At 35.9% G+C, this 144179-nt stretch overlaps 6 protein-coding genes across 10 annotated transcripts in view; 4 read left to right on the forward strand and 2 right to left on the reverse strand.

The window, feature by feature from the left end:
- The first annotated feature begins 31089 nt into the window (after window positions 1–31089).
- Window positions 31090–47989, forward strand: LOC141345940 (beta-galactosidase-1-like protein 2). The gene is made up of 19 exons (XM_073850860.1): window positions 31090–31205; window positions 32674–32840; window positions 32936–33004; window positions 34337–34432; window positions 34539–34647; window positions 34729–34821; window positions 34912–34993; window positions 37156–37220; window positions 37505–37589; window positions 38553–38690; window positions 40020–40100; window positions 40198–40304; window positions 42938–43084; window positions 43192–43263; window positions 43453–43531; window positions 43667–43754; window positions 47425–47533; window positions 47655–47771; window positions 47879–47989. Exons 2-19 carry the CDS (start codon window positions 32677–32679, stop codon window positions 47987–47989), a joined length of 1812 nt encoding a protein of 603 aa, XP_073706961.1. The 5' UTR covers window positions 31090–31205; window positions 32674–32676.
- A 4034-nt stretch (window positions 47990–52023) lies between these two features.
- On the forward strand, window positions 52024–69982 carry ilvbl (ilvB (bacterial acetolactate synthase)-like). Its single transcript, XM_073850460.1, has 16 exons — window positions 52024–52166; window positions 52325–52480; window positions 57502–57703; window positions 57773–57900; window positions 58372–58510; window positions 59961–60072; window positions 60202–60301; window positions 60768–60865; window positions 62358–62494; window positions 62698–62832; window positions 63114–63228; window positions 63374–63543; window positions 65448–65518; window positions 65594–65665; window positions 68188–68293; window positions 68410–69982. The coding sequence occupies exons 2-16, from the start codon at window positions 52379–52381 to the stop codon at window positions 68586–68588; spliced, it is 1866 nt and encodes a 621-aa protein (XP_073706561.1). The 5' UTR covers window positions 52024–52166; window positions 52325–52378; the 3' UTR covers window positions 68589–69982.
- A 3318-nt stretch (window positions 69983–73300) lies between these two features.
- Window positions 73301–90988, forward strand: fam118b (family with sequence similarity 118 member B). 4 transcript variants are annotated; one of them, XM_073850402.1, is made up of 8 exons: window positions 73301–73564; window positions 75912–76001; window positions 76789–77041; window positions 82874–83101; window positions 85644–85772; window positions 87841–88150; window positions 89351–89416; window positions 89529–90988. In XM_073850402.1, exons 1-8 carry the CDS (start codon window positions 73317–73319, stop codon window positions 89555–89557), a joined length of 1353 nt encoding a protein of 450 aa, XP_073706503.1. In that variant the 5' UTR covers window positions 73301–73316; the 3' UTR covers window positions 89558–90988. The 4 variants fall into 4 exon arrangements, with proteins under 4 accessions (XP_073706503.1, XP_073706504.1, XP_073706506.1 ...); XM_073850403.1 differs by having other exon boundaries at window positions 89699–90988; XM_073850405.1 differs by lacking the exon at window positions 73301–73564 and adding an exon at window positions 74668–74727.
- A 6566-nt stretch (window positions 90989–97554) lies between these two features.
- On the reverse strand, window positions 97555–113225 carry srpra (SRP receptor subunit alpha). Its single transcript, XM_073850352.1, has 14 exons — window positions 112926–113225; window positions 110561–110644; window positions 108714–108877; window positions 107811–107980; window positions 107551–107710; window positions 106742–106892; window positions 106455–106576; window positions 106224–106342; window positions 104928–105014; window positions 104617–104789; window positions 102873–103086; window positions 102633–102796; window positions 98732–98830; window positions 97555–98645 (listed from the first exon to the last, which is right to left on the reverse strand). The coding sequence occupies exons 1-14, from the start codon at window positions 113046–113048 to the stop codon at window positions 98517–98519; spliced, it is 1959 nt and encodes a 652-aa protein (XP_073706453.1). The 5' UTR covers window positions 113049–113225; the 3' UTR covers window positions 97555–98516.
- A 1447-nt stretch (window positions 113226–114672) lies between these two features.
- arfgap2 (ADP-ribosylation factor GTPase activating protein 2) lies at window positions 114673–136558 on the forward strand. Of its 2 annotated transcripts, XM_073849956.1 has the most exons (17): window positions 114673–114745; window positions 115874–115992; window positions 116148–116220; window positions 117212–117343; window positions 120148–120228; window positions 120792–120903; window positions 120990–121046; window positions 122522–122566; window positions 127951–128003; window positions 129852–129988; window positions 130188–130319; window positions 130515–130646; window positions 132540–132689; window positions 132784–132910; window positions 133157–133247; window positions 133346–133467; window positions 135463–136558. In XM_073849956.1, exons 1-17 carry the CDS (start codon window positions 114674–114676, stop codon window positions 135481–135483), a joined length of 1656 nt encoding a protein of 551 aa, XP_073706057.1. In that variant the 5' UTR covers window position 114673; the 3' UTR covers window positions 135484–136558. The 2 variants fall into 2 exon arrangements, with proteins under 2 accessions (XP_073706057.1, XP_073706058.1); XM_073849957.1 differs by lacking the exon at window positions 122522–122566.
- A 5416-nt stretch (window positions 136559–141974) lies between these two features.
- Window positions 141975–144179, reverse strand: part of LOC141346030 (para-nitrobenzyl esterase) — a 12112-nt gene continuing 9907 nt past the window's right edge. The window contains exons 7-8 of the mRNA XM_073850949.1: window positions 144079–144179; window positions 141975–142413 (exon numbers count right to left, since the gene is read on the reverse strand). The exon at window positions 144079–144179 is cut by the window's right edge and continues 121 nt beyond it. Coding sequence (XP_073707050.1) covers window positions 142271–142413; window positions 144079–144179 — 244 coding nt within the window. The 3' untranslated portion in view covers window positions 141975–142270. The remainder of the gene's footprint in view (window positions 142414–144078) is intronic.

A 144179-nucleotide genomic window follows, 5' to 3' on the forward strand; every position in this document is an offset into this window, starting at 1 on the left:
AAGAGCAGGTCATTTGTAACTCTAATGAGAGCAGTCTCAGTACTATGATACAGTCTAAATCCTGACGGGAAATCCTCACAGCTACCATTTTTCTTTAAGAAGGAACATAATTGTGAGGATACTACCTTTACCTTTGACAGAAAAAGGAGATTTGAGATCAGTCTGTAATTAATTAATGAATTAATTTGTTTGGGTCAAGTTGTGTTTTTTTAATGAGAGGCTTAATAACAGCCAGTTTGAAGGCTTTTGGGACATATTTTAATGACAATGATGAATTAATAATATTCAGAAGAGGATCTATGACTTCTGGAAGCACCTTTTTTTTTTTTTAGCTTGGATGGAATAAGGGCCCAACATATATGTTGCTGGTTTTGGTGATTTAACAAGATTACACAATTCCTCCTCTCCTATGTGGTATTGTACCTCAGGGGATCTATAGCGCTCAGTATATCTCATGCGATACTGTACCTGATGTCTGCTTGGTTACAATTTTATCTCTGATAGTATTGATCTTTGAAGTAAAGTAGTTTATAAAGTCATTACTGTGCTGTTGGGAAATGTCAATGCCTGTTGATGCTTTATTTTTCATTAATTTAGCCACTGCATTGAATAAATACCTAGGGTTGTGTTTGTTTTCTTTTAAAAGAGACAAAAAGTAATCAGTATAGTAGTTTTAAGGTTTTTCTGTAAGAGAAAGTACTTTCTCACCATGCAATAAGAAATGCCTCTAGTTTTCTTCCAGCTGTGCTCTATTTTCCAGGCTCATTTCTTTATGGCATGAGTGTGCTCATTATATCTAAAGTGTTCTAGAAAAATAGTCCATATCTGTCACATCGTCAAGTTTTTCTGAGCTATTGGATATGCTAAGGAATTGAGACAAATCAGGAAGATTATTTACAAAGCAGTCTTTTGTGGTAGAAGTGATGGCTGTACTGTACAATATTTGTAATTTGTAGGACTTGAATTTTCAGTCGTGGCCAAAAGTTTTGAGAATTACATAAATATTGGAAATTGGAAAAGTTGCTGCTTAAGTTTTTATAATAGCAATTTGCATATACTCCAGAATGTTATGAAGAGTGATCAGATGAATTGCATAGTCCTTCTTTGCCATGAAAATGAACTTAATCCCGAAAAAAACTTTCCACTGCATTTCATTGCTGTCATTTAAGGACCTGTTGAGATCATTTCAGTAATCGTCTTGTTAACTCAGGTGAGAATGTTGACGAGCACAAGGCTGGAGATCATTATGTCAGGCTGATTGGGTTAGAATGGCAGACTTGACATGTTAAAAGGAGGGTGATGCTTGAAATCATTGTTCTTCCATTGTTAACCATGGTGACCTGCAAAGAAATGTGTGCAGTCATCATTGCGTTGCATAAAAATGGCTTCACAGGCAAGGATATTGTGGCTACTAAGATTGCACCTAAATCAACAATGTATAGGATCATCAAGAACTTCAAGGAAAGAGGTTCAATTCTTGTTAAGAAGGCTTCAGGGCGTCCAAGAAAGTCCAGCAAGCGCCAGGATCGTCTCCTAAAGAGGATTCAGCTGCGGGATCGGAGTGCCACCAGTGCAGAGCTTGCTCAGGAATGGCAGCAGGCAGGTGTGAGCGCATCTGAACGCACAGTGAGGCCAAGACTTTTGGAAGATGGCCTGGTGTCAAGAAGGGCAGCAAAGAAGCCACTTCTCTCTGAAAAAAAACATCAGGGACAGATTGATCTTCTGCAAAAAGTATGGCGAATGGACTGCTGAGGACTGGGGCAACGTCGTATTCTCAGATGAAGCCTCTTTCCGATTGTTTGGGGCATCTGGAAAAAGGCTTGTCCGGAGAAGAAAAGGTGAACGCTACCATCAGTCCTGTGTCATGCCAAAAGTAAAGCATCCTGAGACCATTCATGTGTGGGGTTGCTTCTCATCCAAGGGAGTGGGCTCACTCACAATTTAGCTCAAAAACACAGCCATGAATAAAGAATGGTACCAAAACACCCTCCAACAGCAACTTCTTCCAACAATCAAACAACAGTTTGGTGAAGAACAATGCATTTTCCAGCACGATGGAGCACCGTGCCATAAGGCAAAAGTGATAACTAAGTGGCTCGGGAACAAAACGTTGAAATTTTGGGTCCATGGCCTGGAAACTCCCCAGATCTTAATCCCATTGAGAACTTGTGGTCAATCCTCAAGAGGCAGGTGGACAAACAAAAACCCACTAATTCTGACAAACTCCAAGAAGTGATTATGAAAGAATGGGTTGCTATCAGTCAGGATTTGGCCCAGTCGAATTGCAGAGGTCCTGAAAATGAAGGGCCAACACTGCAAATGCTGACTCTTTGCATAAATGTCATGTAATTGTCGATAAAAGCCTTTGAAACGGATGAAGTGCTTGTAATTATATTTCAGTACATCACAGAAACAACTGAAACAAAGATCTAAAAGCAGTTTAGCAGCAAACTTTGTGAAAACTAATATTTGTGTCATTCTCAAAACTTTTGGCCACGATTGTATAGTGAGGGAAAAAAATATTTGATCCCCAGCTGATTTTCTAAGTTTGCCCACTGACAAAGAAATGATCAGTCTATAATTTTAATGGTAGGTTTGTTTAAACAGTGAGAGACAGAATAACAACAACAACAAAAACAAAGAAAAACTCATTTAAAAAAAGTTATAAATTGATTTGCATTTTAATAAGTGAAATAAGTATTTGAAGAATCAGCCCAGAACTACACAGAAGGATCTTGTTAATGATCTCAAGGCAGCTGGGACCATAGTCACCAAGAAAACAATTGGTAACACACTACGCTGTGAAGGACTGAAATCCTGCAGTGCCCGCAAGGGTGAGGGACACAACAGGAAGAACAAAATACAAAGATCCGGATCCAAAATATGTTACATTGTCACTAAATTTGTTACTACTTGTATTGCAGATTAAAAAACATTAGCAAAACATTTGTAATGAGACTACTGCTTCTGACTACTGGGAAATGACTTATGTGGTCCTAGCAGTGTTAGAGTGAAAACATAACTCACACAGGATGTAGTTGGTGTGATTGTGATGAGTGTTGAGTTATTTTGGCTTTGCCTTTGATATTGTGTTGCCCCCAAAATATAAAAACCACACTGCTCGCACTTGCTTTTACACAATGTTACAAATATGATAACTGTAGAGAAAAGAAGCATATTCAACCAAGATTTTGTGAAGATAGTAAAATGGCAGAAAACTACAGCTGCACTGCAAAAAAAGGCTTATTTTACTTAGTATTTTTGTCTTGTTTCTAGTCAAAATATCTAAAAATTCTTAAATTAATATGTATTTACTATATAAGCAAAATGACAAAAGATATTTGTCTTGTTTTAAGCAAACTGCACTTAACTTAGTTTTTTTCCTCCTGGAAACAATATCTTTTGTGATTTTGTTTAGTAAATGCATCTTAACTTAAGAATTTTTAGATATTTTGACTAGAAACAAGACAGTAAAATAAGGCTTTTTTTGCAGTGTGCTTCTGCTAAAATACGAGACCTCCAGCCATAATGTTGCATATGTACATATTGTTAGATAAAGCCTCCATGTCAGAAATATCCACTGTTTTGTCTGGTACACAGTCTTCTATCAGCCAAAAAGTTGATTAAATAAAGCCAGAGAAGAGCAAAATCAAGAGACAAAGTAATGATGATAAAAGAGGAACAGTTTTTAAAATGATCTTAGTTGCATAATTTCAATTCTCAGACTTCATCTTCAGCAAATGAAGAGTAAATGAATATAAAAAAACATGATACAAATATATGGCTGCTCCCTTAAAGCAAAACACACACAGTTTGCATATGAGGATCCTCAGATCCTTCATTATGTAATCTAAATTCTGTCTCGATTATTACGTGCAAAACTTTGTATATAAATATAGCTGCAAGCAGCAATTACGGGGCCAAGCACTCAAAGCGGAAAATGAGGAGCTAAGGATGGCAGGAACAGCAGACCAACTGCAACAATAAGTAAAAAGAAGCCATTTTAGGATGATTTTAGTTAAAACGACAGAAAAATGATGTAGAACGCATACTGATTTGATTTAATGCTTATTAGGTTTTACCAACAGGTGGCGCTGTTATCAAATCAATGTGGTGTGTTTAGTGTGAGGTGACAAACGTGCACACAAAGTTTGGTGTCATTATGTCAAAGTTTTCCAAAGATATAGCCTTAGAGTCATTTTCACATCAAGCCTAAAATTTATAGAGGCGCTGTACGAAAACGGTTTCATCTATCAACATGAAGTCCATAACTTTTTGTCAGCACAGTCTGAAGATGATCTGAATCGATTTTGGTGAAAATCGGACAAACGGTCTAGGACTAGTTCGAAAAAGTAGGTTTTCAACATAAATCAAAATGGCGGACAGGGAGTTTGGCCAACTGTGGCATAATGGGTATCTATGTTGTCGGCATGACCCAAGGAATATTGTGAGACCTGTTTCATTACAATAGGCTAATGCTATCTACAGTTATTAGCATTTTTGTTCATTTTAAAACTAATGGTTAATGAATGCTTTATTACTCTTGACCAATAGGTGGCGCTGCTACCAAATTGATGTGGTGTAATCAGTGTGAGGTGGTAATGCTACATACCAAATTTGGTGCAAATATCTCAAAGCTTTGCAGAGATACAGCTTCCGATGCGCTTTGGCATCTTACCTGCAAATTCATTGATGCGTTAAATGAAAACAGTTTCGAATATCGACACGAAATCCATAACTTTTTGTCAGCATGGTCTGAAGATGATCCGAGTCAAATTTGGTGAAAATCCGACTAAAGGTCTAGGAGGAGTTCGAAAAAGTAGGTTTTCTACATTTATCAAAATGGCGAACAGGAAGTTATGCCAATTTTGGCATAATTGGTATCAATGTTCTCGGCCTGACCCAAGGAATATTTTGAGATCACTTTTATTACAATAAGCCATTTTTTTCATAAGTTATTAGCATTTTTCGAAATTTCGTTATAACTTTTGACCACAAGGTGGCGCTTGCCCCAAAATTTGTATGTACATTCAGGGCATGGTGCCGAACATTTTTGTAATTATTGTCGAAACGATACGTTAATCCGTTCTCAAGATATAGCATTTTAAAGCTTAATTCAAAATGGCCGACACCCAAAATGGCTGACATGGGAAAATTGGATATGGGTCGACTCGGCATGCTCCTCCGAATCTAACAAGACCAGTTTTGAGATTTTTGGTCAAACCACTGAGAAGTTATAAGCAAAAATAGCCATTTTTCATATCTCCTGACCACTAGGTGGCACTGTGACGAAACACTGTAGGTAGCCTCAGGTTATACTTGTTATAACACACACCGAGTTTGGTGTCAATACGACAAACCGTTGCCGAGATATGGCCTCACACCCATTTTTGCGCGCTTTTCGTAAAATTCGTTTGCATGTTATTCGAAAACAATTTGTCCAATCAACTTGAATTCCATAACTTTTTGCCTGCATGGTCTGAAGATGATCTGAGCCAATTTTGGTGAAAATCAGACAAACCGTCTAGGACGAGTTCGAAAAAGTAGGTTTTACAAACAAAAAATTATATAAAAAAAACTAAACCTTACGATTTTTGAAATTTGGCATTCATTCGACTCGGCATGACCCAAGGATTCAGGGAAAATTGGAATTTTGATTTTAGGGCTTACGGTTCAAAAGTTATTAGCAAAAAGAAAGTGAAAGTTTGGACAAGTGGTGGCGCTAGAGAGTTTGAGTTAGAGACTCCAAACTTGCTATGGTTAATGTTGAGTCGGCCCTCTATCAGTGTGCCAAATTATACAACTTTCCCGCAAGCGGTTCTATGGGCTGCCATAGACTTGCGGCGGAAGAGGAAGAATAATAATAACACTAACGGATACAATAGGTGCCATCGCACCTTCGGTGCTTGGCCCCTAATAAGAATTCTAACGGTTTCAATAGGTGCCTTCGCACCTTCGGTGCTTGGCCCCTAATAATAATAATAATAAATATAGCTGCAAGCAGCAATTACGGGGCCAAGCACTCAAAGCGGAAAATGAGGAGCTAAGGATGGCAGGAACAGCAGACCAACTGCAACAATAAGGAAAAGGAAGCAATTTTATGATGATTTTGGTCAAAAATACAGAAAAAAATTATGTACAATGTCTACTGATATGATTTAATGGCTTATTACGTTTGACCAACTGGTGGCGCTATTCTCAAATCCATGTGGTGTGTTTATTGTGAGGTGACAAACGTACACACAAAGTTTGGTGTCGTTATGTCAAAGCTTTGCAGAGATAAAGCCTCAGAGACATTTTTTCATCAAGTCTAAAATTTGTAGAGGCGTTGTACGAAAACGGTTTCATCTATCGACATGAAATCCATAACTTTTTGTCATCACAGTCTGAAGATGATCTGACTCGATTTTGGTGAAAATCGGACGAACGGTCTAGGACTAGTTCGAAAAAGTAGGTTTTCAACATAAATCAAAATGGCGGACAGGAAGTTTGGTCAACTGTGGCCTAATTGGTATCTATGTTGTCGGCATGACCCAAGGAATATTTCAAGACCAGGTTCATTAAAATAGGTTAATGCTATCTACAGTTATTAGCATTTTTGATCATTTTAAAACTAATGGTTAATGAATGCTTCATTACTCTTGACCAATAGGTGGCGCTGCTACCAAATTTATGTGGTGTAATCAGTGTGAGGTGGTAATGCCACATACCAAATTTGGTGCAAATATCTCAAAGCTTTGCAGAGATACAGCTTCCGATGCGCTTTGGCATCTTACCTGCAAATTCGTTGATGCGTTAAATGAAAACGGTTTCGAATATCGACACGAAATCCATAACTTTTTGTCAGCATGGTCTGAAGATGATCCGAGTCAAATTTGGTGAAAATCCGACTAACGGTCTAGGAGGAGTTCGAAAAAGTAGGTTTTCTACATTCATCAAAATGGCGAACAGGAAGTTAGGCCAATTTTGGCATAATTGGTATCAATGTCCTCGGCCTGACCCAAGGAATATTTTGAGATCACTTTTATTACAATAAGCCATTTTTTTCAGAAGTTATTAGCAATTTTCGTAATTTCGTTATAACTTTTGACCACAAGGTGGCGCTGGCCCCAAAATTTTTATGTACATTCAGGGCATGGTGCCGAACATTTTTGTAATTATTGTCAAAACGATACGTTAATCCGTTCTCAAGATACAGCATTTGAAAGCTAAATTCAAAATGGCCGACACCCAAAATGGCTGACATGGGAAAATTGGATATGGTTCGACTCGGCATGCTCCTCCGAATCTAACAAGACCAGTTTTGAGATTTTTGGTCAAACCACTGAGAAGTTATAAGCAAAAATAGCCATTTTTCATATCTCCTGACCACTAGGTGTCACTATGACGAAACACTGCAGGTAGCCTCAGGTCATGCTTGTTACAACACACACCAAGTTTGGTCTCAATAAGACAAACCGTTGCGGAGATATGGCCTCACATCCATTTTTGAACGCTTTTCGTAGAATTAATTAGCGCGTTAATTGGAGAACGGTTTGTCCAATCAACTTGAATTCCATAACTTTTTGCCTGCATGGTCTGAAGATGATCTGAGCCAATTTTGGTGAAAATCAGACAAACCGTCTAGGACGAGTTCGAAAAAGTAGGTTTTATAAACCAAAAATTATAGAAAAAAAACTAAACCTTAGGATTTTTGAAATTTGGTGTTCATTCGACTCGGCATGACCCAAGGATTCAGGGAAAATTGGAATTTTGATTTTGTGGCTTATGGTTCAAAAGTTATTAGCAAAAAGAAAGTGAAAGTTTGGACAAGTGGTGGCGCTAGAGAGTTTGAGTTAGAGACTCCAAACTTGCTATGGTTAAAGTTGAGACTGTCCTCTATTAGTGTGCCAAATTATACAACTTTCCCGCAAGCGGTTCTATGGGCTGCCATAGACTTGCGGCGGAAGAATAATAATAATAAATATAGCTGCAAGCAGCAATTACGGGGCCAAGCACTCAAAGCGGAAAATGAGGAGCTAACGATGGCAGGAACAGCAGACCAACTACAACAATAAGTAAAAAGAAGCCATTTTAGGATGATTTTAGTCAAAACGACAGAAAAATGATGTAGAACGCCTATTGATATGATTTAATGGCTTATTATGTTTGACCAACAGGTGGCGCTGTTATCAAATCGATGTGGTGTGTTTAGTGTGAGATGACAAACGTTCACACAAAGTTTGGTGTCATTATGTCAAAGTTTTGCAAAGATATAGCCTTAGAGTCATTTTCACATCAAGCCTATAATTTATAGAGGTGCTGTACGAAAACGGTTTCAACTATCAACATGAAATCCATAACTATTTGTCAGCACAGTCTGATGATGATCTGACTCGATTTTGGTGAAAATCGGACAAACGGTCTAGGACTAGTTCGAAAAAGTAGGTTTTCAACATAATTCAAAATGGCGGACAGGGAGTTTGGCCAACTGTTGCATAATTGGTATCTATGTTGTCGGCATGACCCAAGGAATATTTTGAGACCAGTTTCATTATAATAGGCTAATACTATCTACAGTTATTAGCATTTTTGTTCATTTTAAAACTAATAGTTAATGAATGCTTCATTACTCTTGACCAATAGGTGGCACTGCTACCAAATTGATGTGGTGTCATCAGTGTGAGGTGTTAATGCCACATACCAAATTTGGTGCAAATATCTCAAAGCTTTGCAGAGATACAGCTTCCGATGCGCTTTGGCATCTTACCTGCAAATTCGTTGATGCGTTAAATGAAAACGGTTTCGAATATCGACACGAAATCCATAACTTTTTGTCAGCATGGTCTGAAGATGATCCGAGTCAAATTTGGTGAAAATCCGACTAACGGTCTAGGAGGAGTTCGAAAAAGTAGGTTTTCTACATTCATCAAGATGGCGAACAGGAAGTTAGGCCAATTTTGGCATAATTGGTATCAATGTTCTCGGCCTGACCCAAGGAATATTTTGAGATCACTTTTATTACAATAAGCCTTTTTTTTCAGAAGTTATTAGCATTTTTCAAAATTTCGTTATAACTTTTGACCACAAGGTGGCGCTGGCTCCAAAATTGGTATGTACATTCAGGGCATGGTGCCGAACATTTTTGTAATTATTGTCGAAACGATACGTTAATCCGTTCTCAAGATACAGCATTTTAAAGCTAAATTCAAAATGGCCGACACCCAAAATGGCTGACATGGGAAAATTGGATATGGGTCGACTCGGCATGCTCCTCCGAATCTAACAAGACTAGTTTTGAGATTTTTGGTCAAACCACTGAGAAGTTATAAGCAAAAATAGCCATTTTTCATATCTCCTGACCACTAGGTGTCACTATGACGAAACACTGCAGGTAGCCTCAGGTCATGCTTGTTACAACAAACACCAAGTTTGGTCTCAATAAGACAAACCGTTGCGGAGATATGGCCTCACATCCGTTTTTGCGCACTTTTTGTAGAATTTATTAGCGCGTTATTCGAGAACGGTTTGTCCAATCAACTTGAATTCCATAACTTTTTGCCTGCATGGTCTGAAGATGATCTGAGCCAATTTTGGTGAAAATCAGACAAACCGTCTAGGACGAGTTCGAAAAAGTAGGTTTTACAAACAAAAAATTATAGAAAAAAAACTAAACCTTAGGATTTTTGAAATTTGGTGTTCATTCGACTCGGCATGACCCAAGGATTCAGGGAAAATTGGAATTTTGATTTTGTGGCTTACGGTTCAAAAGTTATTAGCAAAAAGAAAGTGAAAGTTTGGACAAATGGTGGCGCTAGAGAGTTTGAGTTAGAGACTCCAAACTTGCTATGGTTAATGTTGGGACGGTCCTCTATCAGTGTGCCAAATTATACAACTTTCCCGCAAGCGGTTCTATGGGCTGCCATAGACTTGCGGCGGAAGAATAATAATAATAATAAGAATTCTAACGGTTTCAATAGGTGCCTTCGCACCTTCGGTGCTTGGCCCCTAATAATAAGAATTCTAACGGTTTCAATAGGTGCCTTCGCACCTTCGGTGCTTGGCCCCTAAATATAGCTGCAAGCAGCAATTACGGGGCCAAGCACTTAAAGCGGAAAATGAGGAGCTAAGGATGGCAGGAACAGCAGACCAACTGCAACAATAAGTAAAAAGAAGCCATTTTAGGATGATTTTAGTCAAAACGACAGAAAAATGATGTAGAGCGCCTACTGATATGATTTAATGGCTTATTAGGTTTTACCAACAGGTGGCGCTGTTATCAAATCGATGTGGTGTGTTTAGTGTGAGATGACAAACGTTCACACAAAGTTTGGTGTCATTATGTCAAAGTTTTCCAAAGATATAGCCTTAGAGTCATTTTCACTTCAAGCCTATAATTTATAGAGGCGCTGTACGAAAACGGTTTCAACTATCAACATGAAATCCATAACTTTTTGTCAGCACAGTCTGAAGATGATCTGACTCGATTTTGGTGAAAATCGGACAAACGGTCTAGGACTAGTTCGAAAAAGTAGGTTTTCAACATAAATCAAAATGGCGGACAGGGAGTTTGGCCAACTGTGGCATAATTGGTATCTATGTTGTCGGCATGACCCAAGGAATATTTTGAGACCAGTTTCATTACAATAGGCTAATGCTATCTACAGTTATTAGCATTTTTGTATATTTTAAAACTAATGGTTAATGAATGCTTCATTACTCTTGACCAATAGGTGGCGCTGCTACCAAATTGATGTGGTGTCATCAGTGTGAGGTGATAATGCCACATACCAAATTTGGTGCAAATATCTCAAAGCTTTGCAGAGATACAGCTTCCGATGCGCATTGGCATCTTACCTGCAAATTCGTTGATGCGTTAAATGAAAACGGTTTCGAATATCGACACGAAATCCATAACTTTTTGTCAGCATGGTCTGAAGATGATCCGAGTCAAATTTGGTGAAAATCCGACTAACGGTCTAGGAGGAGTTCGAAAAAGTAGGTTTTCTACATGAATCAAAATGGTGAACAGGAAGTTAGGCCAATTTTGGCGTAATTGGTATCAATGTTCTCGGCCTGACACAAGGAATATTTTGAGATCACTTTTATTACAATAAGCCATTTTTTTTCAGAAGTTATTAGCATTTTTCGAAATTTCGCTATAACTTTTGACCACAAGGTGGCGCTGGCCCCAAAATTTGTATGTACATTCAGGGCATGGTGCCGAACATTTTTGTAATTATTGTCGAAACGATACGTTAATCCGTTCTCAAGATACAGCATTTTAAAGCTAAATTCAAAATGGCCGACACCCAAAATGGCTGACATGGGAAAATTGGATATGGTTCGACTCGGCATGCTCCTCCAAATCTAACAAGACCAGTTTTGAGATTTTTGGTCAAACCACTGAGAAGTTATAAGCAAAAATAGCCATTTTTCATATCTCCTGACCACTAGGTGGCACTGTGATGAAACACTGCAGGTAGCCTCAGGTCATGCTTGTTATAACACACACCAAGTTTGGTCTCAATATTCCAAAGCGTTCCGGAGATATTGCCTCACTTCCATTTTTGAACGCTTTTCGTAGAATTAATTAGCGCGTTAATTGGAGAACGGTTTGTCCAATCAACTTGAATTCCATAACTTTTTGCCTGCATGGTCTGAAGATGATCTGAGCCAATTTTGGTGTAAATCAGACAAACCGTCTAGGACGAGTTCGAAAAAGTAGGTTTTACAAACAATAAATTATAGAAAAAAAACTAATCCTTAGGATTTTTGAAATTTGGTGTTCATTCGACTCGGCATGACCCAAGGATTCAGGGAAAATTGGAATTTTGATTTTGTGGCTTACGGTTCAAAAGTTATTAGCAAAAAGAAAGTGAAAGTTTGGACAAATGGTGGCGCTAGAGAGTTTAAGTTAGAGACTCCAAACTTGCTATGTTTAATGTTGGGACGGTCCTCTATCAGTGTGCCAAATTATACAACTTTCCCGCAAGCGGTTCTATGGGCTGCCATAGACTTGCGGCGGAATAATAATAATAATAAGAATTCTAACGGATACAATAGGTGCCTTCGCACCTTCGGTGCTTGGCCCCTAATTAAAATCAACAGAGAAAGCAGAGAAACCATTAGATTTCATACTTAGTAGTGGCACCTGGTGGCCGAGGGTGGTACTGCACGCTAATGTTAGCTAGCCATCATTTTTTCCCTCTCTTGTGTTGCCTCTTGAAAAGAAAAAATGCTTTTAGAGAGAGAGAGAAAACAGTTTTGTACTACACCGCTTACAATATGAATGAATGCAAAAGTTACCCATTAATATAATAACATTCTTATTAACACTTTAGTTTGGAAACCAATTCTCCCTATTAACTAGCATGCATATTACTAGCATTTTGGTTATTTATTAGTACTTACAAAGCAGATATTTAGATCTCTTAACCCTACGCCATATCTAAACTTAACAACTACCTTACTAACTATTAATAGGCGTGTACTGAGACAAAGTTAGTTAATAGTGAGAATTGGTCACTAAACTGAAGTGTGACCCTTAGTTACATGAAGGGAATTGTATCACATGAAAAAATAAAAATACAGGTAGTTCAGTTAAAATTTTTCATACATCTTGCAGAATCTGCAAAATGTTAATTATTTTACCAAAATAATAGGGATCTGAATCAGTACTGACCTAAATAAGACATTTACACATAGTCCACGACAGAAAATAACAGTTAAACTGCCCGCTGTTCTTCAGAAAAATCCTTCAGGTCCCATAAATTCTTCGGTTTTCCAGCATTTTTGTGTATTTGAACCCTTTCCAACAATGACTGTATGATTTTGAGATCTATCCAGAAGGAAAACAATGCATTAACAGCCAGGGGTAAAAACTTTTTTAATCAAAGATCAGGGAAAAAATTTCTTATTTTGTCTTCTAGGGAACATATACGTTTCTGACTTTAGCAGTTTGCGTAGATGGTTTCGTCTGGGAAATCCTGTCTTTGTGTGTATGTAGGTTTAATGCAGATATCCTCATCATCACATGGCTTTGACTCAAGCTGCTGGCTTTCTGCTGCACTTGCAGACACATTGCCATAAATGTTCTGGTCTTGGTTTGTCTCCTGAAGTACATTGAAAAATGAACTTTTACTCACTCTTTTAGATTTATGATAATTTTCTCAGAACAGACACAAATAAAACATAGTTTTGAAATGAAATTATGTAAAATCAAAGCTTATGTTGTGTAGCTTTTATTCAATGTCTATTTTACATATACACTCCCCTCCAAAAGTATTGAAACAGTGAAGTCTATTCTTTTGTTTTCGCTGTAGACTGAAAACATTTAAGCTTGACATCAAAAGATGAATATGAGACAAGAGATCAACATTTCAGCTTTTATTTTCATGTATTTACATCTGAATCTGATACACGACTTAGCACCTTTTGCTTGAGCAATGGGTGGGTTCCCATTGCTCATGTGACCAAAAGTACTGGAACAGATTAACTGACAGGTGTGTTTTGTTGCCCTGGTGTGTCCTAATACATTGATTAGCAATTGTGAAGCTGAAAGAATATAGAAAATTAATCAGAGCCATTGCATTGGAGTCTGAGTCAAGTCTGAAGTCTTTGTCACTGGAGTCTGAGTCAAGTCTGAAGTCTTTGTCGCTGGAGTCTGAGTCAAGTCTGAAGTCTTTGTCGCTGGAGTCTGAGTCAAGTCTGAAGTCTTTGTCGCTGGAGTCTGAGTCAAGTCTGAAGTCTTTGTCGCTGGAGTCTGAGTCAAGTCTGAAGTCTTTGTCGCTGGAGTCCGAGTCAAGTCTGAATTCGTTGTTTAAGTCAATCTGTTCCAATATTTTTTCATTTAGCAATGGGTGGGTTCAAGCAAAATGTGCTAAATTGTGTATCAGATCCAGTAAATATATGAAAATAAAAGCTGAAATGTTGATCTCTTGTCTCATATTCATCTTTTGATGTCAAACTCAGATGTTTTCAGTCTACAGTCGTGGCCAAAAGTTTTGAGAATTACATAAATATTGGAAATTGTAAAGGTTGCTGCTTAAGTTTTTATAATAGCAATTTGCATATACTCCAGAATGTTATGAAGAGTGATCAGATGAATTGCATAGTCCTTTGCCATGAAAATTAACTTAATCCCGAAAAAAAACTTTCCACTGCATTTCATTGCTGTCATTTAAGGACCTGTTGAGCTCATTTCAGTAATCGTCTTGTTAAGGTGAGAATGTTGACGAGCACAAGGCTGGAGATCATTATGTCAGGCTGATTGGGTTAGAATGGCAGACTTGACATGTTAAAAGGAGGGTGATGCTCTAAATCATTGTTCTTCCATTGTTAACCATGGTGACCTGCAAAGAAATGCGTGCAGTCATCATTGCGTTGCATAAAAATGGCTTCACAGGCAAGGATATTGTGGCTACTAAGATTGCACCTAAATCAACAATTTATAGGATCATCAAGAACTTCAAGGAAAGAGGTTCAATTCTTGTTAAGAAGGCTTCAGGGTGTCCAAAAAAGTCCAGCAAGCGCCAAGATCGTCTCCTAAAGAGGATTCAGCTGCGGGATCGGAGTGCCACCAGTGCAGAGCTTGCTCAGGAATGGCAGCAGGCAGGTGTGAGCGCATCTGAACACACAGTGAGGCCAAGACTTTTGGAAGATGGCCTGGTGTCAAGAAGGGCAGCAAAGAAGCCACTTCTCTCCAAAAAAAAAACATCAGGGACAGATTGATCTTCTGCAAAAAGTATGGCGAATGGACTGCTGAGGACTGGGGCAACGTCGTATTCTCAGATGAAGCCTCTTTCCGATTGTTTGGGGCATCTGGAAAAAGGCTTGTCCGGAGAAGAAAAGGTAAAGGTAAGTAAAGCATCCTGAGACCATTCATGTGTGGGGTTGCTTCTCATCCAAGGGAGTGGGCTCACTCACAATTTTGCCCAAAAACACAGCCATGAATAAAGAATGGTACCAAAACACCCTCCAACAGCAACTTCTTCCAACAATCCAACAACAGTTTGGTGAAGAACAATGCATTTTCCAGCACGATGGAGCACCGTGCCATAAGGCAAAAGTGATAACTAAGTGGCTCGGGGACCAAAACGTTGAAATTTTGGGTCCATGGCCTGGAAACTCCCCAGATCTTAATCCCATTGAGAACTTGTGGTCAATCCTCAAGAGGCGGGTGGACAAACAAAAACCCACTAATTCTGACAAACTCCAAGAAGTGATTATGAAAGAATGGGTTGCTATCAGTCAGGATTTGGCCCAGAAGTTGATTGAGAGCATGCCCAGTCGAATTGCAGAGGTCCTGAAAAAGAAGGGCCAACACTGCAAATGCTGACTCTTTGCATAAATGTCATGTAATTGTCGATGAAAGCCTTTGAAACGTATGAAGTGCTTGTAATTATATTTCAGTACATCACAGAAACAACTGAAACAAAGATCTAAAAGCAGTTTAGCAGCAAACTTTGTGAAAACTAATTTTTGTGTCATTCTCAAAACTTTTGGCCACAACTGTACAGCAAAAATGAAAGATAAAAAGCATAAAACATACTTACACTTCTTATCAGTTCTTTAGACCTGTATAACAAGAAAACATTTTCACTTATTTCAAATAATGTATAAAATATATATATATATTTTTTTTTAAATCTTGCAAGATCTTACCTTCGGTAAATCATAAGAATAAGAAGTACAAGCAGTGCAAATATAAGCACTAATAATGCTGCCAAAATTGAGAGGAAAGCAATGAAGGATATGCCTGCAAAAACAAAGAATTGGCATTAAAGACTGCTCCTGTTATTCCTATGCCAAAAAAAAAAAAAAAAAAAAAAAAAATCTGCTGACCTGATTTTAACAATTATCACGGCATCTTAAATCTTACATTATTGACAAAAAATATTTTGCTGTTGCCGTTACCTTGTATAACCAACTCAGAGTTAATGATCTTTTCAAACCCCTTTAGTCAGGTGTTCATAAATTTCACTTTACTGAAATAGCCTTGGACAAAGTTAGCAATGACTTATTGTTGACCTCTGATTCTGGCTCAGTTTTTGATCTCAGTGCCGCTTTTGATACTGTTGATCATAGTCTTTTACTTATTCATCTTTTGGTATTTGGGGACAGCCTTTAAACTGGTTTAAATCTTATTTTGCTGACCATCGGCAGTTCATTTGGGTGGTTACAGGTCTAAAATCAGTTTGGTATTCTCTGCTGTTCCTCAACCCCCAATATCAGGTTCTTAACTCTTCTGTATCTATTTATTACCACTTGGGCATCTCTTGCCTCCATTATTATTTTTATACAGATCTACCCTACCGCTCAAAAGTTTGGGATCAGTAAGACTTGTAATGTTTTAATCATGTTTCAAATGCTCATAAAAACTGCATTTATTTGATCAAAAATACGAAAAAAAAACAATAATACTGCAAAATATTATTACAATATAAAATATATTTTTTTTCTTTTAATATACTTCAAAATATAATTTATGATGCAAAGCTGATTTTTCATCAGCTGTTACTCCAGTCTTAAGTGTCACATGATCCTTCAGAAGTCATTCCAATATACTGATTAATTATCAGTGCTGCTAATATTTTTTGGAACCTGTGATAATTTTTCAAGATTCTTTGATGAATAAAGTTTGATGAGAAAGTTAAAATGAACAGCATTTATTTAAAATAGAAAGGTTTTCTAATAATATACACTACTGTTCAAAAGTGCAGGGTTAATACATTTTTATTCTTTCTTTTTTTTGAAAGGAATTAATACTTTTATTCACCAAGGATGTGTTAAATAATAAAACGTGATAGCATAGATTTACATTGTTGGAAAAGATTTATATTTTGAATAAATGCTGTTCTTTTTTAACTTATGTTCCAAAAAAATATTTGGCAGCACAATTCAGCTTTTAATCACAGGTGTAAATTATATCTTAATTTTGCTTGTTTGCTTAATGTTTTCTTCTTTTATTCCTGATTGTGTTTCTGAGAAAAAGACATGGATGCCGAAGTCATTGAGAAAAACTAACAATGGTGAAACCCGACAATCTCAAGCACAGACTGACCTGGGACAGTGATCTGTAGAATTGTGGAGTTCATCGCACCGTATGGATTTTGCGCCTCACAAATGTATTCCCCAGTGTTCTCATGGGCCGCAGTGAAGGAAAGCACATGTGAGACGGCCAGTTCTTCCTCCACTCCTGCTGTCTTCATAAACCACCTGTGGCCCGCTGGAGGGTTGGCATTACTTTGACAGGTGAGAGTCACATTATTACCCAGCCAGACTGAGCCTGTGAGAGAGATCCATGTTTCCTTAGGAGGATCTGTTGGATGGATGGATAGAAAAAAAACAGAGTATGTATTTTCAAAACAACAAATAAAAAGAAATATAGCTGCAAGCAGCAATTACGGGGCCAAACACTAGGCAAGCAAGGCAGCAAGCATCAGAGCAACTGAAGCAATGAGCAATTGAAGGCCTTTTAAGATGTTTTTAGTCAAAATGGGTGAAAAATCATAAAAACATCCACTAGTAATATGATTTAATGGGTTATCACTTTTTACCAATGGGTGGCGCTGTTATCAAATCGATGTGGTGTGTTCAGTCTGAGGTGACAATGACACACAAAGTTTGGTGTCAATATGTCAAAACTTTGTAGCGATAAAGCCTCAGAGTCATTTTGGCATCATGGCTCAAATTTGTTGCATTGCTATACAAAAATGGTTCGGTCTATTGACACAAAATTCATAACTTTTTGTCACCACAGCCTGATGATGATGTGACTCGATTTTTGTGAAAATCAGATGAATGGTTCAAACTTGCTATGGTTAATGTTAAGACTGTCCTCTGTCAGTGTGCCAACTTTCACGCAAACGGTTCTATGGGCTGCCTTAGACTCAAGAGCGGAAAAAGAAGAAGAAAAAGAACCAACGGATACATTAGGTGACTTAATACTTAAAACGCCGGACAGGAAGTTCAGCCAACTACGGTATAATTGGTACGTATGTTTTGAGACCAGTTTCATAGGCTAATGCAATGAAAAATGATTAGCATTTTTAGAAATGTCATAACTAATGTTTAATGTATGGTTTGTTACTCTTGACCAATAGATCACCAAATTTATGTGGCGTGGTCAGTGTGAGGTGACAATGGCACAACCACAATTTGGTGTCAATATGTCAAAGCTTTCCAAAGATACAGCTTCAGATGCAGTTTGGCATCTTTCCAGCAAATTTATTGATGTGCTAAATGAAAACTGTTTCGTATATTGACATGAAATCTACAATTTTTGGCCAGCATGGTCTGAAATCTGAGTCATATTTGGTGAAAGTCAGACTAACAGTCTAGGAGGAGTTAGAAAAAGTAGGTTTTCAACATTAATCAAAAAGACGGACAGAAAGTTCATCCAATTATGCCATAATTGGTGTTGATGTCCTCGTAATTATCCAAGGAATAAAGCAAGATCACAATAGGCACATTACAATAGGCTTATGTAAACAAAAGTTATTAGCATTTTTTAAAATTTCATTAGAACTTTTTGGCCAGAAGGTGGCACTGTCCCCAAACTTTTTGAGTACTGTCAGACCTTGGTGTCAAAAAAACATTTCGAGTTTCATAGCAATACGCCAATGCGTTTGTACAAAACAGCCTTTTTTTGACTAAATTCAAAATGACCGACGCCCAAAATGGCTGACATGGGAAAATTGGGTATGGTTCAACTCAGCAAGATGCACTGAATCTAAAGAGACAGTTTTGTTGACAGCCTCAGGTCATGCTTGTTATGTCACACACCAAGTTTGGTCTCAATATGCCAAACTGTTGCAGAGACATCCATTTTTCCATGCTGGCTGTAGAATTCGTCTGTGCATTATTCGAGAACATTTGACTAATCAACATGAATTCCATAACTTTTTGCGAGCATGGTGTGAAGATGATCTGTGCCAATTTTGGTGAAAATCAGACAAACCGTCTAGGATGAGTTTGAAAAAGGAGGAATAGAAAAAAAAACTAAACCTTACAATTTTTAAATTTTGGTGTCCATTTGACTCAATGCATTAACCAAGGAATCAGAAGAAAAAAAGAAATGGTTTAGAAGAGAGTTAGAGTTAGAGACTCCAAACTTGCTATGGTTAATGTTGAGACTGTCCTCGATCAAATGAAAAATGAATGAAAAAAAATAGGTGCCTTCGCAGATTCTGTGCTTAATTGGCCCCTAAAAATGCTACAAACTGTGTTGGGTTCAAATCTCACAGTTCACACTGAAGATGACGGTCTTGTAGCTGAGCAGGGGTTTGTTCTTTCTGTGTAGAGGATGGATGGAGACACAGTTCACTTTCAAGTTATGATGGTGGAATGACGGGACCAATTTCAAGATGGCAGAAACACTGTGAGTCCCATCAGCGTTCAGCTGGGTCCTCTGTGTTACATCAGCACCTAATGCAGGAGCCCATGTTACATTTGGAGGGTGACTGGGGCAGGGAGCTGGAACAGTGCAGGTCAGATTCACCTCCTCACCCTCCCTGAGCAGTGGCACAGTCACATTCGGCTCAGCCAAGGAATCTATCAGGATATTGAGAGGAGAACTTAGTAAAAGTATTCATTTGTAGAAAGTCTAATGTTGAGAACAGTTTAGAAAATAGCATTTTTTTAATATCTATTAGAGTGTTTCAGTTTTATAATCTTTTTTTTTTTTTTTTCCGAACAGGCTTAACCTTCTATAAACTGTAAAAGCAGTTGTCACAGATGTTTTATAGGAGCCTGTCTGCAGTATAAACAGTCAATAACAGCCTTTTTTAGTTATTGTTTGAGTTGTACTGGTCAAAATGACTCACAATACAATTTTATGAAAAACTTCCTCTTTTGATGGAAAAAGACAATTTTGAAGTAAAAAGTCACAATTACTCTCATACTTTTTAGATACAGATTATATCCATATGTGACCCTGGACCACAAAACCAGTCATAAGGTTAAATTTTACAAAACTGAGATGTATACATCATATGAAAGTTCAATAAATAAGCTTTCTATTGATATATGGTTTGTTAGGATATGACAATATTTGGCCGAGATACATCTATTTGAAAATCTAGAATCTGAGGGTGCAAAAAAATCTAAATACTGAGAAAATCACCTTTAAAGTTGTCCAAATTAAGTTCTTAACAATGCATATTACTAATCAAAAATTACATTTTGATATATTTATAGTAGGAATTTTGCAAAAAATCTTCATGGAGCATGATCTTTATTTAATTTCCTAATGATTTTTGCCATAAAAGAAAAATCAATAATTTTGACACATTCAATGTATTTTTGGCTATTGCTACAAATATACCCCAGCGACTTAAGACTGGTTTTGTGGTCCAGGGTCACATATTACAAAACACAAAATGCATTTGTACTGCATACAGCATTAAGTACATTTGCATAACCAGACTTAGGACATGTAGTCTGATTTCAGCTAATTCTGGGTAAGAACCACTAACACAAGAAGTGACCACATGACTGACAAGTAAACAAGCTTTTCATTTATCTGTGCCGTAAAATTACATAATTTCACCAGTAGGTGGCGCAAAGGGGATGTCTTTAGTGGGTCATTTAACTGATTCATTTCTGAATCATTCAGTAACAAATCCAGTGAACAACACTAATGATTCAGGAACCAGACACAAGTGTTTTGGGAGCAAAACCTTTTAAAAACTTTCATTAGAACCTTTTGTCCAGAAGGTGGCACTGTCCCCAAACTTTTTGAGTACTGTCAGGGAATGATGTCGAAGACACATTTTGATTTTCGTAGCAATAAGCCAATGTGTTTGTACAACATAGAATTTTTTGACTAAATTCAAAATGGCTGACGCCCAAAATGACTGACATAGGAAAATTTGGTATGGTTTGATGGTTCGAGTATGATGCACTGAATCTGAAGAGACAGTTTTGTGATTTTTGGTCAAACAATTCACAAGTTATAAGCAAAAAACGAATAACTAAATAAACTGCAGATAGCCTCGGGTCATGCTTGTTATGTCACACACCAAGTTTGGTCTCAATACGCGAAACCGTTGCAGAGATAGCCTCACGTCCATTTTTGCAAAAAGTACAAAAAGTTTTTACAAATCAGAATAGTGATGTTAGTGACTCAGGGAAGGGTCAGCTGACTCATAATGAACTGTGAAAGTTTTCACAAATCAGAATAGTGATGTAAATCAATCAGGGGAAGGGTTAACTGACCATAACTGCACTGTCAAATTTTTACAATGCAGAATATTCAAGATAAGAGCTCAGAGAATAGGTCAACTGAGAAAAAAATCTTAAATTCTATATTAATATTCTATATTAAAAATCAATATTCTTTCGCAATTCAAAATATTGAAGCCAAGTAACCAAGGAATTTACTGTGAATAAAGTTTACAACTGTGTGTATAAGCTAATTTACCTAATGAGGAAAACTTTTATTCACTGGAACAGCACCGTGTGACATTACAATGAAAGAAAAAGGGAGCAGAGCAAAAAGAAACACTGACATGTGATACACTGCAGTTGTGAACGCTTACACAAATCGAGTTTGATCTAAAAAAAAAATGTTTTTGTATTCAAGCAGTCTGCGTGTTTATTGGTAAAGGATGTTAAACATGCGCCTATCTTTCTCATTCCTTATAACGGACTTGCCAAGGGGTTTACGGACAAGAGCTTTGCTCTCCCTGGTGAAAAAAAACAGCTAAAACCTGGCCTTAGCTGGTCAGGCTGGGAGACGAGCTAAAACCAGCTACTTCCAGCTTAAACCAGCTAAGACCAGCCAACAAGCCTAGGCTGGTTTTAGTTGTTTTTTTTTGAGCAGGGGTGAAAAAAATCACAGATCATGCTGGTTAAGATGATGGTTTCAGTCTTCTAAGTTTCCAACCTTCGGAGCTATAAGCATTATAAAATTATGAGTCGCATCAAAAAAATTACTGATTTCGGCCAGGAGGACAGCATCACCAGAATTCACAAATCATGGAGAACGACATTCGGTATTATTTGCATGTTTATGACAGTGCACTGTGTATTTATAGCCAAAAGGAATCTTAATATCAAACTGCAAACTATCTTTACTGCGGTTCCTTTGGGGCGTACTGAAGGAGCATTTGTAGGCTGCAAACTCACTTTATTGCTGTATCTCGCTGTGTACTAGGCGTTACATTGCTTTGGAACTGAGCCTTTTGATGTATGGCCAGAGATTGCGTACACTCTATGTTCACATGAGGTACTCATGCTGCTTGCAATGGTTTGACTGTGATTGAGGCAACTGCCCTGCTGAAAAAAAACAGCTAAAACCAGCCTAGGCTGGTTGGCTGGTTTTAGCTGGTCATTGCTGGTCAGCAGGCTGGTTTTAGAGGAATTTTGGCCACTTTCCCAGCTGGGAGACCAGCTAAAACCAGATACTTCCAGCTTAAACCAGCTAAGACCAGCCAACCAGCCTAGGCTGGTTTTAGCTGTTTTTTTTTTTAGCGGAGGTAAAAAAAATCACAGATCATGCTGGTTAAGATGATGGCTTCAGTCTTCTAAGTTTCCAACCTTCGGAGCTATAAGCATTATAAATTTAAGAGTCGCATCGAAAAAATTCCTGATTTTGGCCAGGAGGAAGAATTCACAAATCATGGAGAACGACATTCGGTATTATTTGCATGTTTATGACAGTGCACTGTGTATTTATAGCCAAAAGCAATCTTAATATCAAACCGCAAACTATCTTTACTGCGGTTCCTTTGGGGTGCACTGAAGGAGAATTTCTAGGCTGCAAACTGGTCATTGCTGGTCAGCAGGCTGGTTTTAGAGGGGTTTTGGCCACTTTTGGTCTGGCTGGTCTTAGCTGGCCATGCTGGGAGACCAGCTAAAACCAGCTATTTCCAGCTTAAACCAGCTAAGTTTTTTTTCAGCAGGGTGGTGAGAACTAGCGACGTTATCACTTTATTGAGCGTTAATTCAGAACCCACATTCGAAAAGTTTCTCTCTCACTTTCGGCAAATGTGTCATTCTCGGATCATCTCGTCACTATTTGCATAATTACAGTCCTTGACAAGTAGATGCAGATCTGTCACAAACTGCTCGAACGTATTAAAAATATCATGGCACTTTTCTACCCACAGGAGAAGATAACTAAATTTTTCATCCTCACTCTTTTTCTATAGGGGTCAGCTGCGCATGCCTGAAATTTCCACCATGCCTCGGGAAGGTTAGTTGCTTCCCAGTTAAGCGTGGATATTAGGACTCCAGCCGTAGCCTATCCATCTTCCGTTCACTCTGACACCATGTTGTGTTTACATTATGATGATATTGTGTATCCGACAGCCCCTGACGCACGCATAATCAGCTTCAACATGAAGCTTTTATTAAACACTTCCCAGATAGCACATAGGTCTGCAAGTTGTCTGTTAAAGATCTCTAGATCTGGAAAGCATCTGCTGTGTACAAACGTCTGGCAGACGTCTGAAAGATGTCAGTTTTACATACATTATAATTCATAAACATCTTAAAGACATCTAAGAGACGTCTATTTGACATCTGATAAGAAAATGTCCAATAGACGTATTGCAGATGTGCAAACTACATCTTGCAGATGTAAATGCAGACATCTCCGAGATGTACGTGTGCTATCAGGATAAGGCCCTGCCAAACGTGAGAATACTACACTTTGAATGTGAAGTTAACTGCTAAGCTAAAAGTGGTTTTGGAGGACTGTGAGAAGAGTTTAGAAACAGTGACCTAATATTGAAAAAAGGGTCCTAACTCGATTTAATTTTTATATAACTAGCTTAATAATATTTGCCTCACCAAAGATTTAACACCACTGAAACCACTTGGTTTTGATATGTCTTGGTTTATTATTAAAATACTTGCTCTGCCTTACCTGACACAAGTATGCTCACAGCTTTCGTTTCTGTCAAACTAAAGCCCTCAGCTTGAATCTTGAAGTAGTAACGATCTGAATGCTGGCCGGTGAGGTTCCTCATGACAGTAGTGCAGTTCTTCTTTCGGAGGTCACCCAACACTTCCACCACTGGTTCCATCTGACGATGAGAGATATTAAAATGCTCTTTATCATAGAGTGACCACAGATGTCCTTGTTTCCATGCTACTTCTGGTGAATTTTCAAGAATGTTTTCTTTCTCGCTTGAAATGTTGAAAAGGCAGGGAATCAGAAGGAACCATTGTGTTCAAGACTGACTGACACCAAGCAGCTGAAATATAAATGTGCTATAATTAGACTTTATAATAATTAGAAATGATATATAATGTAAAATGAATAAAATAAAATAAAATATAAAACTTTCTGGATGTCAACCTTTGATATGAAAACAAGAAAAAAAGACCAACCTGACAGAACAAAGCTGAATACAAGAAGATCTGCAGCAAACATTCTGGGAGTCGTCTGAGATGAGCTGTATATTTAGAAATCAAGTTTAAATGTACATTGCAATTCAATAATTTCTAATTCAAAACAAATGTGATGAGAATTTTCATGAGACTAAACATCAACCCAGATATGAGTAACCTGTTGTTGCAGTTGTGTTGGAGTCACAGTATCTCACCGGAAGTTTATCTTAAATGCAAAAAGCAGAAGTTAATTTCAACAACCTATTAAATAATTTTCTAAAATGTCATTTTTTTTATTATTACTATTATTTGAATCATGTTTAGGGGTTCAGCCATGACTTTTGCAATAACTTAAAGAAATGAAACATCCAGAAGAAGAAGAAACAAGTAAAAGAAAAAGGACCTGAAGTGTTACATTGTCGCTAAATATGTTACCACTTGTATTGCAGATTAAAAAACATTAGTAAAATAATTAGTAATTAGTACATTAATAAACAATTAATCTTGCTTAATATGAATTAAAACAAATTAATATTGATTTGTTCTGTTTTTTTTTTAATGTTTAGATAACACTCTAAGGCTTCTGAATTATGGTAAAAGCCATAGCGTGAAAACATAACTAACACAGGATGCTGTTGGTGTGATTTTGATGAGTGTCGCCTTTGCCTGCACAGACATGCTTGTACGCATTGTTATAAATCTAACAGTAGAGAATGTAAGCAGATGCAAACGAGATTTTGTGAAGATAATACAATGGCAGAAAAAGACCACGTGTTTAACACTGAGATCATAAAAGTAAATGTTCTTGTTTATTTTAAACCATTTATCAGATAATCAAATATATATTTAAACTCTCGTTAGACACTTTTAACATTGAATAAAGCACATAATACGCACTATCATAGTTTGCATGTTGTATTTACAGCCGCGATGTCGCGGAAATAGAAACCATTTCTAAAATAATAATTTTGCTTCGCCATTTTTTGAGATTGAAATCTCAATCTTGATTCAACATTAACAGTGGGTGCAAAAATGTTGAACCAAAATCACTACATGGCATTGATTCAATAACGTAATCATTGATTTTCTGTATAAATCTCACCATTGTTTCATTATTAATTGTGGGTGCAAATGATATTGAACCAATATCACTTCATAACATTGATTCAATGATATTTTCATTGATTTTTCGTTGAAATCTCAACTTTGTTTCAGGGCCATTCCACCGAATGAGTGTCATTTGCTTCCAAAACTCTTCCAAAAAACAAAACAAAAGTAATTTTCAGTCTTTTTTAAGACTGAATCTAATACACATATTTAACTATTCAAAATCTGTATTGGACATTAACTTTTTACTTTTTTACTATTTAATTTTTTACACAATTTTAAAGTGGAAGATTTGTGGATTTTTCTCAGCCCTGTTACCAAATCTTTTAAAAAGCATGTTTAAAAATATGTCAACAAATTTCTTATTTTTTCCCTCAGGCAGGTGTTTATTTTAAAGGATCAGTTTCATTGAAAAAAAAAAAAAAAAAAACATTAAAAAAATCAGTATTTAGCTACACAAGGTGTATTTATTTTTCTAAAGTACACAAACCCATTGAGGTTTGAGTTAAAGGTGACTCAAGGATTATGAAATAAGATATAAATAGCGAAAAATAATAAATATTAAATTAAAAAGATATTTAAAAAAAAAAACTTAACAAATAATCCTTTTCAGTTTTTCTTGTGGACATTTTTCTTACAGCGCAGGTCACACTCAAACGCCATTCCATGTTTGGGTCTACATAATTGCCATGTTTGGGTCTGCATAATTGCCATGTTTGGGTCTACATAATTGCCATGTTTGGGTCTACATAATTGCCATGTTTGGGTCTGCATAATTGCAACAGGACAGAAATTGCAAGTATTTTCCGTCATAATATAAAACAACAGGAACGACCAAAGTTTTCTCTGTGGCAAAAACATTGTCTCAGTGTGGATAAAAGGCCAAAACATTGAGAAAAAGATGCATTTTCAAATGTATCTAGATTAATATGGATGTAGCCTAATATTTACATTAATAGCTCACTCATTCCTGTTACTATTACTCAGTTACTATAGATGAGTGTAGGATATATGAGTATATGAGTAACAGGACTGAGATTTTAGGATACAATTAGCAAATACATAAAATATAGCCACATGGAGTAAATACTAATATTATGAGGATACTCAGCAAATTATAGTGATTCGCCAAAGATTTGTATTTTTAAAATAGACAAGTAACATCTACGAAATACTGTGGGTAACAGGACTAGAAATAGTGACATGTAGTGACATGTTTAACTATTAGGAATATATATTGGCCAAGCTCAGGGAAATATTCCACCCTGTTAGGGACATATACAGTGATGTGAAAAAGTGTTGGCCCCCTTAATGTTTTTTTTTATTTTGCATGTTTGTCACACTTTAATGTTTTAGATCATCAAACAAATTTAAATATTAATCAAAGATAACACGAGTAAACATAATCCAATGGCATGGCAAAAACATGGAACAGTGGTGAACCTTCCCAGGAGTGGCCGGCCGACCAAAATTACCCCAAGAGTGCAGCGACGACTCATCCAAGAGGACACAAAAGACCCCACGACAACATCTAAAGGCCTCTCTTCCCTCAGTTAAGGTCAGTGTTCATGACTCCACCAAGAAAGAGACTGGGCAAAAATGGCCTGCATGGCAGTGTTCCAAGACAAAAACCGCTCCTGAGCAAAAAGAACATAAAGGCTCGTCTCAGTTTTGCCAGAAAATATCTTGATGATCCCCAAGACTTTTGGGGAAATACTCTGTGGACTGACGAGACAAAAGTTGAACTTTTTGGAAGGTGTGTGTCCCATTACATCTGGCGTAAAAGTAACACAGCATTTCAGAAAAAGAACATCATGCCAACAGTGTTCAGATTTTTTGCCAACAGGATGGTAAATAATACAAGTATTTTGCTCAAAAACATATATATGCTGTTAATGCTCTTCACCCCAATAGGATTAAAGTATGTCAAATATGTAACTTTGCTGTCAAATTATTATTTAAAATGACTTGTCTAACAGGGTGGAATCTAGCATAACAGGGTGGAACACCAGTGTTAAAAGGATCTATCAGTGGTTGAGCTTTCCGACATTGTCCTGCATTGTTTGTTTGTTTGTCCATATTATAGCTGTAATGATCTCTGTTAGCTTTGTTCATTGATTTGATACCTTTGTTTGCTGTTGTGACTGAAAGAACTGCAACTGCTCGTCTCATTTTCTCACAACTCTTTAAGTTCATTTAAGACGTTATTTAACTCATTCAAGACTGCGCTTATGAGGATACCTGCAAAACAGCATTAAATATTTTTATATCTCCCTGCTCACTCTAGTGGGTGGTCTTTTTTCCTCCAAGCTTGGGTTCTGAAATTTCCACCCTGTTAGCTTAACATTTCACCCTGTTGGGTTTATAGAACTAACATAACAGGGTGGAAAATTTTGAGCTAAGTTAGCCGTATCTCTTTGAGTGATCAACATTTCAGTGATCTAATCTTCTACAGCAGGGCTGCCCAACCCTGTTCCTGGAGATCTACCATCCTACAAAGTTCAGCTCCAACCCTAATCAAACACACCTGAATCAGCTAATTAATCTTTTAGGTAGCACTTAATAATTACAGACAGCTGTGTTAGAGCAGGACTGGAACTAAAGTCTGCAGGTAGGTAGATCTCCAGGAACAGTGTTGGGCAGCCCTGTTCTACAGATAAACAGAACTTTTACAACTATGTCAGAGATTTACATTTTTTTTTGGAGCAACAAGAGTTTGATAAGCAGAATAACATTTAAAAAATGAAAAAAAAAAAAAAAAAAAAGGTAGGAGTGAGAGTTGACGCTTACTTCAGTTTGTACAGTTGAATTCAAGTGGGAAAAATGAACAATATCACTTTCTGAAAATGTCTCAATGGAATTACAGTCTATTTTGGGCGAGAAAGTACATACTAACAGGGTGGAAGGTGACTTTAGGGAGACTGTAAATTATTAAAATTGTAAAGAAAAAAAAAACAACAGCTATAGTTTCACATGATTTATATGTATGATAAGATGCAGATTAGCCTAGTCTAGGTTATTTAAAAATATTTCGAGGTTTTTATCATTTCATGGTTGATATTTCATGTGGACATGATAAAATTGAATGCCTATATCAATAAAAATGTATGTAAAATACAAAATAGTATTTTAATGTCTATTATCTATGTTTAAGTGATAAATAAGACCTAAATATATAATTTAAGCTCTTTCTTATAAATATGTGACTCATTTTAGAGAAGACATGAGTAAGTACACTCTTAAAAATAAAGGTTCCTCACAATGCCATAGAAGAACCTTTTTTGTCTAAATGGTTCCATAAAGAACCTTTAACATCTGAAGAACCTTTCTGTTTCACAAAAGGTTCTTTGTGGCGAAAGAAGGTTCTTCAGATTATAAAAATGTAAGAAAGAGATGGTTCTTTAAAGAATTTTTGACTGAATGGTTCTTTGTGGAACCAAAAATGGTTATTTTATGGAATCGATGTGTAGAACCTTTTAAGGCATCTTTATTTTTAAGAATGTAAATCATAAGAGACAGAAAAGTTACTGTAAAACAGGAATGACCCTATTTTCGGCTGTAATGTCAGTAGATGTCGCTCAACAACATAGATTAAGTAGGAGTGGGACACGAAGCTGGAACCAGAGCTGAAGCAGCTGACTAAAATAAGATTATGTTAAAGTGAATGATTTTTACGGTGAAGAAATAAAATGCAAGGCATACCCAAAAGGCTATTGGTTGAGCCTTTCGTTATGTCCCGCCTGACTTCCTGTTTCATAAGGAATGTAAACACACGGAAGAAAACTGCGCTCGTCGAGACAGTTCAAGGCTAGTCCATACACGCACTGTCCATGCTATTTTTAAATCGGTGTTTATATGAATGTATATGCTTTTTGAATTTGTTTTATCACATTTAGCAAATTAAGACCAATCGAAACACTTTCGGTATATCAAGTAGCTACTGAACAGGCAAACATTGTAAATGATTTACAGTGATGATTTTATAAATAATATGGCAAGCCGTTTTAGCCTAAAATATAGGCTATTATGCGTTACTCGTCGCAATTGCATTTTTAATAGTAACAATTAAATTTGAGAGCTCTGTTATTCAATTCCTACTACCCTGCTGAAAAAAACAGCATATGCTGGTTAGGTATGTTTTGGTGCTGCGATGCTGGTTTTAGCTGGTTTATGCTGGTCCTTTGCTGGTTTATGCTGGCCCTGGTTTATGCTGGCCCTTTGCTGGTCCTTTGCTGGTTTATGCTGATCCTTGACCAGCAACATGACCAGCATAGACCAGCTAAGGACCAGCATTAAGCAGCTAAGGACCAGCATAAACCAGCTAAAACCAGGGTCCCAGCACCAAAACATACCTAAATAGCATATGCAGTTTTTTTCAGCAGGGTAGTAACAATGTCAGTTAGAGAGCTCTCCAACAAATTTTACTAGTTACCATTACAATTAGAGAGCTTTCTAATTCAATTCGTACTAGTAACAATTCCAATTACCAAGCTCTACAAATGAATTTTGACTAGTCATATGTCTCCATTGACTTCCATTCATTTTTAATTACAGAGCTCTACAACAGAATTATTACTAGTAAGTATTACAATAAGAGAGCTCTCTAAATCAATTTGTACTAGTAATAATTCCAATTAAAGAGCTCTCTGATTCAGTTTTTACTTGTAACAATCCCGATTAGAGATCATTCTAATTCAGTTGTTACTAGTAAGAACTAAATTAGAGAGTTCTTTAATTCAATTACAGAGCTCTGCAAATTAACATATCTTTAATGTGTTTTTTTACTAGTAAAATTTGAATTGTACAGCTCTGTAAATGCATTTTTACTAGTAATAATTAAATTAGAGAGCTCTCTAATTGGAATTGTTACTAGTAAAAAACTGAATTAGAGAGCTCTCTAATTGGAATTGTTACTAGTAAGAATTCAATTGTAGAGCTCTGTAATTAAAAATAAATGGAACTCAATGGAGACATATGACTAGTAAAAATTATTTGTATCTCTAATTGGAATTGTTACTAGTAAGAATTAATTTAGAGAGCTCTCTAATTATAATTGTTACTAGTAAGAATTTAATTAGAGAGCTCTTTAATTGACATTGTTACTAGTAAAAATTTTAATTATAGAGCTCTCTGATTGAATTGTTACTAGTAAAAATGCAATTACGACGAGTAACACTTAGACCATTTTAGGCTAAAACGGCTTGCCATATAAGTAACTCTTAGTTGCATTTTTCATTGTATAAAGTCGAATTGTGAAATATGTGTGATGGCTGTTCAGTGTTTCTCCCAATTATTTTTGACGTGGTGTTGCGGTTGAAAAAAGGAAATTGATGCTTTTTAGGAAATTAATTAGTTTTTTTTTTTAAACTGTGACGGTTGAATAGTGTTTGTGTTAAAATGGTCTATGTACACCACATGGTGGCAGTATGTGGTCCATGTAGCAAAAGCCATTTTTCTTTAAAGAGTGAATTAAAATAATGAACACTGAAATAGAAAACATATACATTATATAAGAAAACATATACATGCTTATATATATGCTTATGTATATGCTTAGGCCTATATTTAGTCCTCCACCCCAAAGCAGAACAACAGCATTCTATATGTTTGTTTGCTCCTCAAAACAAAGCCTGCCTTGTTCTCTTTGTATCAGTGTATTCTGGACTTTGCTTCATTGATTCCCTTTGATCCAGCTGGTACAGTGGCACAGCTTCGATTAGTGCTCATCTCTAAACAACTGCCAGTGTAATAGTGTTGTATGCTTTGTTTGTAAGGTAAGACTCATAATATGGCTAATATATAATTTGTGCATCTATGTATTTGCATGTAGTGTATGTTATTTTTAATCAGTCTTATTTGATACTTTTGATGCAATCTGCTCCGTATTCTAATCACTTTACTACTGTTGCTAACTCTTGTTAAAACGATCCGATCACAGGTGGACAACGCTAAATACAGGTGTGAACGGGGACTTTTCCACTCTCTACCACGCATTCAAACAAAAAAGTTAAATTAGATTTGAATTAAATTACAATGGATACGTGTATGTCACCCATTAAAATAAATGTTATTCGTTTTAGTGGTTTAGTTTTGCATTGGCAAAAACGGAGAAAAACATAATCGTTTTTTATTTTTTGATTGCATTTAGAATTTTATAATAGCTATTTGTTTTATCTGATTTTTATCTTAATTCGTTCTGAACACTGGTAAAATTATTCAGAATAGGATTTGCTGACAAATATTAAGTGATTATTTTTTCCCTTCATTGTAATTTTGACTAAAATGTTTAGCAGATTATTTTTTGTTCATGCAATGAACATTTTATAAATAGCTTTACCAAAAAAATCCCCTCAAAAAGAAATGAGGACAGAAGTAGTCAAAAGTGGACAGAAGATACGGATTAAAACATGTGAACAGGAATATGTCTCCCTCTTCTACTTGTGATCTGATCGATCAAAGTCCAGGTGTTAACAGGGTTTTGTAATGTGTTTAGACACTTAATTATATATGATTTACAATTATATGAAACTGTACTTTATTAAAATATGTTTAGGCTTATATTAAATGCAGTTGGTTAAAGTAAAGTGAATTAAAGTGCTTAAAGTGTATGTTTATATGTAATTTCATAAGTAATTATCTATTGTCTATTGTCTAATATGGTCAAAGTCTGCTCTTGCATTTGGTAAAATACAATATACTAATTTCTATTGCAACTTGTATGTCATGCATTTAAATACACTTTTAATTACACATTTGCAATACTACAGTTAAAATATAATCAAGTACTTTGCATGTGCTTTAGTATGTTAGTCAACACAAAATAACAGCAAAAGAAATGTATTTCTTTAAAGCGTGGCAAAAGATTATTTAAAAATGAGACTTTTTTAAAAAGGTACTTAAGTGTATTAAACATAGGCATGAAAGTGTACTCTCTTTATAATCTAAAGCTGACTTTCTGATATTATCTGCAAGTTGTTGTTTTTTTAATACGCTTATGATTAAATACAATTAATCACACCAGCAACAGACAGTAAGTGACAACATTGCTTTTTACATTTTCATTGGCACTGCACATGATAATAAGTGATAGTATAATATCTACAAAGACACTACAAAGACAAAATGCAGTAATTACACAAACCACAACAAAACATAGTTGATTTTTTCTCAGATCCAGTCTGAGCATACTGCATCTTATATACTGTAAATATTCTGTCATCTTTGATCTTGTGTCTCTTTCAGAGAATGTCAGAGAGACAGGGACTGAGGGCAGACTCCACCCACTTCACTTTAGATGGAGCCCCATTTCGGATTCTCGGAGGCTCCATCCATTACTTTCGGGTCCCCAGGGCGTACTGGAGAGATCGGCTGCTGAAACTCAAGGCCTGTGGCCTCAATACTCTCACCACGTAAGACCTAGACATGGAATCAAGAACAGCTTTGTTTTTCCTCTCATAATCTTGTTAGAGAGTCATATTTGTCATATTCATGTTCTGTCTGTCAGGTATGTGCCGTGGAATCTTCATGAACCAGAAAGAGGAGTCTATCTGTTTCAGGAGGAGTTGGATCTGGAGTGAGTGATTTATTTTCATTTCATTTCATTTTTTAAATATATAGTTGAAGTCAAAAGTTTAAGTTTGCAGAATCTGCAAAATGTTAATTATTTGACCAAAATAAGAGGGATCATACAAAATCAAAATGCATGTTACTTTTTATTTAGTACTGACCTGAATAAGATATTTCACATAGAAGACGTTTACATATAGTCCACAAGAGAAAATAACAGTTGAATTTATAAAAATGACCCTGTTCAAAAGTTTACATACACTTGATTCTTAATACTGTGTTGTTACCTGAATGATCCACAGCTGTTTTTTTTCTTTCTTGTTTGTCCTGAACAGTTAAACTGCCTGCTGTTCTTCAGAAAAATCTTCAGGTCCCCCAGCATTTTTGTGTATTTGAACCTTTTCCAACAATGACTGTATGATTTTGAGATCCATCTTTTCACACTTAGGACAACTGAGGGACTCATATGCAACTATTACAGAAGGTTCAAACGCTCACTGATGCTTCAGAAGGAAAAAACATGCATTAATAGCTGGGGGTGAAAACTTTTGAACAGAATGAAGATGTGTACATTTTTTTTATTTAGTACTGCCCTTCAGAAGCTACAAAAGATACTTACATGTTTTCCAGAAGACAAAACAAGTGAAACTTACCCTGATCTTCAAATTCAAAAAGTTTTTTCCACCCAGCTCTTAATACATCTTGCAATGCTGTGTTTCCTTCTGGAGCATCAGTGAGCGTTTGAACCTTCTGTAATAGCTGCATATGAGTCTCTCAGTTGTCCTCAGTGTGAAAAGATGGATCTCAAAATCATACAGTCATTGTTGAGGTTCAAATACACAAAAACGCTGAAAAACCAAAGAGTTTATAGGACCTGAAAGTTTTTTCTGAAGAACAGCAGGCAGTTTAACTGTTCAGGACAAACAAGGGACTCATAAACAACTATCACTAAACAAAAAAGCACAGCTGTGGATATTTCAGGTAACAACACAGTATTAAGAGTCAAGTGTATGTAAACTTTTAAACTTTTGAGTCATTTTCATAAATTCCACTATTATTTTCTCTTGTGGACTATTTGTAAACGTCTTTCATGTGAAATATCTTATTCAGATCAGTACTAAATAAAATATAACATGCATTTTGTATGATCCCTCTTATTTTGGTAAAATAGTTAACATTTAGCGGATTCTGCAAGGTGTATGTAAACTTTTGACTTCACTTTTAAATTGTGGTAATTTATTTTAGAGTATAACTAGTGTAAGAGCTTTCCTCAGAAATAAATATTTCTTTTTTAGCAAATGTCATCATTAATTTATGAATGTCTTTTGCTTGCTTTAAGGGCATACATTCGTCTAGCAGGCGAATTAGGCCTCTGGGTGATTCTGCGTCCGGGGCCGTACATATGTGCCGAGTGGGATTTGGGTGGGTTACCAAGGTTAGTTCCTCACCTGTTATCAAAATGTACATTTCTTGTTGTTTTCTTTAGTCTTTAATCTTAACACTGCACGTTTGTATTATTAACATTTACTTATTTTTACCAGCTGGCTGCTGAAAGATAAGAACATGAAACTAAGAACAACCTACTCTGGTTTCACGAGTGCCGTGAACACGTACTTTGATAAACTCATTCCAAAAATCACACCTTTCCAAGTAAAATATGCTTTCTTTCTTTGACTATTGTTTATTTGTTAGCTTTTGGTCTTGAATTTGTCTCCACTGCTCTTCCTGCAGTATAAGAATGGAGGCCCTATTATTGCTGTTCAAGTGGAGAATGAATATGGTTCATACGCAAAGGATGAGAAGTACCTGCCGTTCGTCAAAGAGGTATGGCATGAAATAAATCATTATCATTTACTCTGCATTATGATAGGCCAATTCTCTTATACCTACAGAGTTTGTTCTCAAAATCAACAGGCATTACTGTCCCGGGGAGTCTCAGAGTTTCTCGTCACATCAGACAACCATGACGGGTTACAGCTTGGGGTAGTAGATGGAGGTACTTATATATCCATTCATTTATTTAGTGCACCCACTGCTTGTTATTAATGTGATACGAACTGTATTTTGCTAAAGTGCAATCATTTCATTGTGTTTCATTGGTAAAACTTTACTTGTGTCTTTATATACAGTGCCCTCCACTATTATTGGCACCCTTGGTAAATATGAGCAAAGATGGATGTGAAAATAAATCTGCATAATTTATCCTTTTGATCGTTCATTCAAAAAAATCACAAAATTCTAACCTGTCATTGAAGTAAATCAATAGAACCTAGGGGTGAAATCTCATTATGAAATAAATGTTTTTCTCTAGTTCACGTTGGCACTATTATTGGCACCCAATTATTGCAACGTCCTTTTCCCAAGATAACAGTTCTGAGTTTTTTTCAACAATGTCTAATGAGTTTGGAGAACACCTGACAAGAGATCAGAGGCCATTCCTTCAAACAGAATCTCTCTCTTCCAAGCTTCATGTAGGTGCTTCTTCTCTTCAGTTTCTATACAGGGTTCAGGTCAGGGAACTGGGATGGCCATGGTAGAAGCTTCATTCTGTGCTCAGTGACACAGTTTTTGTGTTGATTTTGATGTTAGTTTTGGATCATCGTCCTGCTGGAAGATGCAACCATAGCCCATTATAAGATTTCGAACAGAGGCAGTCAGGTTTAGATTTTTTATCTGCTGGTATTTGATAGAATCCATGTAGCCATGTATCTAAACAAGATGTCCAGGACCTCCGACAAAAAAAAAGAGGTCCACAACATTAAAGACCCAGCAGTATTTTTAACCGTGGGCAAGGGGTACTTTTTTATCCCTGTCTTCACCAAAACCATCTGGAGGGTTAGCTGCCAACGAGCTAATTTTTAGTTTCATCTGACCATAGAAGCCAGTCCTGTTTGTAGTTTCTTTTTGGGTGAGCCAGGAGGATTTTTTCTTGAAACCCTCTGGAACAACATGTGGTGATGTAGGGGCTGTTTGATCCTTTTATATTAGACTCAATACTCAACAATTCTCTGCAATTCTCCAACTGTGATCCTTGGAGAGTCTTTGGCCACTCAAACTCTCCTCCTTATCGTGCTTTAGGATGATATAGACACACATCCTCTTCTTGGCAGATTTGTAACATCTTTAGTTGATTGGAACTTCTTAATTATTGCCCTGATGGTGGGAATGGGGATTTTCAATGCTTTAGCTCTTTTCTTACAGCCAATTTCTATTTTGTGAAGCTCAACAAACTTGTTCTGCACATTAGAACTACATTCTTTGGTTTTGCTTCTTGTGATGGATGATTAAGGGAATTTGGCTTTTGTGTTCCTCATATTTATAATCCTGTGGAACAGAAAGTCATGACTGGACGATTATATACTCATAGCCACCCTGGTGTGCTAAAAAAAATTTAATATTAATGGGAATATACTTTAGAGATATTTTACTTAGACAAATTTTTAGGAGTGCCAATAATTGTGGCCAACGTGAACTAGAGAAAAACATTTATTTCGCAATGAAATTTCCCCCCCATTTTCCATCGTTTTACTTCAATGAAAGGTTAGAATTTTTTTAATTTTTCGAATGAAAGATCTCAGGGATAAACAATGCAGATTTATTTTCACATTCACCTTTGCTCATATTTACTAAGGGTGCCAATATTAATGGAGGGCACTGTATAATGCATTATGAAAGGTTATTAAAGGGAAAATGCTTTGTAAAATGTGTTGTAATACATTATATCTGTGGTTACAATTATTTATGAGATTGTACAATGCATTATAAGATGCATTACAAGGCATAATCAATGCATTAAAACTACTTTTATAATGCATTATACATTAAGTTTTACCGATTTATATGTTTATGTTTCTGAAAGAAGACTCTTGTGCTGACTAAGGCTGCATTTATTTAATCAAAAATACAGTAAAAACTGTAATATTGAGAAATATTTTTATGATTTAGAATAACTGTTTTCTAACTTAATAAATTTCAAAATGTAATTTATTTCTAGATTGGGAATTTAATTTAAAATAAGCTCATTTGGTGCTCAAGAAACTTTTCTAATTTTTATCAATGTTGAAAACATTTGATGAATAGTAGAAAGTGCTAATGTCAAACTTGTCACCTTTAGATCTTCTACCACAAATGATATTTGATTCCCACTTCCTTTAAAAGTTTTGCAGACAGTGAACCTACAGAAACTGACGTTCGGTGATGTACAGCATTTAGCAGAAATGCAGGTCAGTTAAAAATTGTCCATATTTGCAATTGTATTTATCAGTTTACTTTGTTAAATGACTATAGTGTTAAAATGATCACAGCTGTGTTTTAGCACAAATATCTGCTAAATCTACTATATAACCTGCACCCAACTAAAACCTCTTATACTTTATGTATGATTAAGTATGATGACTTAAAACAAGGAATCCCTAAAAACAGTACTTGTTTATAAAATAAACAATACATTAATGTAACCTACAGCATATAGACAGCACAAAAGATTTGTACATTTTCTTTGCTGCAGCCGCAAAAGCCGCTGATGGTGATGGAATATTGGTCTGGCTGGTTTGATGTCTGGGGGGAACCTCATCATGTTTTCCCTGCAGAAGGTAGGGACCACCTAGAATTGAAAATCTGCATCTAAGCTTATGCAATAATATACACAGTTGAAGTCAAAAGTTTAAATACACCTTGCAGAATCTGCAAAATGTTAATTATTTGACCAAAACAAGAGGGATCATACAAAATACATGCTATTTTTTATTTAGTACTGACCTGAATAAGATATTCCACATTAAAGTTGTTTTCATGTAGTCCACAAGAGAAAATAATAGTTGAATTTATAAAAATAACACTTGATTCTCTTAATACTGTGTTGTTACCTGAATGATCCACAGCTGTGTTTTTTTGTTTTTGTTTAGTGATAGTTGTTCATGAGTCCCTTGTTTGTCCTGAACAGTTAAACTGCCCGTGTTCCTAAAAAAAAAAACCTTCAGGTTCCACAAATTCTTTGGTTTTTCAGCATTTTTGTGTATTTGAACCCTTTCTAACAATGACTGTATGATTTTGAGATCCATCTTTTCACACTGAGGACAACTGAAAGACATTTAAGAACTATTACAGAAGGTTAAAATGCTCACTGATGCTCCAGAAGGAAACACAACGGATTAAGAGACGGGGGTGAAAACTTTTTGAATTTGAAGATCAGGGTAAATTTAACTTATTAGTCTTTTGGGTAACATGTAAGTATCTTCTGTAGCTTCCAAAGGGCAGTACTAAATGAAAAAAATACAATATTTAGCATTCTGTTCAAAAGTTTTCACCCCCTGGCTCTTATTGCATCGTTTTTCCTTCTGGAGCATCAGTGAGCATTTGAACCTTCTGTAATAGTTGCATATGAGTCCCTCAGTTGTCCTTAGTGTACTTTACTATATATAAATGTATTTTATGTGAAATGTCTTATTCAGGTCAGTACTAAATAAAGTTTGCAGATTCTGCAAGGTGTATGTAAACTTTTGACTTCAACTGTACATATGATAATTATTGTGTCTGCATCTCTTCTGTTATGACAGAAATGATCTCTATAGTGCGAGAGCTTCTGGATCGTGGGATCTCCATAAATTTCTACATGTTTCATGGAGGAACCAGCTTTGGATTCATGAACGGAGCACTTGACTTGGGATCCTACAAACCACAGACGAGCAGCTATGGTTCACTAGTTTTGATATTTATGACCACTGTATACTACTATTCAAAAGCTTGTAGTCACAAAGATTTTTTTTAAATTAGACTGATTTCTGTAGAATCACGTGACACTGACGACTGGAGTAATGGTGCTGAAAATTCAGCTTTGCATCACAGAAATACATTTTTTAAGGGGGTCATCGGATGCAAAACTCACTTTTACATGTTGTTTGAACATTAATGTGTGTGCAGTTTGTGAACACAACCACCCTACAATGATAAAAATCCACCCAGTGTTTTTTTTTTTATCTTTAAAAGTAATATCCCCTTTTTAAAATCAGGTCAAAGTATATTATAGACTTCTCATTAAAGGAACACTCCACTTTTTTTTAGAAATAGGCTCATTCTCCAACACCCCCCAAGTTAATAAGTTGATTTTTATCGTTTTGAAATCCATTCAGCCGTTTTCCTGTTCTGGCGATATCACTTTTAGCATAGCTTAGCATAGATCATTGAATCCTATTAGACCAATAGCATCGCGTTCAAAAATAACCAACGAGTTTCGGTATTTGTCCTATTTAAAACTTGACTCTTCTGTAGTTATATCGTGCACTAAGACCGACGGAAAATGTAAAGATGCGATTTTCTAGGCCGATAAGATTAGGAACTACACTCCCATTCCGGCGTAATAGTCAAGGAAGTTTGCTGCCGTAACATGGCCGAAGCAGGTGCAGTAATATCAGGCAGCACATCGCAACACAACATGACCGTTGGAAGTTACCTAGCTGGGAACTAATTCAGGCGCTGCGTGATATTACTGCGCCAGCTGAGTACATATTACGGCAACAAACTTCCTTGACTATTACGCCGGAATGGGAGTGTAGTTCTTAATCTTATCGGCCTAGAAAATCACATCTTTACATTTTCCGCCGGTCTTAGTACACGATATAACTACAGAAGAGTCAAGTTTTAAATAGGACAAATACCGAAACTCATTGGTTATTTTTGAACGTGATGCTATTGGTCTAATAGGATTCAATGATCTATGCTAAGCTAAGTTGGAGAATGAGCCTATTTCCAAAAAAAGTGGAGTGTTCCTTTAAGACCCTAAAGAATCATATCAACTTGTGGAAAATGGGCATCCGATGACCCCTTTAAAATATATTCAAATAGAAAACAGTAAAAATTGTAATAAAATTCCACAATACTGTTTATGATCAAACAAATGCAGCTTAAGAAAATGTAAAAAAACAAAAAGATCTTTCAGTCCCCAAACTTTTGAATGGTAGTATATGTATGCTTTTGCTCTTTTAACAATGGGCACTTAAACATCGTCACCTCTGCATTTCATTTAGATTATGATGCTCCACTGACTGAAAGTGGGGATTATTCAACCAAGTATCATCTCTTGAAGAACCTGCTGAGCACCTACAGCAGTATGTTTCTACAATGTTGTCCCTGATTACACAATCTGATGTTTTAACGTGTATTTATGGAGCTGAAGCTCTCTGCCCTTGTCTCTATTAATGACAGAGGAGTCAACATCGGAGCTGCCAGCTGTGCAGAGCAGAAGAGCATATGAACCGGTGGCTGTGACTCATTATATGTCACTATGGGACAGTCTTCAGTGTGCAGAAAAAGTAAGAACAGTGCATCCCACTATTTCTATCTTGCTTTCTTTCTTTTTTCACTCTCTCTTTCACTCTTTCTTTCTATATTTCTTTCACTCTTTTTTTTCTTCATTTAATCGTTCACTCTTTTTCTTTTACTCTTTCTTTCACTCTTTCCTTCTTCCTTTAATCGTTCACTCTTTCTTTCTTTCTTTTTCACTCTTTCTTTCTTTTTTCTTTCACTCTTTCTTTCTTTCTTTCTTTCTTTCTTTCTTTCTTTCTTTCTTTCTTTCTTTCTTTCTTTCTTTCACTCTTTTTTCCTCCTTTAATCTTTCACTCTTTTTCCTTCACTCTTTCTTTCTTTCTTTTTTCACTCTTTCTTTTTCACTCTTTTTTCCTCCTTTAATCTTTCACTCTTTTTCCTTCACTCTTTCTTTCTTTCTTTTTTCACTCTTTCTTTCTTTCACTCTTTCACTATTTCTTTCTTTTACTCTTTCTTTCTTTCAATCAATTCAATCTTTCTTTTTTATTTCTTTCTTTCTTTCTTTCTTTTACTTTCTTTCAATCAATTCAATCTTTCTTTCACTCTTTCTTTCTTTCTTTCTTTCTTTCTTTCTTTCTTTCTTTCTTTCTTTCTTTCTTTCTTTCTTTCTTTCTTTCTTTCTTTCACTCTTTCTTTCAGTCAATTCAATCTTTTTTTCACTCTTTCTTTCGTATTTCTTCAGTGTGCAAAAACAGTAAGAACAATGTATCCCACTTTCTCTTTCTTTCTTTCTTTCTTTCTTTCTTTCTTTCTTTCTTTCTTTCTTTCTTTCTTTCTTTCCTCCTTTAATCTTTCACTCTTTTTCCTTCACTCTTTCTTTCTTTCTTTTTTCACTCTTTCTTTCTTTCACTCTTTCACTATTTCTTTCTTTTACTCTTTCTTTCTTTCAATCAATTCAATCTTTCTTTTTTTCTTTCTTTCTTTCTTTCTTTCTTTCTTTCTTTTACTTTCTTTCTTTCAATCAATTCAATCTTTCTTTCACTCTTTCTTTTTTCGGTCTTTCTTTTTTCTTTCACTCTTTCTTTCTTTCTTTCTTTCACTCTTTCTTTCAGTCAATTCAATCTTTTTTTCACTCTTTCTTTCGTATTTCTTCAGTGTGCAGAAACAGTAAGAACAATGTATCCCACTTTCTCTTTCTTTCTTTCTTTCTTTCTTTCTTTCTTTCTTTCTTTCTTTCTTTCTTTCTTTCTTTCTTTCTTTCTTCCTTTAATCTTTCACTCTTTCTTTCATTCTTTCTTCCTTTAATCTTTCACTATTTCTTTCTTTCTTTCTTTCTTTCTTTCTTTCTTTCACTCTTTCTTTCAGTCAATTCAATCTTTTTTTCACTCTTTCTTTCGTATTTCTTCAGTGTGCAGAAACAGTAAGAACAATGTATCCCACTTTCTCTTTCTTTCTTTCTTTCTTTCTTTCTTTCTTTCTTTCTTTCTTTCTTTCTTTCTTTCTTTCTTTCTTTCTTTCCTCCTTTAATCTTTCACTCTTTTTCCTTCACTCTTTCTTTCTTTCTTTTTTCACTCTTTCTTTCTTTCACTCTTTCACTATTTCTTTCTTGTACTTTTTCTTTCTTTCAATCAATTCAATCTTTCTTTTTTTCTTTCTTTCTTTCTTTCTTTCTTTTACTTTCTTTCTTTCAATCAATTCAATCTTTCTTTCACTCTTTCTTTTTTCGGTCTTTCTTTTTTCTTTCACTCTTTCTTTCTTTCTTTCACTCTTTCTTTCAGTCAAATCAATCTTTTTTTCACTCTTTCTTTCGTATTTCTTCAGTGTGCAGAAACAGTAAGAACAATGTATCCCACTTTCTCTTTCTTTCTTTCTTTCTTTCTTTCTTTCTTTCTTTCTTTCTTTCTTTCTTTCTTTCTTTCTTTCTTTCTTTCTTCCTTTAATCTTTCACTCTTTCTTTCATTCTTTCTTCCTTTAATCTTTCACTATTTCTTTCTTTCTTTCTTTCTTTCTTTCTTTCTTTCTTCTTTCTTTCACTCTTTCTTCCTTTAATCTTTCACTCTTTCTTTCACTATTTCTTTCACTCTTTCTTTCTTTCACTCTTTAACTATTTCTTTCACTCTTTCTTTCTTTCATTGTTCAATCAATTCAATTTTTCTTTCTTTCAATCAATTCAATGTTTCTTTCTTTCACTCTTTCTTTTTCTTTCTTTCAATCAATTCAATCTTTCTTTCTTTCTTTCTTTCTTTCTTTCTTTCTTTCTTTCTTTCTTTCACTCTTTCTTTCAACCAATTCAATCTTTCTTTCTTTCACTCTTTTCTTTCACTTCTTTACTTTACCTAAAAATGTAACACAAATGAAGATATTTGTTACAAAATTCTTTCATCATTTTTGTCTATCCATTGAAAGTTGACATAACCACGATTTTGACTTGTGAGAATGAACCTCATTTGTTTTTGTGCATCAAACATATACGTTTTAGCCTCCATATCATTAAAACTGACCCAGTGTACACTGTTTTATCGCTAAATATCCTGTTTCACTAGAAAATGTGTCATATTACAAAAGAATAATGGGTTTGCGAATGCTGCTTCATGTTCATGGTATACGAAAAAAATAGAAAGACGAAAACACATTTTGCAAGAAATGTTCCCAAAATGACTAAAAACCATTTGTCCAATAGCCTTTCAGCGCGGACGATCCTGTCAGCATGGAGAACCTTCCAGTAAACCACAACAATGGTCAGTCGTATGGATACACGCTCTATCAGACTGACATTTATTCAGGAGGAGAACTCAACTCAAAGAACAACGTTCGTGACAGAGCTCTGGTAAGACCATTTCCTATCAATCTCGGCCTCCATAAAGGTTATAAATGATTAATTATCAAATTAAATCAAGGAGAGAATTGAATTCTAATTCATACTTTTTTTTAAAGGTGTTCATTGACAGAGAACTCATTGGTGTTTTGGACAATAAAACACAGAAGGTTAAAATATCTAACAGTAAGGTAAGTATCATGCACTGTTGGTAGTTTTACACAAGGGCAATTAAACTAAACTTGCCAAACAAACAAACAAATATCAAACTAAATCTTTTTGATTTACTGTAATCTTTTTCCTAAAATGATTTAATGCAATGTTGTGCTAATTACATTTTATGATTAATTCCTGTGTATTTCCCTAACTTCTGTTCACAGGATGAGAGGACCTTGAGCTTGCTTGTTGAAAACTGTGGACGAGTGAACTATGGTCCAGCTCTCGCCAACCAACAGAAAGGTTTAATAACAGTGTAGTAAAAATGATCAACTATTGACATGGTTTAATTGCATCTCACTATAATATAACAGATATGAGCAGGAGTGTAGTGACCATAACAATGTACTCATTAATTTTTCATTTTTATCCATGCAGGTCTTGTTGGAGATGTAACTTTGGACAATGTCCCTCTAAAGAAGTTCACCATGCACTGTCTGGATATGAAGAGCAGTTTCATGAAAAGGTTCATTCTGACTCTTTGCCTCTGTATTGTGTGTCTGTAGTGCTGTATTGAACCAGGTAACTTCAGCTGCAGAAGATGTTTGCATAACTTTTTTATCTGGGGTTTAAGAACTGGTATAGTGCCCTACCTTTGGTACTTACGCAAGATATAAGTGCTATAATTGTGAAATGAATGAGAATGTCATGCTTTATTTTGATCCTTCTGTATTTGCAACCAGCGTTGGGTAAATTATTCTAAAAAAAGTAGAATATTTAGAAGTATTTAAAAAAAATTAGTTACTAATACATCAGTTTACTTTCTAAATCCTGCAGTATCTCACAAAAGTGAGTACACCCCTCACATTTCAGCAACCATTTTAGTAGATCTTCTCAAGGGACAATACTATAGTCAACGCCAATAGCCTAGTGGGCAAGTGCGCTGACATAGAACGCCATTGTGTTTACGGGTGTCCCGAGTTCGAATCCCGACTCAAGGACTTTTCCCGATCTCGCCCCCTCTCTCTCCCATGTAGCTTCCTGTCTGAAACTTGGATATAGTTTGGAGTAGTCAATGTGCAGCTTGTATAGCAGATTTACTGTCCTCTGAAAGTAACTCAACATACAGCCATTATTGTCAAAATAGCTGGCAACAAAAGTGAGTACACCCTAAGTGAACTTGTCCAAAGTGTCAATATATTGTGTTAGCACCATTGTTATCTGGCACTGCCTTAATCATCCTGGGCATGGGATTGATCAGAGCTGCACAGGTTGTTGCTGGGATTGTCTTCCACTCCTCAAAGTGCTGCTGGACGTTAGATACATGGTGCTTCTCCACCTTCCGCTTGAGGATGCCCCACAGGTGCTTAATAGGGTTCAGGTCTGGAGACATACTTGACCACCTCATAACCTTCAGCTTCCTCAGGAAGGCAGCTGTCATCTTGGTGGTGTGTTTGGGATTATTTTCTTGTTGGAAAACTGCCGTTTGGCCTAGTTTCTGGAGTGAAGGCATGTTCTGCTTTAGAATGGACAGTACATAATGGAGTCCATGTTTCCCTCAATGAACTGCAGCTCTCCAGTACCAGCAGCACTCATGCAGCCCCAGACCATGATGCTACCACCACCATGCTTGACTGTAGGCAAGACACAATTTTCTAGGTACTCCTCACCAGAGCATCGTCACACATGCTGGACACCATCTGAGCCAAACAAGTTTATCTTATAGTCTCATCAGCCCATAGGACATGGTTCCAGTAATTCATGCTGTTGGACAGGTTGTCTTCAGCAAACTGTTTGTGGGCTTTCTTGTGAGCCAGCTTCAGATGAGGCTTCCTTCTGGGATGACACCCATGCAAACCGACTTGTTTCAGTGTGTGGCGTATGGTCTGAGCACTGCAACCTTTAAAGCAATGCTGGCAGCACTCATGCATCTGTGTTTTGAAGCCAGGTTCTGCATCTGACGCACAGAATGAGTGCTCAGCTTAGTTGATTGACCCTTGCGAGGCCTGTTTTGAATGGAACCCATCTTGGAAAACCTCTGTATGATCCTGACCACTGTAGTGTAACTCGGTTTCAGGGTGTTACTGAACCTCTAATAGCCTTGGCCATCTTTGTGGAGAGCAACAATTGTAATTCTCGAATCCTCAGAGAGTTCTTTGCCATGAGATGCCATGTTGAACATCCAGTGGTCAGTATGAGAGAATTGTACTTAAAGCACCTCATTTTAACTGCTCTAAAACAGGATACACAAGTTTGTATGGTCCTGTCAAGCAGACAAAAACATAAACATGATGAATAGGACATGTGGCTTTACATGGATAAACAACATACTGCTGTTATCACTTAGGGTGTACTCACTTTTGTTGCCAGCTATTTTGACTATAATGGCTGTATGTTGAGTTTTCAGAGGACAGTAAATCTATACTGCTATACAAGCTGCACACTGACTACTCTAAAATATATCCAAGTTTGATTTCTATAGTATTGTCCCTTGAGAAGATATACTAAAATGGTTGCTGAAATGTGAGGGGTGTACACACTTTTGTGAGATACTGTATATCAACCTTTACAAGTTCATGATACAAGGACAGACATGAAACTGTTCTTTTAATTCTATCAAATAAATAATAGATAACTTCATACATTTTTCTGGTCACAGTTTAGATTAGTATCCAATTCTCACTATTAACTATTAACCATTACTGTTTATTAATACTTAGTAAAGTAGTTGTAAAGTTTAAGAATTCTTAATAAAATCTTGCAGAATTAGACATTAATATGTGCTTTTTAAGTAATAATAAACAGTCAATATCCTAGTATATTCATGCTAATAACCAACTAGTTACTGTAATAGTAAGAATTGGACACTAAAGTGTTACAAATATTTTTATTAACTCAAAGTATTTAAAGTGAGAAGAGTACATAAAAAGCATGCATTTTAAGGTTAGACTTTAAGTTTTGATGTTAAATCCACTATTGTATTGTATATAAAAGTTCAGTTACATAAGGCGTTAATAAAATTACAGAAATAAACAAGAGTAATCCCTTGCTTTACTTTTTCAATGGAAAAGTAATTAAATTACAGTAACTAATAGTTACACCCGACACTGTTTACAACCTACTAATTACTCATTGTCATTCTGAAAAAATGATCAGGGTAAACACTGCTCACCTTTGATAGTTAGGACAAAACTGTATGGAAATTTTCACCTAAAAATGAAAAATTGCTGACAGTTTACTTCCATGTAGATAAGTTTGTTTCTTCATCAGAACAGATGTGGAGAAATGTAGCATTACATCACTTGCTCACCAATGGATCCTCTGCAGTGAATGGGTGCCGTCAGAATGAGAGTCCAAACAGTTGATAAAAACAGATGGACAATAATCCACAAGTAATTCACACCACTCCAGTCCATCAGTTAACATCCTGTGAAGTGAAAAATGGCATGTTTATTAGAAACAAATCCATCATTAAGGCATTTTAACTTTAAACCATTGCTTTCGGCCAAAATAACCAGTCCATTATCCAAAATAATCGTTCTCGCACATCAAAATCCACCAATGTATTTGTTTAGACAGTTTGTTTTGATTTGTAAACAGTGCTTGATCGGTTCATATTTCTCTTCTGATTCAGACATTTTTTCAGTGGAGAAAGCAATATTATGCCTACACTCTTAAAAATAAAGGTGCTTAACGATGCCATAGAAGAACCTTTTTTGTCTAAATGGTTCCATAAAGAACCTTTAACATCTGAAGAACCGTTCTGTTTCACAAAAGGTTCTTTGTGGCAAAAGATTATAAAAAGGTAAGAAAGAGATGGTTCTTTAAAGAGCCTTTGACTAAATGGTTCTTCATGGAACCAAAAATGGTTCTTCTATGGCATCACTGTGAAGAACCTTTTAAAGCACCTTTATTTTTAAGAGTGTAGAGGACTTGCATTTTAGTTGGAAGCAATGTTTTAAAATTGTGTAATTTGTGGATTACTATGATGTTTTTATCAGCTGTTTGGACTGTCCATCTGACGGCACCCATTCACTGCAGAGGATCTATTGCTGAGAAAGTGATGGAATGCTAAATTTCTCCAAATCTGTTCTAATGTAGATCAAGCTTATCTACATTTTGGATGACCTGAGGATGAGTAAATGTTTGGCAAATTGTTGGGTGAAATATTCCTTGAATCTCTACATTTTTCTTAGACTGCAGTCTCTAAAATGGACACCTGTTGGTACGAAGCCCACCTACCCTGCATTTTTCAGAGGATCCCTGGTGGTGGATCAACCCACAGATACTTTTATGAAGCTGCCAGTAAGTATTCAGCAAATTTTTGCACAGTTTTGTTTCCTCACATTTGCTTTTCATCCTTGAATGGCATGTTTCCTCATAGCCTTAGTAAACAGATGACACAGTTGTTCTGTATTGTTGGCAGAACTGGAGTAAAGGAGTGGTTTTTGTGAACGGGCAAAATCTTGGACGCCACTGGTCGATCGGTCCTCAAAATGCCCTCTATCTTCCTGGTCCCTGGCTCAAGAGTGGAGACAATGAGGTGAACAATGACAGTGAAAGCCGGTTGTAGAGTCAATACAAATTCAGTGCCTTCCTTTAAATCTAAATTTTAATACATGTCAATTTTTTCCCTCTTTGATCATTTAGATTATTGTTTTTGAGGAACTCAAAGCTGCAGAAACAATCCAATTTGCTGAAAATCCAGAATATGGCAAGACAGTGGACGTATCTACACAACTGTTTTGCACCCTGTTGTGAAACACATCTGCAGCCTTACAGTGAATCTCAGGCTTACATTTATCAAAACACATCTGAACATGAATACTTAAGCAAGACACCACAAGTGAAAAGAGTTCAGATTTAGTAATAGACTTCCCCAGTTGATAATCATATTAAAGACAACTGTTTAATTATGCAAATGAGGCATTATCTGGTTAAACATGTCCTAATTTGCATACATTTCTAAATCAGTAGTCTTAAAATTGGATAAAGCCAGATTTAAAATTCTGATGTTTTAGAGTTTGGGTTTACAGAATTTAGATATATCTCTTTTTATCACTCCATAAATTAGAAAATATTGTCAAAAATTTATATAAAAAATGTTATTATATAAATCAGGCTATATTATATAAAACCCTTCAGAATGTAAATAAAATAAATAATAAAACACATAAAATGCTTTAATTACAGGGAAGAATTTTGGCTCAGTGCAGGAGAAAAAAAATCATAGCCTTTAAACATATGTATTGTAATTTAAACCTACAGATGGAGTAAAGATAATATGCAATAAAATGAATACTTTAATGTGTATTTTAGATGTTTTCTTTACACTAGTTTGATAAATTCGTGCTATGGAAGCAAAATAGCCCACAATCTAAAAACAATGCAAAAACTGACCACTGCACGCTGCAAAAAAAAGCTTTTCTTACTTTGATTTTTTGTCTTTTTTCCCCACAAAATATCTACAAATTCTTAAAGCAAGAAGGATTTTCTAGACAAGTAAAGATTATTCAAAATTAAGTCAAAATCAAGTGAGTTTTTGCTTAGAACAAGTTAAATAATCTGCCAATGGGGTAAGCAAAAAAATCTAATTTAAAGCAGAAAACAAGATGATTTTTCTTACCCCATTGGCAGATTATTTTGATTGTTTCAAGCAAAAACGCACTTAATTTTGACTTGTTTTTCCTGAAAACAAGACAAAATTTTTTACTCGTCTAGAAGATCCTTCTTGATTTAAGAATTTTTAGATATTTTGGCTGGAAACAAGACAAAAACATTTTTTGCAGTGTGCTTAAAAAAATGCGTGTAGTGTCTTGCCTTTTAATATTCAACCTGTACTAGTTGTATTAACTGTAGCTAATCATGGATAATATAAATAAGCACAACACATATTACTTGCAAAATGATTCTCTACAATAAAAGAACATGCTAGAAATAATACACTGTCACTGAAGTGTTGATTTGGTTTGTCAGATACTGACGCTGGTATGCGGTATAACAGAAGTGACCTGTTCTTTTGAACATGAAGAGAAAAGTATGGCCTGATTAGCTGAACTTTTCAGAGTATGTGGAAGATGATTATGAAAGTTTGCTTGCATTTAATCAGGCTGTGTAATCAATGTTTTCAGATGAATAAGAGGAGAAAATGAAGGATTTAAAGGGTTCTTAGTTACCTGGTTTTAAGGAATATATGTCTTCATTTCAAGATTTGAACGTCACAGGACTTGTTGTAAAGGAGTAATTTTTCATTGCTTGTGGTCTAATAACACTTAATTGAAGTCTGAGCATTGAAATATCATTAAACTGGTCCTTTGTCTCAAGTGTCTATTCTTCTACTCTAGAAGACTGTTAATAGGTATAGGACAAGACTTTGGGGTATTAGACAACTTTTTTGACTAGTTGTTCTGTTACCAGACAAAGATATTTTCTGACAGCACCAGAATCTAAAAATACCTTATGATTAACTTATCTGTTTAACACACTGCAAAAAAGGATTTTCTTACTTAGATGTTTTGTCTTGTTTCCAGCCAAATATCTAAAAATTCTTAAATCAAGAAGCATTTTCTAGACTAGTAAAAATTATTGTCTTGTTTTCAGAAGAAAAATAGTCAAAATTAAGGGTGTTTTTGCTTGAAACAGGCAAAATAATCTGCCAATGGGGTAAGAAAAATAATCTTGTTTTCTGTTTGAAATAAGATTTTTTTTCTTACCCCATTGGCAGTTTATATTGCTTGTTCTAAGCAAGAAATCACTTAATTTTGGCTTGTTTTTTCTGAAAACAAGAAAATAATTTTTACTCGTCTAGAAAATCCATCTTGATTTAAGAATTTTCAGATATTTTGGCTGGAAACAAGACAAAAAAATCTACGTAAGAAAAGTATTTTTTGCAGTGCAGCCTATTTAGACTATACCGAAAGTGGTTGTTTAGGTAAGAAAGGTATTATAAATATCAAATTACATTTTTAATGACAAAGTAAAAGTTTACTTAAGTAGAAGTTTTGCTTGCATTTACAAGTTTACACTACTCTGAATGAGTATAGTAATAGTTTCAGTGTCTTATTATCTTTCTATGAACTATGAAAATTAAAAAGGTCCTGTTAAAACATTTTGGTTTATTTATTAATATTACAGATAGCTGTGTAATGTGCAGTACATGTCTAAAGGTGACACTCCTGTTATACTGAGTGATAGACGGCTACTATTTTTTTTAAATTATGCAATTATGTACACATTAATGCAAATATATGCATCTCACAACAGTTATAGAAAAAAAGGGTATACAGAGAAAAAAAACAAAAACAAGTGCATGAGTAATAAAAAGATTTATGCAAGGGATAAAAGAAAAATTAAAACATTTATTTAACCAAATAGGTCTTTTTAGCTTTTCTGTTTCTACTATTTTGCAAAGTACTATATTGTTTTATTTCTTTAATTAAATGTTCACAATTTGGCTTAGCTTTAGCCCATTTCTTTACATGAATGTGATATTTTCTAAGTAAAACAAATAGTTGTGTAAGAAAAGAAATTGTACTTTTAAAAACAATGGTATATTGTACAAAAAAATGCAACATCATACATTTCTATTTGCATTAATGTACCAAACATCCTAGAAATGAAGTTTCATCTGCCCAAAATTAACAGGGTAAATTCTGTTTAATATTTTACCTCTTTTGCATTATTACTTATGAAAAACATATTTATTTACCACTTTCTTCCACTCAATGTTTTCATATTTAGATGACCAAAATTCTTCTTCTTTAACACATTTCTAATATATCTACTATGGGAAGCCGTTTTATCTTAAAATATACTAAGCGTTACTCGTCGTAATTGCATTTTTACTAGTAACAATTCAATTAGATAGCTCTATAATTCAATTTTTACTAGTAACAATGCCAATTAGAGAGCTCTACAAATTAATTCTTACTAGTCATATGTCTCCATTGACTTCCATTCATTTTTAATTAGAGAGCAATTGAATTCTTACTAGTAACAATTACAATTACAGAGCTCTCTAATTCAGTTTTTGCTAATAACAATTCCGATTAGAGAGCTCTCTAATTTAATTATTACTAGTAAAAAGGCAATTACAGAGCTACTAGTAAAAAACACATTAAAGATATGTTTAATTGCAGAGCTCTATTCAGTTCTTACTAGTAACAATTGAATTAGAGAGCTCTGTAATTGGAAGTTATTACTAGTAAAAATTGAATTGTAGAGCTCTCTGATTGTAATACTTACTAGTAAAAATTCTGTTGTAGAGCTCTGTAATTAAAAATGAATGGAAGTCAATGGAAACATATGACTCGTAAAAATTGATTTGTAGAGCTCTCTAATTGGAATTGTTACTTGTAGAAATTGTATTATAGAGCTCTCTAATTAAATTGTTACTTGTAAAAATGCATTTACGACGAGTAATGCTTAGTATATTTTAGGCTAAAACGGCTTGCCACATATTACTGCATTTGTCACTAAAGTAAAGGTCATTTCTGTGTCATACGGAGTCACCAACATCGATTGAGTTCAATTTTAATAAATAAAATAAAGGCTTTTTTAAACAAAACACTTTTAAATAAACAAATAACCAGTTATTATTATGTTTTCTTTTCTTCAAATTACTAATTATTGACACTAGCCATGAGTTTCCTGGTGGTGGGTTTCTCGCCTAACAGAGATACGTTCCAGCCTCTGATTGGATGGCTGCGCTGTCAATCACGTTACGGCGCAGCCTGCTATTCACAAAGTGAATCAACTGAGAGCGCTGAGTGTACAAGTACAGACAATTACTCAAATACCGGAGTAGATGTTCCGCATATTGCGTAACACTCTCTCACTCGGTCCATTCAGTGCTTTTTGTTTGTGTCACTGACGCCGTCAATAGGAGTGCATTCGTCGGCCTCAGCAGCAACTGCAGCAGGGGAGGAAGAGCTGGCAGGTACAGTGTTGTCTGACCTTATCCAGGCCATAACAATATCAGAAATGACAGCATGTTAAATGCAGCAATGACCGCCGTTTGTCAACAAGTCAACTTTGAACTCCACGTCGGTGTAAGCTGCTTGCTTATTTTTTTGTTTCCCTGCTTTTGCTGGACAGGTTTCTAGCAGGACAGGTGGACAAAAGGTTGCAAACCACCAACCCAACCTAGTGATGGACATTTCTGTGGTTTTGGGCTGCTCTCTAGGTGCTGCCCTTGGGGGTGTGATCTTTGCATCTTATAAACTGGGCTTACTTTACCAGCTATTTCATAAGGTATGAAACACTGCAACAAAACTGTATTCATAACATATTAACTTTTCTCAAAGTTATCTATCTATCTATCTATCTATCTATCTATCTATCTATCTATCTATCTATCTATCTATCTATCTATCTATCTATCTATCTATCTATCTATCTGTCTGTCTGTCTGTCTGTCTGTCTGTCTGTCTGTTTCACAACACAGTTTGACACCTTCACCTAGTTTTCATACAAATTGCCTTCTTTAACTACTTTGAAGCAGTCATGCCATGTTTAATAACTATACAATAACTGTAAGCTGAAACTGTTGTGAAACTCTAATACCAGGCATGCTTTCATCTGGCCAGACTCCAACCTAACTATTTGGTACCTATTCAACATTTGTATTGCATTGCCAGAAATGCATATAAAAGCATATTGGATTGGTTTGTAGGGATTAAGTACAAGTAAAACAAGTAAAACCTGTAATAAGTGTCTGACTAGTTTTTTTGGCTTTAGGTTGCAGAAACACAGCAAGTTTCAACTGCCTTTCATTTTTTTATGTGCATATATTTTTATTTGACAGTTTCTGAAGTCAAATGAAAGCGAGATGTGTGAGAGTAGACTGAAATACATTTTTTTGCTCACTGATAACCTACAGCTCCAGTGAGCTTCTAACTTCTGCGAGTGGATTGAGTCACTGAGTTGGATTAAAAAATCGAATTAGTCTGATGCTACTAACTATTCATAGTTTTTAAAAAATATCACTGATGCATTAAAGGGTTAGTTCACCCTCCAGGCATCTCAGGTGTATATGACCTCCTGCTTTCAGACGAATGCAATCAGAGTTAAGTTAAAAGTTATCTTGGCATTTCCAAGCTTTATAATGGCATAGATGGGTATTTCTCTTCATCGGTCCAAAACAAGTCCAATAAAGTGCATCCATCCATAATAAAAGGTGCCTCACACTAGTGTTAATTTTGACACCAAATTTTAGTCATCTGAATTGTTTTTAGTTTTAGTCGACTTAATATCATAAGATTGCAAATAAGGCTAAAATTGAATGGGTTTAGTTACAGTGTAATGCATTTATTGGGCATTTCTCTAAAATTACCAAACTCATTTTATAGGTTTCAAATTAAGGTTTTATCATGATAGACACCGATCTAACTGCTGTGACATGCAACATGCCTTTATATTAAAATGAAATAAAAAACACTTCTCATAAAGAAACAAGAACATGGTCTTCTTTTCAATTAACATTTTGAATAATCTTTGTTTGGGCTACTAAAGTGACTCAGTTAAGAGCAATGAGGGATCTTACTAGGGCTGCAACAACGAATCGATAAAATTGATAAAAATCGATTACTAAAAGCGTTGGCAACGAATTTCATAATCGATTCGTTGTGTCGCGCGACGCAGAGACATTTGGTTGTTATTATATATATTAAAAAAATAATTGAGCGCACAGCGGAGTGGACACATTCGGTCTCTCTGCCGCACTGATGCCAGCAGAGTTCGGCACCTCATAAGCTGTGTTTCCATCCAAAAATGCGAATTTAACTTATGCGCAAAACTGGAACATTTGAGCATAAAGCACCGTTTCTACATTATATATGCTGCCCCGATTTATATCAAACATGTTTGATATTTAAGCCTACTTTGGCTAGCGTACTTTCACAGCAGCCAATGCTCGATCGCAAAACAGCTGCTGTACGGGTCGTTGGATAGTGGAGATGGAGAAAACTACTTCTATAGTTTTTGTAACACTGTCTGTCTGTATAATGTGTCGAAAACATACCACAACCGTAAGGAGAAAGAGGAGCTCTGCTGAGGTGAAATCGTCTCAGTTTTGAATAGGGCTGTGACGGTGGCACGTTGTTTTTTTATATATAGCCTACACTTCAGTCAGCGAACAAGCAGCCTAAAAACGCTAAAATAAATCAAAGAAATAATATATTTAATTAAGAAAGTAGCCTAAGAGTATTAAATAGGCTATTAAACAAACATTCCTTGTAAAAATGTCCGACAGCTCATCAATTTTTGGCCGACTGAATTTCCAGTCCGACTGTCTTTTTTTCTCTTTCTCTTCCTCATTACACAGCTGCTGTTTTTAATAGCAAAGTGATTACATTTATTTTCGTTCCTTTAGTTTATAAAGTTAATTTAGAGATATATTTGGAACACTTTTTGTTTGTTAAATTCAAGTTTTTGTTTTTTAAAGTTATACCTAGCAAACAGCGGCAGACAGATCTAAAGCCTGCTTAATTCATCGCGATTTAAATTAAAATCCATTGATATAAAAAACTTAAAACATATCACAATATTAGTTTAATCATTCAATCAATATAAATCCAAAGTTTGTGCGGAGAGAAGCGCGCTTTGCAGGACATGGAGACGCCAGTGCAATGTGGAATTTCTTTTTTGCTCATAAAGGTAAGAGTAATTTACCACCCGGGCCGGAACTGTAAAGGGTCTACCTTAGTTTGTGTGTACTAACAGTATCAACAAAATGTGCTCTTAAAGAAAACAAACAGAATAAGCTTGATATCTTTGGTTTAAACAGGAGCGCTTCACAATAATTAACCGAAACCCAGGTAATTGGCTCACAAACACAATATCTATAGAAAGCTTTAAATTATTATTTTACTATAAAACGAAATAATTAAAATCGAAAACAAAACTCTTTCATTAGCTAATCCATAAAGATGCATTAGGCATTAATGAGCAGATGGCAGGATCGTCAATTTCATCTTTGCAACACTGAATCAGAAAATACTAGTTTATTAATAAGTAATTCGAATATTTTCTTAATTTTTGCCTTGACACATTCATGGTAATTACTTTTGCTGGGGCTTTGAGGCCAGTTTTGCGTGAATTTGAATGCGGAACTCTTCCAGCTGGTCGCTGCTGATGGCAGGACACTAAACACCGCCATGGCAGAATGAATGTAGCAGAGAGTTAGTCAAGTTATCCCGTTCCAGCGTGCAAAGTCACATGACTTTAATGCGCACTGAGGAATTTAATTTGAGAGGCTTCTTGATGGGAAATGCAGCATGTACACCACAGCAAGCCGCTGTCTTGACGGATAGTAATTTTAGTTTATTTAGTCTATATATTTGGCAGATGTAAAGCATACATGTGTATGTTTTTTGTGTTAGTCCATTTTTATTTTATTATTATTATTAAAACAGTTCAAGGAGCAACATGTTCGTGCACTTTCTAAAGATTTTAGTTCTGTTTTTGAATAAAGGGTTGTAAATCCCTTGTTTTTTTAATTTATCCGATTCATCGATTAATCGAAAAAATAATCGACAGATTAATCGATTATTAAAATAATCGTTAGTTGCAGCCCTAGATCTTACTCCCAGATATTGACAAGTTTTATGAGACGTGCAGCAAATGTATGCCAGCCTATGTCCCACAGAATAGAACAATAGGCTATGATACAGTTCAAATGTACGTTTCTAACCTCCTACTCATGCAGCAGATTAGTTCTGAATGAATCTCTTACTAAATCTTCCCTCCCAAACATTTTAATCCCGTTTTTATTAGTTGACAAAAATGTCAATTGATTTACGGCATAGTTTTTTTTTTTTCGTTGTCGTCTTATTTTCGTTAAAAAATGTTGTTGACGAAAATGATGACACTTTTAATATGTATGGATGGACTTTATTGGACTTGTTTTGGACTGATGGAGAGAAACACCTGCCCATGCCATTATAAAGCTTGAAAGTGTCAGGATAATTTCTTAATATAACCCCAATTACATTCGTCTGAAAGAAGGCCTAGGATGCCTGGAAGGTGTGTAAATAATAGAGCAATTTTCATTTTTGAGTGAGCTAAACCTTTAAGAAAGATCTGACAAATGCTGCATTAATCAGCATTAAATGAAAATTTACCTATTTTTTCAATGCATGCATCTATTTTACAAATGCATGCATAGGGTAAGTGTACCCATTAAGCCCACCACAAGTTCTGTTTTTCATATATACTGACATGGTTTATAAAATCAGTTGTAAAAATGCAAGATGCATCTCTCATTTGAAAAGGTATTAATTAGTTGATGTACACTTTAACATATAAATGTAAGATATTTTATGAATAAAGTCAAAAGTCTGGCATGGGCTTAATTTGTACTTTGGCACCATTTAAGCCCACATGTGTTCCAAATAAGCCCACATTATGATTTATTCATGATTCGTTCAAGAAACTATTGATTTTAAAGACGTAAAACATTAATATATATTAATTTGGTGAAACGGAAGTGTTTTAAAAATTCTTTTACTAATGTTTGCTAGCGCTTAACTCCTGTACTAATAACGTTTAACCCCAGCCACACAGAACCTGTAAGGACTCTACAAAGACACGTTTAGATCACCTCACCTCACATATTTCCATCGTTCATTTTGAACTTCGCTTATATAACATAATCTAGTTCTTGTTTACACTTTACTTGAGGACACTCTGACATCCTGCTCTCTATCGCTGAACTGAGGAAGATCTCCCGTGCCTGATGATCAACTCTGATCTTGGCCTTCACTCACTCCCAAAAAGATTTTCTGTCCACTCCAAACTGTTTTTGTCATTATTATTATTTTTTTTTATTGTGCCCTCATGGTAAAGGCGACATGCCTTTACGATTTTTGTATTATCAAACATCAGCAGACGTCTACAGTTTGTAATGTCTACTTGATACTTTCTCATTTAACACAAAAATAGCTTTAAATAATCTTTTGTGGGTAGTCAGATTTATTTTGCGATTAATTAGATTAATTAATGGGCACCTCGTAATTACGTTACAAATTTTAATCGACTGACGGCTTTAATGCATATAAAATCTTTACTCAGAAACTGGTAGTAAATTTCACAAATATTTACCAAAAAATTAAGCAAGTGACAAATTGCATTAAATGAATGACTGCAATTGTATTTTTTTTTTTTTTTTTTGTAAAACATACTGCAATAATCTTTGTTTGATTTATAACTTTGTGTACATCACAATAAGAATTAAAAGATCTGTTAATACGTGTTAATATGTTGATCATTCTCAGACAGAAAGACAGAGCCCTCGACATGGAGGAGAGAGCGTGGCGGAGGTTTTGCGAGCTCATGGGGTCAAATTCGTCTTTACGTTGGTGGGAGGACATATTTCACCCATCCTGGTGGCCTGTGAAAAACTGGGCATCCGCATTGTCGACACACGCCACGAGGCTACAGCTGTGTTTGCTGCTGATGCCGTAGCAAGACTTTCAGGTAAGACTGAATTAATATCAGAAAGTTGAAAATTCAGTAGAAGCTGATAATCATGTTTTGCTGATGTAGGTTCAGTCGGTGTGGCTGCGGTGACAGCGGGGCCAGGACTGACCAATACAGTGACTGCGGTGAAGAACGCACAGATGGCCGAATCGCCGCTGCTTCTGATTGGCGGTGCTGCTGCTACTCTCCTACAGGTCAGACTATGAGTCACGTGCACTTCGTGCGCATGTCACCTGCATATTTGCACTCTGCTCTGGTTGGTTTATACCTCAATAACTGCCGTATCTGTTCTTCATACTTCTATCTGTGTCTTGTGTAAACACTGGACTTTATCTCAGGAGGGATTATTAGGGAACCAGCCTTGAACTATGATAGCAACAATTTAAAAAATTGTTCAAAAAATAATTTACCCAGTAAAGTAACTCTGAACTTGAATGACTCTTTGGTAACTAACAGATGTGACTTCCATTGTATGGAAGCACCCGAAAGTCACTGACAGTGAAAATTATGATTATAATGATTATTACATATTTATTGTTACAGTTATTCTTGGTGTGAATACGCTTTTAATCAGTTGAATGTCAGTGAAATAATTGTTGGGGGTCACCTGCATTATACTCTGTAGTTATTTGTCATTAATAGTCTGTTTGACGGTTTGTTTGCAGGGTAGAGGTGCATTGCAGGATATTGACCAAATGTCCCTCTTCAAGCCTCTCTGTAAGTTCTGTGCATCGGTGAGGACTGTGAGAGAAATTGTTCCCACTGTCAGGAAAGCCTTGGCCATCGCACAGTCTGGCACACCAGGTACAGCTGCCCTGAAGTGCACTCGTACCAGCAAACTTTTAGCTTTTCTGTTAAATTCGGCATTCTAACACATGATTTGTGCACACCTGAGGAATTTTGTGATTTCTGTGTGTCCTTTTTTTTTCTTTCATAGTTTAGGATCTTGCTATAAACATTAGAATACAGTTGAAGTCAAAAGTTACATACACCTTGCAAAATCTGCAAAATAAAAGGGATCATACAATACACGTTATTTTCTATTTAGTACTGACCTGAATGAGACATATTTTACATATAATAAAAGATGTTCACATATAGTCCACAAGAGAATATAACAGTTGAATTTATAAAAACGACCCTGTTCAAAAGTTTACATACACTTGATTCTTAATAGTTTGTTGTTACCTGAATGATCCACCGATGTTTTTTGTTTAGTAATAGTTGTTCAGGAGTCCCTTGTTTGGCTAAACAGTTAAACTGCCCGCTGTTCTTCAGAAAAATCCTTCAGGTCCCACAAATTCTTTTTTGTTTTAGCATTTTTGTGTATTTAAACCCTTTCCGACAGTGACTGTATTATTTTGAGATCCATCTTTTCACTCTGAGGACAACTGAGGGACTCATATGCAACTATTACAGAAGGTTCAAACGCTCACTGCAGCTTTATAAGGAAAAATCATGCATTAAGAGCAAAAAAGGGGTTGAAATTTTTTTGAATTTGAAGATCAGGGTCAATTTAACTTATTTTTAACTTTGTCTTTGTCTTTCCTTCTGGAGCATCAGTGAGCATTTGAACCTTTTCTGCAAGGTGTATGTAAACTTTTGACCTCAACTGCGTGCCTTTTTTAAAGATGAATGAGTATTAATGAATATCATTTGTTTTATTAGACACAAACTATGTTAATAATGCAAATAATTATTAATAATTAGATAACCATCACCTTTTTCACCAATCCAGAGTTTTCATGTGTCACTACTGCAGAAATGATATATATGTGTTTGTGACCCTGGACCACAAAATCTGTCTTAAGTAGCACGGGTATATTTGTAGCAATAGCCAAAAATACATTGTATGGGTCAAAATTATCGATTTTTCTTTTATGCCAAAAATCATTAGCATATTAAGTAAAGATCATGTTCCATGAAGATATTTAGTAATTTGTCTACCATAAATATATAAAAACTTGATTTTTGATTAGTAATATGCATTGCTAAGAACTTGGACAACTTTTAAGGCAATTTTCTCAATATTTAGATTTTTTTGCACCCTCAGATTCCAGGTTTTCAAATAGTTGTATCTCAGACAAACATTGTCCTATTTTAACAAACAGTATATCAATGGAAAGCTTATGACTGGTTTTGTGGTCCAGGGTCACACATATATATATATATTGTTTTGAGTCATATGATTATTTGTAAATGAGCATAATGTAGTTCTGTGAGTATAATTCTACAGTATTTTTTTTTATCACAGGCCCAGTGTTTATAGAGTTTCCCATAGACACACTATACCCTTACCATGTGGTGGAGAAAGAGTTTGCCCCTAAAAACACTCCCAAAGGCCTGATGGGGAAATTCATTGCATGGTATAAACATTTTTCACTATTCACATGCTGTTATTCCTGCACATGATCTTATTATTAAATGCCAAAAAATGTTTTTTAATAAATTTCTTTAACATGACTGAAACGATTTTTGTTCTTGTTATCCTATAGGTACCTCCGAAATCATTTATCACACTTGTTTGCTGGAGCTTGGGAGACACGTGATCTGTCCCCACTTCCTGTTCACATCCCACACGCCACAGATGATGAGGTGAAACTTACAAGATTAATGATTCTTTCAACATCACACACACACACACACACACACACACACACACACACACACACACACACACACACACACACACACACACACACACACACACACATATACATATATATAACACATTACATAAATTACACAAGGGGCCAGTTGCATAAACTTAGCCTCTATGTGAAGACAGTGTCTTAAGAACTAGTCTAACCAACTAGCAGTTAGCCAAGAGGTAATCAGTCTTCCTTTCTTGGATTCAACTAATCGACGATTGAATGTAACTGAATGAAAAAAGAAATATAACCAATTTTGATGAAAATAAAAGAAAATAAATAGATGACTACACAAGACTAGTCTAAACCTTTTATGAAACGAGAAGTGTTGAAATGTGTACTTTTACCCCAAGTACAGAAGATAAGATTACATTGCACTTGGGTCGCTTTTAACCCTTTACTCTTCCCAGGTCCAAAGGTGTGTGGAATTGGTGAGCAGAGCCAAGAAACCTGTCATACTGTTAGGCAGTCAGGCGACTTTACCCCCTACGCCAGCAGATGATGTCAGGTAAATTGAGTAGCCATTTATTCAGATGTTCAATGAAGAGTTGAGGGGTCGCATTTTCAGATCTATGAACATCTGACCTTTGGGTCACCAGTCCAGGTTTACCCACTACCAACACCTGTAAATTAAACAAGTAGTGTACAATGTGCCTAATTGCCCACCCTAAAATTTTTTTTTTTTATATATAATGTCAGAGTTAATACTTGTTCAAAACAATCACTTTAGCAAAGTTTGTACTATTTTCTGCTTATTTTTGTTTAATAAATACACTGATTAAAATGCGCTAAAATAAAACATATATTATAAAATACAGAAACACAATCATTTTAAAATGTAAAGATTCTGAAAGCATTGAAGGAGATCCCATAGTAATTGAATATAGATTTACAGTAGTAACAACAAATTAGATTTTATTAAATGATATGATAAATAGCATGTTTTGAAATATGAGGGTTTCATTCTAAACGTTGTGTCTGTCTTTAACATGGGCACCCAACATAATACATGATATTTACCATCTGAATCTTAACAATACCATGTCAACAATTAGAAAAGTCACCCTTCTATTAGTTATCATGATTATTGGGCCTTTTAGCCCCAACAGCAGGGGTGCTTTTTACCCAAATACCATACTTTTACATATTCTTTCGTTGTTGCTTTAATTATCTTAAACAAAATTGAAAATCATTAAGAAGACCTTTGTCTCAAGATATATTCAAGAATTTTTGCGATTCTCATTTGCTACTTAAATCTACAACGTTTTTTAAATCATCAAATATTAGACCAAGTCAGCACAGAATCGACTTTTGCGCTGCTGCCCGTGATCGCGTCAAGCATCAGCCAAAATCTCATGCGGGTGTTTTGGAAAGTGCCACAACATGTTTTTCTGCCATTTAGTGGTTTGGAGGAAAATAATATCAAAGGCGCCTTTTTACCCCGTCGTACCCTAATACTGATATATTACATGAATTCAAACATCAAAATGCATACATTCAAAAATGTGGACATACCTGCTCAAAGACAAAAAGTATGAGAAGGCACATGAAGTATAAGAATTATGCAGTGAACAAAAATGCAAAACAAATCAATGCCTTCTTATATTTTGTCGTTGGTGTCATGGTCCTTGTCTTGATTCATGAAATGCATCCTGGGATGCTGTAAAACAGTATTGGAGAAGGTTATGTATGGTGGCGTTGCAGCGTTTATTTATTGATTTTGTTAATGCCCAGGCACAGCTGTGTAAATATATTAACAAAATGACATTTTATATTTTTCTGCATAAACTTTTAGACCAAAATGATTTCTAAGATCTTAATAAACGTAAAGTCAGTGTGTCCAGACTTGACTTTTGGTACTGTATAGATTACATTGATCAAAAATTTGGTTTCTAAGTCCAAAACAGCCACAACCAGTGATTTACATGATGTAACTAATTCTTGAAGTCAATTTTTAGTCTGATTTTTAGTGAGACTATTTTTCTATGCTTCTGTCACAGAAATGCCTTAGAGTCTTTAGGTATTCCCTGCTTCCTGGGTGGAATGTCTCGAGGAATGCTGGGAAAAAACAGTCCACTACACATTAGACAAAACCGGAGAGATGCCCTAAAAGATGCTGACCTCGTGCTGCTGGCAGGTAGGAAACATCGCCACCTACTGAACCGTTGGAATATGTCCATTCAAAAACTCTGTTTGGAAAGTCTGGAAATGTTGGTGAAATTTAATGGCTTGAAAAAAGTACAGTCTTGGAATTATTTCTAAAATCTTTAAATTTGTAAGAAGTGGGAATGTGGGTTTTGGATAGTCTATTCTTGTTTCTAAATGTGTTTTGGTGCATAGGCACGGTGTGTGATTTCAGACTGAGTTACGGAAGAGTGCTGAACAGACGGAGCAAAATCATCGCAGTCAACAGAGACAAATGTCAGCTACTGAAGAACTCAGACATGTTCTGGAAGCCAACAGTGGCCATTCAAGGTGAACAACTACTGTACATTTTACTTTTACAAAATATATACTTGTAATTTAAATTTATGGTACAGTTTACTTACTCTATATATTAATCACTATGACATCAGATGATATATATATATTTTTTTTTTAAATTACAATTTTTACAATTAGATTTGGCAAAACATTATTATACTAAGTTCTTCGAGACTGCTAGAATACATTTACAGCTGTGACCTTTTAACACCTAAGCAAAGTTTATAAAAAGGCATGTTATGTAACAAGGTTTCCTTTCTCGACATATTCAGGCGATGCTGGTTCTTTCCTCCTGCGTCTCTCAAAAGCCCTAAAGGGACACAGATGTCCAGAGGAATGGCCTAGGAGCCTGAAAGAGGGAGATGCTATCAAAGAGAAAGCTAACAGGTGATCTTAATTCAGCTGCTGTGATTTATTGTCTCTGGAAAGGCCACATGTGGACAACCAAACAATTGGCAATATTCTCACCTGTCAATTAGAATGGATGTTATCTACCAGTATGGTTTCTCATAATGCCAGTTTTTGCCCTCAGAGCAAAAGCGGATGAGAAGACAGAGAGGCATTTGAATCCTCTGAGTGTTTTGCATCGTGCGGAGGAGCTCTTGGCTGAGGACAGCATCATAGTGGCTGATGGGGGTGATTTTGTTGGCAGCGCTGCATATATCATGAGACCGCGTGGGCCGCTCCGCTGGCTGGATCCAGGTTAGAAGCATAGCGGTCACAGTTATTGTCTTTGGTCAGACTGTGAGCATTTGACCAACTTTAAAAGAATCTGCAAAAAAATCTGATTCTATAAGATTACCTTCTATTATGTCTGAATCTGTAGATACATATGCAAGTTGTTCAAGTGCTCACAACATAAGATGTTTCAAGCTTTTTTTGAATTTGCATAAGAGCACATGTAAGCTTCCATTTAAAACAAAAATATACAAGTAACATTAAAATAAAAGAAAAAAGGGTGAACATAAAGGAGTAGTTCACTTTCAGAACAAAAATTTAAGGATAATGTACTCACCCCCTTGTCATCCAAGATGTTCATGTTCTCTCCATATAATGGACTTCTATGGTGGCCCCGAGTTTGAACTTCCAAAATACAGTTTAAATGCAGCTTCAAAGGGCTCTAAATGATCCCAGCCAAGGAAGAAGAGTCTTATCTAGCAAAACGATCGGTTATTTTCTAGAAACATTTACAATTTCTATACTTTTTAATCTCTACACAGAGTACACCCAGAGCTAGACAATATGAGCATTTGAGGTTAAAAAGTATATAAATTGTAATTTTTTTCCCATTCTGTACTGGAATACAACTTTTATTGATATCTTGGTTACATTAATTTACCTCAGGGTAAATGCCTTGAGTGTCCAGCTGAGAAAGAAGATGATGATTATGACGCTTTGAAAAAACTACCAAAGACTACCAAATTAAATATTAACCTTTTAACTGTCACCTGTTGCGTCTGAGGGACGCCTAAGTTTATTTCACTATATTACAATTAAATCCTAATCATGAAAAACTATATATCGTTGGAAAGGATCTAGATATTTTACTGTTTTTTTGCTGAAAATCATGGAGGAACAGTAATAGATTCATTTATGACAAGAGTGCACCTCAAAAATCGACATCATAATAGGTGTTCTGACATTTGTCACCAAAAGATTTTTCGTTGCCTTTTTTTTTTTTTATCATGTTTTAGAAATCATCATAAATTAAATATCAATTGAAAGCTTAAAACCTCAAAATTCATCCTTTGAAACCCATTTTAAAATCTGACACTGCATTACCAAGGAAATGTATTTGTTCATGAATTATAACAATTTAAGTTTGGATAGTGTACTTTCACGTACGACTAATATACAATTGTTATATAGAGATATTACAAATTCATTAAAAAAAAATATATTAAAATTGAATGTTAATTCTTAACAAACAAACTAGTATAAAATATACACGCTAAATATTATTTCCACTTTATAAAACGGTTAGTTCCATTCCTCAATTCTGATTGGTCAGCAGCTGTGTCGTATTCATGATACGGCACTGCTATGACCGCTTCACTCAACGGTTTTGTGTATCATTGAACCTCCTTAGCAACCACCCTTAGCAACGTAAACAAAGCTTTAGCAGTTAGGGACTACTTTTTACAGCGGAAGGCAGTTAATGATTTTACTTTATGAAAACGTACAACCTACTATATATATAAATTAACATATATTTTTTATATTAATATTTTTATTGTGTGGTAACCGTTTTATAAAAGCAATAAGGTACTTGAGGCCGTGCTGTATCGTGAATAAATCACAGCTGAAGGGGTTGCAGGCACTCCGCTTTGCGTCGTGGCCTAACAACGCCCTTCAGCCGTGATTTATTCACGATACAGCACGGCCTCTCGTACCTTATTGCTTAAACAAAGCACTGAGAACTGCATCCAGATCTCAGTAATTTGGTGGCAGCAGATTCATAATCTATCATTTCGATCAGAGTGTTGTTATATTTTTGTTCATTTTTTTTTAAAAGGTCGTATTCAGATTTGGCACAAATCTAATTCCATAATAACCTCCAGCTCTGACAAATCCACTCATAGTGTTTTGGTTTCTCTTTGCACCAGGTGCCTTTGGGACTCTGGGCGTTGGAGGAGGGTTTGCTCTGGGTGCGAAGCTTTGTCGACCAGAGTCTGAGGTAAGATTTTTAAGTCAAGTTTTTTTCTTTCTCCATTTTAGTCAAATGTAAACATAGCCAATATCTTGTTGACAGGTATGGATCGTTTACGGTGATGGTTCCCTCGGATATAGCGTTGCTGAATATGATACCTTTACACGCCACAAGGTAGCAGCCATAACATCTGTAACAAGCCCTTACAACACTGATTGTAATTTTTACAGCATCAAATTCAGAATGTATTAAAAAGTGTGTCTTGTAAAAATGCCAACCTCTTCTACACTGTAAAAAAAAAATCCGTAAAATTTACGGTAAAAAACTGGCAGCTGTGGTTGCCAGAATTTTACCGTAAAAAATACGGTAGCAATGTTTTACATTTTAAGGTTTTCACTTAAATTTACAGGTAAATACCGTAATTTCATACTAAAAACCGTAACTCATATAATAGTAATGTACCAAATTTTTGAAGCACTGAAATCTGTTTTGTACCTTTGTAATACAATGATAACCACCAAAAGCGGGTGGTGATGACAACATCACATGAAGAACTAAAGTCCATCGCACGGAGGTTTTAAATAATAACATATATAGAAGGTGCACAGTGTCATTCACACAAACACTAAACACCATCATGGTAACACACATAATACTGAAATAATGCAAAAAACATTAATTTAACAACATTAGATGTAACATACAACCCTAATGTACAAAACTGCCAAGAAAAAAATTAAGATGACGTTATTTCAAAAAAAAAAAAAAAAAATGAAATTCAGAGAATTCTGGGAATGTCAATTTACGGTTATTCACTGTAAATTTTACGTTCTTTTTCACTTCCAAAAACGGTATACTACCGTAAAATTAAATGCAATGTCCAACACAGTTTTTCACCGTATATAGAAGGGGAACTTATCGTTAACCATTTCACAGGTTTTTACCGTAGCATTTTTACAGTTTTTTACCGTTAAATTCACTGTCATTTATTACAGTGTAGTTCTCCCAAAATTAAATTCTGTCATCAGTTACTTTCATGCCATTTCAAACCTATAAGACTTTTATTCATCTTCAAAATACAAATGGCATTTCTATCCATCCACTGAAAGTCCACTGACATTTGATGCTTCAAATAGTAAGATTTTTTTTAAAGAAGTTTCTTATGCTCATCAAGGCTGCATCTATTTGATCAAAAATACAGAAAAAAATAATCATGTGAAATATTATTGCAATTTAAAATAACGGTTTTCTATTTTAATATACTTAAAAAAAAATTTTTTTTACTTTTATTATTTATTCCTGTGAAGCAAAACTGAAAATTCAGCATTATCACTCCAGTCTTCAATGTCACATGATCCTTCAGAAATCATTCTAATATGCTGACTTATTTTCAATGTTGGAAACAGTTGTGCTGCCTAATATTGTATATGCCTGTGATACTTTTTTCAGGATTCTTTGATAACTAAAAAAATAAATAGAACAGTGTTTATTCAAGATAGAAAGTGTTACTATTTTTTTTTTTAGCAAGGATGGGTTAAATGCATAAAACGTCAAGACTTACATTGTTAGAAAAGATTTCTATTTTGAATAAATGCTGTTCTTTTGAACTTTTTATTCATCAAAGAGTCAAAGAGTCACAGGTTCCAAAAAAATATTAAGCAGCACAACAGTTTCAACATTGATAATAAATCAGCTTATTAAAAAGATTTCTGAGGAAGCATGTGACACTTAAGTCTGGAGTAATGGCTGATGAAATTTCAGCACTGCGTACCAGAAATAAATTATATTGTAAAGTATATTAAAATAGAAAACCAATTTAAGAAATTGCAATAATATTTCACAATAAAAAAATATTGTGTGAATAAATCTGTTTATCATATAAAGCGATCATTTCTTATTGATTACACTGATTCATTGATATGGATTAACTTTACACATTTTTTGAAGCTTGAAACTTTTTTTGAGAGCACTTTCAGTGCAGGGACAAACATGATAAAAGAATATGAAAAACAACTTAACTTGTGTTTCTAAGATGAACAAAAGTCTAATGAGTTTGGAAGGACTTGAGGGTAATAGGGATGCACCGAAATGAAAATTCTTGGCCGAAGCCGAACAAAATTAAACACTGGGCCAAAGGCCGATTATCGAATAAGTTTTTTTCTCCATGCATTTTGCCAATTTTTTCCCTATTGCATAGACTAAATAACCAAAATATGCTTTTTACAGTTTTGTCTTGCTTTTAAAAAAAAAAACAAAAAAAAAAAACAATTACAAAGCAAAAATTTACAAATATTTACTATTTTTATATTTTTATAACAGACATTATAGCCTACCAACAAAGCACACTTTAACTTAAAATTAATAAATTAGTAAAATAATATTGTTTAGCCGTTTTTAAGATCCCCTTCTTGAATAATAATTTCGGTTGCCGAACATTCGGTGCATCCCTAGTAAGTAAATGTTGACAGAATTTTATTTTTGGGTACACTATCCCTTTAAATTGAGATGTTAAATTTAAATTCTGGGTCAAATGCATGTTAAGCTCTCTCAAAAGCATCTGTGACATTTGTCCCATAGACCTCCAATAAGAGCTATACTAATGTACAGTGTAGCATTATTTAACCTGGAATATTCTTTCAAAAACATCCGCACTGCTTTTCTTTTGAAAACCTATAATGACTCCCTTGTCATCTCAGACCCCAGTGATCTCTCTGGTGGGAAATGATGCATGCTGGAGTCAGATCTCTAGAGAACAAGTGCCTATGCTTGGGAGCAACGTAGCCTGTGGTCTTGCCTTTACAGGTACAAAAATGTTTAATATAATGATTAAGCTCTTTTCCAAAGGGAAATATTGTGTGTTGATCATTTACAGTGAGGAGTTACATCACATGCTGATCTGTTCCTTTTCCTCCTTGCAGATTATCACATTGTAGCCGATGGTTACGGGGGCAAAGGTTACCTGATTGGCCGAGAAGATGAGTCGCAGCTTGATGACATCATTAAAAAGGCACAGAAGGAGTGCAGAGAGGGAAAGGCCATTCTGCTGAACGTTATGATCGGAAAGACCAACTTTAGGGAAGGTTCAATCTCAGTTTAAAGAGAAACACTGTGCACCATCCTGCCTAGATATCCAAAGTCTTTCTTGTGTTGTCATGCTCAAAATATACTATACGACACACCAAGTTCACTAAGTTATATGGATTTAGCTGATTTTTAGACATCAAAGCAACAACATATCAGATGTTCAAAGATGTTTCTTCTCTTATGTTGTGACTAATGTTAAGAACTTGTTCATAGTTCATCCCCAAACCAAATTAAGTAAATGATATGTTTAAAAGAAATTTTGTTTAGAATCCTAAGCTTTTTTTTATGACATTACATTTCCCTCCAAACTCTTATGACCATAAAGCAAAAAAGGGAATAAATAATGATATATTATTTAAATTCTATCTTAATTTCCTGAAATGTGAGCTTATACATTTTTAAAAGTACTTAGTTTTAATTGAGCTGAAAAGGAGCAAGCACAGTGCCTTCACTCTGTACAGCATTTTGTAAAATACTATAAAAACCAGAAACCGTTTCAAGATTAATGGTGTGATGGTTCAATAAATATTGATTGAATTATTGATTATTTTTGAAGCACGCATTAAGAATATAAGACCGTATTTATGTAATATTGCAGTAGAAGGCTTGCTTGTGTTGTGTGAAGGCTTGCAGGATTTAATTTTCAGCTTCATATAGTTGAGTGCCTGTAAATACACTGCAAAAAATGCTATTCTCAATTTTCTTAAAATATTTTTTGTCTTGTTTCCAGCCAAAATATCTAAAAATTCTTAAATCAATAAGGATTTTCTAGATGAGTAAAAATGTTTGTCTTGTTTTCAGAAAAAAACTATTTAAAATTAAGTGAGTTTTTGCTTAGAACAAGCAAAATAATGTGCCAGTGGGGTAAGAAAAAAAATCTTATTTCAAACAGAAAACAAGATTATTTTTCTTACCCCAATGGCTTGTTTCAAGCAAAAATACATTTAATTTTGACTTGTTTTTTCTTAAAACAAGGCAATAATTTTTACTCGTCTAGAAAATCCTTCTTGATTTAAGAATTTGTAGATATTTTGGCTGGAAACAAGATAAAAAAATCTAAGTAAGAAAAACATTTTTTGCAGTGTACTGAATGTTAAACTGATCTGGTTCAGAAATAATTTTCAAAGAACGGCATCTGCTGTTATTGTGAACAATAATATTTCAGTAATTAATTAATCAAATGGGTCTATGTTTGATTTCTAGAAAAATCAATCTAAACCTAAGTAATAGCCTAATATACTTGGAAATGCATTCCTGTAGTTTTGCTGCATTATTAGACCTGGATATACCATAATGCCTCTCCTCGGTTTGTGATTGATCACTTTAGCATCACCCACAAAATGACCATTTGGATATTGCTGCGGAATTTATCAACATTTGTTGACGTAATAAAATATATAAATAACAGTCCTACAATTTTTAATTTTTTTTTTCTTTAGACATAAACCACTAGTTGTCAGACTCTGCCTCAAAAACTGTCCTGCATCTACTAACACATAAGGAGACATCATTCATCTGCTAGTACCTGTATAAAAGGTACAAGCTGTCTTTATGCATGTTACATTATTTAAACTGTTAAAGAGTTGGATTCTCATGCTAAACATGACCAAAGTTTCAAAAAACGAGTTTTGATGTATAACAGAGTATTTCTGTGCTGAATTTCTTACAAGTTTCGGAAAGTTTATTTCGATCATGGCTCTTCGTAGTCTCAGCCTCAGACGTCACGCCCACGGAACGTTGGCTAAACGTCTGATGCATATGGTACACTTAACTGGAAACACTTCAGGAATGTCGAAGTCGTCGTCTGATTCGTTGAATTTGACCGGATTTCCGGGAGACGCGAGTGTCGCGTTTATTTTCGGTCTACCGGGAAACAAAGCGCAGTCAGATTTACTCAGCGTTTTGCTAAAAGGTGCTTATGCAGACGCCATTGTTGTTATACACATTTGCGACGTTCGCGAACAAATTACTGACTTACTGCTTGTTCTCCCTCCTCTTATTTAACTTTCAATGCTGGTTATTTCAATGACTGACTTGTTGCATGCAGTCTGTTGTTGTGGGGGCACTTCGACGCACCGAAACGTGACGCTAAACGAAACGAACTGTGATTGGTTGTTTGACATGTCGATCAAACGGTCTTATGGGCGGGCCTTGGCCAATGAAAGCTGCCATGAATTCCAGACCTTCAGCTGTCAGTCTGAAGGTTTGGCTACGTGAGACTAGGCTCTTCATGACGTCCTGAAGGGTGGAACTCCTTGTATGGGCATTTCTCCCGGGAAGAGCGCTTCATTCGGCTGCGCTGCTGTATGGGACTCACTCGGGAAAATATCTCTGAAGAACTGTGGTTTTGATTGTAAGGCAAAGATAACCTTGCTCAGCTTCCCGAAGAATCCAAAGTTACATGTACGTGAACAGTAGATGCGGTTTATTTTTCCAGGGCAGAAACAGAGTTTTGCAAGTGTGTTTCTTGACGAACGTTTTATAAACAAGGCCCAGTTCGACGCTGGATTTGCACATCGTTTAATACTGAAAGATGAAGCGGTCCCAGCTATAAAAGATCCCGGTCATGATTCAGAACTGTAGATGGTAAAAGTCTGTTTTGTTGGCAATCGGCGCGAGTTCTCATAAATCTTTAGCTCCGCCCACAGCGCGCCTCCAAGATCTCGGCTGTTTTCGGAGAGAATCGTAAAGCTGTATCTTTCTTTTGTAAATATGATAAAACCATAGACTGTAAAAAAATATGGCCGCAGTATCCGTGACGCGACCCGTAGGTTTCTAAAGAGCGTTTTTGCCTATAGTGGGCGGGAGTTGGCCGTTGCTATCTTGGAATCGCGTCACCACGCGTCACTCCCGGATAATCAAAAATGGGCAAAAAGGCAGGACGTGGGTGGAGCTGGTTGCTGAAACCACATCCACCTAGCACGACAGTGGTGACAGCAGCGGCAATCCCCCTGTCACTCAAGTGACCACGCCCTTAATTATGCTGAACTTTAAGGCTTAATATAACTTAAACGGATGAGTTATAAAAAAAATCATCCCCCTCACAGTTTACATGAAGGGCAGAACTAGCTATATTGACCAAAAGCACTTTTTGTACCAGGCTGTAAACATACTTTTTTCCGCTGTAAAGTTGGGCATTTTAACATGGGGAGTCAATGGGATTGACTCTCTTTTGCAGCCAGTCTCTAGCGGCCAGTCGATGAATTGCAGTTTAAGTCACTTCCGTGTTGGTTTCAATAGAGAGAGCGGGAGGTTGCCGCTTGGCTAAAACGAAAGACTTTTTGGCTATATAAAGGATGCAGTACTACCCTATAGGTTTCAAGATTAACATGAGATTGGGTAGAACTGTGTCTATTATGCCCCCTTCAAAGTAATTCTGAAGGATTTGGGTAAAAAATGCTCAAATTATAACCATGCTATCTTTAAATCCATAGAAATAAAAACAGGCTGTCACATTTGCATCTGCTCCTGCACAGAAATCCCTGCAGATTATAAAGGTAAACATACTCCTTAATTGTCTGCTCACAAAAGCAATCAAATACACGGCCAGTGGGTGAAAAGAGAGAACACTAGAGGAAGAAAGTACCGAAATAAGAATGCTCTCATGTCTCTGCGCAAGAGGCTATAAAAAACTTAAAGCTTCATTAACCACAGGCACATCATGACCTGTCCAAAATAGAGAGTGCCCTGCCATTAACCCATTAACGTTTTTATGGCAGGCAGCGTTTGAATGGGAACATATCCTCCTTTCACTGAGCTATAAAAGGAGCAACATATAGACTAAAGCTTTTTCTACAGCCATCTGCCATTGAGTTGAATGTTTGCAAATGCTAGAAATTATGCTGTGTATTTGCTTTTTGAACAGTGGGGTTGGGATTCAAAATGCACAATGGATATGATTACTATAGGCGTTATTTTATGTCCAAGTATCTAACTGTTCTTATGCTATCAACATCTCACTTTGCTGTTGTCAACTAAGTTACTAATACAACACCCCCATGTAACTGAGCAATAGTTTGTCCCAATACCATATGACCTCTATCACATGACTGCATTGCCTTCACTAACAGACGTTTTGAAAAACAAGCTGGTAAGTGGACTCTAATCTTCTTTAATAATATTTCATATTATGTTATTACACCAAATGCCATGTGTCAGACCAAATATAAGATGAGAATGTCAGCTATGCTACCAGTCAACTATGTTATTCAGCAGTGTCTGCTATGTTAGTCACAGACATGAACTAGTGTAATTTGTTATATTTAAGCCTGTTTGTGTTGTAGTTTATATGTAACTACACTTGTCGTAGTTTAACTGAGTATAACTTGCATTACTGTTCAAAGTCAGGTCTGTTAGATTTGTGAAATATTATTGAAATTAACAGAAAATCTTTTCCATTTAAATATATTTTAAATTGAAATGTATTTCTGTGATCAAACTAAATTTTCAGCATCATTACTTCAGTCTCCAGTGTCACATAATCTTTCAGAAATCATTCTAATATGCTGATTTGCAGCTCCAAAAATAAATTAGAAATGAGATTTATAGAAAGTACAATCAACAGCAGTCTTTTGTCATTATAAATGCCTTTATTGTCACTTTGATGAATTAAATGCCTTCTTGTTGAATTAATTTCAAAACCAAAAGTTGTGCTGACCCCTAATTTTAAACAGTATCTCCACATTATAGCATCGTTATACAACTGTGTACATAAATAATCAACACTCAATGTTTTCTACAGATGTCAACAGCAGAAAAACAGCGAAGATACAGGGCTCGACGGGATGCTGATCCCTCAAGAAGGGCACAATATTTAGAAAAGCAAAGAGAGGCCTGGTACAGACTAATAAGACACGGAAAGGTGAAACCAATCGCAGAGTTAAGCGAAAGAGAGAAACAAAGCAAAAGAGACGAATGGAGAAAAGCACAACAGAGAAGACGGCAAAGAAAGCGAATGCTAGAAAACACGATTACTCCTACAGAATTAAGGTAGAAAGCGTCTTTTAAGATGCTGTTTATATACTTTGATGTGTTATAAAAAATATAAATTCATATAATTAATATTAGAATGGCCGATTGAATTATTCATTAGAGCTTTTTAAATGTAATTTACTACCCTGATAGACTACTAAATTTGGAGCCTCCTGTAAGTGTGTGTAATTGTACTGCATCAGTCTGGCGGATTAAACCATCGCATCCCATATCCTCCTGACTACCTGAGATTTTAGTATTTTTTCATGTCATTACATTGAGTATAAGAACAAAATTGAAAAATAAAATTTTTGAAAAATGATATTTTAGTCATATGTTATGCTATGTCCTCTGTAGAGGACACCAGGATTAAAAAAAAAACATTTTTAAAAAAATAAAAAGACATGAATAGACATAAAAAGGCAAAACAGTCACAAATCAATTTTTAGTTTTTCATTCCAAACTTTATATAACGATGATTCTCAACTATTTTTTTTTAAATAACAGAATTATTTGATAAACCATTTTTTTTTTTACATAATGTGTGTAAAATGGCCATAAACAGGTTTTCCCATCATAAAAAATGCATCTATAAACTGTGAATAATCTTCATATTAATGTGTTTCTGGGGCAACATGTAATGAACAAATAAGTGTAATAATGGGAGTAATAATTTTCATGATTATGCAAGATTTTCATAATAATATCTAATATTTCAAAGCTATATTGAAATATAATTTCTTTCCCTTCACTTGTGTTTCCCAAAGTCCTGGTGTCCTCTACAGTGTCCTGTTTCAAAACAGAAGCTTATATTTTAATTTCAAACCCCATAACATTTTCATGAGATGTTGTTTTATGAGAAACAATGATAATTATTCAGATTTACAAAAAAATTATCATATTTCCATAAGGGTGTTAAATTTGATCTCTAAATTAATGTCAGCCATTTTTAAAAACCAAGGAGAGGGAGTGGCCATGGTGAAATTTCCAAACATTTGGTATCTCTAAAAAGCCCGGAATGTGTGCTCTGTACAGGACAAAACTCCATAGCTTTTAGTCAGTTGGATATAGACACACGCGGGGGCGCGCACATCCGGCCCAAGAGGTCCTGATGCGCGGACACGTGTAAGCCTCAGTCTCTCTCTGTGCGCAAGGATCCGTAGAGGAAAGTCTGTGGACAGGTACTTCGCTAAAGGCTAAACTGATTCATTCAAGGCCTTTAGTGTTTTTCACTCTGTAGGCTGACTGGCACTGATACCCTGCTGTCATTGCGATCTCACTCAGGAAGCCGTTTAAAGTTTATTCGATAAAGAAGATTTAACGTTAGTTTTAGTTTGGTTATCATTCGAGCAAAGTAAGTTACTCGGATCCGCATTTTTTTCTCTGTTCATCTGGGTAAGTCGTGTTTTTACTTTTTTTGAATTTATAATATTTTTTTAAGTACTGTTGTCGTTGCTTTATTGTAACGTTAGTTGTGTTAATGTAACGTTAGCGGATTGGTAACGTTAAATCCTTTCCGTTATCTCGTCTTTCCAATTAACTTAAGCGAGATGTTACGTTAACCTAAAGAAGATTTTATTTTATTATAGTTTAGTTTAAGTTTGGAGGTTAAATTCTATCCTGATAGACAATAGGGTAAAATTAGCCTGCATGCTAAACCTGTATTGTGTCACATATGGAACAAAAGCAACAGGTGACTGAAGGCTTCAACTAAATTACACGTCCAACGAAAACAACCAACACATTTAATAGTATAATAATTATTACGTTATAACGATTCCTAACTAACCTACTCGGTTTCAAAGATTAACAGAAAAAATAATCAGTTAATAGTTTATAATAATTCGATTATTAGGCGCTAAAATACTATTGTAGCTAACCAGTTAGCTTGCTAGCGCAAAAGGCTGTTTTGGATGTCTGGTCAGTGTTTGTTGTTGTACACTATAATTGATTTTTCTGGGCTTTTCATGTGCACCTGAATCTGTCTAGCATGAATTTGAAAGAATAACAGAGAAAACTGAAAGAAAAGAGATATGCCCTAACAAGCTGTTAGCTCCTGAGTGAAGTATGAACAACAAATCACTGTAGCATCTTCAGATTTCTTCCTCACATCATCAGGATGGAAATAGTCTGAAACCGGTTCCTCCAGCCAAAGGAAAACAAATGTCTTTCAGTGTCAAGATGACAAAGGACAATTAATCGAATTAAGCGTAATTAACCTTTTAAATGAACACTTGCCATTGGTTTAATTAATTCCTAGTAACAGCACTAATCTATTCACCAGGTTTATTTATCTGTCTGTCTGTCTTGGTTATTTTTTTGTTGTTCTATAAATGAATTGTACTTGGGGATCTTTGTTTCTCAGGAGTCGAATGGCCTCTGTTGTTACAGTGAAGACAGAGAAACGTCCTTCCCATGACTCTGAAGATGGCGACACAGTGGCTAAGAAGGCCAGGTATGAAAACAGCAGATGTTCGTGTCTTGCTTTGCTGCCAGCACATTCCCAGGGCGAGCCAAATATTCTTCATTGAAGTCAGCTCCTGTTTGCTGACCTGTTCTGATGAACGTGATTTTTCAAAGACCTGTACGTCCTGATAAGAATGACTTCACCAAATAGTTTTTTTCCTATTCTTTGATAAAAACAAATAGTCCACCCGAAAATTTACACACCCTCATGTTGTTCCAACCCTGTATGACCTTCTTTCTTTCTGCAAAACACAAAAGAAGATATTTTGAAGAAAGTTGGTAACCAAACAGTTTCGGTTGCCATTGATTTCCATTGTAGTTTTTGTGCGTACATTGGAAGTCAATGGGGTGAAACCGTTTTGTTACCAACATTACTCAAAATGTTTTTTTTTTTTGTGTTTAGCAGAAGAGCACAAAAGAAGATAGCTTCTTTTGTGTTCCCTTTAACACACAGAGAATTGGTTGAGATGGATTTTGAACAAAATGCTTGCTTTTAAACACGTTTTAAACAAACCAATGGTTTTAATTGTGTATATAAATGTCCAGAAGTTTAGTAACAGTTTGCAAAAATCACCAACACCATAGAGAATAATTTGAAAATGGCTCAAGTTGATGATTTTCTGATAGTTACACGTTACGTTTGTTTAAAAAGTTTTAGATCAGATTTTTCAAGTCAGTTTAAGCCATGCTTTTGCGTGCAGCTCCGTAGCATAGTTCCGTCCATATGCGTGTTTCCTCTGACCTGATTACATTTCCTCTTTCTCGGTTGACTAAAGGAAGTTGTTGCCCAGCCTGAAGACCAAGCGTGCCCCTGAGCTGGTGCTGGTGATCGGCACGGGGGTGAGTTCAGCCGTAGCTCCTCAGGTGCCCGCGCTGCGCTCCTGGAAGGGTCTGATCCAGGCGCTGCTAGATGCTGCCAATGACTTTGATTTGCTCGAGGAGGAAGAGAGCCGCCGCTTCCAGAAAAGTCTGCAAGAGGACAAGAACCTGGTGCATGTTGCTCATGACCTTATTCAGAAACTCTCACCAGTAAGCTCGTTTTTTTTCCCTCTTTCTCATTTTCATTTTCTTACCACTATATAAATTTGCCAGTAGTACATTTTCACATTTACAAGCATGCATTTGGCAAATGAAACTTATGTTGCATTCAATGTATCCACTTGAATCAATTTATGAATCAAAAGTATTTGAATAGATTTGATTTTAAGTTCTACTGATTTATTTATAAGATGAAAAGCCTGTAAATTAGTATATTATTATAATCTTATTACAAGGTTAAAACACCAGTGGAATTTTTTTCTAAAAAAAAAAAAAAAAAAACGTAAGGAAGTTTTTATATTTAATGACATAATTATGATTCTACTCCAGTTTTTTTGTTGAAACATTAACATCTAAACTGTGGCTTTCATAACTTGTTTTCATAACAGATTTTATTTAACAGGTTAAGTAAAAAATATAATGAATATATGTGACCCTGGACCACAAAACCAGTCATAAATTTGACAAAACTGAGATTTATACATCATATGAAAGCTCAATAAATAAGCGTTCTATTGATGTATGGTTTATTAGGATAGGACAATATTTGACTGAGATACGTCTATTTGAAATCAGAAATCTGAGGATGCAAAAAAATCAAAAAGGCTGAGAAAATCACCTTTAAAGTTGTCCAAATTAGGTTCTTAAAGTGCCCCTATTATGCCATTTTAAAGGTAGTTAATATTGTTGTAATAGTCTCTTAAAACAGGTTTACATGTATGCAAGTTCAAAAAACACTTTAGTTTTCTCCAAAATTAGATTTATTTTTACCCCGTTTCTAAATGATTCGTAAACGACTCGTTTGAAGCAGTTCGAAGAATCAGTCTCTCTAAACCCCTCCTTTCCGTGAGCCCTCACTGCTGTGATTGGTCAGATGGTGCAGTCCTTTTGGATTGGTCTACCGCTACAGCGCAAAACGAAACGCCCATTGGCATAACTGAATGACAGCTGCGGAGACCTGTTAATGCATAGAAAAGATAGCCTCGATTTTACCCTATCAATTCAAGCCGGAGTCTGACGATGAAACTGTTGAAGTGTCACATCGACAAGAAACTGTTTTGCAAGCACGACCGGAGCAGGACTTTTCTCAGTGGGTGTCATATGTTAACTGTGGAAAGTGCTTGCAATTTGCTTTTGTAAGCGAACCGGACACATCTCTACGTTGTGAACTTCAACACTGTACAATCCATAACACTGCGTTAAGCCATCGTTTATCATTATCATTACTTAAACTAATAAGGCAGACAGACAGTCAAGCTGCATCAATCACAAGACTTTTTAGACTACATTGCACTCACAGCTGAACAACAGAACTACAGAAACGTAAGTTAGCCGGTTACCAAGACATGTGCGGGGTTGTTACACACCATAACGTACACAAAGACGTATTTTGAACGATCGCTAGAAAATACAATTATTAATCATACTTACAGGTAGAAGTTCAGAGGAGCAAGCCGGTCCAAATAAACTGGGCACTGATCCATTTTTTAAAACCAAGGGTTTGGTGAATCTCGCGTTGTAACGTTACTCCCCAAGATTGGAAAAGCAGTCATCAGTAAAATGACGCGAACACAACACAAGATTGGCATTGGACTGCTGAGGTGTTGAAAAAATTAATGTTAACCACTCATTCTTGATAGTTTCATCTTTCGGAAGGGCATATAAAACAAATTCACTCTCACAGCGCAGGGCGTCTTCTTGACATGATGTAATCCACGTGAAAATGGTAGGCCTACTGTTTGTGGGCGGGCAAGTTGTTTGCGAAATTGAATGTGGGCGGACATTACGCAAATGTGTAGCTCGTGACGTGTGGCCGTTACAGAAAAAAGATTCGAATTGCTGACGACTCGTTTAGGCGAATGTGAGCCGACTCTTTTTTTTGTTAGACAAAAACTTTATTTATAGTGCACTGTCGGCGTCACAACTTTGCAGATAGTTTATGTTCACATACAGCTACATGACACACTACATGAAATATCATATTTGAAAAGGCATAATAGGGGCACTTTAACAATGCATATTACAAATCAGAAATTACATTTTGATATGTTTACAGTAGGAATTTTACAAAAAAATCTTCATGGAACATGAACTTTACTTAATTCCTTAATGATTTTTGGCATAAAAGAAAAATCTAAAATTTTGACCCATGCAATGTATTTTTGGCTATTGCTACAAATATACCCCAGCGACTTAAGACTGGTTTTGTGGTCCAGGGTCACATATAATATAGTGCATATATTTATCAACATGCTCCAAAACCCTCCTTATATTTTTCTAGTTATCTATTGAGATATGAATAGTGAATGATTCTTCATGAGTTTATGACTCCTTGAAACACCGATTGAGCAACATTTCAGTATGTTTCACTGTTTTTTTTTTCAACATAGATATTCATGTTTGTTATTGTTTATTTTGTGCAACAATCAGTATTAAAGAGGAAGAGTCGAGCCAGTTTACGAGCCACTTAAATTATGTAACTGCATTGGAACAACCTGTTATGTCACATTTAAGAGTGTCAAAGTGACAGTAAATTTGTAATAATAATGAAAAAGTAACATTTCCTGAATGATACGAATATTATTTTTGCCACATATACAGTTGAAGTCAAAAGTTTATATACAACTTGCAGAATCTGCAAAACGTTAATTATTTTAACCAAATTAAGAGGGATCATGCAAAACGCATGTTATTTTTTTATTTAGTACTGACCTGAATAAGATATTTCACATAAAATAAGTTTGCATATAGTCCACAGGAGAAAATAATAGTTGAATTTATAAAAATGACCCTGTTCAAAAGTTTACATACACTTGATTCTTAATACTGAGTTGTTACCTGAATGATTTTTTTTGTTGTTGTTGTTTTTTCACTGATGCTTTAGAAGGAAAAAATATGCATTAAGAGCCAGGGGTGTATACTTTTGAATGGAATGAGGATATTTAAATGTTTCTTTTTTTACCTAAATATCATATTTTTTTCATTTAGTACTGCCCTTCAGAAGCTACAGAAGATACTTGCAGAAGACAAAATAAGTTAAATTTACCCTGATCCTAATGCACTGTGTTTTCTTTTGGAGCTCTCAACGCTCTCATCAGTAAGCGTTTGAACCTTCTGTAATAGTTGCATATGAGTCCCTTAGTTGTCCTCAGTGTGAAAAGGGTATTGGAAAGGGTTCAAATGCACAAAAATGCTGGAAAACCAAATAATTTGTGGGAACTGAAGGATTTTTCCGAAGAACAGCAGGCAGTTTATCTGTTCAGGACAAAGAAGGGACTCATGAACAACTATCACTAAACAAACAAACACAGCTGTGGATCATTCAGGTAACAACACAGTATTAAGAATCAAGTGTTTTTTATAAATTCAACTTATTATTTTCTCTTGTGGATCAAATGTAAACGTCTTTTAATGTGATCTTATTCAGGTCAGTACTGAAAAAAACATGAATTTTGTATGAGCCATCTTATTTTTGGTCAAATAATTAACATTTTGCAGATTCTGCAAGGTATATGTAAACTTTAGACTTCAACTGTAGAAGTATTTGCTAAAAAAGCGTTGTTCCAATTTCTGTGGTGGGTTTGGTGAAAAAGTTTTCATGGCAAGGACAAATCTTCCCTAATAAGCGTGGATCTTGAGTACAATGCCAGGCGATGCATGGACTGGGGAAGAGCACAACTATGAGTTTGTCCACTTCTCTCCAGCCAAAATGCGGTGTAGAACCACGTGCCGTCTGTGTTGTTTTTGCCACCCAGTCAAAACAACGCTGTGATTTATCCCTGTTTTTCATTGTCAGGCCCCAGTATCATTTGCATCCAAACCCACCAATGTCACTAGAGGATTTAGATGGCATTAGGCCTGTGAAAGGGAGTTAGGTAATGAATTTCAGCTCCAGTGCTGGGGTTTCATTGCCTGGAATGGTTGTAGCTGAGCAGTTCTCATCAAAACAAAACAACTGTCCTAGAAAAACATCAGCCTGCTGTCTGTCTCCATCCCAGTAAATTGCCTAGCTCAGACTGTTTGTTATCGTTAGTGTGAGCTCTTTCAGTGATTTAACCTACTTCTGTGAGTGTTGAGCATCACATGAGCAGAGCAGACCCTGGTGGTGCAAAAAAATGAGGCTAATCTGAACTTCACACCTCCAGAACAACATGCCACGACTAGACGCTAGTCCATTTGGCTTCAGGACAACGTATTTCTTTAGTTATGCATTCTTTGCAATGTTTACAGCAAGTCAGTGGATGATAGTCAAAATAAATGTTCACATTTGCACTTTGACATGCTTGGGCATGAAGCTTTTTTTGATTTAGGCATCAGCTATTGAGCTACTATGTTGATAAGCACAAAAACCTGTATCTTTTCAAGAATGATTCTGAATTGCTCAATGCTGTTATTTTTCATCGAGTACCCAAATCAGGGCTTTGAATTTTACACAGATAAAAACAAGACTGTATGGGATAAACATATAGTCTTTAAAAACTGCATGTATTGTATAACGGTAGATCATATGTAATTTTTTGTCTGCAGTGAATGGGTGCCATCAGAATGAGAATCCAAACAGCTGATAAAAACCACAATGATCTGCAACTTATCAGCACTCCAATCCATCAAATAACATCTTGCTGCATGTTTATAAGAAGCATTTTTTTCTTAGCTGTTCCATTCTGACGGCACCCATTCACTACAGAGGGTCCATTGATGAGCAAGTGATGTAATGCTAAATTTCTCCAAATCCTTTCTGATGATGAAACAAACTCATATATATCTTGGATGGCCTAAGAATGAGTACAAGTTTAGTAAATTTAAATTTTTGAGCAAACTATTCTTTTAAGGAGCTATTTGCTCCTTTAAGAAAAGAGAACAGCAACCAAAATATTTATTTTAAGTCCAACATAAGAATACGTTTATTTAAAAAATTTAAAACACAGCTTTCATGAGCATAGTCTCATTTTATTGTCTCAACGCAACAAATTATATAATAAATTACTCCTCACATTTATGATTTTTCTAATAGTGATATTAGTAAAAATGTGCATTTTAGTATTTTTTGGTCTCAAATCGACTGTTTTAGGAGCAGTCTGGAGCCCTGCAAATGTGGTTTAAATGGTTCGATAACAAAAAAAAGTTTAGACCCCATTTACGTGATTTTAATGCTGACTGCATACAATTAGATGTCGAGACGGAGGTTAATACCAGGTGTAAACATTTGAAAGACATTTACACCTCTGAGATCAGAGGCATTAGTTCACCTCAGGTGTGCTAGTAATTAGCCTCTTCCTGAGAAAGTGGATTTTGAAAGCTATTCATAGCAGCACCTCTCTCTCTCTCTTTCTCTCTCTGGTTTTCCATGTGCCTCTGCCAGGCTCAGAGAATGAATTCAGCTCAGTGTAATGAGCTTGAGTCTGACCAGGGCAAGGGCACTGCTGTCAGAACTCCTCTATTCTCGGCGCTCTCTTCCCAATCTTCCACATTTTCTAATTGTCTACAAATATAGCCTGAATATTTGACTGAAGTTCTTCTAACTTTTATGAGATTCTTATTATCAGGGTTGAAGTTTGCATAGGTGAACGCCACCACAGAAAAAGTTAAAATCAGTATAATTGCCTACAGTTTCAGCCTAGGTACATGAATTAAGTACTTAATTTTCTTTGATGTGTTATTAGAGCACATTTCAATGCCCTCAAAGAAGATTTTTTTTTTCCTCTAGAAGCCTTCTGTGGTTCACTTGTCTTACACTGCATTCCCAAAAGAGTTATTTGAATACTCCTGAAGCTGATTTGTTTTTCCATATATCTCAGATTTCATTTTTTTCCCTCTCTGTAGCGGACGGGAAATGTACGCTCCACCTTTTTTAAAGACTGCCTCTATGAGGTGTTTGATGACCTGGAGTGTAAGATGGAGAACGCTGGGAAGCATCTCCTCCGCTCCGTGCTGCAGTTAATGGAGAGCGGTGCTCTGGTCCTCACCACCAACTTTGACAATCTGCTAGAGATCTATGCTGCCCACCAAGGAACCAAACTGGAGTCTCTCGATCTCACAGATGAGAAGAAGGTATCATCTGTGTTTTGTAAAAACATGTTTCTATATAGCAGCAGTGTTTTAAATCTGAATAGTGAAGGAGGTCTAGATTTGGATTCGGTCAATGCGGGAATGTGTCAGTGAAAGAAGACTGTTTTTAATCTAAATGTCGTTTCTGAAGCAACAGTATTAGTTAAAAGGGCATCCAAGATGTAGGTGACTTTGTTTCTTTAGTAGAACACAAATGAAGATTTTTAACTCAAACCGTTGCAGTCTGTCAGTCATATAATGGCAGTCAATGGGATCCATCGCTTTGAGAGTAAAAAAAAACATACACGGACAAAACCCAAGTTAAACCCTGTGGCTCGTAACGATACATTGATGTCTTAATACATGAAACAATCGGCCTGTGCAAGAAACTGAACCGTATTTATATAATTTTTTACCTCTAACAATGTCCAACTGTCCTGAGCGCGTTCACAACAGCTAGTGCGTGATGAAGAGCAAGCGACCATAACTTCAGACGGTCTGACTGAAAAGTTGGGAGTCTGAAAAGTCAACACTCCCTGGTGAATTTGCGCAAGCAAATGTAATCCTTTAGTGTTTAATCGGTTGCACGTTGACGTGTTCAGGACTGTTGGACATTGTGGTGGATCAGAGGTAAAATAATTATATAAATACTGTTCAGTTTCTTGCGCAGACCGATTGTTTTGTGTTAAGACATCAATGTATCGACACGAGCCGCAGGGTTTAATTTGGTTTTGTTTGTGTATGTTTTTTTTGTCTCTCAAAGCCGTGGGTCACATTGACTCATACAACGGTTTGAGTTCTTTGTTTGTGTTCTACTGAAGAAACAAATCACCTACATCTTGGATGTCCTGGGAGGGAGCAATAAAACATACAATTTTTGGGTGAACTATCCCTTTAAACTCTTGTAAAAATCATAATAAAATACTAAATTGTATAAATCAGCTTGTGAAAATCATATTATTATTATTATTTATTGTTATTATTATTATTATTTTGTTGTTTGAATCCTCCTGTAGTTTTGATGGAATTTTGACTGTATATAAATTATATAAAGTATAATGAAATCACAAATAATTAATTGTATATAATATAAAATGTTATAATGTACTTATTTGATACAAAATACAGCAAGATTTTGAAATATTTTGCTATTTAAAATGGTTTTCTATTTGAATATATTTTAAAATGTAAGTTATTCCTGTCATTTCAAAGCTGAATTTTCAGCATCATAATTCCAGTCACATGATCCTTCAGAAATCATTCTAATATTCTAATTTGCTGCTCAAAAACATTTATTATAATGTCAAAAACAGCTAAAAGATTTTTTTCAGGTTTCTTTGAGTAGAAAGTTCAGAAGAACAGCATTTATCTGAAATAAATCTTCTGCAGCATTATAGTTGACACTTTTGAACAATTTAAAGCATCCTTGCTAAATAAAACAATTAATTTCTATAATTCCTATGAATATTATTGTGTTTAATCTTACAGCTTTTTATTTTCATGCTGATCTTTGGATCTTTCTATTCATCAAAGAATCCTGAAAAATGTTACTATAAGCAAATCAGAACATTAGAATGATTTCTTAAGGATCATGTGACACTAAAGACTGGAGTAATGATGCTGAAAATGTTTTAGTTTTGATCCCAGGAATAAATTACATTTTAAAATATATTTAAATAGAACACAATAGAATAATTTGACAATATTACTGCTTTTGCTGTATTGTGGATCAAATAAATGAATGCAGGCTTAGTGAGCAGAAGAGACTTTAAAAAAACTAAAATTTAGCTATTTAAAAAAGTTTGACTGGTAGTTTAATATATATATATATATATATATAATTTTATTTATTTTTTATTTATTTTAAATTTAAAACATCCTGATAATATAAATAAAAGTAACTGGGAGCTTAGAGACCATCAGCAATGTGACGTCATATAGTGCATTATTTAGTCTATGATCGAACTGCATTGTTTATGTCCGATTCCCCTTGAAATTAAATCAGTCACTGATAAATAACTGATAAGAAATCTGGAAAAAAGAGACCATGAGGATTTGTACAAAAATACCCATCATCAGATGATCAGTTGCTTTAAGCTTAAACTAAAAACAATGTTTGCTTTGAATAAAACTGTGAAATGCTGTTCCTCAGATGCTCAGTGCATCGGGTTCATCTCTGTTTGCTTTTGGCCATAAATTTCCTTCAGGACAAAGCAGTGAAAGCTTCAGCTATAGGCCATAAAATCAGCCGTATGGTCTCCGGCCAAGCGTCACATAGTGCATTAGTGCATGCAAGCTCTACAGCAGCTCACCTGAAGGACCCTCTGAAACACTAGTGACTGCATGTTCAGTTCCCTGTGTCTTTATTCATCAGGCCATGTGTGGTTTTCCATAGAGTGGCCTTTAGGCAGGGTGTTTATGCACCTTTTCCATCAGATGCCTCTTGATTAGAACCCGCAGTCATTAAAAGCAGCTGGACGCTCCTAGTGGGAGCCGGATTGGGAGCAGTGGAGTATGAAATGGCACTGTGTGCTTGTGTGTGCAGGTTCTGGAGTGGGCTCAGGAGAAGAGAAGACTGAGTGTACTCCATATTCACGGTGTTTACACCAACCCCAGCGGCATCGTACTGCATCCTGCTGGCTACCAGAACGTTCTAAGGAACACGGAAGTCATGGTGAGTGAATGTTTTCTTCTCTCAGGAGAAAATAAAGTCACATAACTGGAACGCTGATTATTCACTGGGGTGGAGGACACTGAACCAAAGCATTCTGGCCTGAAGAGATACTCCCTTTTGTGTCAGTTTTTATTGCTCACTCTCCAGTCCTTGAAATAATTTACCCAAATACAAACCGTTATGACAGCATTATCAGCATATGGAGTTTATATGACGCTGATAAAAGCAGCATACCATAGTTACGTTGGCTTGAGAAAACAAGCTTTCATAAAATTGAAGATTAAAAATCATAAAAATCCCATAGATTTACATTGACAGAATGTTCAAATGAGCCAACACTATTCAAACTGTCAAAAATCAAACTTGAACTCCCAGAGTACCTTGACAATAAATGAAGCTTCCCTTCTGTTCTATTTCTGATCAGTTCAAACTTCCATTTTATCTAATATTTCTAATCTATTTAACTATTAATCTGTCTAGCCAAGACTAGCAACTAGAATCTTGTTAGCAACTTGATAATCATGCTAGAAACATGCTAACAACTTGCCAGTCAGGTTAGAAACATGTTAGAAACATGCTAGCAACTTGCTCAAATAATAAAATGTTAAATAATTTAATATACATAATATACAATATGCACACAATTTAATTACAATAGAGCTATTTCTATTTTTTGTTATTTCTATATTTGTATTATTATTAGTAGTAGTAGTAGTAAAATAATAGTAATAAAAAAAGTTAAATAATAATAATAAAATGTTAGGTAATTTAAAATGTTTTTCTAAATTAATCTTTTGTTATTTTAAGTGAAATATTACAATAGTAATATTTCTTTTCATGTTATTTATGTATTTTTATTTAAAACATGTGAGTAGTAGTAGTTGTAGTAAAATACTTTTTTTTTTTTTTTTTTTTAAATATATAGATATAGATAGACGAGTAGACTCAAATGTGTTCATAGTGTAAGAAAATCATTGTCATATTGACCCGAATATAAGACGACCCCCCTTTTTCAAGATGTACCTTTTGGAAGAAGGCTTTTTAAATTATTTTCTTATTGCGTATTTTTCCTTTTTTAGTTTTTGTTTTAAAAGTATGGTAAATACTGGTAAAATGTAAAAAAAAAAAAAAAAAAAAAAAAAATTTTTTTAAGCTTTTTAAATTTCTAAGAAGTAGGATAAGAATAAGTTATCAATCAAATGAAATCAGTATTAACTAAATTCATTTGTACTTCAGATGTGGCATAAAAGAACACAAAAGTGGCTTGTAGGTGTATTTTCATATGTTTAATGAGGCTCAGAGATGGCATGAGTGCAAATTCATAAATTCATGTTGAGATTAGTGTAATAAAATTTTGAATACAGAAATTTTAAATGATTTAAATAACTGAAAAGATACTTTAAAAATGAAACAAATTTGCCAGTAGGTGACAGCAAGAGACAGTAATGATTTAATTACTGAAACATATTGATTGATTCGTTCGAACGGCTGATTCATTCAGGAATAAAGCAAGTCACTGTCTTTATGAATGGGAAATTGAATCATTTCTCTAGATTTAAAATCTCACGTTTATTCGTAAATGAAACACTGCTGTGTTTGAAAGAAAATGCACGGCGGCTCAGTTGTGACTTGTTTCAGACTATTTTTGACAACGAAATAGAGCAAAATCAGGCAGTAGTGTTATAGTCAGACAATGTAAGTCACTCAATAATAACTTCTTGTTTATTGAACTGTTGTATTAAATCAAAATTTCATTTACAAACTCCCTTAAAAATGATTAGAAACTGTCATTCATCTTAAGCGATCTTAAGTTCCATTATAATCATCAAAGCTCTCTACGTTGCACAATCAATCTCTTATTTACACTATGTCTACACTTTGTTTATGAAAGGATTTGTCAGATATGTCTGATACATTACTCAAGGTTGCAAAAACACGTAGAAAAAAATAAAAGCACCCCTCGGCGCAAACACAAATCTGCTGATCGGGTCAGTTGCACATGGTGCTCCTAAATATTTTTTCATAGTCGCATGTCAGTCAGTTATTACACTGTTGCATGTTTTTACAGAGGGAGATCCAGAAACTCTATGAAACAAAGTCTTTTGTATTCCTGGGCTGTGGGAGAACAGTGGACGACACCACCTTCCAGGCACTGTTTCTAGAGGCGGTCAAACACAAGTCCGACCTGGAGCATTTCATGCTGGTGCGGCGAGAGGACGTGGGCGAATTCAAGAAGCTCAGAGACAACATGCTGGACAAGGGCATTAAGGTCATCTCCTACGGCAACGAATACGCCGACCTGCCGGAATACTTCGAACGACTGGCCAATGAGATTTGCAACAGGGAAGTGGACCGGGATGTGGTGACCAATGGTTGGGGTAAGTTGATTTCACTTTATAGACACATTACATTAGGGGTGTGACGAGACACGAGACTGGATTCACTGGCGATCTGTTAACTAGGTATGCACCAAAATGAAAATTCTTGGCCGAAGCCGAACAAAATTACACACTGGGCCGAAGGCCGATTACCGAACACGGTTTTTCATGTATTTTCCCCCATGTATTCTGCCAATTTTTTACTATTGCATACATTAAATAGCCAAAATATGCTTTAAAAAAAAAATAAGTTACGAAACAATTTAAAAATATTTACTTAACACTGAACATTTTTAACACTCTAGTAGACATTATAGCCTACCAACAAAGCACAATTTAACTTAAAATTAATAAGTTACTAAAATAATATTCGTTGGCCATTTTTAAGAGCCCCTTCTTGAATCAGGCATGTGTTTTAAATGTACAAATAAATGCAGCCTTGCTGAGCAAAGGAGAATGTTATAATGCATGTATTAATAGAGCTGTTGTAATGATTATCATTATTATTGTCTTACTTTTTTATTTTATTTTGCAGAACAACAGTAAAATTACAAAGCTAACATTTATGAATGTTGACTTTTATTTTGGCGGAAACCCACAAGAAGACTTCAGTACTGCTTTTTGCTGACAGCAGCAGATTTATGAATGATTCCCATCACGCAGATTTTCCTCGCACTTTGGACTTTGAACCCTGGCTAACAAGCTCATGCAGCGCTGTCAGAATAAATACAATTTATGCATGTATTAGACATAACATAACATTCTGTAGTTTGTTTACTAATGGTTTAAGCCCATTTGGTGATTTCAGTCATCATACAGTAACCAGCAACAACCAGCCCTTTCTCATCTCATGAAGACATGCGATGCGGTACTAAACAGTCTCTCACTGTCGGTGCTTGGAATGATTTTTGAGTCTTTCTCTGACAGTTTTAAATGCTTCCACACTGCCCACATTGCTGCATTAGTGCTCACCTCTATTTGATCGTCATTGTTTGGTCTAATTTATTAGGCCTTTTCGCTTATTCGGTTATAATTTTGGTTGCCAAACATTTGGTGCATCCCTACTTTTAACGATTAATCGTGCAGCTCTATTTAAACACTGTAAAATGTTTTGCTCGCCACGAGATCTCGTCACATCCCCACATTACATACAATCAATGTTTTATTTTTTTCACTGACTCGTTTGCTGGATTGATTCAGGATCTCCCATCTCACAAGGCGAAGAAAGCCAAAATGGCTTTACGACCCAGAAAAACCTCCTGCAAGGTTAGGACAGCTTCTGTGTTGCCACCTCATCCAGCTTGCATGCTAAAGGCGGTTTGGGCATTTGACCAAAGCATGACGACGCATTTTTGTCCTTTTCCCGTCTTTCTTTCAGTGCATGCTTCTAGAACCATAGAACCATGAATGCAGCACAAGAGCTTCTGTTGTTGTCTTATACTCGCCTTCCCACTGTCCTCTGCACCCGTGGCTTCCCGTGATGAAATCAGCTGATGCGCACTGTTGTAACGAGATCTTCATTGTGGCTCTTCCTCTCTCCCTGTCCAGACTACCACTCGTGACACAAGTGGCAGTCTGGGAATGTTTCTACAGTTCCGTCGCCCCCTTCCGCTCGGATCTGGTATGACTAGATCTTCACGCACAACAGACTCATTTCTCATACTTAAGCCGAGCGCCGCCAGTACTGGTTCGCTCCACACGGAAAAGGCGTCAGTAAAATCACCACCAAGCAAACTGTGACCTCCTGCAACTCGGAAAATATTTATGTGTGTGAGGGAGAATTTTTTTAAGTGAAGCGTGGACCAAAAATGATGTTTTAAGGCCAGTCTGATCTTAAACACGAGCTGTCAAATACCAAAACAGTTGAACAGGCGAGATTTAGCAATGCAGTCTCACTTCCTATTTCAGTTTTTACATTAGTCATTGCACCAGCAATATTTAAATCATTGTGTGAACCACACAAAACTATCAAGAAATATCCATGTCATATTTCAGACCTAAATAAGAATGTGTGTGTGTGTGTATATACAGTACAGACCAAAATTTTTGGTCTGTACTGTATATTTTTCTGTTTATTAAAGTTTTTACTCTACATTTGTGCAGTTTTCAGTGGGTTAGTGATATTTTTTAAAATATATATAAATTAATAAATATTTTTTTTAAATGGGTTTTTATACAAAAACTGCTTTTTTATGTAAAATTCACTTTATAAAAGACCCACATTTCTAACTTTAATTCATGGGGATAACATGGATAGTTTCACATGGTTTAGTGTAAGATTTTTGCCCATCTTTCGGAAAATCCAGTTTTAAAATAAAAAAAAATAACTTTTACCAGTAGGTAGCTGCAGAGCTCCACTATTTGCTATTTGACCACCTGAAAGATATTTTTTCACAAGTTTTTTCAGTTGACTTCATATCTACAGTACAGACCAAAAGTTTGGACACACCTTCTGAGAATATATATATATAATCAATCAATTTTAGGACTATTAGCTGCCCAATTTCAAATTTTAATTATTGTAATGTGAAAAATCCTTCATTTCTGTAATTTTTTTAAATATTTGTACTATTTTCCATAGTGCAGTACAGTCGTATGTTTAATGACAGCATTTGCAGTACTGAATAATGAATTAAAATATTGATTTTAATAAAATGTAGTTTTCGTTACTTTTACTGTACATTACTAGTTTTTATGTTTTTTTTAAAGATGGCTTTTCTGCTCACCAAGCCTGCATTTGTTTGATCCAAAGTACAGCAAAATCTGTAAAATTCTGAAATATTTTTACTATTTAAAATAATTACTTTCTATTTGAATATATTTTAAAATGTATTTTATTTATGCGATTTCAAATCTGAATTTTTAGCATAGTCACATGATCCTTCAGAAACCATTCTAATATTCTGATTTGCTCAAAAACATTTATTATTATTATTATTATGATGATTAAAAACAGCTTTCAGGTGTCTTTGGTGAATAGAAAGTTCAGAAGAACAGCATTTATCTGAAATAAAAATCTTTTGTAACATTATAAATGTCATTTTGGATCAATTTAAAGCATCCTTGCTAAATAAAAGTATTAATTTACATAATTTCTTTTCCCGAAAAATTATACTGACTACAAGCTTTTGAACTTCTGTTTATTTCAGATAAATGCTGATCTTGCGATCTTTCTATTCATCAAAGGATCTGAAAGGAAATGTACTCAACTGTTTGAAATATTGATAATAATAATTAATATTTCTTCAAAAGCAAATCAGCATGTAAGAATGATTTTTGAAGAATTGTGTGACACTGAAGACTGGAGTAATGATGCTAAAAATTTAGCTTTAATCACAGGAATAAATTACATTGCAAAATATATTCAACTAGAAAGCTGTTATTTTAAATAGTACAAATATTTCATAAAAAATATATTTTAAATGCAAACAAACACATTTTCTGAATTGCAAGATATAAATTCTGAGATAAAAACTAAGAAAAGTCTGAAATGTTCGATATAATCTCGCAAATGCAAGAAAAAAAATCCAGAATTGCAATTACCGTTTTTATTTTTTATTCTGTGGCAGAAACAAGCTTTCAAACACATTACAAAAAGTGAGCTGTAAACTCAAAAAGTCAGATTTGTTTGAAAAATGTTGCAACTATCTTTTTTTTTTTTCTTTCTTTCCTTAATTCTGTTGTGGAAAAAAAGCTTCCATATACAGCATACACACACACACATTGTTGTTGGTTGAAATATGACTCCGGACATTCTTTTATTACTAAATCAATCCTGTAAAGAGGAAATGCAATAAACGATTGGTCAGGGTGACTTGAGGTGTGAATCAAAATTCATGTGATTTCTCAGGCTGTACTTAGAAGCATCTCAGCTTCCTTGAATCTACTTGAACGCGTCATGAGACTGAGGATAATGGTGTAATGCCATCATTCTTCTCAAGCCACACAACTTTCAACACATTTTATTGCACTTTGACAGTTAGTCCCCATTTATAGTCATTAATGCTTGGTCAGTAATGCTCGAAAGAAGATATGTGAACAGTTGTTTATAAACCTTTTGTATTTGAACTCCAGTGGTCCACTGTTTTATCATCTCTGTCCACAAATGTCTTTTAGGTATTTATATGCTATTTTAAAATAAAGCATCTGTTTGGTACCAAATGTGTTGTTGTCGTAATTGAAAAGAAATAAATGCAGTGAATGTGTTTTCAAGGATTACATCTACACTACCAGTCAAAAGTTTTTAACCCGTAAGATTTTAATGTTTCTAAAAAAGTCTCTTCTGCTCACCAAGCCAAGCATTTATTTGATTCAAAATACAGTAAAGTTTTGAAATATTTTTACTATTTAAAATAACAGTTTTCTGTTTGAATATATATTAAAATGTAATTTATTCCTTTGATTTCAAATCTGAATTTTCAGCATCATTACTCTAGTCTTCAGTGTCACATGATCCTTCAGAAATCATTCTAATATTCGGATTTGCTGCTCCAAAACATTTATTATTATGTTGAAAACAGCTGAATAGATTCTTTCATGTTTCTTTGATGAATATAAAGTTCAGAAGAACAGCATTTATCTGAAATAGAAATCGGTTGTACCATTATAAATGTACAGTCGTGGCCAAAAGTTTTGACAAAAAGTTTTGACAAAATTTGCTGCTAAACTGCTTTTAGATCTTTGTTTCAGTTGTTTCTGTGATGTACTGAAATATAATTACAAGCACTTCATACGTTTCAAAGGCTTTCATCGACAATTACATGACATTTATGCAAAGAGTCAGTATTTGCAGTGTTGGCCCATCTTTCTCAGGACCTCTGCAATTCGACTGGGCATGCTCTCAATCAACTTCTGGGCCAAATCCTGACTGATAGCAACCCATTCTTTCATAATCACTTCTTGGACTTTGTCAGAATTAGTGGGTTTTTGTTTGTCCACCCGCCTCTTGAGGATTGACCACAAGTTCTCAATGGGATTAAGATCTGGGGAGTTTCCAGGCCATGGACCCATAATGTCAACGTTTTGGTCCCCGAGCCACTTAGTTATCACTTTTGCCTTATGGCACGGTGCTCCATCGTGCTGGAAAATGCATTGTTCTTCACCAAACTGTTGTTGGATTGTTGGAAGAAGTTGCTGTTGGAGGGTGTTTTGGTACATTCTTTATTCATGGCTGTGTTTTTGGGCAAAATTGTGAGTGTGCCCACTCCCTTGGATGAGAAGCAACCCCACACATGAATGGTCTCAGGATGCTTTACTGTTGGCATGACACAGGACTGATGGTAGCGTTCACCTTTTCTTCTCCGGACAAGCCTTTTTCCAGATGCCCCAAACAATCGGAAAGAGGCTTCATCGGAGGGTATGACTTTGCCCCAGTCCTCAGCAGTCCATTCGACATAATTTTTGCAGAAGATCAATCTGTCCCTGATGTTTTTTTTTTTTGGAGAGAAGTGACTTCTTTGCTGCCCTTCTTGACACCAGGCCATCTTCCAAAAGTCTTGGCCTCACTGTGCGTGCAGATGCGCTCACACCTGCCTGCTGCCATTCCTGAGCAAGCTCTGCACTGGTGGCACTCCGATCCCGCAGCTGAATCCTCTTTAGGAGACGATCCTGGCGCTTGCTGGACTTTCTTGGACGCCCTGAAGCCTTCTTAACAAGAATTGAACCTCTTTCCTTGAAGTTCTTGATGATCCTATAAATTGTTGATTTAGGTGCAATCTTAGTAGCCACAATATCCTTGCCTGTGAAGCCATTTTTATGCAACGCAATGATGACTGCACGCGTTTCTTTGCAGGTCACCATGGTTAACAATGGAAGAACAATGATTTCAAGCATCACCCTCCTTTTAACATGTCAAGTCTGCCATTCTAACCCAATCAGCCTGACATAATGATCTCCAGCCTTGTGCTCGTCAACATTCTCACCTGAGTTAACAAGACGATTACTGAAATGATCTCAGCAGGTCCTTTAATGACAGCAATGAAATGCAGTGGAAAGTTTTTTTTCGGGATTAAGTTAATTTTCATGGCCAAGAAGGACTATGCAATTCATCTGATCACTCTTCATAACATTCTGGAGTATATGCAAATTGCTATTAGAAAAACTTAAGCAGCAACTTTTCCAATTTCCAATATTTATGTAATTCTCAAAACTTTTGGCCACGACTGTACATTGATTTAAAGCATCCTTGCTAAATAAATTATTTGTATTATTAAATGTTTTATTTTCTAAAATTACTCAACTGTTTTAAATATAATAAAAGACTAATAATAAATGTTTCTTAAAAGTGAATCAGCATATTACAATGATTTCTGAAGGATCATGTGACTAGAGTATTGATGCCGGAAATTCAGCTTTGAAATCACAGGAATAAATTACATTTTAAAATATATTCAAATAGAAAAGTAATTTTAAATAGTAAAAATATTAAACTATTTTACTGTTTTTGCTGTTACTTCAGATCAAATAAATGCAGGTTTGGTGAGCAGAAGAGATTTTTCTTGACCTTATTTTTCACGTGTGTGCAAGAGCCATTTGTAACTTGAATGTGCACGACTTCTGGTGTTATCTGCTTTCAGTTACTTTAGCTGTACAAAACAGCTTGTTATGCTTCTTGATATTGCAAACTGCTATTTGTTATATTATGTTAATTCATTATAATAATCATAAACACACTGGTTTGTAGAAAATAGTTACTGTTTACTGCAATTATTCTGGTTTTTACAGTGGCTAATGAAGGAAAACAGCTTTACAAAACAAGGTGGATCAAGCAACATCTACATACTAAACCAAACAGTATTACATTGCATCAGAACTTTTATGTGAAAATGTATGCTGTCATAAACACCCAGTCAGTGAATCAACTGTTATCTCAGTAAACACCCTTCTGGATTTGGTGAGTAAACGGATACATTATACTATTGCAGACGGAACGAGAATGGGAGGCTTTATTTTTGTAAATAGGCGTATTGTGTGCTTTGTATGGTAATAATGTTCAAACCGGTTAATGAGACATGAGGTAGTCTGACAGCATTGTGTTCAACTGTCCACCAACGTCTGCCTACATGTGTGATGAAGGAGGCGTTGCTTTGGAGAGAGATTTGCAGGTAGGGTGAGATCTATATGCTAATTAATAACTCACGAGTTTGTAATACTTTTTGAGCGATTCATAACAAGAACCAGCCTATAAAAGTCATGCTTTTAGAGAACCAGACTATGAAAGAGGTATGTTTGGTATTGCAATGCAATAGACATAAGTATGTGTATTGTTTCTGTGAAAAAATTACAGAATGTGAATTCTGTGGAAGCCTATTTCCACATGGAAATGAACGGATGGAATTGCGAATTTTATCAGTTTTTGACCTCTTTAATCACAATTTTTAATTTATGTCTCACTTTTTTCACTATTGAGAATATAAACTCAGGATATAACCTGTGAAAAGAAAAGCCTAATTTGTGATATAAACTGGAAGAAAATAAGCCAGAATTGTTGAGATAAATGTTTTTCTTGAATTTATGGCCCGGTTTCATAGACAGGGCAAACGTGCTTTAGAAAAAAACATTACTGGTGTGCATCCTGAGACTAAATAAAGGCACTGATATATTTCCAAATCAGTGCAGGTTTCTTTCTGTTGAAAAAGCTCAGACTTACATTTGATGTTTCTCTGCCTAACCCCAGGGCATCCAAGATGTAGGTGACTTTGTTTCTTCAGTAGAACACAAACGAAGATTTTTAACTCAAACCGTTGCAGTCTGCCAGTCATATAATGGCAGTCAATGGTATCCACGGCTTTTAGAGTCAAAACATACACAGACAAAACAAAATTAAACTCTGCGGCTTGCAATGATACATTGAGTTGTTAAGACACCAAACGATAGGTCTGTGCTTTTTTTTTTTTTTTTACCTCTTGATTCACTATGTCTAACTGTCCTGAGTGCGTTCACAAAATTATTTACACCGTGCATAGCGGCTAGCCGGCTACTCAAAATTGTAATTACTTGTGCCTATCCTGATTCTTGCAACTGATTAAAAACTAAAAGATTACGTTTCCTTGCCCAAACTCTTCCGGGAGTGTAGACTTTTCACCAAGCGGCAACCTGCCGCTCTTTCTATTGAAACCAATACGGTGACTTAAACTACAATTTATCCACTGTCCGCTAGAGACTGGCTCCAAAAGGGAGTCTATCCCATGGACGCCCCATGTTAAAATGCCCCCAAAAAATTTACAGGCCAGTACAAAAAGTGTTTTTGGTCCATATAGCTAATTTTGCCCTTCCTGTCAACTGTGAGGGGGTTAATTTTTTCTTATAACTCATCCATTTAAAGTGATAGTTCACCCAAAAATGAAAATTTGATGTTAATCTGCTTACCCCCAATGCATCCAAGATGTAGGTTACTTTGTTTCCTCAGAAAAACACAAACGAAGATTTTTAACGAAAACCGGTGCAGTCTGCCAGCCTTATCATGGACGTGGATGGGCACCAGACCTTTAAAAGTAAACAAAAACATGCACAGACAAATCCAAATTACACCCTGCGGCTCGTGATGATACATTGATGTCTTAAGACACGAAACGATCGGTTTTTGAGAAACTGAACAGTATTTATATCATTTTTTACCTTTGATACACAGCCACGTCCATCTGTAATGTGCACGAGTTTGGCATCAGTCACGTCACATGAGCACGCGCTCTGTCGTAGAATACGCAAACGCCGGAAGCGATCTGTCGCATGTATACGACACTCATTGTTTACACAGAGCACAGAGATTGTGGGTATAGCGGCTGTTCAAAATGGTAAATACTTGTGCGTATCCTGATTGTTTAAACCGATTTAAAGCTAAAAGATTACATTAGTTTGCGCAAACTCATCCGGGACTTTTCACTGATTTCCCCTTCCGGCGTTTGCGTATTCTACGTCAGAGCGCGTGCTCATGTGACGTGACTGATGCCAAACTCGTGCACATTACAGATGGACGTGGCTGTGTATCAAAGGTAAAAAATGATATAAATACTGTTCAGTTTCTCACAAAAACCGATCGTTTCGTGTCTTAAGACATCAATGTATCATCACGAGCCGCAGGGTGTAATTTGGATTTGTCTGTGCATGTTTTTGTTTACTTTTAAAGGTCTGGTGCCCATCCACGTCCATGATAAGGCTGGTAGACTGCACCGGTTTTCGTTAAAAATCTTCGTTTGTGTTTTTCTGAGGAAACAAAGTAACCTACATCTTGGATGCATTGGGGGTAAGCAGATTAACATCAAATTTTCATTTTTGGGTGAACTATCCCTTTAAGTTATATTAAGCCTTAAAATTCTGCATAATTAAGGGCGTGGTCACTTGAGTGACAGGTGGACAGCAGTGTAAGTATAACAATTACAAACTTTTAGCACCAAATGACAAGTCACTACAAGCTATTATAGCAGCTTTATTTAAGAAATATTACACATTGCCAAAGTACAACAAATCTTCTCTATGAAGCTCTCCAGTCTTGCCATTGTGTTAACACAAATTAACATGAGGTGAATGAGAGTTAAGACCTGACTTTGTTCTAAAATAAAAGGACGAAGGGACCTGAAAGAAACGAATATGACAAAACAGTCACTAATGAATTAAAACAAATACGTAACTTCGTAGGGCTTCAGATGGTTTGGTATACACAGCATTTTAAAAACGCTCTGCTGAGGCGTCTTCAAACCTCCGGCGCCAAATACCTTAGAATGCCTTTCACATCCAGAGACATGAAAAGCCTGAGTATAAAAGGAAGAATGAGAAAAGGCAGCGTTTGTACGGAATTGTTTTGGGAACAACGGCTAATGTAATGAGCTGAGGCACTATGGTAGTGATTTCATGAGACAGTTTGGGTTGTGGGCCTCATCTGGATGTACCTACATTAATCAAATAAAAAGTAGACAAAATACATTTAGAATATATTATATCTCTGTTATAACATTGGAATAACACCTCAGTCCATCTTTTTTTGGAGGGCAGGATGTACAACAACACTTGATCAGAGACAACAGATGTGGAAAAGTGCAAAAATACTTTCCTTCTCAGTCTCATTTTCTCTCTGAAAACCAAACCGCTGCTGTCTGATCAAAAATGTCTGCGGAGGTCATGATATTCCTTCCACTCATTAAACTGAATTAAACACTTTTTTTTCCTGGAACAAAATGAACACAAGAAGGATCCTAAATATGAACTGAATTTCAGTTAAACCTGTAGGAAAGCAAAAAAACACCTATCATTTCAACACATAGGCATGTCTGCATTCACGGGAAGCTGAGAGGGTCACAGGGTCTCATATCTAGCTGTGGCGAAACCGTGAAAGTGGCTGGAGCAGCAGAGGCAGGTCCTGTAGGTGGTGTACTTAGGCCTTCATGAGCGCGCTGACCACAGCCCTGGCGTTGAGGCTGCGCAGGTCGCTGTACGTCTGACCGGTGCCCACGAACACGATGGGCTGACCTGTGATGTAGGTCATGGAAATAGCAGCGCCCACCTACAGGAAACAATGTGGACTTTCTGTTAACCAAGATCTTTTTTTTTTATAAGAACGCGCCATTAAAAAACGTCCTGGAGTCATACCTTGTCATCAATGGTGTCAAACTTAGTGAGAACGATGCCGTCGATAAGCCTGGGTTTGTCCGTCTTGGAATGATCAGCCAGTGCTTGATTAAATTTAACCTACAACAAAGCAGAAAACATTCACTACATTATCATAACGACCTGGAATATTTCTGAGAAGCTCAGGACTGTGTTTCAGATATCAGTTTCAAGTAGATACAACAGAAACAGAACAAGCGAGAGACCATCATGGGCATCTCTATTATTCTGCTGCTGCTTCTTCTTCCGCTATTGAGTCTATGGCATCCCATAGAACAGCTTGTGGGAAAGTTATGAAAATTGGCACACAGATAGAGGACAGTCTCAACATTAACCATAGCAAGTTTGGAGTCTCTAACTCACTCTCTAGTGCCACTACTTGTCAAATTGACACCAAAATTTAACATTCGTTTTCTTTTATTAATTCGAGAAACCTACTTTTTCAAACTCATCCTAGATGGTTTGTCTGATTTTTACCAAAACTGGCTCAGACCATCTTTGAACCATGCTGGCAAAAGTTTAAAAGATTAATCAAACTGTTCTTGAATAACGCGTGAACAAATTTGACAAAGAGCATGCAAAAACAGATGTGAGGCTTTATCTCCACAATGGTTTGGAGTATTGAGATAACAACCATGACCTGAGACTACCTGCACAGTTTTGGCCTGCGCCACCTAATGGCCAGGATATATGAAAATTGGCTATTTTAAGTTATAACTTATGAATGATTTGGCCAAAAAACTGGTCTCTTTAGATTTGGTGGAGCATCTACACTCTTCAAAATAAAGGTCCTTCAAAAGGTTCTTCACAGCGATGCCATAGAAGAAACATTTTTGGTTCCACAAGGAACCATCTCTTTCTTACCTTTTTATAATCTGAAGAACCTTCTTTTGCCACAAAGAACCTTTTGTGAAACAGAAAGGTTCTTCAGATGTTAAAGATGCTTTATGAAACCACTTTGACAAAAAGGGTTCTTCTATGGCATCGTGAAGCACCTTTATTTTTAAGAGTGTAGAGACGAACCCTACCCTAGAGTTGAATTTTCCCATGAATTTTGTCGTAAAATGCTATATTTTTCACGAACGCATTGGCGTATTGTTACAAAACTCTGTATTTTCAATACCCTGACAGTAGTCAAGAGGGGGCATGCTAATATAACATTGTATTAAATTGGCCTATTGTAATGAAAGTGATCTCAATATATTCTTTGGGTCATACCGAGAACATATATGTGACCCTGGACCACAAAACCAGTCTTAAGTCGCTGGGGTATATTTGTAGCAATAGCCAAAAATACATTGCATGGGTCAAAATTTTTGATTTTTCTTTTATGCAAAAAATCATTAAGAAATTAAGTAAAGTTCATGTTCCATGAAGATTTTTTGTAAAATTATTACTGTAAACATATCAAAATGTAATTTTTGATTTGTAATATGCATTGTTAAGAACCTAATTTGTACAACTTTAAAGGTGATTTTCTCAGTCTTTTTGATTTTTTTGCATCCTCAGATTTCTGATTTCAAATAGATGTATCTCAGCCAAATAGTGTCCTATCCTAATAAACCATACATCAATAGAAAGCTTATTTATTGATCTTTCATTTGATGTATAAATCTCAGTTTTGTCAAATTTCACCTTATGACTGGTTTTGTGGTCCAGGGTCACATATAGCAATTTTTCCACAGTCAGTTGATCTTCTTCCCGCCATTTTGATTTATGTTGGAAACCTACTTTTTCAAACTCCTCCTAGAACATTGGTCCAATTTTCACCAAATTTGACTAAGATCATCTTCAGACATGCTGGCAAAAAGTTATGGATTTCGAGTTGATATACGAAACAGTTGTCGTTTTACTCATCAACGAATTTGCTGGAATCATGCCAAACTCCATCTGAGGCTGTATCTCTCCAAGTTTTGACACTAAACTTTGTATGTGCTATTGTCACCTCACACTGACCATGCCACATCAGTTTGGTAACAGTGCCACCTATTGGTCAAAAGTTATAAACCATTCATTAACCATTAATAATGAAATTTCCAAAAACACTAATAACTTTTAATTGCATTAGCGTGCTGTAATCAAACTAGTCTCAAGATATTTCTTTATGCCGAGAACATAGATGCCAAATTTGTCACAGTCGGCCAAACTTCCTGTGCGCTATTTTGATTTATGTTAAAATCTACTTACTTCAAACTCGTCCTAGACCGTTCATCCGATATTTACCAAAATTTGCTCAGATCATCTTTGGACCATGCTGGCAAAATAAAATACTAGAATAATGCATGAACAAATTCGACAAAGAGCACGCATAAAATGAATGTGAGGCTTTATCTCCACAAATGGTTTGGCGTATTGAGACCAAACTTGGGGTGTTTTAACAACCATGCCCGAGGCTACCTGCACAGTTTTGGTGCAGCACCACCTAATGGCCAGGAGAAATGAAACATGGCTATTTTTGCTTATATCTTCTGAATGGTTTGGCCAAAAAAGAAGCCACATCAATTTGGTAACAGCGCCACCTATTGGTCAAAAGTTAAATTTAAAAAAGTTAATTTAACATTAATAATGAAATTTCCAAAAACGCTAATAACTTTTGATTGCATTTGCCTACTGTAATTAAACAAGTCTCAAAATATTCCTTCATGCCGAGAACATAGTCGGCCGAACTTCCTGTGCGCCATTTTAATTTATGTTGAAACCTACTTTTTCAAACTCGTCCTAGACCATTTGTCCAAATTTGAGGCATGATGTCAGATTACGTCTGAGGCTGTATCTCTGCAAAGCTTTGACGTATTGACACCAAACTTTGTGTGTACCATTATCACCTCAGACAGAACATTAATTTGATATCAGCGGCATCTATTACTAGCCATTAAATTACTAAATGTTGTATTTATGATTTTTCAGCCATTTTGGCTAAAATCATCCTAAAATGGCTTTAATTATTTGGAGTTGGTCTGATGCTCCCTGCCATGCTTAGCTCCTCATTTTGCCTCCGTTTTTGATGTTTGCTCACCAAGGCTGCATTTATTTCAGCAAAAATACACTAAAACAGTAATATTGTGTTTTATATATATATATATACACATTTCCAGCTAGTTGCCAAACTTGCCAGGATATTTCTCTAAAATACAAAATAGCAAACTACTAAATAACTAAAACATAAATAAAAAAAATGTAAAAAATTGTATAGATTTCTAAAACAGAAAATAAACAAATAAATTTTTGTCTCTCAGTGATACTAAAAATAACACTGCTTCAGTTTTCGGTGTCACATGATCCTTCAGAAATCATTCTAATATGCTAATATGATAAATAAACATTAAAAACAGTTTTTAACTGCTTTATACTTTTGTGGAACTGACATTTTTAGGATTTTATTATAAATAGAAAGTTCAAAAGAATGCCCATTTATTTTCAATATAAATCTTTTAACATTCTTAATGCATTTACTGTCATTTTTGACCAATTTTATGCATCCTCACTGAAAACAGTATCAATTTCTATTTAAAACACACCTTCTGTCATCATTTACTTACTTTCACTTCATTCTAAACTTGTATGGTTTTCCATCTTCCTTGAAAGACACAAGTGTAAACATTTTTGCCACACTTTTCAATTTAACAAAAGCAGAAGCAGACTGGGGTTGATAAATGGTGCAAAAGCATCATTAAATTAACTGAAAGACTGTGCACCAGCAGGCCGTTATTTGTCATAACCCACTATTCTAATATATAAATGGCTTTCTAAAACATCAAGCACTCCCTAGTGCACTTTTAAAGCACTATTTATTGTCCAAAAACATTTTCTAGACACTTCATAAGGTCAGAAGTATCACTATAAAGCAGTGCCTTCTATAGGCCACATGTGGTATTACACCTACCAGCTGATCCACAGCCTCATTGCCCACCAGTGCTTCTCCCACAAACAGGACGAGGTCCGGGGTGTTGACCGCGATCAGCTTAGCCAGAGCCGTCATCAGAGGAGCGTTATCCTGCATACGCCCAGCGGTATCGATCAGCACCACGTCAAAGCCCTGATTACGAGCTGCAGAATAAGATGACAACTGTTAACAAATGAATCCTTGTAAGTTTCATTTCCTCTATAATCACATGGTTTTTACCAAAGGCGATAGCCTCCATGGCGATCCCAGCAGCATCCTTGCCGTAGCCCTTCTCAAAGAGCTGTACGGCGGGGCGTCCTCCGTGCTTCTCAGGTGGGTGCAAAGAGTTCAGACGGCGCTGATGGGTCCTCAGCTGCTCCACGGCACCCGCACGGAAGGTGTCACAGGCCGCGATGAGCACCGTGAAACCGTTCTCGATCAACCAGTAAGATATCTGTACAAAAACACAAAAAAACAGGAATACATGTCACATGACTTCTGAATATACTGATTTGATGCTCAAGAAATTTTTCTTGTTTTCATGTTGAAAACAGTTGCTTAATATTTTTTTAAATGAACATAAAAATGAACGAAATTAATACTTTTATTCAGAATTAGTTCAAACTTTTGACCTGTAGTGTATTTTGCATGCATGAAAAGAGAGAGAAAACAAAACAACAACTACTGCATACACATTTCTCATTTTAAATTTAAACACTTATTAACAATTATCCAATTATTCCAGACCTTACATTTCTATAAGATAAGTTCTTCATTTTAAAGCCCTTCGACAGTATTGCAAAGTCCGTGGTTTTCCCACGGTATTGGGCTACTTTCATACTGTTGCCGTGGGTTGTTTCACATGTACGCAGGTTGAAGCGACCCCCAAAAAAATAATATTTAGCCCCTGGAATGCTAATTACCAGAGGAACCCCGCCACAGAACGTGTTTTTACCGGGGAACCCCCCTCGAAACATGATTGGGCTACTTTTGGGCTAGTTTTAAATAGCAATTGGGTGGGTTTTGTTGTGAAAACCTGGCAACCCTGCCCTTCGGATTTTTTTTTCTTACCTTGGCAAGGTTGGTGGATTATTACCGGGGGACCCCCTCAAAATGTGAATTGGCCACTTTTGGGCTAGTTTTGAGTAGCAATTGGGCGGGTTTTGTTGTGAAAACCTGGCAACCCTGCCCTTCGGAAATTGTTTTTTATTTTTTTTTACCTTGGCGAGGTTGGTAGATTTTTACTTGGGGACACCCCTCAAAATGTGATTGGGTTACTTTTGGGCTAGTTTTGAGTAGCAATTGGGCAGGTTTTGTTGTGAAAACCTGGCAACCCTGCCCTTCGGATTTTTTTTTAATTTATTTATTTTTTTAACCTTGGCGAGGTTGGTGGATTATTATCGGGGGACCCCCTCAAAATGTGATTGGGCCACTTTTGGGCTAGTTTTGAGTAGCAATTGGGCAGGTTTTGTTGTGAAAACCTGGCAACCCTGCCCTTCGGATTTTTTTTTAATTTATTTATTTTTTTAACCTTGGCGAGGTTGGTGGATTATTATCGGGGGACCCCCTCAAAATGTGATTGGGCCACTTTTGGGCTAGTTTTGAGTAGCAATTGGGCAGGTTTTGTTGTGAAAACCTGGCAACCCTGCCCTTCGGATTTTTTTTTAATTTATTTATTTTTTTTAACCTTGGCGAGGTTGGTGGATTATTATCGGGGGACCCCCTCGAAAAGCGATTGGGCAACTTTTGGAATAGTTTTGAGTAGCAATTGGGTGGGTTTGTTGTTAAAACCTGGCAACCCTGCTCTATGGAAAGGGTTTTTTTTTTTTTGGTCCTTGGTGAGGTTGATGGATTATTACCAGGGGACCCCCACTCGAAATGTGATTGGGCAAAATTTGGGCTAGTTTTGAGTAGCAATTGGGCAGGTTTTGTTATGAAAACCTGGCAACCCTGCCCTTTGGAAATTTTTTTTTTTTTTTTTTACCTTGGCGAGGTTGGTGGATTTGCCGACGCCGTTCACACCACAGAAGGTGATGACGAAGGGTTTGCGCTGAGAACGAGCCTCTAGCACATCCCTCAAGATGTCCACACGCCGCTTGGGCTGCAGGATCTGCACCAGAGAGTCCTGCAGAGCCTGCTTTACTGTAGAGGCCACAGCTGGAGAGAAGAAAGCCAGGAGAAGATTTAGAAGAGCACAATAATCCAGGAAGGCCAGAGAGAAAGACAGAAGATAAACACATGTGTGGGAAATCTCTTGTTTGGACGGGCTGTTCAGCAGGTGTGTGCTGTACTCACTGGTGAAAGTGCCCATGACTTTGCCTTCCAGTTTCTTGGCCACTGAGTCACAGAGCTGGGAGGCTATTTCAGCTGCTACATTCTTGGCTAGAAGGGAAAAAAAAGGATAGTTTGCAATACGTTAGCTATTAGTTTGATCCAATTATAAATGTAGGCTGTCACACATAGTTTATCAACTAGTTTGTAGTTGGGTCATTCCTGGGATTCGGTAACATTTTGACTTGGAATAAACATTTCAACTACAAATTATTCATTTTCTTAATTTAGTAAGTTATTAATAAATTAAGTCAAGAGGATCTGGTGAGGCTCTGTGTTTATGAGCATCAGACGCGCTTTGACGGAGTTCACTGATCCCACCTTCGTCGAACCAGTTTCAACTGATTTAGAATGTATTTGCTGTATTTTTAATGTGTATGTTTATTTTTTAATGGATTCAAACAGTACATATTCAGTCAGTCAAGTTCAAAGGGACAGGTTTAGTGAGTGGTCTTTTGGCATCTCCCTGTTGTCTTGTCTGACATATTTTGATCAGACCAGAATCTCTAATGAATCATTAAGACTAATTTGTGAACTTTTCAATAAATTCATTAAAAAGAACAGACTAAAAAAAGAACATGTATAAAGTTTCCACATAAACACCCAATTTATACTGTGAAAAATTATTATAATTGTGTAAACTCTTATTTTTCAAGCTGTATTACTGTATTATTAGATAAAATTATATGAATCAATTTGTTTTTACACATTTATAGTTAATCAAATTTTAATTTACTTGAATTGTTTTCTTGTATAAAACTATAATTTTATCTTTTTATTACCTATGGCACTGTATTGTTGGATGTATTCCTTTATATTAATTTTTATTTAATAAAATTTGTACTTATTTGCTATTGTACTATTAGATGTATTATTTAAATAATTTTATTTAAATAAAATATTTGTAATCAAAATTACATTATTTGAATAATTTGATTACACTTATCGTCTACCTATAATACTTCATTATTAGATGTATTATGATTTTTTATAATTATACATCAAAATATTATCCTTTTCTTTTACCGTTTAGTTTTTTGTATGACTCATTTATATAATTCATTTTTATTTTTAAAGAAATGATTAATTTTAATCAAACTTTTTTTGACAAATTTAATGTGTAGTACTGTACTTTTAGATTAATTAACTTCTAATTACATCAATTATTTATTTATTTTAATAATTTACTTCTTTAAATTAATCGTTAAAAAAACATGCAAACAATGAATGAGGTGCCATGGGGCGAGAGCGATGTCGTACCGATGAGATGATCTTTCATCTTGTCCAGAACTGGCTCCATGTGCTCCTGAGTCAGATTTTTAGATCCCACCAGGCCTTTCAGCATCCCAAACATTCCCCCGAAACCACCCTTTTTAGCTCTGCAGAGAACGTACATCATTCATAGATGCAGAGGCAGCAAGTTCAGATGAAGAAGCCACATCTTTAGGCCGTGTTTGAAAAGGCAGAACAGTAGCAAATTTAAAATGTTACCCTTTCTTGTTAGTGTTTGCCACCACAACTCTCTCCTCTTCTTGCACCTCTTCATCCTCATCCTCTGAGGATTCATAATCAACACCTCGCAGGTCCCCTTTCATTGAATCCACCTGGATAAGCTGGAAAAAACAAAGAGTTGCTTGAAAATTTCATCTGCAATATCTGAATTTCATTGAAAAGCAATAGAAATTACAACCATGAGAATGCAGAGTTAGTGCTTGCAATTAAAAAGATGGTGCAGCGAATTTGAGACTTTTTGTCAGGTGTAATAATGGATTGCTCACCGGTTCAGCAATGGAATCAGGGTCTTGGTTCTGCGCGTCACTGGAGTTGTTGCCGTTGGCTCCGCTGTAGTCCAGCACTCCAGTGCTCCTCCCACCCATATCCCACACCCGGTTTGCCTTCCCCTTTGGCTTCTGGGGTTTAGGGGACTTACTGTACAATACAACAGCATTAAAAAAAAGAAAACTTTAAACCAGTGTTACTTGTAGCCTATCTTTGGTCTTATTTTTTAATAACAAAGATAAAATAATTACAAAGATTTTTATCTTCGCCCACTTTAGTCTAAATATCTGCCATTCTTTTTATTTTACATTTTGTTACCTTGGGGTTTGGTTTTAAAATATGGAAATTAGTTTGGCCAACATGACAGAGAATCGTGATAAAATCGTGATATGACATTTTTGCCATATCGCCCACCCCTAGTGTGGAGCAGCATTTACTGTGAACAGAGCCGCTGTGAGATGCACATACGTAACATACACGCATGTAAATAATTAAAGCACATATATATTAAACCTTCATTGCATATATATATTTAACAAAATCATAATTCACAATTATGCTTAATTTAAATGCGTTTATATATGTATATATCACGCAGCCTTCGAAAACAGCCTAATAATGCATTTCGTGGATTACGGTATTTTGCCGGTTTATCGATGCGGGCCAAATACATTTTTTTTTAAATCAAATAACGTAGAAGTCAACATGCGGGTTTAAGTGATTTAGTAAAAGTCATTTAGAGATTCAAAAGCGGGGCTTTATTTGCCATGAACAAAGCTTTTTCCTCACAATTCATCATGTGTCCTACCTGGGCTTCTCTGGTTTACCGCCACCCAACTGCTTGCTGATGAACTTGGCACGGTTCCTCTCAATAATCTCCTCTTGGGTCAGGCCCTCGTTTCCATTCTCCACAGCTTTTTTTGGGGCCGTCTGTGAGGCAGCTTTAGCCTGATCCCCTCCTGATTCAGCTGGCGACGGGTGAAAGAAGAAATGAAAGAACGGATACATTAATAAAACTATAGCTTCCGGAGCGCCACCGACTCTCTCAGGTGGTTTCCTTTTACTCACATTTTTCACCTTCCTTTTTGGCATTTTTACTTTTCTTGCCTCCTTGCTCCTTGCTTTTGTCTCCGTCTTTTGTCTCAATCATAGACTTCACAGTTTTCTTGGATTTCTCGGACTCCTTGAAAGTCCTCATAAAGACGGGGGCCTTGGCTTTGTTGCTGTCCTCCGCCTCCCTGCAAAACACACACTTCATATAAATGATGATGCCTAGAGCTTAAGTGCTGAAAATAATACCACAATGTGAACACACATGGATTTCTCCTGATCTAATTTGTCAGCGACTGTCACATAGTCCTCATTTAGCAACAATTGACTCAAAAACAAAACTTGTTGATTTTTAATTATTAAAATAGTTTTTAGACAAATAGTTTCTTTTGCAAACTGAAAATGTTGCATAATAATTTAGGCCATCATAACCTGGACAAACTGTATGAATATCTTTGAAAAAGTAATTTATTCCTGTGATCAAAGCTGAATTTTCAGCATTATTACTCAATCTAATATGCTGACTTGCTGCTCAAGAAACATTATTATTATATTATTCTTATTATCAGTGTATCTTTATGGAAAACATGATACACTGTTACAGGACTCTTTGGAAATTAGTAAGTTCAGAACAGCAGTTAATCAGCATCAGTCACTTTTGATCAATTTAATGCATTCTTGCTAAATAAAAACATATGACTTTCTACTTCTTCTTCTTCAAACAAAAAAAAAATTTTTTAAAGAAAAAACATTTTTGATAATGAAAAACCAAAACCAAAACCTGACCCTAAACTTTTCACGGTTAATGAGGGTGTACATATAAATATGTCTGGAAGTTCAAATGTGGCATATACATAAAAAATATCTTGTGCTTTTCGACAGATATTTTTATTTATTGCCCCAGAAAAAGGTCTAGCTCACCGCAGGAGTTGGTGGAAGTCATCTCCAAACTCGAAATTATTGAGCAGAAACTTTAGGGCGCCTCTCTGCTCCAGCTCATTCTTGTATCGATCTCTGAAATGAAGCTGGACATCATCTATAAACTTGTCCACATACGTCAGCGTCAGGATCTTTTGAAAACCCACCTGAGCCAAGCAGAAGCACACGATCAGACATATGGACAGCTGAGTCTAGAGCAGGGCTGGACGATATGGCAAAAAATTATATCACGATATATTCTTAATTTCGGTCGATACGATATAATTCCGATTTCGATATGGACAATATTAAAAAGCCTCAGGAAAAAACTGCAGAGGACACACAAAATGGATGTCTGTACCTACAAATGTCTGCAATTTGCAAAGTCTATAATACCTCCAGGCTCCTCCTATTAAAATTATATAATTTAAAAAAAAATTAAAACAGTAAAAAAACATAAATAATTACAAACAAGAAATGTGAAACAAACTATCAAATAAATAAAACTCTCAGACTCAGCTTATTAACAATAATATATTTCCATTTAAACTAGAACAGGCTTATTTAATTGAGAGAACTGGGAATAATCTATACAAATATGTACGTCTTGACTAAAGACTAAATGAATTGCCTATAAAATCGCTTAAAAAGGGGGAAAGAAATCATAATAATTATGCCACTAGGCCAACTAATTATTAATCCTCTTCCAGAAGGAGGTGCCCTTTCCCGCATTTTCCTGGTAACATTTGGACACAAAGTAGCACAGTGGTAATGAATTACTTTAGAAGCAATTATAGTAAAAATTAAATGAAAATGACAGAAACGTTTCCTTTTTAGACACATTCATTTAAAAAAAAAAAAAACAGCGCCACATTTTGACTGTGAAACGTGCAGTGCTCATGTTTATTTAACGAAGTCAAAGCCTTTTTGAAAATCTATTTAAAGCGGTCAGCGCTGATATTATGGCGAACATTTGCATGAACTGCGTATAACTTACCAATGGCAGAGTTTATCCGAACTTAAAGGGATGGTTCGGAGTAGAATTGACTTCATTGCTATGCACTCCGAAGCCCATCTAAATACCCCATCCGAAGTTTTTTTTACCTTAGTCAAACATTTATGGAGATATTAGAGTTTTTCGAATTGCTTGTTACAGGAGTGAATGGTACATGTGATGTATCTCGTAAATTGCACTACTAAACGTGCAAGTAATCTTACCAAACTTGTACAGTAGTGTAAATAGGTTATGTACTCACAAAACGCTGCAACAGAACATTTGTAAGTCCACCATGAGTGTTTTAAAAACACGTTTTACCCGAGAACTACTAGTCTCAGAAACTACAAGTCGACGTCACTTCCCTGGTTTGAAAAAAGCACGTAAAAGTCCTCCTACTACATCTGTGTGCATGTCAACTTGTAGGAGGACTTTTACGTGCTTTTTTCAAACCAGGGAAGTGACGTCGACGTGTCGCCATTTGTAGTTTTTGAGACTAGTAGGGATTGGCTAAAACGTGTTTTTAAAACACTCATGGTGGACTTACAAATGTTCTGTTGCAGCGTTTTGTGAGTACATAACCTATTTACACTACTGTACCAGTTTGGTAAGATTACTTGCACGTTTAGTGGTGCAATTTACGAGATACATCACATGTACCATTCACTCCTGTAACAAGCAATTCGAAAAACTCTAATATCTCCATAAATGTTTGACTAAGGTAAAAAAAACTTTTTCGTATCACCGTTCTATCGCGATATATATTGATATCGAATTATTGTCCAGCCCTTGTCTAGAGACACTGACTGATCTGATGAATCACATGATTTGCATTGAAAGCAAAATAAACACTCACCACAAACACAAGCTCAAACTCATTGTCCAGCTTGTATTTAAGACTCAGGGCATTATGGTTGAAGGAGTTATTTCCACTCCTCTCCTGCAAACAGAAACCCAAAAAACAAACATTCAACTTTAATCTAGAATTCTAATCTAAACTTCTATCTGAAATCTTTCAGCACATTTACTGTTAGATGTGATTGAGGAAGTGGAACAAAACAAAATCATTATTTTTTGAAGGAACATGATACAGACACTTGATGCGTTTTCATGCCAGGTTAATTTTATATTAGAAAACAGTTGATCAAACATATCTAGTATTCATGAAATGTGCTTTTTAACTTTAGCATTTGATTTTCTATTGTACTTTATCTGAGCTAGCAGCTACGGCTGTATGCTACGAAAGCCTGTTTTTGCCACAGATTTAAAAAATTTGAGAGGTAATTCCGACATTTTTCTTGCAATTCTTAGTTTACATTAGGACAATTCTTGCCATTCTGGGGCAAAAAGGCTTGTGAAATATTTTCTTGCAGTTTTGAGTGCATTTGTGACTTATTTCTCAGAATTCTCAGAATTGCGAGAATCAGTGCAAATTTGTAAAATAAAAAGCGACAACAACCCTTCTAATTTTTTTTTTCCATGTGGCAGAAACAAGCATCCATAGTATGCAGTTATAAACTTTGATGTAACAATTATTTTCTAGTTACAATACCAGTCAAAGGTTTTTGGACAGTAAGATTTTTTCAATGTTTTTTTTTTCCAAGAAGTTTCTTCTGCTCACCAAGCCTTGCACTTATTTGATCCAAAATACAGCAAAAACAGTAGAAATTTTGACATATTTTTACTATTTAAAAAAACTGTTTTCCATGAGAATATATTTTTTGAAAATGTAATTTATTCTTGATTTTAAAGCAGAATTTTTAGCATTATTATTACTCCAGTCACATGATCCTTCAGAAATCATTTTAAAACTCTGATTTGCTGCTCAAAAACATTTCCTATTTTTATGTTGAAAACCTATTTTTTTTTCAGGTTTCTTTGATGAATAGAAAGTTCAGAAGAACAGCATATTACCCCTAAAAAGCTTTTGATTGGTATAGTGCATAATCTTACAAAAGCTTTTTACTTCAGATAAATGCTGAACTTTGATCTTCCGATTCATCAAAGAACCCTGAATAAAATTACTCAACCTTCTTAAATACTGTTAATAATAATAAATGTTTCTTGAACACCAAATCATCATATTAGAATGATTTCTAAAGAATCATGTAATAACACAGAAGACTGATGCTGAAAATTTTGCTTTGATCACAGGAATAAATTACATTTGAAAATATATTCAAATTGAAAACAGCTATTTTAAAATAGTAAAAATATTTCAGAATATTACTGCTTTTGATGTTTTTGAATCAAATAAATGCAGGCTTGGTGAGCAGAAGAGAAAGAAAAATCTTACAGTCCAAAAACATTTGACTGGTAGTGTATATGATTAAATATTTTATAAAAGTCATTATATTTATCATAAGAGTAATTATTCATAATACAACCTATAAACTTTGAATCGACAGTCTGCTCTAAGCTCTCCATTTTTACTACAACATGGAATACAAGAAAAAAAACATAATGAAATTCAGAAATCTTGTAAATTTTATAAATGCTTGTTTCTGCCACAGGGAAAAACAATAATAAAAGGGTAATTGTCGCTTTTTATTTTAGAATTTGCAATCTCGCAATTCTGAGTTTATATCTCACAATTCCGAGGAAAAAAGTCAGGGTTGTGACAAACTCGGAATTGGGCTAAAAAAAAAAAATAAAAATAAAAATCACAATTACGTTTTTTTTTTTTTTTGTCGCAGAGAATTCTGAGAAATAAGTCACAATTCCACTCAAAACTGCAAAAAAAAAAAAATCGAAATTCTCGGTTAATATTTCACATTTCTGCATTTTTGTCTGTCTTATAAACAGTTCTTTGAAGAATTCAAATGTATATAAACACCTTGGAAATAAATAAAATAGGTAATAATTATTTTATTTTAGAATATTGTAATATTTTTTGGCAATGCATAGTGATAAACAAAAAACTAAATATGAAAATGGTCTACTTTGTGCTCTCTCTGATTGTCTAGGCTGGTTAATGCAGTATTGCTCAACACATATGACTGTCCAACACGAAACTCTGACTCAAATGCATCTGTAAGTCAATATTCGTGTTGTTTTACATTATCCTACACAGTAACTATAGTAACCTCCATTATCCCTTACTCACAGCTGAACCCATGTGTTTGCTGGGCCAGACTGCTGATATGTGCCCTGCTGCCACAGGTACACTGGACAAAACAGTAACCAGATGGTCTGAATCCACGACAGGCCGAGGACTTTACCTGGAGGATGACGGAGCGGATGAGAGCGTTGACGGGCCCGGTGAAGGATTCACTCACTCCGGCCCCCTGAAAACACCACAACACGATCCCCCCTTTACTGAAGATGGCGAAGAAGTCCAGCATCTTTGCCAATCACGAACGAACGAGGAACAGATCAAACACCGTTCAACAAAAAACGAAAACGTATAAAAAATAAATAAGTGCTCGAAAGTTGCCCTGCGCTTGAGTTAATATGCGCAGCACTGCCTGCCGTCAGGATGAACACTCAACTCACGATCAGACACGTCAGTAGCACAATGAGGAAGTGACGCAACTTCCCGTGCAGCGACTGGTTTGAAGTTGCGCTGTTATTCCTCGATTCTTCCAGCTAATTTTAGTTAAAAGATATAATTTAGTACTATAAGGGTAAAACTACTCCGTCAGTGAATTACATAGTTCAATTTTTATTTTGTTTAGGAAATCTTTTATTCATAAACAGCCTTCTTTTTCACATTTCTTAATTGAAATCGACACTTATAAATGTTAATATTATGAGGATTGTTTTGGTAATGCCACTGATGCATAATGTTTTCCTCTGTATGTGTTCGTGTTATTATTATTATCTTATTTATTTATTTTTACTTATTATTATATTATTTATATAATATTTTTCTGTTTTATTCCTGTCGAGGTTTTGTCTTTATTCCTGTTCTGTCCTTTTTGTATCTGTTTAAAGTTTGTATAATGATAATAATAATAATAATAATAATAATAATTACAAAAAGTTAAGCTATTATATATAATTGTATATTTTATATTTAATACATAGATAAGCAAATTCTAATTTTCGAATGAATACAATTACGTTTTTAAATGCAAAATTATCCTTTAAAAAAATCTTTAAAAAAAAAATAAAACGCCAGCTACATAAAAAAGGCACTTTTTCCAATACACTGATTCTCCAGTTTTATTTGTATACAATTTAATTTTCATTTATGTACGTGATGCTGTAGGGCCTAAATTAAACTCAAAGTGTAAAATGTGTTTTCACGAATACACACACACACACACACACACACACACACACACACACACACACACACACACACACACACACACACACACACACACACATATACATACATATATATATATATATATATATATATATATATATATATGATTATATTTAGTTTATTAGTTTATTCTGGGCCATAATTTGAGGGCCATTGTTTTACATACAATTCCTTTCACAAAAACTTTAAGTGTGGAACAAATTTTAACAGTCTTCACAGCTTTCTTATCAGTAGATATTGAAATCAGATTAATATAATTTTCCATATCTCTTAAGAAGACCACAAAGAAATTTAGAATTTGAGAATTTACATTAGTGAATATAAAATTTGCTTAAGGAAAGAATTAAATTTATAATAAAACATTTTTGTGGGGTCTGCGTCAAAACACCCAAACAGAACAAAACACCCATTTCTCATTTGTAAAAGCACCAACATCGTAAAAAAATTCCTGAGTGTAGTGACATGACCAAAATAAGGGTTCCACTGTTTCATCAGCATTCAAACAAAACGAACATGTTAGCTCTACTTCAGCTCTAAACTTTTGTATAAATTTCTTTACAGGATAAAACCTGTGGATCAATTTGTGCATATTATGTACATGTGTCTCGTCAACTTTTATTTTCCACAAACGTCACTTCCGGCCGGTCTTTTAATCGTCTGTGGTTTCTGTTTTCTCTCTGCTCAGTTGGCAAGATGGCGTCGGAACCGAACAAGACAGAAATTCTCACCATTTTTAAACGTTTGCGCTCGATACCAACAAACAAGGTAAAACACGAGTTCGTATTGAAATATATCCGTGAATGTTTTATTTGTCGTTCTAGGCTGTTCAGAGACATTAATATGTGTGTTTCATGTGGGATTACGTGTCATTTGTTTGTCGTTAAGCCGGTGCTGGTGGGGCCTGGGTCCCATCAAACACGTAATGTTTACTGTCAACATCACACCGTAAAAATAGTCCTGTGTCAAGTTATCAAACACTAATGACTCAATATTGACAAGCTATCAGGACTAAATGAGCTGTCTTGAAAGAAATCAGTTGTTTGCGGGTTTACCGGCTGTAACGTTACCGCTTACACGAGAATGACGCAGTGTCGATGGAAAATGACTCATCCTGTAATAATGTACCTCAAAACCCCTGGAGCTCCCTGTGTGGAGTGTCCCAAAGATGGATCTAACTCATTTATACATGTAAAATGTGTTTAATAGAGCATAAAATCGCTAATTAATGTCCATTCTGATTAGTTAATGTTTTGAAACATGTATTTTTCTTATCTGATGTATCTATCTATTATTAGTTTTTTGTGAACATGTTTGAACATCTGAAGAACATCTGACTGTTTTAGTCTTCAAGTGCTGTTCAACTATTTAGCTTGAGCCCATAAATTGCCATTTTGAGGACTGGACTGTAAATTATATATATATGAATATATGAATGTGGCCCTGGACCACAAAACCAGTCATAAGTGTAAATTTGTCGCAATTGTGATTCTTACATCATTTGAAGCTGAGTAAATAAACTTTCTATTGATATATTGTTTGTTAAAACAGGACAATGTTTGTCTGAGATACAACTATTTGAAAACCTGGAATCTGAGGGTGCAAAAAAATCTAAATATTGAGAAAATCGCCTTAAAAGTTGTCCAAATGAAGTTCTTAGCAATGCATATTACTAATCAAAAATCAAGTTTTTATTTATGGTAGAAAATTTACTAAATATCTTCATGGAACATGATCTTTACTTAATATGCTAATGAATTTGGCATAAAAGAAAAATCGATAATTTTGACCCATACAATGTATTTTTGGCTATTGCTACAAATATACCCATGCTACTTAAGACTGGTTTTGTGGTCCAGGGTCACATATATAAGGGAATTTAACCTTTGTTTTTAGGCCTGCTTTGACTGTGCTGCTAAGAACCCGAGTTGGGCCAGTATTCCTTATGGAGTGTTTCTGTGCATTGACTGCTCTGGGATTCATCGCTCCTTGGGAGTGCACTTGAGCTTTATCAGGTCAGTCTGGATCTCTATTGTTTTTCTCTCTTATTAAATTATGCTGTCATGTGAATGTCTGTTAAAGTTTGTAGTCATCCGTGGTGTTACAGAATGTCACATTCATTTGTTAAATCTTCAGGCAAGAGTTAATGAGTAGAATATTGTATTTTCAGATCCACAGAGCTGGATTCCAACTGGAGCTGGTTTCAGCTGAGATGTATGCAGGTTGGAGGAAATGCCAACGCGGTTAGTTATTTTTTTCCTACCCTGTAATATGCATACAATTGCATCAGTTTTCTCTTTTAAACTTAAAGAAACACTCCACTTTTTTTGGAAATAGGCGCATTCTCCAACTCCCCCCGAGTTAATAAGTTGAGTTTTACCGCTTTGAAATCCATTCAGCCGTTCTCCTGTTCTGGCGATATCGCTTTTAGCATAGCTTAGCATAGATCATTGAATCCTATTAGACCAATAGCATCGCGTTCAAAAATGACCAACGAGTTTCGGTATTTGTCCTATTTAAAACTTGACTCTTCTGCAGTTATATCGTGTACTAAGACCGACGGAAAATGTAAAGCTGTGATTTTCTAGGCTGATAAGATTAGGGAACTACACTCCCATTCTGGCGTAATAGTCAAGGAAGTTTGCTGCCGTAATATGGACGCAGCAGGCGCAGTAATATCACGCAGCGCCTGAAATTAGTTCTCAGCTGGGTAACTTCCAACGAAGAATGCTTCCTGTGCATGCAGTTGGTCACGTTGTACTGCGATGTGCTGCGTGATATTACTGCGCCTGCTTCGGCCATGTTACGGCAGCAAACTTCCTTGACTATTACCAGCTGGCAACTAATTTCAGATGCTGCGTGATATAGTTCCTAATCTTATCGGCCTAGAAAATCACATCTTTACATTTTCCGCCTGTCTTAGTACTAGATATAACTGCAGAAGAGTCAAGTGTTAAATAGGACAAATATCAAAACTCGTTGGTCATTTTTGAACGCGATGCTATTGGTCTAATAGGATTCAATGATCTATGCTAAGCTATGCTAAAAGTGATATCGCCAGAACAGGAAAATGGCTGAATGGATTTTAAAATGGTAAAAATCAACTTATTAACTCGGGGGGGAGTTGGAGAATTAGCCTATTTCCAAAAAAAGTGGAGTGTTCCAACTATACTGTAGACACTGTACATGTTACATCAATTCATCACTTCCATGTTTTTTTTTTTTTTTGCACAGATGGGATTTTTCCGCCAGCATGGCTGTACCACCAATGACACCAATGCGAAGTATAACAGTCGTGCGGCTCAGATGTACAGAGAGAAGATTCGACAGCTTGCCAACGCTGCGCTCTCCAAGTATGGCACTGATGTGAGTATACAAACCTCACACTGTTCCAACATTATCGCTGCCTAGAAAATGAACTGTGCCTCCTGGAATTGTTGTCAGCCTTGGTTATTAAAAGATTTTTGGTGTCACGCTATTAACATGCTCTAAAAGCAGAGCCTTCCAGATGGCCAAGATTTTACATGGGCATCATACATAACTTGTGTTACAACAGACCTTTCTTTTCTTTATTTATTTAAGTAGCCTGACTGTTTAACTTTTAAACTCCAATAATTCACAGAACTACTCATTTGTGGTTAGCACAAACCATGTTTATACTTGTTGCAAGTTAACTTGTATTTAATGTAGTCTGGGTCATGCATATATTTTGGATGACTTTGATTTAATGCATGCTTTTTGATGTCACAATTGTTGACTGGCAACCTACTAATATTTTTAGCTTATTGTATATGTGATTGACTATATATACGCACCCACATACAATGCTTTCTATATATATATATATATATATATATATATATTTTTTTTTTTTAATATACAGTTCAGGTAAAAAGATTACATACACCTCGCAGAATCTGCTAAATGTTAATTATTTTACCAAAATAAGAGGGATCATACAAAAGGCATGTTATTTTTTATTTAGTACTGACCTAAATAAGATATTTCCCATAAAAGACATTTACATATAGTCCACAAAACAAAATAATAATTGAATTTCTTAAAATTACCTTGTTCAAAAGTTTACATACAGTTAAGAACCAGGGATGTGAACTTTTGAACAGAATGAAGATGTGTACATTTTTCTTACTTTGCCTAAGTATTAGAGATGCACCGATTGCAATTTTCTTGGCCGATTCCGATTTTTTCAGTAAGTGTGACCTGCTGATTCCGATTTTTTTTTTTTTTTTTTTTAAGAACTGTAATGAAAGCATAGGCCTATACAGAAATATTTTCTTTAATTAAATTTATTTTATAATAAAATAAATTATTAAACATTACAGGATCTTCTTACAACAAAATGACTTTAACAACAAAATAAAGTGCTTTGTGCCTTCGAAAAAGGTATAAAATTAGTTCCTGTAACTAACATAGTATAGTTATACTAGCAAAAATCTTTTCCTTAATGTATTTTTTTTTATTTTATAATAAAAGAAATGTATAAACATTACAGCATCTTCTCATATTAAAATAACTTTAACAAAATAAAGTGCTCTGAGCCTCGAAAACATTAGAAATAAAATATAAGTGACAAAGCAGGCATACAAAAATCTACTTTTCCTCAATGAATTTTATATGGAATTTTTTTTAAACATTAATTACAGGATCATCTCACAACAATGACTTTAATAACAAAAAGTGCACTGTGTCCTCAAACAGGTAGAAATAACAATGCTCATACTAAATGCTATTACTTGAGCATTAATGGCAAATTTTCCTTGATAAAGAGAAGCATTTCTGCCTTGTCACCAGTTAATCCAGCGGTAACGTTACTACACTTCGTAACATTCATTCACATATTTGCGCTACGCCACCGCATACAGCGTCTTCACACACAGATGATATTTACTAGAGAGGTGTAACATAAATGCATCTGTAAATAAATACAAATTAAATTCACGTCGCGCACGCTTTAATTACCTTCAAATGGAACATATACGCTCTACCACATGTCCAGCCAAGCTAAACAAGCGCGTGGTTCGTGGTTGTTCCCTCACGTTGTATTTTGGCCTTATAAATGTTACAAACTGTGATCTTTGTGTCATCTTGTGTCATCGACTGTGAGTGCGCGCGCGTGGCTGTGACGTAATTGCATGCGCCGCTGGCAATAAAGGGATCGGCTAGGAATCGGCAAGAGGAGAAATTGACCGGCCGGTCACCGATCCGGGCCGATCATGAGAAAAATCGTCCGATTCCGATCGCTAGCCGATCAATCGGTGCATCTCTACTAAATATCATATTTTTTTCATTCAGTAGTGCCCTTCAAGAGCTACAGGAGATACTTGCATGTTTCCCAGAAGACAAAATAAATAAAATTTACCCTGATCCTCAAATTCAAAAAGTTTTCACCCCCAGCTCTTAATGCATTGTGTTTCCTTCTAGAGCATCAGTGAGCGTTTGAACCTTCTGTAATAGTTGCATATGAGTCCCTCAGTTGTCCTCAGTGTGAAAAGATGGATCTCAAAATCACAGTCATTGTTAGAAAGGTTTCAAATACACAAAAATGCTGAAAAACCAAAGAATTTGAAGGACCTGAAGGATTTTTCTAAAGAACAGCAGGCAATTTAACTGTTCAGGACAAACAAGGGACTCATTGACAACTATCACTAAACAAACGAACAAAAAAAACAGCTGTGGATCATTCAGGTAACAACACAATATTAAGAATCAAGTGTATGTAAACTTTTGAACAGAGTAATTTTTTATAAATTCAACTTATTTTCTCTTGTGTTTATATGTAAACATCTTTACATCAATAATAATAACTTAAAATGAATAAATGTCTTATTCAGGTCAGTACTAAATAAAAAATAACATGCATTTTGGTAAAATAATTAACATTTCACAGATTCTGCAAGCTGTATGTAAACTTTTGACCTCAGCTGTATGTTGTTGTAATGTAATCTCCTAATATGCAGCAGTTGTGTTTGTGATATTGAATAAACTTTGAACTTGAGTCACTGAACAAACTCCACGTTACACAGTCTTACGGTGTCACAATCTGTCCAGACTCAGTAGTTATGAAAACACAACAGACAGCCAGTGTATTTGGAGATCTGCATTCAGGACTTTTATTTAGACTTTTTTCCCTCTCCCATTTTGTCATTTAGCTGTGGATTGACAATTCAGGCTGTGCTCAGCCATCACCTGTGGAGAAGAGAGAGACTGACTTCTTTGATGAGCTAACACAGGTAAGCAAATGCAGAGATGTGCATTTTAATTTTCTAAATTGTATGTATTTTTTTTTTTCTTTATTAAAAATAAAGTTTGACTGTCAAAGAAACCTAGAAATATCAGGCAATTTTGTACTGAAGCTTTTTTTAGACTCTGATGATGCTAACAGTTTCTTATATTTTTTATTTTTAAAAACATATTCAAAATTCATATACAATTATAACACTCTTCAAGGTGTTTTTATTTATACATTTATTTTGCATAAAATTACAGAATACTAGGAAGTGTTTCTAACACAACAGCTGATCTTTCTCTTCTGATCAACGTAATCAATCTTTTATTTTTAATGTTTTGGAAAGCCTTAGTAATGCTATTAATGTTTTTTTTTCTGGTTCTCCTTAGCTTTTAAATGTTTACTCAGTTAGTAAACAAGTGTTTATAAAATATTTTAAAATCCTTATTTCTATTTATTGTGTTATTGTGAAGAACTGAAAAAGATGTTGATGATCTCTTTATCTCTCTTTATTTCTGTAAGATTGTGCTTGATGTGTGAATATAAAAATTGTCCTCTTACCCGCAGCCTGCCAATAGCTGGAACATGGCATCCCCATCCCTAACAGACCAGAATGGAGCCGTAACTGTTACCCCTCAACTGGAGCAGAGCAATCCTAAGAGTTCAGAGACCAGCACTCGTGAGTGTACCGCAATACACATCATAATGCATGCATTTCATCATCAGTACCTTTACATTTAATCATTTCTTGTCCATATAATGCAGAGTCTGAAGAGGGTCCAAGCATTGAAGGACTGAGCACAAGTCCTAAAGCCACAATAGGTAAGTTTTTGCCGCATTGTGTGTTTGAGCGCTCGGGCAGAATGTACATTACCATCACATCATCCTTATGTTTCCGTTTCTCCCTTCCCCACACAATTCCCTATATTACTTTTGACAGTGTTTTCTCACCAGACATTGATGAGTCACTTAAAGGAGAAGTTCACTTTCAGAACAAATAATTACTGATAATGCACTCACCCCCTTGTCATCCAAGATATTCATGCCTTTCTGTCTTCAGTCATAAAGAAATTGTTTTTTGAGGAAGACATTTTAGGATTTTTCATTATATAGTGGACTTCAGTGGTGCCCTGAATTTGAACTTTTAAAAATGCATTTAAAGTGCGTCTTCAAACGATCCCAAATGCGGTTATAAACGATCCCAGCCCTGGAAGAAGGGTCTTATCTAGCGAAAATATACAATTTATATACTTTCAAGTAAGTCAAATGCTTGTCTTGTCTTGCTCTCCCTGAACAGTTTTTTTCTGGTTCAAGACAGTTAAGATATGTCGAAAAACTCCAATCTCATGTTCTTCCTCAACTTCAAAATCATCCTTCATCGCTGTTTTACCTTTTTTGTTAAGGGTGTTTGATCTTTTTTGCATGTTCACTTTGCAAAGACTGGGTCTGTACTTCTGTAGCAATTTATGATGACTTTGAAATGATTTTTGAAGTTGAGGGAGAAAATACGATGGGAGTTTTTCGACATACCCTAACTGTCTCAACCCAGAATACACAGAGTTCAGGGAGAGCAAGGCAAGATGAGCATTTAAGGTTAAAAAGTATTTAAATTGTATTTTTTTAAGTGAAAATAACCAATTGTTTTGCTAGATAAGACCTAGTTTCTTAGCAAAACACCGAGTAGATCAGTCTGCGCTTTGTTTCCCAGCGGCCCGAAAACAAACGCGACACTCGCGTCTCCCGGAAATTCGATCAAATTCAACCAATCAGAGGTTGACTTTGAAATTCCTGAAGTGTTTCCAGTTAATTGTACCATATGCATCAGACATTTAGCCAACGTTCTGTGGGCGTGACGTCTGAGGCTGAGACTTGATAAGACCTTTCTTCCTCGGCTGGGATCATATAAAGCCCTTTGCAGCTGCATTTAAACTGCATTTTGGAAGTTCAAACTCGGGGCACCGTATAAGTCCATTATATGTAGAAAAATCCTGAAATGTTTTCGTCAAACATAATTTCTTTGCGACTGAAGAGAGAAAGACACGAACATCTTGGATGACAAGGGGGTGAGTACATTATCTGTAAATTTTCATTCTGGAAGTGAACTTCTCCTTTAAGTAAGTCAAGCTCCAGGACCTGTTCAGAAAACGAATTACGTATCCCATATACCAGTATTATAAAAGTAAAATGACAAAGTTTCTTTAAAATCATTTTTGTGTGTAAATGCAAGCCAGTAAATGTAGTTCTGCAACATTTTTTCCAAATGAATTGAAAGCCTGCTGTCTGTTGTGTTAATGTAGATGACTCAATGAGACTGACATCTGAAGAGTCTCAAACTACTAAAGGTGATTGGAATGATTTTGAAAAGCCAGGTTGCCTATTGGCTGATGAGAATGAAGCAGCATGGTTCTGCGCTTGACTGACACTTCAATTGAGTGTGTGTGCACTGCTTTGGCTCCACCCTTTTTCTTTATCATAATGTTACTGCTAAGCTGCTCATATTTTAAAAGCTTGGTGTTACTGTAAAAACAGTCTTTATATTGCTTTTAAATAATACTAATAAGGCATTTCATAATAATCATACAAAATTTAATTTAGTCAGGGTGTCATCAGGGACAGTGTATATATTGCATTGACACAATTGTTAACTGGGAATTAATCAGTTTAATTTAATTGAGAAATTCAATGCTGATCAATTGTGAAATATGCTGTTAATAGAGCTTAAAGCCTAAAGTATAATTCAGTTTTGACACAAACACTTAGCGTATGCGTACAGCTGAACATATAGCCTTTAATAGGATATTCTTTTTGATGTTTCATCCTTGTCCAATATCTGCAATATTTCTTGCTCATTTCTTATGAGCAATAAAAATGTCTCAGTTCCCTCACCGAAGCGTTCGTCTGCAGTAGTTTATGGATTATGATCATGTTTTCTCAATTAACGTAGTAAATCTAGCAATTTCTTAGTATCTTCATTTAAAATTTTCAACATTATACTTTGTTTTATATGACCTTGCCAGTTTAGAAAACTAACGCTACTGTGTGGGTGTTTCTCACACTTGAGATTTGACAGCTTTCTCTGTTCTGCTTTGTAATCAATCTCTCTCTTTTTTATCTTTTGCTGTTGGGGAAAATGGGAACCCCAACATTATATTTGTTGTTTCCATTCACGAATATATAATGTCACTCTGCTATGATGACTTCTGCGTCTGAGAACACCAGAAATGTTATGTGCACTGTATTTATACCTTAGTTTTCACACAAAAACTGAAGTATTCGTTGGGCTGCGTTGTTGAACCTGGTACATTGCTGGGAATTTATCATTTTAATGACTCAGCTACAAACATTTCTGCTACTATAGACATCTCTAGTATCTGTAACTCAGCAGTGGATCATCTGCAGTGAATGCGTGACGTCCAAACAGCTGATAAAAACATCTTTAATCCACACCACTTTAGTCCAGTTCATTAATTAATGACTTGTAAAGCAAAAAGCTGTGTGTTTGTAAGAAACAAGCCTATCAAGTCTTTTTTTCCAACCTAAAATGATTTATAATAATCTGAATTAGAGAAATACGCTGCCATTCAAAAGTCTGGGATCAGTAAGTAAGTATTAAATAAGTATTTTTTTAAAGGTCCCATATTGTCAAAATCGAAATTTCCTGGCTTTTTTCATGATAACTGAGGTCTAGGGGCTATGTAACTACCATATGAGTTTCAAAACAGTCAATCCACAGTAAACTGCACACAGCCTGCTTAAAGTATCTGTGCTTTTTCACAAGCCGCTGTGACTTCCGCAAAGATGTGACGTCCGATCTACTCAGTCACCGCCTTCAGTCACCACCCCAGCACCAACCACCGTATCACCCTCCTTTTGTCAAACCCAGACAACATCGTGTCCATAACATTGCTAAGCAACAACAACACGAAAACAAGTCGAGAAAACCCTGTTCAGTCGATAGATGTCGAAACTACATCATTGCACAGGCTTCCGAACAACGTGAATATAAGAGACCAGTGGCACGTCAACTTCAGCCTCTTTCACACAGCGATTCCAGTAAATACACGGATAATGTGTCCCATGATTTTTCCGGAGTTGTTTGATTTGGTTCATTCACAGTTGTTTTCCGGAATCTGTGCGTGCTTTACACACAACCCATAAAGACATGTGACGTTTGGATGTGAGATGTAATGCGACGGGTAGTGTTGTCACGGTACCAAAATTTCAGTATTCGGTACCAATACCATTGAAAATCCACGGTTCTCGGTACCAATTTCGGTACCAAAGCAAAACACAATAACATATTAATTGAGCAACACACTATTTTTTATTAATAAAAAAAATAAAATGTACAAAAAACAGTGCCATTCTTTATACTAATGTAAAATTTTGTTAAGTTTTTTCACAGGTTAAAAAAGTATTTGTAAACATTTTAGTAATGAAATAACATCTAAAGAAATTACAGGCATAAAAAATGTAAACAAGCTTCACCCAAAACTTTTTGTCATATTTCTGCTGCTGTTGCTGAAAAACATCTGCACTGTTGTCTGTTTTGTAGTTCGCTGGGGTCTTTCATGATCTTCCTTAATCTGCAACTGTAAAAAGAAATATAATATACTTAAGTAAAGCCATGGCCTAAGTCTGACCAGATGCAACATTAGATCATTGACACCAGCAAAATATGAATTTTCAGTAAAAAAATAACCTCAGCTGTCATAATAAATTAAGATAAGATTACATATATTTAGACAAGTGTCTATCACAGATGAAAACTGCAGTATTAAAAACACTTTACAATTTCCATTTGTTAGATAACATTGCCTAACAATAAACAGTAGTTAACATTACATGGCAATTATTCTTAGTGAGGTTAGGCTAATTTCAACATTTACTAATGCATAAAATCATATTATTTAATCTGTTAAACATGAACAAACATGATCATGTCTTTTTGTATTAAATAACATTCACAAACATGAATTAATGTTGTAAAAATATGTTTCACTTACTTTAAGTTTATGTTAGATGATGCATGAATTTGATCTTATTTTAAAGTATTACCAAACTAAACAGGGGATAAAACGTGTTTTATTTGATTGTACTTTTATTCAATCCAAACTGCATTCATATTTATCCAGTCAAGAATAAACCTAAAACGTTTTTTGACAGACGAATATTAAGGACATAGACATTGTTAACTATACATACATTTGTACATTCTCTAACACATATATTTTGGATACACATGTCATTTGTGTAAAAAATAGTAAATACATCATGTCCTTATTTTTTTTTTACTCTTAACAAAAGTTATAGGAGCGTTGGTTCAAATTCATTCTAAGGCCCAGCATAATTAGCGTTAGCCGCGCTTATGCTAACGATTCACTACACAAACGGTGATGTTTATTTCAGTCTGACATTCAAATTAAAATATGCAATAATGCTCTAAATATGAAATTAAAATGAAACTTACCTTACTTGAACTCTTTCATTTGATCCAGGAGTCGATTTTTGAGGTGTTTTAAGTTTGATGTTTCCTCCTTTCGAGAGAACCTAGACGACATCTTTTGCAAATAGTTTTTTGATGATCTATGATATTCGCCTTGTTCAGCCGCAAATCCAAACTATTTGGAGCAAGCCTGGCTCTTCTTTGTCAACAAGTGGAGTCAGAGCCGCGGCACCAGCAGCACCGCTGAATAGAGCGCAACTGTGCAGTGCGTGAGAGCGCACCTTTTGTATAGCGTATCAAGAACCGGGTTGACCGGATAGTCGGTACCACCGGTACTTAAGAAAACCTGGTACCGTAACGTTTTAATTTTTTTAGTACCGACTTGGTACCGAAGTACCGGGACTTTTGACAACACTAGCGACGGGTACGATTCACTAAACCTAAACTAACCTGAACAAACTGTGCTTCAGCGCTGATAGTGAGGAGCTGGCTCTGCCTGATCGCCGCTTCATTCCACTTTGCACTTATTTTTTTGTCATGAAGAGTCGCATGATAACGTGCATCATCACTACAACACTGCCTTTATGGTTCTGGCTTTTGTTCACACAGCGCTCTTTCCCGTAATCTTCCAGAATCAGCGCGCATTTTGAAAGGGGCTTTACTAAAGCAACAGTTATGTAGCTTACTGCATTCGGTGTTTGAAAAAGAAAAAACATTAATGATCATTCTGAAATATCCTGTTGAGTATCAGCAGGCTAGGCTCTCTCTATGGCTCTGGGCTCGGCTAAAGCATACATGACCGTAGTTACCTGTGATTGGCCTGGCTGTGCGTCACTCAGAAAACAACAGGCCAATCAGAAGAGAGGCTCATGAATATTAATTAGATGGGCCGAAATCGACCTGTTTTTGACAGAGCTCCTAAAAAAGGAGCTGTAAAAATATATTGAGATGGATTTTGGCACTTATACCGCAAATATATATTCTTAAGGACATCAACAACTAAAATAAACCTCCAGAAATGTGTACAATATGGGACCTTTAAAGAAGTCCCTCATGTTTATCAACAAAAAAACACTCTTGTGAAATGTTATTACAATATAAAATAATGGCTTCTATGTTAATATACTTTAAAATCTAATTTATTTTTGTGATGCAAAGCTTTCATCAGCAATTACTTCAGTATTAAGTGTCAAATGATCCTTCAGAAACCATTCTAATATACTGATTTTTTTATTCAATTATTTCTGAAAATATTTTCTAACAATATACACTGAAAGAAATAATACTTTTATTCAGCAAGGATGTGTAAAATTGATAAATTGATAGCAAAGACACATTTTTAGAAAAGATTTATATTTTAAATGAATGCAGTTATTCCATAAAAGTATCACAGGTTCCCAAAAACAGTTGTGTTGCCAAATATTTTTTGGAACCTGTGATTTTTTTTCTTTTCTTTTCTAACAATATACATCTTTTGTATCAATTTAACACATCCTTGCTGAATAAAAGTATTATTTCTTTCAGTGTATATTGTTAGAAAATATTTTTATTTCAAATAAATGCAATTATTTATTTATTTTTACTTTTGTCCATCGAAGATTTAGCTTTGATCACAGAAATAAATTTGATTTTTAATATATATTAAAATAGAAAAACATTATTACTATTACTGTTTTTTTTTTTTTTCCCCCTGTAAAACTGGAGTGTGTGTATCAGCTGTTTGTGGTCAATTGTAATTTTAGGTGAACTGTTGCTCTCACTCACAGACACAAAAGGTGTAATGTAGGGTTTTCTGATCTCATAAAGAGCTCTCAGGCACTTTCCAGTCTGGACTCAAACTTACACCGTGGTATTTCTGTGTACCTCCTGTCTGGATTGACTTATGCCCTGGAATGAGATTAGCGCAGCTTTTCATTGTTGATCAGGATGCAGAGGGTGTAAATCGTAAGACCGTTTTCAGCATTCGTCTGAGCACAAAGCATCCAGTCGCCCCAATTTTCTTCAAATTTATTTAACTCATTGGTTCAAAATGCAGTAGTAATGCTACATGAATGTTCCCAGGGTTCATGTGTACATTTTTAAACACACTCTTGCTCTGATAATCAATTTGATTGTGTAAAAGTGTGACCTCTTCCCCATCCTCAAGCTTTGCCAGCATGATATTTCTCAGGGCGCTGTTGGCTGTGGCCTCTATCGCCATTCACTAATCATCCTCGTCTGGACAAGTTGTGAGGAAATGGTTTCCTGTTTACTTTTTCTGACAGTGCTGTCTATTTTCAGAAGTGAAACCCTCCATTATTGGAAAGAAGAAGCCAGTCGCTGCAAAGAAAGGGGTACGTGAACAATCAGAGCTCTCAGTCACTTCCTGTTGAGGGAGTTGTGCTTCCTGATCTTGCAGTGTTCAGGTTTTGTTCTGTCAGCAGGTGTCAGTCTTGCGGCACTATACAGAAGCTAGAACAGTTGCTCTACCTAAACATGTCTGCATGGTTAAATCTTTTAATAGTAGTTAAACATAGGCTTTTTTTTTGTTTAGGTCAAATCAAATTACAGTTTACTTTTTCATACTTTCATAACAATTAAGCATAATGCTCTCATTCTCATTCATGAGAATGACACTTTTAATATTATTGTAATGCAATAAGAGTTGTACTTTAAATTCTACTGTATTTATATTATTTAATATTAAATATTAGTTATTTTGTAACTTTATAAATGCAATTAAAAAAGGTGTTGAACAGTAAGATTTTAGTGTTTATTTTTTTGATAATTCTCTTCTGCTCACTAAGCCTGCATTTATTTGATTCAAAGTACACCAAAAACTGTAAAATCTTGAAATATTTTTACTATTAATTATAAATAATTGATTTCTGTTTGATATATTTTAAATTTAATTTATTCCTGTGATCAAAGCTGAATTTTCAGCATCATTACTTCAGTCTTCAGTGTCACATGATCCTTCAGAAATCATTCTATTATGCTGATTTCCTGTTTAAGAAATATTTATTATTAGTAGTAGTATTATTATCAATATTTAAAACAGTGGAGCAAATTTTTTTTTTAGGATTATTTGATGAATAGAAAGACCCAAAGATCAGCATTTATCTGAAATTAAAAAAAGCTTTTGTAACGTACACTATACCATATAAAAGCTTGGGGTCAGTAGATTTTTTTTTTTTTTTTTGAAAAAGATAAAAGCATGATAGAAATGAATGCTTTTATTTAGCAAGGTTGCTTTAAATTGATAGTGATGATAGAGACATTTATAATGTTACAAAAGATTTTTATTTCAGATAAATGCTGATGTCAAAGAAACCTGAAAAAAATATCCTCAGCTGTTTTTAACACAATAATAATTATGTTTTTTGAGCAGCGAATCAGAATATTCAAATGATTTCCGAATGATCATATAACTGGAGGAATGATGGTAAAAATTCAGCTTTGAAATCACGAGAAATTACATTTTACAATTATATTAAAATAGAAAACTGTAATTTTAAGTAGTAAACATTTCAAAATGTTACTGTTTTGCTGTACTTTGGAACAAATATATGCAGGCTGGTGAGCGGAAGAGACTTCTTAAAAAAACAAACATTAAATCTTACGGTGCAAAAACTTTTGACTAGTGTACATATGTTTTATTCTATTAATATATTTCATTGATCATACATAGATAGATAGTTGGCAAGAGAGAGAAATAGAATAAAACATTTTAGTATGAGTTTAGTATGTTCATAAGTTTCATAATACACTTTATAAAACAGAGTTCAGGTCCTTGATTCTGATTGGCTGAGCCACGTTCAAAGCTGTTGTAAATTACTCTACAAACAACTTTGTTGCAACCACAACCGTTTCTGAGGAACTACATTGTTTGGCGGAAGGGTAATGTTTTTATAAATATCATTACACGTTATTTGCTCTGTTTTATTTTGTGAAACCTTGCTACGTATATGAAATAACCATTTTATAAAAGGAAAGCCCTGTGAAGCTGTCTAACAACGCTCTTATAAATTCACTGTAAACCATGGCTTCTTGGGGCTTATTGCTTTATGTATAAATAAGCATTCAAATATAAACCATTTATAAAAGCATATACTGTCGCTCAACCTCAAAATATATTCGCAGGAAGTGTTGAAAATACAATAAATAAATGTCTTTACACTCTATTATCATTTTGATTTTAGCTTGGCGCTAAAAAGGGTCTTGGTGCCCAGAAGGTGAGCAGCAAGAGCTTCACTGAGGTGGAAAAACAAGCCCAGGTGGCAGAGAAGATGAGAGAGGAACAGGTCGCTGAGGCCAAGAAACAAGCCGAAGAGTCCATGTGAGTCTCCAGATGCCACCAATTCAAAATCTCTCGGACATTTGCAGATGTTTTTCTTAAAATGAATTGAATCATTTCTATCGAATGGTTAGCCATATATTTGAGTAAAACTATGGCTCCTCTAGCAGTGCAATCAGAGCTATAGCTTCAGCAGTTTTTTTTTTTTTTTCTCCTGATTGCGCTCCCTCTTTTCTCACAGAGTGGCCTCGATGCGACTGGCCTACAAAGAACTGGAGATTGACAGGAAGCTGGAGGAGAAGAAACTGAAGAACCTAGAGGGGAAGAAGAAGGAGCAGGCGGAGAGGCTGGGCATGGGATTTGGCAACAGGAGGTAAAGACACGGCGGCGACCTCGATTAAACCTCTGTCACGTTAATTACATCACTCCCCTCGAGCGTGACATCACTGTCTGCAGCAGATTAATAGTCCAGAATGCTGAGCGATGTGTGTCTGGTTGTTAGTTTTGTTAATTGTGTTGCACGTTCAGCTTAATGAGGCTCATATGATGTGACTTTGATCTTCCGCAGTGCCGTGTCTCATTCTGTGATGGCTGAGATGCAGGTGATCGAGCAGGAGACCCCGGTGGGAGTCAAATCCTCCTCTTCTCGCTCTAAGCTGGACATGTTTGATGAGCCCGGGTTCGCCTCCGGACCGCCAAAGTAAGTTTGTTTCGAACAGCGTTTGTGAATGTAGAGATGGCCACTCGAGTTAGTGACACAGACTCGAATCGCATTTTTATAGACTTCAGACTTGACCTGAAATGCCTCCAGACTTGAATCGACTCGAGGAAAAGGACTTGTGACTTTATTCAAGCCCTTTCAGCTCCGTGCACTTTCTCTATCAATCCGGACGTGAGCTGAATGTTTTTTTTTTGACGAGCCATTAAATGATTTGAGACTTGACTCGGACTCGTGACCAAAGACTCAAGACTTGACTCAGACTCCAGTGACAGACTTCAGACTTGACTCAGACTCCAGTGACAAAGACTCAAGACTTGTAAAGACCTGAGTCAAGTCTTAAGTCCTTGTCACTGGAGTCAAGTCTTGAGTCTTTTCCACTGGAGTCTGAGTCAAGTCTTGAGTCCTTGTCACTGGAGTCAAGTCTCAAGTCCTTGTCACTGGAGTCAAGTCTCAAGTCCTTGTCACTGGAGTCTGAGTCAAGTCTTGAGTCTTTGTCACTGGAGTCTGAGTCAAGTCTTGAGTCTTTGTCACTGGAGTCAAGTCTCAAGTCCTTGTCACTGGAGTCTGAGTCAAGTCTTGAGTCTTTGTCACTGGAGTCTGAGTCAAGCCGCGGTCACACTAGACTTTGAGCGTGCGAAATTCCCTCGGATGCTGCTGCAACGGTCGTGATATGACGTCATGCTATGCAGTCTTTTTAAAAAGTTAAATTCAGCACATGACAACTAATTATACATTTCAAATGTAAAAACATACAATCTACTACACTTTACCGCAGTACTGGAGTTTTAAATGTTTAAATTTAAGGTTCTTTTCATTCAGCTAGAGGTCAAGCTGTGACGTATCGATCTCCTGTTGGTCACACTGAGTCATGTGATACGATTTCGCAGGTTAGAGTTCACCAAGCTTGAACTTTCAAACGCAGCGAAATGCTTCGCACGGGCTTGCGTTACCGGTCTAACGCATTCGCATGTGTATGAATGGAAGTCAATGGAATGAAAAGTGCAGTGTGACCGCACCTTCAGGTCTTGAGTCTTTGTCACTGGAGTCTGAGTCAGGTCTTGAGTCTTTGTCACTGGAGTCTGAGTCAAGTCTTGAGTCTTTGTCACTGGAGTCTGAGTCAAGTCTTGAGTCTTTGTCACTGGAGTCTGAGTCAAGTCTTGAGTCTTTGTCACTGGAGTCTGAGTCAGGTCTTGAGTCTTTGTCACTGGAGTCTGAGTCAAGTCTTGAGTCTTTGTCACTGGAGTCTGAGTCAAGTCTTGAGTCTTTGTCACTGGAGTCTGAGTCAAGTCTTGAGTCTTTGTCACTGGAGTCTGAGTCAAGTCTTGAGTCTTTGTCACTGGAGTCTGAGTCAGGTCTCAAGTCATTGACTCAGACTCCAGTGACAGACTCAAGACTTGACTCCAGTGACAGACTCAAGACTTGACTCAGGTCTTGACAAGTCTTGAGTCTTTGTCCCTGGAGTCTGAGTCAAGTCTGAAGACTGTCACTGGAGACTTAAGTGACAAAGACTTGAGACTTGACTCGGACTCCAACAACAAAAACTTGAGACTTGACTCAGACTCCAGTGACAAAGACTTGAGACTTGACTCAGACTCCAGTGACAAAGACTTGAGACTTGACTCAGACTCCAGTGACAAAGACTTGAGACTTGACTCAGACTCCAGTGACAAAGACTTGAGACTTGACTCAGACTCTAGCGACAAAGACTTTAGACTTGACTCGGACTCTAGCGACAAAGACTTCAGACTTTGACTCGGGCTCCAGTGACAAAGACTTCAGACTTGACTCGGACTCCCAAGTTAAAGACTTGTGAACATCTCTTTGTGAATGTGTTTGCATGTGTGTAATCTGTATTAATCATTGTGATCCCAGGTACAAGGACAACCCTTTCACATCAGGAGACAGCTTTGGCTCACGATGGGACAATGATGGAGCATCATCGTTCTCTTCCTGGGCCCTGGAGAAGGAGGAGCCTAAAGAGAGTGAGGTCACCATCTCAAGCATCCAGCCAATCGGAGAACGGTTGGTCTTTCTGCTGTTCTGAATAGCATCCTGATTCAGTAGACAGTGGTTTGATTTGTGGCCGGTTTCTGACTGTTGACACAATGTGTGTCAGGTTGCCCAGCCGACGGAAGCCTGAGGTGTCTGTTCCAGTCGCAGAGTCCAGTGAAGCACGACAGAAGTTTGCCAATGCTAAAGCAATCTCATCGGACATGTTCTTTGGCCGTGAGAGCAACCCAGAGGTACCGTGAGCATACTAGAGTACATTGAGTTCTGTGACTCTGACTGGCAGTTTAGTCAGTAATTTTTTACAAATTATATTTTAAAGTATTTTTTTTTTGATCATGCAGCCTTGGTGAGCATAAAATACTTGACAAATCTTATTGATCATAGACTTTTAAACAGCTCTGTGTGTGTATGCATGTACTTTTTTTAATATCATCAATTACATCTGTATTGATTACATTGTTTATATTTTCCCCCATTAGTATGAAGCAAAGACTCGTCTAGAAGGCATGTCTGGAAGCACCTCCATCAGCTCTGCTGACCTGTTTGGTGAAGGCAGTGTCCATTCCTCTGGTAAACATGGACAAAAGTCTTATATTTGATGCCATGTTATGTAACAAGACTTGGACTGTGGCGCTCACTCTGTTACATTCATGTGCGTGTCACTATAGGCCAATCAGGATTTGACAGCGTGCTTCCCTCTGGCCCAGACATTGCACAGTTCAAGCAAGGAGTGAAGACTGTTGCAGGGAAGATGGCAGTGCTGGCTAACGGAGTCATGAACACCATTCAGGTGAACACACAAATTTCACTTTTGACTATGTACATCTAACTGGTTGTTATCGCAGAATAAACCCTGACAGACTGTTGTATAAGACTGAAAGACTTTATTTTGCTATAACAACCGGCTGGATGTACGTTATCCTGCTTATTACACAGCTTCTCGCCACAAAACTAAATAATTAGACACAAAATAATGATTTGAGTTTAAATATCTGAACACAAAGCTTCTGTGAAGAAAGTGGCAAGTTCAAACTAGATGGTATTTAGCCACATGAATAATTATGGCGATAAAAGACATTGATTTAAAGGGATAGTTCACCCAAAAATGAGAATTTGCTGTTCATCTGCTTACCCCCAGGGCATCCAAGATACTTTGTTTCTTCAGTAGAACACAAACAAAGATTTTTAACTGAAACCGTTGCAGTCCGTCAGTCATATAATGGCAGTCAGCTTTAAGGCACAGCTTTAAGGGTAAAAAAAAACATACACAGACAAAACCAAATTAAACCCTGCGGCTCTTGACAATACATTGAGCTCTTCACGCATGAAACAATCGCTGTGGATCAGAGGTAAAAAATTATATAAATACTGTTGAGTTTCTTGCACAGACCGATTGTTTTGTGTCAAATATTTGGGTCCCATTGACTGCCATTATATGACTGACAGACTGCAACAGTTTGAGTTAAAAATCTTCGTTTGTGTTCTACTGAAGAAACAAAGTCACCTACATCTTGGATGCCCTGGGTTAAGCAGATTAACATTAAATAAAAAAAAATTGGGTGAACTATCCCTTTAAGATGAAACTGAAATGCCAGCAGCTGCATTTGTATGAAACTAGCAGGGCTGGGACAATAAATCGGTGCATCACGGATCGAAAAATGATTCCGCATCGATTCTGAGATTTTCCGAACACATCGCGATTGTTTCTCCAATCAATTCTGAGTTTAGTTTTAAACAGCAGATGGCACTGCTTGCTTTAGAAACAGTCATGCCCAGCTTGTTTACAAATCCGTACACACACACACGAACCTAAAATAATCATTTATACAATCGAAAAGGTTGTATAAAAAGCGAATTACAAGGGTGTTCATAATAGGCTGTTTACATTAAAGGGGTCCTATTATGCTCTTTTTATTTTGTTTTGGGGGTGCACTAGAACATGCTCTCATGCTTGGTGCTTCGAAAAATGCATTATTTTCCACATAATGTACATTATTACAATAGCTTTCTCCCCAGGCTGGCACAAATGGCTCGATTAGTTCTGGAGTTTGATGAAGGTTCGCCTCCCGAAAAATGAAATGTGTTGTGATTGGTTAGCAGTCCCACTGCGTTGCAATTGGCGAACAGCTTAGATGGCAGTTTCAGTACCTGTAACTAAAGAGGAGATTGCGAGTCAGGATCTTTGCGACACTGACTTAGAATACACGAGTTTATTAATAAATAATTCAGATATGTCCTTACTCTTTCCTCGACACATTCGTTGTTATTTATTTTTGCCGGTGCTTGGGGCGAGTTTTAGCTTATTGTGTGCGCTTGAACACGGATTCAGCTGCGCTGAAGCACACTAAACGGCGTCCGAGTCGGTCTCGAAAGTGAAAGCGAAAGTGAAGTTTTGTGTTGTTTCCACCAGCGTGTCATTTTTTTATTCACCATATTTGATGGATGTCTAAAGTGTAAAAATAAAGAGAAGCCTAAAACAGGCCCGGGTCTGAACTATGACGTGAAAATTGGCCCAAAGCCCCCTAGCCCTAGGGGTGTAAAAAAAAAAAAAAAAGTCAGGCGCCCATCGGCCTGGGCTGAGGTGCAGCGCCTTAATGCTTACATTCAATGTTTTTTTTTTTCTTTTTCTTTTTTTTTCTTGTCCCCGCCGACTCGAGTCAAATGTCGCCCATGTCCAGAATGTGGTGACTGACCAATCAGGATTTGTGTAGCCATGTAATAATTATAAATATATTTAACACTTCCACGTTGGCTGTATTAACCCTGTCTGATGGTGTGTGTTCAGGATCGCTATGGATCTTACTGAGAGGACCGCATCAGACTGAAAAAGAAGTTGCAAGAACAGGACGCACCTCACTGCTGATTGGCTCTGGTCTGTCTTTCCTACATGAACACATCTGAGAGCGAGAGAGAGAGAAAGACAAAGACCCGGGAGCTCCCAATCTCTCCCCAGACCACTGTATACACTCTTGCTGACAGTATTTTGATTTCTTTTCGAAGACTCTCGTTTTATTTTTTCAGATGACAACAGAAGCACTGGAAAGAGTGTAAAGTTTGTTTTCAGAATCACAGTGCTTTCTGTCTGAACTAACAGTCCTGTTTTCTATGCCATGTACCGGTCTTTGATTTCAAATAGGTAAGGATCTGAAAAGTATTCTTTCCGGAATTAAACGTATAACTAAACTTAGAGCGCTAATATGTTTTCATGGCATTCTTTTTTGTATTTTAACGGTATCCGGAGACGTCAGTGCATTGAGTAAACGAGGAAAGGGAAGCCCATATGGTATATTTATACATTTTGAATATTTGAGCCCATTTCCTAAATGCGATCTATTAGATTTTAATTCATTATGATGATTTTACATTATTCGTTTGAGTGACATTAAGTAACAGTAATATTGTGCAATATGTCCTGGCATGTCAAGGACGAGTTCTTGAGGCTTTTTGTGGATGCGGATGTGTGAGTGATTCCTGGACCGATGATTTTTAAACTGAACCGTGTTTGTTTTGCATGCCAGCATAAGCCGAAGACACTGGTGCAGTATCAGATTTCCAGCATTCACTCGTATTTACAGAAGAAAAAGCACCAGGCGGATTGAGGAGGTTTACAGTGATGTGATTTAATCAACGACAACTTAAATAAGACGCCCTCAGTTTAAATGAAATGACAGCTGACAATGTTTTTTATTTAAAATTCCCCACTGTCGTCGGTTTTCTGGTAACGTGCATGTGCGATATTGTTTCCTAGTACATGCATTACAGCCTTTCTTTCCTTTTCTTTCGGGTTTTTGCCAGACTGGGAACTGGCGAATGGTATTTGTCTGCCTGTCCGTTTGTATCCCGATGCTAAATTTGAAAATAAAGAACAACAATCCAACTACCGTCTGGAATAAAAGCTATTTATTGTAGCCTGTTGAGAAGAATCTATTGAGATTTGTGTGAATAAAGATTGAAATCGCCCACAACAGCTGTTTAAGACTTTGATTCGATAAACACAACAATCATTTTATGACAGAAGGGTTACAGATAAAGTGCAAAACAAACAAGAGTGGTTATGGAATAATTAATGCACACAAACTTAAGTGTTGACCCTTTACCCTAATTAAAATGAAACCAGTACGCCGTTAACCTTATAAATCCTATGGTGTCATATACAGTTGAGGTCAAAAGTTTACACCTCCTTTCAGAATCTAAATAATGTTAATTATTTTACCAAAATAAGAGGGATCATACAAAATGCATTTTATTTTTTTGATTTATTACTGACCTGAATAAGACATTTAACATAAAAGATGTTTACATATAGTCCACAAGAGAAAATAATAGTTGCATTTATAAAAATGATCCTGTTCAAAAGTTTACATACACTTGATTCTTAATACTGTGTTGTTATCTGAGTGATCCACATGTGTTTTTTTAGTTTAGTGATAGTTGTTCATGAGTCCCTTGTTTGTCCTGAACAGTTAAACTGACCACTGTTCTTCAGAAAAGTCCTTCAGGTCCCACAAAATCTTTGGTTTTTCAGCATTTTTGTGTATTTGAAATCTTTCCAACAATGACTGTATGGTTTTGAGATCCAATTTTTCACACTGAGGACCACTCAGGGACCCATGTGAAACTATTACAGAAGGTTCAAACACTCACTGATGCTCCAGAAGGAAAAACCATGCATTAAGGGAGTGAAAACTTTTCGAATTTGAAGATCAGGGTAATTTAACTTCTTTTGTCCTCTGGGAAACATGTACGTATCTTCTGTGGCTTCTGAAAGGCAGTACTGCCCTACAAAGCAAAAAGGCAGTAACTATGCTGAGTGCAGAACTGAGAAAAATGACTTTAAAGTTATCCTGTCATCCAGCCTGTTATCCAATGTTAAAACCGTCCCATGAGGATGCCGCGAAATCACACACATTTGAGATAAGATATTTTGTCACATAACAAAGGATGCCTTGAATGTCATGAAAATAACTCATTTTTGACCAAAAATGCAGTTACTGCCTTTTTGCTTTGTAGGGCAGAGTACTAAATAAAAAATATGATATTTAGGCAAAATAAGAAAAATGTACACATCTCCATACTGTTCAAAAGTTTTCACCCCCTTCTCTTAAAGCATTGTTTTTCCTTCTGGAGCATCAGTGAGTGTTTGAACCTTCTGTAATAGTTGCAAATACACAAAAAAGCTGGAAAACCAAAGCATTTGTGGGACCTGAAGGATTTTTCTGAAGAACAGCAGGCAGTTTAACTGTTTAGGACAAACAAGGGACTCATGAACTATCACTAAACAAACAAACACAGTAACGGTAACAACACAATATTAAGAATCAAGTGTATGTAAACTTTTGAACTTTTGAGTCATTTTTATCAATTCAACTATTATTTTCTCATGTGGAATATATGTAAACATCTTTTATGCGAAATCTCTTATTCAGGTCAGTAGTAAATAAACAATAACATGCATTTTGTATGATCCCTCTTATTTTGGGAAAATAATGAAAATTTTGCAGATTCTCAAAGGGGGATGTAAACTTTTGACCTCAACTGTATGATACCAGAATTTGTGTTCAACTTCACTAAACTGTTACATTTCAATTTTCACACTTTTATTTCAAGGATTAGTTCACTTCCATAATGTCAAAAAGAAATTTAGTTTTTAAGGAAAACATTCCAGGATTTTTCTCCATATAGTGGACTTCAATGGGAGTCAACGGGTTGAAGGTCCAGAATTGCAGTTCCAATGCAGCTTCAAAGGGGCTCTACATGATCCCAGCCAAGGAATAAGGCTCTTATCTAGCAAAACGATCATTATATTCTAAGAAAAATACAAATTTATATTCTTTTGAACCACAAATGCTCATCTTGCACTAGCTCGACTTCACGCATTAAACAATCACACACGTGTAACATAGGCAGAAGCGTCGACCCAGTGTTTACAAAGCAAACATGCTAAAAAATGTAAATGTCCTTTACAAAAAAAAGGTAAAACAATGACCCTATGACCATACACCCTACCCTGTGTTTTTTTAATTGAAGTACACTGAACTAACTGCACGTGACTTTTCGAATATCATTACGCAATGCAGTTAAAAAATATATAGATTTTTATTTTTAGGTAGAAAATGACCAATCGTTTCACTAGATAAGACCCTTACTCCTCAGCTGCAATTGTGTAGAGCCCTTTGAAGCTGCATTGAAACGGCAACTTGGACCTTCAACCCGTAGGCGCCCATTGAAGTCCACTATATGGTGAAAAATCCTGGAATGTTTTCCTCAAAAACCTTTCCGACTGAAGAAAGACATGACCATCTTGGATGACATGGGGGTCAGTAAAGTATCGTGAAACTTCTCCTTTAATATGTCAGGCTTTACAGGGTTAAAAAAGAGTCTGTGCAGGTCAGGGCTTTCATGTGCTCTTATTCAACAGACGTCTTTCATCCTGTCGCACAGGGACAGAGCGGCCTCTGACCTCTCCATTCATTCAGCCATGCCAGGGAAATAGGGTTGTATTATAAAACACAACTGGATCAGAATTAGATTGATAGCGCTCCAGGCGTTACACGTTCCTGCTTCCTTCCGAAGGCCTTGATTCTTAAGTCTCTTCAGGAGTGGTAAAAGCCCCTTTGATCACAGGTACAAAAACACACATAAATGTCACCTTCTGTTATTGCATCGATAGCGAGGATCTACGGCGTCTACATACAAACAAAAGATCAATGTAAGCGTAAGTCCCCCTTTAGTCTTATTTGCTCAGCAGTTAAATTAAAAGAGGCCGATCAGAGAGCCGCATTATCCCTTTGTAGGCCCTCATTGTGTCTCTGGCTTCTCATCCATGTCAAAGCTTTGGATTTGCTTAGTCACATAATCAAAGAATAACAGGTTTAGAAACAGCAGACTGGCTATATTCGGTAAATATATGAAAGGAGCCGATTAGTAACAAACAAACAAGGAAAAACCTGAATAATGCGGATTTATGGCTTAAAACAGCCTTCGGATTCACTCATTCTAATGCACATTTAGACTCGCTGAGTAAATTAAATTCTCAGCTTGTAGAAGTTAAATTAAACACAAGTTGTGCATTCACAGCTCAGGTGAAAAGAGGATATAACAGGAGAAAGAACAAAGACTGATAGATAGAATTAGGGGTGTGCGATATGACGATTTTTGATCGTGGACGATTAAAATGTCTCCACTTTTGATGTATCTTTTAGATCCGTGTAGCTCTTAAAGCAACAGAACTAAACATGCTGCCGATTGTCATTAAAGGAACAGTTCATCAAAAAATGATTTAGATGGTTTCCCAAACCTCTATTAAATACACCTGCCGTACCTGAAAATTAAAGTTATTTGTATATTATGTGTATTTGTAACATGTAGTCTATCTTTGTTCTTATTTTTTTTAATAACTAAAAAGTGAAATTTTTATCTTCGTCCAATTTAGCCTAAACATCTGCCATTCTTTTTATGTTATATTTTGTTACCTAGTAAGGCTTTGGTTTTAAAATAGGGAAATTCGTTTGGCTGTGCTGCTTAGACAACTTGCAAAATAGTAAAACCAACATGACAAAGAATCAGGATAAAATCGTGATATTTCTGAAAAAAATTGTGATGCAATATTTTTGCCATACCGCCCACCCCTAGACAGAATGAAAGAATGATAGATAAAAAAAGAAGAATGATTGATCAGACAGAACAACAGTTAAAGTCAATGGGGTCCAAAACAATATTGGACTGCACTGACCTTTATACTGACAGAAACAAACATTTTGCGTGAATTATCCCTTTATCCCCAATTTACCTCACTTCATCCCAAAAAACAAAAACATCTTGATATTCAGGAAGAAAAACAAGCTCAGATAATTTGGTCTTAAAAAATAGACATTGTGGTGTCTAACTTTATAGACGTTCCTCATTTGAAAGATCTGAATCTCCTATTTGAGTTTGATTTAATCTCATTGCTAAGTATTAAAATGGTCATCGGATGCAAAACTCATCTTTAAAAGAAAATATTCCCTTTTTAAAATCAGGTCATTCTCAGCTTCTTGTCGGCGTGAGGACACACAGCTCCCACGATAGTTGATTGACATGAGCGCCTTACCTTAGACCCGCCCTCACCGAGCTGAAACAGTCCCACTCTGATCGCCATTGTGTGACTCAGGTGCAGAGGAAGACAAGAATGTCTCTGATTGAGGTGTTCTGTTGTTGGATGTAATAATGAACATAGCAGTCGTCATTTACACCCGACTTACTTTCGTTTTTGAAAGGAAAGCGCCGATCCCAATCTATATATGCGTCTGTGTTCGTGCTAATCATTCGTGATGCAGCTTCACCCACAGCAGAAGTGAGTATAAGGTGAGTATACTTTCTTTATAATGTGCTTGTTAGCAAGTTTCATAGCTAAACGCGGCTAAAGTAAAAATTACGGCTTGTCATCCCACTGCAGAGAGGGGCGAGGCGAGCAGAGCTCATTAGCATTTAAAGAAACATTCAACAGAATAGCTTGCTCTAAAAAGACTGTTTTTTACAATACCACTGAGAAATTTTAACCAAAGTGTTATAGACTTCTCATTAAGACCCTAAAGAATCATATCAACTTGCATCCGGCATCCGATGACCCCTTTAAAGGGATTGTTCGGAGTAGAATTGACTTCATTGCTATGCACTCCGAAGCCCATGTAAATACCCCATCCGAAGTTTTTTTTACCTTAGTCGAACATTTATGGAGATATTAGAGTTTTTCGAATTGCTTGTTACAGGAGTGAATGGTACATGTGATGTATCTCGTAAATTGCACCACTAAACGTGCAAGTAATCTTACCAAACTTGTACAGTATTGTAAATAGGTTATGTACTCACAAAACGCTGCATCAGAACATTTGTAAGTCCACCATGAGTGTTTTAAAAACACGTTTTAGCCGAGAACTACTAGTCTCAAAAACTACAAGTCGACGTCACTTCCCTGGTTTGAAAAAAGCACGTAAAAGTCCTCCTACTACATCTGTGTGCATGTCAACTTGTAGGAGGACTTTTGCTTTTTTCAAACCAGGGAAGTGACGTCGACGTGTCGCCATTTGTAGTTTTTGAGACTAGTAGGGATCGGCTAAAACGTGTTTTTAAAACACTCATGGTGGACTTATAAATGTTCTGATGCAGCGTTTTGTGAGTACATAACCTATTTACAATACTGTACAAGTTTGGTAAGATTACTTGCACGTTTAGTGGTGCAATTTACGAGATACATCACATGTACCATTCACTGCTGTTACATGCAATTCGAAAAACTCTAATATCTCCATAAATGTTCGACTAAGGTAAAAAAAACTTCGGATGGGGTATTTACATGGGCTTCGGAGTGCATAGCAATGAAGTCAATTCTACTCCGAACCATCCCTTTAAGACACTGAAGAGATCTGTGATTTTCCTTTCCTATAAAAACTGACCTGTTTTCCTGTAGGTGCAAACAACTGTGCACTAAATACGCTCTGTGAAGTCCTATAAAATGTGTCAGAACTGTATAATCACACACTAAAGCTTTGCTGGTGTCACACAGTCAGATGAAAATGCAGTGGATGGATCGATACAACCAGCGATGATGTTGTGGCTCAATTGATCCAGGCGTACGAGTAGAAGCCGTTCTTCTCCCACAGGTCACACCTCTCGCGTGAGTAGCTTGTTACGAAAGAAATGTTGTTGTCCAGCAGGGCGACGTGTGAGGGGAACTCCGGCCACTCCTCTGGCATCTTACCTGTAAGGGTTGAGAAGAGTTTTGAAACTTTATGGGTAAGATTTGATTACACTGATCACATGCAATTTCAACCAGCTTAGGTTCCAGAAGGACTTTTAATAATAAGCTTTAAACCAAACCAGCTCTGTAATAAACAGCAATTTTTTAGCACTGTTACATTTTATTTTTAGATTTTGTTTTCCACTTTAATTTTAGTTAATGTTTTGGTAATTATGTTGTGGGTTTTGTCAATTTTATTCAGACTAAATGAGAAAAATATAGGACTTTTAAAGTTGTTCAATTATTTTCACTCATGAAAACAATGCTTTATATTCATACACTTGATTCTTAATACTGTGTTCTTACCTGAATGATCCACAATTGTCCCGAACAGTTAAACCTCACACTGTTCATCAGAAAAATCCTTTAGGTCCCACAAATTCTTTGGTTTTCTAGCATTTTTGTGTATTTGAACCCTTTCCAACAATGACTGTATGATTTTGAGATCCATCTTTTCACACTGAGGACAACTGAGAGCCAGGGGTGAAAACTTTTGATTTTTTGATTTAACTGATTTTGTCTTCTGGAAAGTATTTCTGTAATTATCTTCTGTAGCTTCTAAAGGGCAGTACTAAATAACACAAATATTACATTTAGGCAAAATAAGAAAAAAATGCACATATTCATTCTGTTCAAAAGTTTTCACCCCTGGCTCTTAATGCACTGTGTTTCCTTCTGGAGCATCAGTGGGAGTTTGAACCTTCTGTAATAGTTGCATATGAGTCCCTCAGTTGTCCTCAATGTGAAAAGATGGATCTCAAAATCATACAGTCATTGTTGAAAAGGGTTGAAATACACAGAAATGCTGAAAAACCAAAGAATTTGTGGGATCTGAAGGATTTTTCTGAAGAACAGCAGACAGTTTAACCGTTCAGGACAAACAAGGGACTCATGAAAAACTATCATTAACAACAACAACAACAAAAAAACACAATATTAAGAATCAAGTGTATGTAAACTTTGAACAGGGTAATTTTTATAAATTCAACTATTATTTTTATTTGTGCACTATATGTAAATGTCTTTTATGTGAAATATCTTATTCAGGTCAGTACTAAATAGACAATAACATGCATGTTGTATGACCCCTCTTATTTTGGTAAAATAATTAACATTTTGCAGATCCTGCAAGGCGTATTTTGACTTCAAAAAATGTCATTTATTCCTGTGATCAAAGCTGCATTTTCAGCATCATTACTCCAGTCTTCATTGTCAAAAAATCCTTCAGAAATCATTTTAATATGCTTCATTGCTGCTCAAGAAACATTTCTGTTTATTATCAATGTTAAAAAACAGTTGTGCTGCTTCATATTGTTTGAAAGCCATCACACATTTTTTTCAAGTTTCTTTGATAAATAGAAAGTTCTAAAGAACTGGATTTATTATTTTAGTAATCATTTGTAATATTATAAATGTTTTACTGACCATTTTGATTAATATAATGCATCCTTACTGAGTAAAAAGATGTTTTCTTTCAACCGCTACATAAAAATATTACTGACCCCAAACATTTGAGCGGTAGTAAATGTACTCAAAACATTAAATCTCTAGAAAAACGGTCAAGCATTTACTACAGATTTCAAGCGTTATATTAGTATCATGGGGAATCTAACACATCATGCTTACCTTCTTTGGCAAAATGTACAAAATACTTGGTGATCATTTCCTGGAAGTTGATATCAGCCGGTGACAGGGTCCCCAGCACCGTTTCAAGACCCCTGAAGAAG

Source organism: Garra rufa, chromosome 11, assembly GCF_049309525.1.
Source record: "Garra rufa chromosome 11, GarRuf1.0, whole genome shotgun sequence".
NCBI classification, from domain to species: domain Eukaryota; kingdom Metazoa; phylum Chordata; class Actinopteri; order Cypriniformes; family Cyprinidae; genus Garra; species Garra rufa.

Excerpts from the sequence above, each read along its gene's own strand:
- fam118b (XM_073850402.1), top strand. The coding sequence starts at position 73,317 with ATGTCAACAGCAGAAAAACAGCGAAGATACAGGGCTCGACGGGATGCT. Across the intron at positions 85,773-87,840 it reads TAAGGAACACGGAAGTCATG|AGGGAGATCCAGAAACTCTA; the intron begins GTGAGTGAATGT and ends ATGTTTTTACAG. Across the intron at positions 89,417-89,528 it reads CCAGAAAAACCTCCTGCAAG|TGCATGCTTCTAGAACCATA; the intron begins GTTAGGACAGCT and ends TCTTTCTTTCAG.
- LOC141345940 (XM_073850860.1), top strand. The coding sequence starts at position 32,677 with ATGTCAGAGAGACAGGGACTGAGGGCAGACTCCACCCACTTCACTTTA. Across the intron at positions 34,648-34,728 it reads CAAAAATCACACCTTTCCAA|TATAAGAATGGAGGCCCTAT; the intron begins GTAAAATATGCT and ends CTCTTCCTGCAG. Across the intron at positions 47,534-47,654 it reads ATACTTTTATGAAGCTGCCA|AACTGGAGTAAAGGAGTGGT; the intron begins GTAAGTATTCAG and ends TATTGTTGGCAG.
- arfgap2 (XM_073849956.1), top strand. The coding sequence starts at position 114,674 with ATGGCGTCGGAACCGAACAAGACAGAAATTCTCACCATTTTTAAACGT. Across the intron at positions 132,911-133,156 it reads GCCGTGAGAGCAACCCAGAG|TATGAAGCAAAGACTCGTCT; the intron begins GTACCGTGAGCA and ends TTCCCCCATTAG. Across the intron at positions 133,248-133,345 it reads AGGCAGTGTCCATTCCTCTG|GCCAATCAGGATTTGACAGC; the intron begins GTAAACATGGAC and ends GTGTCACTATAG.
- srpra (XM_073850352.1), bottom strand. The coding sequence starts at position 113,048 with ATGCTGGACTTCTTCGCCATCTTCAGTAAAGGGGGGATCGTGTTGTGG. Across the intron at positions 110,645-112,925 it reads TCCGCTCCGTCATCCTCCAG|GAGAGGAGTGGAAATAACTC; the intron begins GTAAAGTCCTCG and ends TTCTGTTTGCAG. Across the intron at positions 108,878-110,560 it reads AGTTTGAGCTTGTGTTTGTG|GTGGGTTTTCAAAAGATCCT; the intron begins GTGAGTGTTTAT and ends TGCTTGGCTCAG.
- ilvbl (XM_073850460.1), top strand. The coding sequence starts at position 52,379 with ATGGACATTTCTGTGGTTTTGGGCTGCTCTCTAGGTGCTGCCCTTGGG. Across the intron at positions 52,481-57,501 it reads TTTACCAGCTATTTCATAAG|ACAGAAAGACAGAGCCCTCG; the intron begins GTATGAAACACT and ends GATCATTCTCAG. Across the intron at positions 60,866-62,357 it reads ACGCCAGCAGATGATGTCAG|AAATGCCTTAGAGTCTTTAG; the intron begins GTAAATTGAGTA and ends CTTCTGTCACAG.